The sequence below is a fragment of the Protomyctophum parallelum genome, assembly GCF_964188405.1.
Source record: "Protomyctophum parallelum genome assembly, chromosome: 14".
NCBI lineage: Eukaryota > Metazoa > Chordata > Actinopteri > Myctophiformes > Myctophidae > Protomyctophum > Protomyctophum parallelum.
In genome coordinates this window covers 30,742,348-30,877,438 of record NC_139709.1, presented here as the reverse complement: position 1 = coordinate 30,877,438, position 135,091 = coordinate 30,742,348, and the positions used below count along the sequence as shown (strand labels likewise).

The following is a 135,091-nucleotide window of genomic DNA, read 5'->3' as shown; positions in this document are numbered from 1 at the left end:
TTTTTTTCAAATCCTCAAAAATGATGAAAAACGGCGTGCTATAGTATGCCGTACGGTAGGGGCTATAGCCCATGTTCAAAAATGATGAAAAACGGCGTGCTATAGTATGCCGTACGGTAGGGGCTATAGCCCATGTTCAAAGATGATGAAAAACGAGGATAATTTTTTTTTCAAATTTTCAAAAAAACGATGGGCTATAACCCATGTTTTTAGAATTTTAGAATTTTTTTAAAATCCTCAAAAATGATGAAAAACGGCATGCTATAGTATGCCGTACGGTAGGGGCTATAGCCCATGTTCAAAAATGATGAAAAACGAGGATAACATTTTTTTCAAAAATTCAAAAAACGATGGGCTATAACCCATGTTTTTTAATTTTTGATTTTTTTTCAAATCCTCAAAAATGATGAAAAACGGCGTGCTATAGTATGCCGTACGGTAGGGGCTATAGCCCATGTTCAAAGATGATGAAAAACGAGGATAACATTTTTTTCAAAATTTCAAAAAAACGATGGGCTATAACCCATGTTTTTTGAATTTTTGATTTTTTTTCAAATCCTCAAAAATGATGAAAAACGGCGTGCTATAGTATGCCGTACGGTAGGGGCTATAGCCCATGTTCAAAAATGATGAAAAACGAGGATAACATTTTTTTTCAAAAATTTAAAAAACGATGGGCTATAACCCATGTTTTTTGAATTTTTGATTCTTTTTTCAAATCCTCAAAAATGATGAAAAACGGCGTGCTATAGTATGCCGTACGGTAGGGGCTATAGCCCATGTTCAAAAATGATGAAAAACGAGGATAACATTTTTTTCAAAAATTCAAAAAACGATGGGCTATAACCCATGTTTTTTTAATTTTTTAATTTTTTTCAAATCCTCAAAAATTATGAAAAACGGCGTGCTATAGTATGCCGTACGGTAGGGGCTATAGCCCATGTTAAAAGATTATGAAAAACGAGGACAACATTTTTTTCAAAAATTCAAAAAACGATGGGCTATAACCCATGTTTTTGAATTTTTTCTTTTTCTTTCAAATCCTCAAAAATGATGAAAAACGGCGTGCTATAGTATTCCGTACGGTAGGGGCTATAGCCCATGTTCAAAAATGATGAAAAACGAGGATAACATTTTTTTCAAAAATTCAAAAAACGATGGGTTATAACCCATGTTTTTTGAATTTTTGATTTCTTTTCAAATCCTCAAAAATGATGAAAACCGGCGTGCTATAGTATGCCGTACGGTAGGGGCTATAGCCCATGTTCAAAGATGATGAAAAACGAGGATAACATTTTTTTCAAAATTTCAAAAAACGATGGGCTATAACCCATGTTTTTTGAATTTTTGAATTTTTTTAAAATCCTCAAAAATGATGAAAAACGGCGTGCTATAGTATGCCGTACGGTAGGGGCTATAGCCCATGTTCAAAAATGATGAAAAACGAGGATAACATTTTTTTCAAAAATTCAAAAAACGATGGGCTATAACCCATGTTTTTGAATTTTTGATTTTTTTTCAAATCCTCAAAAATGATGAAAAACTGCGTGCTATAGTATGCCGTACGGTAGGGGCTATAGCCCATGTTCAAAAATGATGAAAAACGAGGATAACATTTTTTTCAAAAATTCAAAAAACGATGGGCTATAACCCATGTTTTTTGAATTTTAGATTTTTTTTCAAATCCTCAAAAATGATGAAAAACGGCGTGCTATAGCATGCCGTACGGTAGGGGCTATAGCCCATGTTCAAAGATGATGAAAAACGAGGATAACAGTTTTTTCAAAATTTCTAAAAAACGATGGGCTATAACCCATGTTTTTTGAATTTTTGATTTTTTTTCAAATCCTCAAAAATGATGAAAAACGGCGTGCTATAGCATGCCGTACGGTAGGGGCTATAGCCCATGTTCAAAGATGATGAAAAACGAGGATAACATTTTTTTCAAAATTTCAAAAAAACGATGGGCTATAACCCATGTTTTTTGAATTTTTGATTTTTTTTCAAATCCTCAAAAATGATGAAAAACGGCGTGCTATAGTATGCCGTACGGTAGGGGCTATAGCCCATGTTCAAAAATGATGAAAAACGAGGATAACATTTTTTTTCAAAAATTTAAAAAACGATGGGCTATAACCCATGTTTTTTGAATTTTTGATTCTTTTTTCAAATCCTCAAAAATGATGAAAAACGGCGTGCTATAGTATGCCGTACGGTAGGGGCTATAGCCCATGTTCAAAAATGATGAAAAACGAGGATAACATTTTTTTCAAAAATTCAAAAAACGATGGGCTATAACCCATGTTTTTTTTATTTTTTTATTTTTTTCAAATCCTCAAAAATTATGAAAAACGGCGTGCTATAGTATGCCGTACGGTAGGGGCTATAGCCCATGTTAAAAGATTATGAAAAACGAGGACAACATTTTTTTCAAAAATTCAAAAAACGATGGGCTATAACCCATGTTTTTGAATTTTTTATTTTTCTTTCAAATCCTCAAAAATGATGAAAAACGGCGTGCTATAGTATTCCGTACGGTAGGGGCTATAGCCCATGTTCAAAAATGATGAAAAACGAGGATAACATTTTTTTCAAAAATTCAAAAAACGATGGGCTATAACCCATGTTTTTTGAATTTTTGATTTCTTTTCAAATCCTCAAAAATGATGAAAACCGGCGTGCTATAGTATGCTGTACGGTAGGGGCTATAGCCCATGTTCAAAGATGATGAAAAACGAGGATAACATTTTTTTCAAAATTTCAAAAAACGATGGGCTATAACCCATGTTTTTGATTTTTTTCTTTTTCTTTCAAATCCTCAAAAATGATGAAAAACGGCGTGCTATAGTATGCCGTACGGTAGGGGCTATAGCCCATGTTCAAAAATGATGAAAAACGAGGATAACATTTTTTTCAAAAATTCAAAAAACGATGGGCTATAACCCATGTTTTTTGAATTTTTGATTTCTTTTCAAATCCTCAAAAATGATGAAAACCGGCGTGCTATAGTATGCCGTACGGTAGGGGCTATAGCCCATGTTCAAAGATGATGAAAAACGAGGATAACATTTTTTTCAAAATTTCAAAAAACGATGGGCTATAACCCATGTTTTTTGAATTTTTGAATTTTTTTAAAATCCTCAAAAATGATGAAAAACGGCGTGCTATAGTATGCCGTACGGTAGGGGCTATAGCCCATGTTCAAAAATGATGAAAAACGAGGATAACATTTTTTTCAAAAATTCAAAAAACGATGGGCTATAACCCATGTTTTTGAATTTTTGATTTTTTTTCAAATCCTCAAAAATGATGAAAAACTGCGTGCTATAGTATGCCGTACGGTAGGGGCTATAGCCCATGTTCAAAAATGATGAAAAACGAGGATAACATTTTTTTCAAAAATTCAAAAAACGATGGGCTATAACCCATGTTTTTTTTTTTTTTTTTTTTTTTTCAAATCCTCAAAAATTATGAAAAACGGCGTGCTATAGTATGCCGTACGGTAGGGGCTATAGCCCATGTTAAAAGATTATGAAAAACGAGGACAACATTTTTTTCAAAAATTCAAAAAACGATGGGCTATAACCCATGTTTTTGAATTTTTTATTTTTCTTTCAAATCCTCAAAAATGATGAAAAACGGCGTGCTATAGTATTCCGTACGGTAGGGGCTATAGCCCATGTTCAAAAATGATGAAAAACGAGGATAACATTTTTTTCAAAAATTCAAAAAACGATGGGCTATAACCCATGTTTTTTGAATTTTTGATTTCTTTTCAAATCCTCAAAAATGATGAAAACCGGCGTGCTATAGTATGCTGTACGGTAGGGGCTATAGCCCATGTTCAAAGATGATGAAAAACGAGGATAACATTTTTTTCAAAATTTCAAAAAACGATGGGCTATAACCCATGTTTTTGAATTTTTTCTTTTTCTTTCAAATCCTCAAAAATGATGAAAAACGGCGTGCTATAGTATGCCGTACGGTAGGGGCTATAGCCCATGTTCAAAAATGATGAAAAACGAGGATAACATTTTTTTCAAAAATTCAAAAAACGATGGGCTATAACCCATGTTTTTTGAATTTTTGATTTCTTTTCAAATCCTCAAAAATGATGAAAACCGGCGTGCTATAGTATGCCGTACGGTAGGGGCTATAGCCCATGTTCAAAGATGATGAAAAACGAGGATAACATTTTTTTCAAAATTTCAAAAAACGATGGGCTATAACCCATGTTTTTTGAATTTTTGAATTTTTTTAAAATCCTCAAAAATGATGAAAAACGGCGTGCTATAGTATGCCGTACGGTAGGGGCTATAGCCCATGTTCAAAAATGATGAAAAACGAGGATAACATTTTTTTCAAAAATTCAAAAAACGATGGGCTATAACCCATGTTTTTGAATTTTTGATTTTTTTTCAAATCCTCAAAAATGATGAAAAACTGCGTGCTATAGTATGCCGTACGGTAGGGGCTATAGCCCATGTTCAAAAATGATGAAAAACGAGGATAACATTTTTTTCAAAAATTCAAAAAACGATGGGCTATAACCCATGTTTTTTGAATTTTAGATTTTTTTTCAAATCCTCAAAAATGATGAAAAACGGCGTGCTATAGCATGCCGTACGGTAGGGGCTATAGCCCATGTTCAAAGATGATGAAAAACGAGGATAACATTTTTTTCAAAATTTCAAAAAAACGATGGGCTATAACCCATGTTTTTTGAATTTTTGATTTTTTTTCAAATCCTCAAAAATGATGAAAAACGGCGTGCTATAGTATGCCGTACGGTAGGGGCTATAGCCCATGTTCAAAAATGATGAAAAACGAGGATAACATTTTTTTTCAAAAATTTAAAAAACGATGGGCTATAACCCATGTTTTTTGAATTTTTGATTCTTTTTTCAAATCCTCAAAAATGATGAAAAACGGCGTGCTATAGTATGCCGTACGGTAGGGGCTATAGCCCATGTTCAAAAATGATGAAAAACGAGGATAACATTTTTTTCAAAAATTCAAAAAACGATGGGCTATAACCCATGTTTTTTTTTTTTTTTTTTTTTTTTCAAATCCTCAAAAATTATGAAAAACGGCGTGCTATAGTATGCCGTACGGTAGGGGCTATAGCCCATGTTCAAAAATGATGAAAAACGAGGATAACATTTTTTTCAAAATTTCAAAAAACGATGGGCTATAACCCATGTTTTTGAATTTTTTCTTTTTCTTTCAAATCCTCAAAAATGATGAAAAACGGCGTGCTATAGTATGCCGTACGGTAGGGGCTATAGCCCATGTTCAAAAATGATGAAAAACGAGGATAACATTTTTTTCAAAAATTCAAAAAACGATGGGCTATAACCCATGTTTTTTGAATTTTTGAATTTTTTTAAAATCCTCAAAAATGATGAAAAACGGCGTGCTATAGTATGCCGTACGGTAGGGGCTATAGCCCATGTTCAAAAATGATGAAAAACGAGGATAACATTTTTTTCAAAAATTCAAAAAACGATGGGCTATAACCCATGTTTTTTGAATTTTAGAATTTTTTTAAAATCCTCAAAAATGATGAAAAACGGCATGCTATAGTATGCCGTACGGTAGGGGCTATAGCCCATGTTCAAAAATGATGAAAAACGAGGATAACATTTTTTTCAAAAATTCAAAAAACGATGGGCTATAACCCATGTTTTTTAATTTTTGATTTTTTTTTCAAATCCTCAAAAATGATGAAAAACGGCGTGCTATAGTATGCCGTACGGTAGGGGTTATAGCCCATGTTAAAAAATGATGAAAAACGAGGAAAACATTTTTTTCAAAATTTCAAAAAACGATGGGCTATAACCCATGTTTTTGAATTTTTGATTTTTTTTCAAATCCTCAAAAATGATTAAAAACTGCGTGCTATAGTATGCCGTACGGTAGGGGCTATAGCCCATGTTCAAAAATGATGAAAAACGAGGATAACATTTTTTTCAAAAATTCAAAAAACGATGGGCTATATAACCCATGTTTTTTGAATTTTTGATTTTTTTTTCAAATCCTCAAAAATGATGAAAAACGGCGTGCTATAGTATGCCGTACGGTAGGGGCTATAGCCCATGTTCAAAAATGATGAAAAACGAGGATAACACTTTTTTTCAAAAATTCAAAAAACGATGGGCTATAACCCATGTTTTTTTAATTTTAGATTTTTTTTCAAATCCTCAAAAATGATGAAAAACGGCGTGCTATAGTATGCCGTACGGTAGGGGCTATAGCCCATGTTCAAAAATGATGAAAAACGAGGATAATTTTTTTTTCAAAAATTCAAAAAACGATGGGCTATAACCCATGTTTTTTGAATTTTTGATTTTTTTTCAAATCCTCAAAAATGATGAAAAACGGCGTGCTATAGTATGCCGTACGGTAGGGGCTATAGCCCATGTTCAAAGATGATGAAAAACGAGGATAACATTTTTTTCAAAATTTCAAAAAACGATGGGCTATAACCCATGTTTTTGAATTTTTGATTTTTTTTCAAATCCTCAAAAATGATGAAAAACTGCGTGCTATAGTATGCCGTACGGTAGGGGCTATAGCCCATGTTCAAAAATGATGAAAAACGAGGATAACATTTTTTTCAAAAATTCAAAAAACGATGGGCTATAACCCATGTTTTTTGAATTTTTGATTTTTTTTCAAATCCTCAAAAATGATGAAAAACGGCGTGCTATAGTATGCCGTACGGTAGGGGCTATAGCCCATGTTCAAAGATGATGAAAAACGAGGATAACATTTTTTTCAAAATTTCAAAAAAACGATGGGCTATAACCCATGTTTTTTGAATTTTTGAATTTTTTTAAAATCCTCAAAAATGATGAAAAACGGCATGCTATAGTATGCCGTACGGTAGGGGCTATAGCCCATGTTCAAAAATGATGAAAAACGAGGATAACATTTTTTTCAAAAATTCAAAAAACGATGGGCTATAACCCATGTTTTTTAATTTTAGTTTTTTTTTCAAATCCTCAAAAATGATGAAAAACGGCGTGCTATAGTATGCCGTACGGTAGGGGCTATAGCCCATGTTAAAAAATGATGAAAAACGAGGATAACATTTTTTTCAAAAATTAAAAAAACGATGGGCTATAACCCATGTTTTTTGAATTTTTGAAAATTTTTCAAATCTTCAAAAATGATGAAAAACGGCGTGCTATAGTATGCCGTACGGTAGGGGCTATAGCCCATGTTCAAAGATGATGAAAAACGAGGATAACATTTTTTTCAAAATTAAAAAAAAACGATGGGCTATAACCCATGTTTTTTGAATTTTTGATTTTTTTTCAAATCCTCAAAAATGATGAAAAACGGCGTGCTATAGTATGCCGTACGGTAGGGGCTATAGCCCATGTTCAAAAATGATGAAAAACGAGGATAACATTTTTTTCAAAATTTCAAAAAACGATGGGCTATAACCCATGTTTTTGAATTTTTGATTTTTTTTCAAATCCTCAAAAATGATGAAAAACTGCGTGCTATAGTATGCCGTACGGTAGGGGCTATAGCCCATGTTAAAAAATGATGAAAAACGAGGATAACATTTTTTTCAAAAATTCAAAAAACGATGGGCTATAACCCATGTTTTTTGAATTTTTGATTTTTTTTCAAATCCTCAAAAATGATGAAAAACGGCGTGCTATAGTATGCCGTACGGTAGGGGCTATAGCCCATGTTCAAAGATAATGAAAAAGGAGGATAACATTTTTTTCAAAATTTCAAAAAAACGATGGGCTATAACCCATGTTTTTTGAATTTTTGAATTTTTTTAAAATCCTCAAAAATGATGAAAAACGGCATGCTATAGTATGCCGTACGGTAGGGGCTATAGCCCATGTTCAAAAATGATGAAAAACGAGGATAACATTTTTTTCAAAAATTCAAAAAACGATGGGCTATAACCCATGTTTTTTAATTTTTGATTTTTTTTCAAATCCTCAAAAATGATGAAAAACGGCGTGCTATAGTATGCCGTACGGTAGGGGCTATAGCCCATGTTAAAAAATGATGAAAAACGAGGATAACATTTTTTTCAAAAATTAAAAAAACGATGGGCTATAACCCATGTTTTTTGAATTTTTTAAAAATTTTCAAATCTTCAAAAATGATGAAAAACGGCGTGCTATAGTATGCCGTACGGTAGGGGCTATAGCCCATGTTCAAAGATGATGAAAAACGAGGATAACATTTTTTTCAAAATTAAAAAAAAACGATGGGCTATAACCCATGTTTTTTGAATTTTTGATTTTTTTTCAAATCCTCAAAAATGATGAAAAACGGCGTGCTATAGTATGCCGTACGGTAGGGGCTATAGCCCATGTTCAAAAATGATGAAAAACGAGGATAATTTTTTTTTTCAAAAATTTAAAAACGATGGGCTATAACCCATGTTTTTTGAATTTTTGAATTTTTTTCAAATCCTCAAAAATGATGAAAAACTGCGTGCTATAGTATGCCGTACGGTAGGGGCTATAGCCCATGTTCAAAAATGATGAAAAATGAGGATAACATTTTTTTCAAAAATAAAAAAAACGATGGGCTATAACCCATGTTTTTTTAATTTTTAATTTTTTTTCAAATCCTCAAAAATTATGAAAAACGGCGTGCTATAGTATGCCGTACGGTAGGGGCTATAGCCCATGTTAAAAGATTATGAAAAACGAGGACAACATTTTTTTCAAAAATTCAAAAAACGATGGGCTATAACCCATGTTTTTGAATTTTTGATTTTTTTTTCAAATCCTCAAAAATGATGAAAAACGGCGTGCTATAGTATTCCGTACGGTAGGGGCTATAGCCCATGTTCAAAAATGATGAAAAACGAGGATAATTTTTTTTTCAAAATTTCAAAAAACGATGGGCTATAACCCATGTTTTTAGAATTTTAGAATTTTTTTCAAATCCCCAAAAATGATGAAAAACGGCGTGCTATAGTATGCCGTACGGTAGGGGCTATAGCCCATGTTCAAAAATGATGAAAAACGAGTATGACACTTTTTTTCAAAATTTTAAAAAACGATGGGCTATAACCCATGTTTTTTGAATTTTTGATTTTTTTTCAAATCCTCAAAAATGATGAAAAACGGCGTGCTATAGTATGCCGTACGGTAGGGGCTATAGCCCATGTTAAAAAATGATGAAAAACGAGGATAACATTTTTTTTCAAAAATTAAAAAAACGATGGGCTATAACCCATGTTTTTGAATTTTAGATTTTTTTTCAAATCCTCAAAAATGATGAAAAACGGCATGCTATAGTATGCCGTACGGTAGGGGCTATAGCCCATGTTAAAAAATGATGAAAAACGAGGATAACATTCTTTTCAAAAATTCAAAAAACGATGGGCTATAACCCATGTTTTTTTAATTTTTAATTTTTTTTCAAATCCTCAAAAATTATGAAAAACGGCGTGCTATAGTATGCCGTACGGTAGGGGCTATAGCCCATGTTAAAAGATTATGAAAAACGAGGACAACATTTTTTTCAAAAATTCAAAAAACGATGGGCTATAACCCATGTTTTTGAATTTTTGATTTTTTTTTCAAATCCTCAAAAATGATGAAAAACGGCGTGCTATAGTATTCCGTACGGTAGGGGCTATAGCCCATGTTCAAAAATGATGAAAAACGAGGATAATTTTTTTTTCAAAATTTCAAAAAACGATGGGCTATAACCCATGTTTTTAGAATTTTAGAATTTTTTTCAAATCCCCAAAAATGATGAAAAACGGCGTGCTATAGTATGCCGTACGGTAGGGGCTATAGCCCATGTTCAAAAATGATGAAAAACGAGTATGACACTTTTTTTCAAAATTTTAAAAAACGATGGGCTATAACCCATGTTTTTTGAATTTTTGATTTTTTTTCAAATCCTCAAAAATGATGAAAAACGGCGTGCTATAGTATGCCGTACGGTAGGGGCTATAGCCCATGTTAAAAAATGATGAAAAACGAGGATAACATTTTTTTTCAAAAATTAAAAAAACGATGGGCTATAACCCATGTTTTTGAATTTTAGATTTTTTTTCAAATCCTCAAAAATGATGAAAAACGGCATGCTATAGTATGCCGTACGGTAGGGGCTATAGCCCATGTTAAAAAATGATGAAAAACGAGGATAACATTCTTTTCAAAAATTCAAAAAACGATGGGCTATAACCCATGTTTTTTTTATTTTTAATTTTTTTTCAAATCCTCAAAAATGATGAAAAATGGCGTGCTATAGTATGCCGTACGGTAGGGGCTATAGCCCATGTTAAAAAATGATGAAAAACGAGGATAACATTTTTTTCAAAAATTCAAAAAACGATGGGCTATAACCCATGTTTTTTAAATTTTTGAAAATTTTTCGAATCCCCAAAAATGATGAAAAACGGCGTGCTATAGTATGCCGTACGGTAGGGGCTATAGCCCATGTTCAAAAATGATGAAAAACGAGCATAACACTTTTTTTCAAAAATTAAAAAAACGATGGGCTATAACCCATGTTTTTTGAATTTTTGAAAAAAATTCAAATCTTCAAAAATGATGAAAAACGGCGTGCTATAGTATGCCGTACGGTAGGGGCTATAGCCCATGTTCAAAAATGATGAAAAACGAGGATAACATTTTTTTTCAAAAATTTAAAAAACGATGGGCTATAACCCATGTTTTTTGAATTTTTGATTCTTTTTTCAAATCCTCAAAAATGATGAAAAACGGCGTGCTATAGTATGCCGTACGGTAGGGGCTATAGCCCATGTTCAAAAATGATGAAAAACGAGGATAACATTTTTTTCAAAAATTCAAAAAACGATGGGCTATAACCCATGTTTTTTTAATTTTTAAATTTTTTTCAAATCCTCAAAAATTATGAAAAACGGCGTGCTATAGTATGCCGTACGGTAGGGGCTATAGCCCATGTTAAAAGATTATGAAAAACGAGGACAACATTTTTTTCAAAAATTCAAAAAACGATGGGCTATAACCCATGTTTTAGAATTTTTTATTTTTCTTTCAAATCCTCAAAAATGATGAAAAACGGCGTGCTATAGTATTCCGTACGGTAGGGGCTATAGCCCATGTTCAAAAATGATGAAAAACGAGGATAACATTTTTTTCAAAAATTCAAAAAACGATGGGCTATAACCCATGTTTTTTGAATTTTTGATTTATTTTCAAATCCTCAAAAATGATGAAAACCGGCGTGCTATAGTATGCCGTACGGTAGGGGCTATAGCCCATGTTCAAAGATGATGAAAAACGAGGATAACATTTTTTTCAAATTTAAAAAAAAACGATGGGCTATAACCCATGTTTTTTGAATTTTTTAATTTTTTTAAAATCCTCAAAAATGATGAAAAACGGCATGCTATAGTATGCCGTACGGTAGGGGCTATAGCCCATGTTCAAAAATGATGAAAAACGGCGTGCTATAGTATGCCGTACGGTAGGGGCTATAGCCCATGTTCAAAGATGATGAAAAACGAGGATAATTTTTTTTTCAAATTTTCAAAAAAACGATGGGCTATAACCCATGTTTTTAGAATTTTTGAATTTTTTTAAAATCCTCAAAAATGATGAAAAACGGCATGCTATAGTATGCCGTACGGTAGGGGCTATAGCCCATGTTCAAAAATGATGAAAAACGAGGATAACATTTTTTTCAAAAATTCAAAAAACGATGGGCTATAACCCATGTTTTTTAATTTTTGATTTTTTTTCAAATCCTCAAAAATGATGAAAAACGGCGTGCTATAGTATGCCGTACGGTAGGGGCTATAGCCCATGTTCAAAGATGATGAAAAACGAGGATAACATTTTTTTCAAAATTTCAAAAAAACGATGGGCTATAACCCATGTTTTTTGAATTTTTGATTTTTTTTCAAATCCTCAAAAATGATGAAAAACGGCGTGCTATAGTATGCCGTACGGTAGGGGCTATAGCCCATGTTCAAAAATGATGAAAAACGAGGATAACATTTTTTTTCAAAAATTTAAAAAACGATGGGCTATAACCCATGTTTTTTGAATTTTTGATTATTTTTTCAAATCCTCAAAAATGATGAAAAACGGCGTGCTATAGTATGCCGTACGGTAGGGGCTATAGCCCATGTTCAAAAATGATGAAAAACGAGGATAACATTTTTTTCAAAAATTCAAAAAACGATGGGCTATAACCCATGTTTTTTTTATTTTTTTATTTTTTTCAAATCCTCAAAAATTATGAAAAACGGCGTGCTATAGTATGCCGTACGGTAGGGGCTATAGCCCATGTTAAAAGATTATGAAAAACGAGGACAACATTTTTTTCAAAAATTCAAAAAACGATGGGCTATAACCCATGTTTTTGAATTTTTTCTTTTTCTTTCAAATCCTCAAAAATGATGAAAAACGGCGTGCTATAGTATTCCGTACGGTAGGGGCTATAGCCCATGTTCAAAAATGATGAAAAACGAGGATAACATTTTTTTCAAAAATTCAAAAAACGATGGGTTATAACCCATGTTTTTTGAATTTTTGATTTCTTTTCAAATCCTCAAAAATGATGAAAACCGGCGTGCTATAGTATGCCGTACGGTAGGGGCTATAGCCCATGTTCAAAGATGATGAAAAACGAGGATAACATTTTTTTCAAAATTTCAAAAAACGATGGGCTATAACCCATGTTTTTTGAATTTTTGAATTTTTTTAAAATCCTCAAAAATGATGAAAAACGGCGTGCTATAGTATGCCGTACGGTAGGGGCTATAGCCCATGTTCAAAAATGATGAAAAACGAGGATAACATTTTTTTCAAAAATTCAAAAAACGATGGGCTATAACCCATGTTTTTGAATTTTAGATTTTTTTTCAAATCCTCAAAAATGATGAAAAACTGCGTGCTATAGTATGCCGTACGGTAGGGGCTATAGCCCATGTTCAAAAATGATGAAAAACGAGGATAACATTTTTTTCAAAAATTCAAAAAACGATGGGCTATAACCCATGTTTTTTGAATTTTAGATTTTTTTTCAAATCCTCAAAAATGATGAAAAACGGCGTGCTATAGCATGCCGTACGGTAGGGGCTATAGCCCATGTTCAAAGATGATGAAAAACGAGGATAACATTTTTTTCAAAATTTCAAAAAAACGATGGGCTATAACCCATGTTTTTTTAATTTTAGATTTTTTTTCAAATCCTCAAAAATGATGAAAAACGGCGTGCTATAGTATGCCGTACGGTAGGGGCTATAGCCCATGTTCAAAAATGATGAAAAACGAGGATAACATTTTTTTTCAAAAATTTTAAAAACGATGGGCTATAACCCATGTTTTTTGAATTTTTTATTTTTCTTTCAAATCCTCAAAAATGATGAAAAACGGCGTGCTATAGTATTCCGTACGGTAGGGGCTATAGCCCATGTTAAAAAATGATGAAAAACGGCGTGCTATAGTATGCCGTACGGTAGGGGCTATAGCCCATGTTCAAAGATGATGAAAAACGAGGATAATTTTTTTTTCAAATTTTCAAAAAAACGATGGGCTATAACCCATGTTTTTAGAATTTTTGAATTTTTTAAAATCCTCAAAAATGATGAAAAACGGCATGCTATAGTATGCCGTACGGTAGGGGCTATAGCCCATGTTCAAAAATGATGAAAAACGAGGATAACATTTTTTTCAAAAATTCAAAAAACGATGGGCTATAACCCATGTTTTTTAATTTTTGATTTTTTTTCAAATCCTCAAAAATGATGAAAAACGGCGTGCTATAGTATGCCGTACGGTAGGGGCTATAGCCCATGTTCAAAGATGATGAAAAACGAGGATAACATTTTTTTCAAAATTTCAAAAAAACGATGGGCTATAACCCATGTTTTTTGAATTTTTGATTTTTTTTCAAATCCTCAAAAATGATGAAAAACGGCGTGCTATAGTATGCCGTACGGTAGGGGCTATAGCCCATGTTCAAAAATGATGAAAAACGAGGATAACATTTTTTTTCAAAAATTTAAAAAACGATGGGCTATAACCCATGTTTTTTGAATTTTTGATTATTTTTTCAAATCCTCAAAAATGATGAAAAACGGCGTGCTATAGTATGCCGTACGGTAGGGGCTATAGCCCATGTTCAAAAATGATGAAAAACGAGGATAACATTTTTTTCAAAAATTCAAAAAACGATGGGCTATAACCCATGTTTTTTTAATTTTTTAATTTTTTTCAAATCCTCAAAAATTATGAAAAACGGCGTGCTATAGTATGCCGTACGGTAGGGGCTATAGCCCATGTTAAAAGATTATGAAAAACGAGGACAACATTTTTTTCAAAAATTCAAAAAACGATGGGCTATAACCCATGTTTTTGAATTTTTTCTTTTTCTTTCAAATCCTCAAAAATGATGAAAAACGGCGTGCTATAGTATTCCGTACGGTAGGGGCTATAGCCCATGTTCAAAAATGATGAAAAACGAGGATAACATTTTTTTCAAAAATTCAAAAAACGATGGGTTATAACCCATGTTTTTTGAATTTTTGATTTCTTTTCAAATCCTCAAAAATGATGAAAACCGGCGTGCTATAGTATTCCGTACGGTAGGGGCTATAGCCCATGTTCAAAAATGATGAAAAACGAGGATAACATTTTTTTCAAAAATTCAAAAAACGATGGGTTATAACCCATGTTTTTTGAATTTTTGATTTCTTTTCAAATCCTCAAAAATGATGAAAACCGGCGTGCTATAGTATGCCGTACGGTAGGGGCTATAGCCCATGTTCAAAGATGATGAAAAACGAGGATAACATTTTTTTCAAAATTTCAAAAAACGATGGGCTATAACCCATGTTTTTTGAATTTTTGAATTTTTTTAAAATCCTCAAAAATGATGAAAAACGGCGTGCTATAGTATGCCGTACGGTAGGGGCTATAGCCCATGTTCAAAAATGATGAAAAACGAGGATAACATTTTTTTCAAAAATTCAAAAAACGATGGGCTATAACCCATGTTTTTGAATTTTTGATTTTTTTTCAAATCCTCAAAAATGATGAAAAACTGCGTGCTATAGTATGCCGTACGGTAGGGGCTATAGCCCATGTTCAAAAATGATGAAAAACGAGGATAACATTTTTTTCAAAAATTCAAAAAACGATGGGCTATAACCCATGTTTTTTGAATTTTAGATTTTTTTTCAAATCCTCAAAAATGATGAAAAACGGCGTGCTATAGCATGCCGTACGGTAGGGGCTATAGCCCATGTTCAAAGATGATGAAAAACGAGGATAACATTTTTTTCAAAATTTCAAAAAAACGATGGGCTATAACCCATGTTTTTTTAATTTTAGATTTTTTTTCAAATCCTCAAAAATGATGAAAAACGGCGTGCTATAGTATGCCGTACGGTAGGGGCTATAGCCCATGTTCAAAAATGATGAAAAACGAGGATAACATTTTTTTTCAAAAATTTTAAAAACGATGGGCTATAACCCATGTTTTTTGAATTTTTGATTCTTTTTTCAAATCCTCAAAAATGATGAAAAACGGCGTGCTATAGTATGCCGTACGGTAGGGGCTATAGCCCATGTTCAAAAATGATGAAAAACGAGGATAACATTTTTTTCAAAAATTCAAAAAACGATGGGCTATAACCCATGTTTTTTTTATTTTTTTTATTTTTTTCAAATCCTCAAAAATTATGAAAAACGGCGTGCTATAGTATGCCGTACGGTAGGGGCTATAGCCCATGTTAAAAGATTATGAAAAACGAGGACAACATTTTTTTCAAAAATTCAAAAAACGATGGGCTATAACCCATGTTTTTGAATTTTTTATTTTTCTTTCAAATCCTCAAAAATGATGAAAAACGGCGTGCTATAGTATTCCGTACGGTAGGGGCTATAGCCCATGTTCAAAAATGATGAAAAACGAGGATAACATTTTTTTCAAAAATTCAAAAAACGATGGGCTATAACCCATGTTTTTTGAATTTTTGATTTCTTTTCAAATCCTCAAAAATGATGAAAACCGGCGTGCTATAGTATGCCGTACGGTAGGGGCTATAGCCCATGTTCAAAGATGATGAAAAACGAGGATAACATTTTTTTCAAAATTTCAAAAAACGATGGGCTATAACCCATGTTTTTGAATTTTTTCTTTTTCTTTCAAATCCTCAAAAATGATGAAAAACGGCGTGCTATAGTATGCCGTACGGTAGGGGCTATAGCCCATGTTCAAAAATGATGAAAAACGAGGATAACATTTTTTTCAAAAATTCAAAAAACGATGGGCTATAACCCATGTTTTTTGAATTTTTGATTTCTTTTCAAATCCTCAAAAATGATGAAAACCGGCGTGCTATAGTATGCCGTACGGTAGGGGCTATAGCCCATGTTCAAAGATGATGAAAAACGAGGATAACATTTTTTTCAAAAATTCAAAAAACGATGGGCTATAACCCATGTTTTTTGAATTTTAGATTTTTTTTCAAATCCTCAAAAATGATGAAAAACGGCGTGCTATAGCATGCCGTACGGTAGGGGCTATAGCCCATGTTCAAAGATGATGAAAAACGAGGATAACATTTTTTTCAAAATTTCAAAAAAACGATGGGCTATAACCCATGTTTTTTGAATTTTTGATTTTTTTTCAAATCCTCAAAAATGATGAAAAACGGCGTGCTATAGTATGCCGTACGGTAGGGGCTATAGCCCATGTTCAAAAATGATGAAAAACGAGGATAACATTTTTTTTCAAAAATTTAAAAAACGATGGGCTATAACCCATGTTTTTTGAATTTTTGATTCTTTTTTCAAATCCTCAAAAATGATGAAAAACGGCGTGCTATAGTATGCCGTACGGTAGGGGCTATAGCCCATGTTCAAAAATGATGAAAAACGAGGATAACATTTTTTTCAAAAATTCAAAAAACGATGGGCTATAACCCATGTTTTTTTTTTTTTTTTTTTTTTTTCAAATCCTCAAAAATTATGAAAAACGGCGTGCTATAGTATGCCGTACGGTAGGGGCTATAGCCCATGTTAAAAGATTATGAAAAACGAGGACAACATTTTTTTCAAAAATTCAAAAAACGATGGGCTATAACCCATGTTTTTTGAATTTTTGATTTCTTTTCAAATCCTCAAAAATGATGAAAACCGGCGTGCTATAGTATGCCGTACGGTAGGGGCTATAGCCCATGTTCAAAGATGATGAAAAACGAGGATAACATTTTTTTCAAAATTTCAAAAAACGATGGGCTATAACCCATGTTTTTGAATTTTTTCTTTTTCTTTCAAATCCTCAAAAATGATGAAAAACGGCGTGCTATAGTATGCCGTACGGTAGGGGCTATAGCCCATGTTCAAAAATGATGAAAAACGAGGATAACATTTTTTTCAAAAATTCAAAAAACGATGGGCTATAACCCATGTTTTTTGAATTTTTGATTTCTTTTCAAATCCTCAAAAATGATGAAAACCGGCGTGCTATAGTATGCCGTACGGTAGGGGCTATAGCCCATGTTCAAAGATGATGAAAAACGAGGATAACATTTTTTTCAAAATTTCAAAAAACGATGGGCTATAACCCATGTTTTTTGAATTTTTGAATTTTTTTAAAATCCTCAAAAATGATGAAAAACGGCGTGCTATAGTATGCCGTACGGTAGGGGCTATAGCCCATGTTCAAAAATGATGAAAAACGAGGATAACATTTTTTTCAAAAATTCAAAAAACGATGGGCTATAACCCATGTTTTTTGAATTTTAGAATTTTTTTAAAATCCTCAAAAATGATGAAAAACGGCATGCTATAGTATGCCGTACGGTAGGGGCTATAGCCCATGTTCAAAAATGATGAAAAACGAGGATAACATTTTTTTCAAAAATTCAAAAAACGATGGGCTATAACCCATGTTTTTTAATTTTTGATTTTTTTTTCAAATCCTCAAAAATGATGAAAAACGGCGTGCTATAGTATGCCGTACGGTAGGGGTTATAGCCCATGTTAAAAAATGATGAAAAACGAGGAAAACATTTTTTTCAAAATTTCAAAAAACGATGGGCTATAACCCATGTTTTTGAATTTTTGATTTTTTTTCAAATCCTCAAAAATGATTAAAAACTGCGTGCTATAGTATGCCGTACGGTAGGGGCTATAGCCCATGTTCAAAAATGATGAAAAACGAGGATAACATTTTTTTCAAAAATTCAAAAAACGATGGGCTATATAACCCATGTTTTTTGAATTTTTGATTTTTTTTTCAAATCCTCAAAAATGATGAAAAACGGCGTGCTATAGTATGCCGTACGGTAGGGGCTATAGCCCATGTTCAAAAATGATGAAAAACGAGGATAACACTTTTTTTCAAAAATTCAAAAAACGATGGGCTATAACCCATGTTTTTTTAATTTTAGATTTTTTTTCAAATCCTCAAAAATGATGAAAAACGGCGTGCTATAGTATGCCGTACGGTAGGGGCTATAGCCCATGTTCAAAAATGATGAAAAACGAGGATAATTTTTTTTTCAAAAATTCAAAAAACGATGGGCTATAACCCATGTTTTTTGAATTTTTGATTTTTTTTCAAATCCTCAAAAATGATGAAAAACGGCGTGCTATAGTATGCCGTACGGTAGGGGCTATAGCCCATGTTCAAAGATGATGAAAAACGAGGATAACATTTTTTTCAAAATTTCAAAAAACGATGGGCTATAACCCATGTTTTTGAATTTTTGATTTTTTTTCAAATCCTCAAAAATGATGAAAAACTGCGTGCTATAGTATGCCGTACGGTAGGGGCTATAGCCCATGTTCAAAAATGATGAAAAACGAGGATAACATTTTTTTCAAAAATTCAAAAAACGATGGGCTATAACCCATGTTTTTTGAATTTTTGATTTTTTTTCAAATCCTCAAAAATGATGAAAAACGGCGTGCTATAGTATGCCGTACGGTAGGGGCTATAGCCCATGTTCAAAGATGATGAAAAACGAGGATAACATTTTTTTCAAAATTTCAAAAAAACGATGGGCTATAACCCATGTTTTTTGAATTTTTGAATTTTTTTAAAATCCTCAAAAATGATGAAAAACGGCATGCTATAGTATGCCGTACGGTAGGGGCTATAGCCCATGTTCAAAAATGATGAAAAACGAGGATAACATTTTTTTCAAAAATTCAAAAAACGATGGGCTATAACCCATGTTTTTTAATTTTAGTTTTTTTTTCAAATCCTCAAAAATGATGAAAAACGGCGTGCTATAGTATGCCGTACGGTAGGGGCTATAGCCCATGTTAAAAAATGATGAAAAACGAGGATAACATTTTTTTCAAAAATTAAAAAAACGATGGGCTATAACCCATGTTTTTTGAATTTTTGAAAATTTTTCAAATCTTCAAAAATGATGAAAAACGGCGTGCTATAGTATGCCGTACGGTAGGGGCTATAGCCCATGTTCAAAGATGATGAAAAACGAGGATAACATTTTTTTCAAAATTAAAAAAAAACGATGGGCTATAACCCATGTTTTTTGAATTTTTGATTTTTTTTCAAATCCTCAAAAATGATGAAAAACGGCGTGCTATAGTATGCCGTACGGTAGGGGCTATAGCCCATGTTCAAAAATGATGAAAAACGAGGATAACATTTTTTTCAAAATTTCAAAAAACGATGGGCTATAACCCATGTTTTTGAATTTTTGATTTTTTTTCAAATCCTCAAAAATGATGAAAAACTGCGTGCTATAGTATGCCGTACGGTAGGGGCTATAGCCCATGTTAAAAAATGATGAAAAACGAGGATAACATTTTTTTCAAAAATTCAAAAAACGATGGGCTATAACCCATGTTTTTTGAATTTTTGATTTTTTTTCAAATCCTCAAAAATGATGAAAAACGGCGTGCTATAGTATGCCGTACGGTAGGGGCTATAGCCCATGTTCAAAGATAATGAAAAAGGAGGATAACATTTTTTTCAAAATTTCAAAAAAACGATGGGCTATAACCCATGTTTTTTGAATTTTTGAATTTTTTTAAAATCCTCAAAAATGATGAAAAACGGCATGCTATAGTATGCCGTACGGTAGGGGCTATAGCCCATGTTCAAAAATGATGAAAAACGAGGATAACATTTTTTTCAAAAATTCAAAAAACGATGGGCTATAACCCATGTTTTTTAATTTTTGATTTTTTTTCAAATCCTCAAAAATGATGAAAAACGGCGTGCTATAGTATGCCGTACGGTAGGGGCTATAGCCCATGTTAAAAAATGATGAAAAACGAGGATAACATTTTTTTCAAAAATTAAAAAAACGATGGGCTATAACCCATGTTTTTTGAATTTTTTAAAAATTTTCAAATCTTCAAAAATGATGAAAAACGGCGTGCTATAGTATGCCGTACGGTAGGGGCTATAGCCCATGTTCAAAGATGATGAAAAACGAGGATAACATTTTTTTCAAAATTAAAAAAAAACGATGGGCTATAACCCATGTTTTTTGAATTTTTGATTTTTTTTCAAATCCTCAAAAATGATGAAAAACGGCGTGCTATAGTATGCCGTACGGTAGGGGCTATAGCCCATGTTCAAAAATGATGAAAAACGAGGATAATTTTTTTTTTCAAAAATTTAAAAACGATGGGCTATAACCCATGTTTTTTGAATTTTTGAATTTTTTTCAAATCCTCAAAAATGATGAAAAACTGCGTGCTATAGTATGCCGTACGGTAGGGGCTATAGCCCATGTTCAAAAATGATGAAAAATGAGGATAACATTTTTTTCAAAAATAAAAAAAACGATGGGCTATAACCCATGTTTTTTTAATTTTTAATTTTTTTTCAAATCCTCAAAAATTATGAAAAACGGCGTGCTATAGTATGCCGTACGGTAGGGGCTATAGCCCATGTTAAAAGATTATGAAAAACGAGGACAACATTTTTTTCAAAAATTCAAAAAACGATGGGCTATAACCCATGTTTTTGAATTTTTGATTTTTTTTTCAAATCCTCAAAAATGATGAAAAACGGCGTGCTATAGTATTCCGTACGGTAGGGGCTATAGCCCATGTTCAAAAATGATGAAAAACGAGGATAATTTTTTTTTCAAAATTTCAAAAAACGATGGGCTATAACCCATGTTTTTAGAATTTTAGAATTTTTTTCAAATCCCCAAAAATGATGAAAAACGGCGTGCTATAGTATGCCGTACGGTAGGGGCTATAGCCCATGTTCAAAAATGATGAAAAACGAGTATGACACTTTTTTTCAAAATTTTAAAAAACGATGGGCTATAACCCATGTTTTTTGAATTTTTGATTTTTTTTCAAATCCTCAAAAATGATGAAAAACGGCGTGCTATAGTATGCCGTACGGTAGGGGCTATAGCCCATGTTAAAAAATGATGAAAAACGAGGATAACATTTTTTTTCAAAAATTAAAAAAACGATGGGCTATAACCCATGTTTTTGAATTTTAGATTTTTTTTCAAATCCTCAAAAATGATGAAAAACGGCATGCTATAGTATGCCGTACGGTAGGGGCTATAGCCCATGTTAAAAAATGATGAAAAACGAGGATAACATTCTTTTCAAAAATTCAAAAAACGATGGGCTATAACCCATGTTTTTTTAATTTTTAATTTTTTTTCAAATCCTCAAAAATTATGAAAAACGGCGTGCTATAGTATGCCGTACGGTAGGGGCTATAGCCCATGTTAAAAGATTATGAAAAACGAGGACAACATTTTTTTCAAAAATTCAAAAAACGATGGGCTATAACCCATGTTTTTGAATTTTTGATTTTTTTTTCAAATCCTCAAAAATGATGAAAAACGGCGTGCTATAGTATTCCGTACGGTAGGGGCTATAGCCCATGTTCAAAAATGATGAAAAACGAGGATAATTTTTTTTTCAAAATTTCAAAAAACGATGGGCTATAACCCATGTTTTTAGAATTTTAGAATTTTTTTCAAATCCCCAAAAATGATGAAAAACGGCGTGCTATAGTATGCCGTACGGTAGGGGCTATAGCCCATGTTCAAAAATGATGAAAAACGAGTATGACACTTTTTTTCAAAATTTTAAAAAACGATGGGCTATAACCCATGTTTTTTGAATTTTTGATTTTTTTTCAAATCCTCAAAAATGATGAAAAACGGCGTGCTATAGTATGCCGTACGGTAGGGGCTATAGCCCATGTTAAAAAATGATGAAAAACGAGGATAACATTTTTTTTCAAAAATTAAAAAAACGATGGGCTATAACCCATGTTTTTGAATTTTAGATTTTTTTTCAAATCCTCAAAAATGATGAAAAACGGCATGCTATAGTATGCCGTACGGTAGGGGCTATAGCCCATGTTAAAAAATGATGAAAAACGAGGATAACATTCTTTTCAAAAATTCAAAAAACGATGGGCTATAACCCATGTTTTTTTTATTTTTAATTTTTTTTCAAATCCTCAAAAATGATGAAAAATGGCGTGCTATAGTATGCCGTACGGTAGGGGCTATAGCCCATGTTAAAAAATGATGAAAAACGAGGATAACATTTTTTTCAAAAATTCAAAAAACGATGGGCTATAACCCATGTTTTTTAAATTTTTGAAAATTTTTCGAATCCCCAAAAATGATGAAAAACGGCGTGCTATAGTATGCCGTACGGTAGGGGCTATAGCCCATGTTCAAAAATGATGAAAAACGAGCATAACACTTTTTTTCAAAAATTAAAAAAACGATGGGCTATAACCCATGTTTTTTGAATTTTTGAAAAAAATTCAAATCTTCAAAAATGATGAAAAACGGCGTGCTATAGTATGCCGTACGGTAGGGGCTATAGCCCATGTTCAAAAATGATGAAAAACGAGGATAACATTTTTTTTCAAAAATTTAAAAAACGATGGGCTATAACCCATGTTTTTTGAATTTTTGATTCTTTTTTCAAATCCTCAAAAATGATGAAAAACGGCGTGCTATAGTATGCCGTACGGTAGGGGCTATAGCCCATGTTCAAAAATGATGAAAAACGAGGATAACATTTTTTTCAAAAATTCAAAAAACGATGGGCTATAACCCATGTTTTTTTAATTTTTAAATTTTTTTCAAATCCTCAAAAATTATGAAAAACGGCGTGCTATAGTATGCCGTACGGTAGGGGCTATAGCCCATGTTAAAAGATTATGAAAAACGAGGACAACATTTTTTTCAAAAATTCAAAAAACGATGGGCTATAACCCATGTTTTAGAATTTTTTATTTTTCTTTCAAATCCTCAAAAATGATGAAAAACGGCGTGCTATAGTATTCCGTACGGTAGGGGCTATAGCCCATGTTCAAAAATGATGAAAAACGAGGATAACATTTTTTTCAAAAATTCAAAAAACGATGGGCTATAACCCATGTTTTTTGAATTTTTGATTTATTTTCAAATCCTCAAAAATGATGAAAACCGGCGTGCTATAGTATGCCGTACGGTAGGGGCTATAGCCCATGTTCAAAGATGATGAAAAACGAGGATAACATTTTTTTCAAATTTAAAAAAAAACGATGGGCTATAACCCATGTTTTTTGAATTTTTTAATTTTTTTAAAATCCTCAAAAATGATGAAAAACGGCATGCTATAGTATGCCGTACGGTAGGGGCTATAGCCCATGTTCAAAAATGATGAAAAACGGCGTGCTATAGTATGCCGTACGGTAGGGGCTATAGCCCATGTTCAAAGATGATGAAAAACGAGGATAATTTTTTTTTCAAATTTTCAAAAAAACGATGGGCTATAACCCATGTTTTTAGAATTTTTGAATTTTTTTAAAATCCTCAAAAATGATGAAAAACGGCATGCTATAGTATGCCGTACGGTAGGGGCTATAGCCCATGTTCAAAAATGATGAAAAACGAGGATAACATTTTTTTCAAAAATTCAAAAAACGATGGGCTATAACCCATGTTTTTTAATTTTTGATTTTTTTTCAAATCCTCAAAAATGATGAAAAACGGCGTGCTATAGTATGCCGTACGGTAGGGGCTATAGCCCATGTTCAAAGATGATGAAAAACGAGGATAACATTTTTTTCAAAATTTCAAAAAAACGATGGGCTATAACCCATGTTTTTTGAATTTTTGATTTTTTTTCAAATCCTCAAAAATGATGAAAAACGGCGTGCTATAGTATGCCGTACGGTAGGGGCTATAGCCCATGTTCAAAAATGATGAAAAACGAGGATAACATTTTTTTTCAAAAATTTAAAAAACGATGGGCTATAACCCATGTTTTTTGAATTTTTGATTATTTTTTCAAATCCTCAAAAATGATGAAAAACGGCGTGCTATAGTATGCCGTACGGTAGGGGCTATAGCCCATGTTCAAAAATGATGAAAAACGAGGATAACATTTTTTTCAAAAATTCAAAAAACGATGGGCTATAACCCATGTTTTTTTTATTTTTTTATTTTTTTCAAATCCTCAAAAATTATGAAAAACGGCGTGCTATAGTATGCCGTACGGTAGGGGCTATAGCCCATGTTAAAAGATTATGAAAAACGAGGACAACATTTTTTTCAAAAATTCAAAAAACGATGGGCTATAACCCATGTTTTTGAATTTTTTCTTTTTCTTTCAAATCCTCAAAAATGATGAAAAACGGCGTGCTATAGTATTCCGTACGGTAGGGGCTATAGCCCATGTTCAAAAATGATGAAAAACGAGGATAACATTTTTTTCAAAAATTCAAAAAACGATGGGTTATAACCCATGTTTTTTGAATTTTTGATTTCTTTTCAAATCCTCAAAAATGATGAAAACCGGCGTGCTATAGTATGCCGTACGGTAGGGGCTATAGCCCATGTTCAAAGATGATGAAAAACGAGGATAACATTTTTTTCAAAATTTCAAAAAACGATGGGCTATAACCCATGTTTTTTGAATTTTTGAATTTTTTTAAAATCCTCAAAAATGATGAAAAACGGCGTGCTATAGTATGCCGTACGGTAGGGGCTATAGCCCATGTTCAAAAATGATGAAAAACGAGGATAACATTTTTTTCAAAAATTCAAAAAACGATGGGCTATAACCCATGTTTTTGAATTTTAGATTTTTTTTCAAATCCTCAAAAATGATGAAAAACTGCGTGCTATAGTATGCCGTACGGTAGGGGCTATAGCCCATGTTCAAAAATGATGAAAAACGAGGATAACATTTTTTTCAAAAATTCAAAAAACGATGGGCTATAACCCATGTTTTTTGAATTTTAGATTTTTTTTCAAATCCTCAAAAATGATGAAAAACGGCGTGCTATAGCATGCCGTACGGTAGGGGCTATAGCCCATGTTCAAAGATGATGAAAAACGAGGATAACATTTTTTTCAAAATTTCAAAAAAACGATGGGCTATAACCCATGTTTTTTTAATTTTAGATTTTTTTTCAAATCCTCAAAAATGATGAAAAACGGCGTGCTATAGTATGCCGTACGGTAGGGGCTATAGCCCATGTTCAAAAATGATGAAAAACGAGGATAACATTTTTTTTCAAAAATTTTAAAAACGATGGGCTATAACCCATGTTTTTTGAATTTTTTATTTTTCTTTCAAATCCTCAAAAATGATGAAAAACGGCGTGCTATAGTATTCCGTACGGTAGGGGCTATAGCCCATGTTAAAAAATGATGAAAAACGGCGTGCTATAGTATGCCGTACGGTAGGGGCTATAGCCCATGTTCAAAGATGATGAAAAACGAGGATAATTTTTTTTTCAAATTTTCAAAAAAACGATGGGCTATAACCCATGTTTTTAGAATTTTTGAATTTTTTTAAAATCCTCAAAAATGATGAAAAACGGCATGCTATAGTATGCCGTACGGTAGGGGCTATAGCCCATGTTCAAAAATGATGAAAAACGAGGATAACATTTTTTTCAAAAATTCAAAAAACGATGGGCTATAACCCATGTTTTTTAATTTTTGATTTTTTTTCAAATCCTCAAAAATGATGAAAAACGGCGTGCTATAGTATGCCGTACGGTAGGGGCTATAGCCCATGTTCAAAGATGATGAAAAACGAGGATAACATTTTTTTCAAAATTTCAAAAAAACGATGGGCTATAACCCATGTTTTTTGAATTTTTGATTTTTTTTCAAATCCTCAAAAATGATGAAAAACGGCGTGCTATAGTATGCCGTACGGTAGGGGCTATAGCCCATGTTCAAAAATGATGAAAAACGAGGATAACATTTTTTTTCAAAAATTTAAAAAACGATGGGCTATAACCCATGTTTTTTGAATTTTTGATTATTTTTTCAAATCCTCAAAAATGATGAAAAACGGCGTGCTATAGTATGCCGTACGGTAGGGGCTATAGCCCATGTTCAAAAATGATGAAAAACGAGGATAACATTTTTTTCAAAAATTCAAAAAACGATGGGCTATAACCCATGTTTTTTTAATTTTTTAATTTTTTTCAAATCCTCAAAAATTATGAAAAACGGCGTGCTATAGTATGCCGTACGGTAGGGGCTATAGCCCATGTTAAAAGATTATGAAAAACGAGGACAACATTTTTTTCAAAAATTCAAAAAACGATGGGCTATAACCCATGTTTTTGAATTTTTTCTTTTTCTTTCAAATCCTCAAAAATGATGAAAAACGGCGTGCTATAGTATTCCGTACGGTAGGGGCTATAGCCCATGTTCAAAAATGATGAAAAACGAGGATAACATTTTTTTCAAAAATTCAAAAAACGATGGGTTATAACCCATGTTTTTTGAATTTTTGATTTCTTTTCAAATCCTCAAAAATGATGAAAACCGGCGTGCTATAGTATGCCGTACGGTAGGGGCTATAGCCCATGTTCAAAGATGATGAAAAACGAGGATAACATTTTTTTCAAAATTTCAAAAAACGATGGGCTATAACCCATGTTTTTTGAATTTTTGAATTTTTTTAAAATCCTCAAAAATGATGAAAAACGGCGTGCTATAGTATGCCGTACGGTAGGGGCTATAGCCCATGTTCAAAAATGATGAAAAACGAGGATAACATTTTTTTCAAAAATTCAAAAAACGATGGGCTATAACCCATGTTTTTGAATTTTTGATTTTTTTTCAAATCCTCAAAAATGATGAAAAACTGCGTGCTATAGTATGCCGTACGGTAGGGGCTATAGCCCATGTTCAAAAATGATGAAAAACGAGGATAACATTTTTTTCAAAAATTCAAAAAACGATGGGCTATAACCCATGTTTTTTGAATTTTAGATTTTTTTTCAAATCCTCAAAAATGATGAAAAACGGCGTGCTATAGCATGCCGTACGGTAGGGGCTATAGCCCATGTTCAAAGATGATGAAAAACGAGGATAACATTTTTTTCAAAATTTCAAAAAAACGATGGGCTATAACCCATGTTTTTTTAATTTTAGATTTTTTTTCAAATCCTCAAAAATGATGAAAAACGGCGTGCTATAGTATGCCGTACGGTAGGGGCTATAGCCCATGTTCAAAAATGATGAAAAACGAGGATAACATTTTTTTTCAAAAATTTTAAAAACGATGGGCTATAACCCATGTTTTTTGAATTTTTGATTCTTTTTTCAAATCCTCAAAAATGATGAAAAACGGCGTGCTATAGTATGCCGTACGGTAGGGGCTATAGCCCATGTTCAAAAATGATGAAAAACGAGGATAACATTTTTTTCAAAAATTCAAAAAACGATGGGCTATAACCCATGTTTTTTTTATTTTTTTTATTTTTTTCAAATCCTCAAAAATTATGAAAAACGGCGTGCTATAGTATGCCGTACGGTAGGGGCTATAGCCCATGTTAAAAGATTATGAAAAACGAGGACAACATTTTTTTCAAAAATTCAAAAAACGATGGGCTATAACCCATGTTTTTGAATTTTTTATTTTTCTTTCAAATCCTCAAAAATGATGAAAAACGGCGTGCTATAGTATTCCGTACGGTAGGGGCTATAGCCCATGTTCAAAAATGATGAAAAACGAGGATAACATTTTTTTCAAAAATTCAAAAAACGATGGGCTATAACCCATGTTTTTTGAATTTTTGATTTCTTTTCAAATCCTCAAAAATGATGAAAACCGGCGTGCTATAGTATGCCGTACGGTAGGGGCTATAGCCCATGTTCAAAGATGATGAAAAACGAGGATAACATTTTTTTCAAAATTTCAAAAAACGATGGGCTATAACCCATGTTTTTGAATTTTTTCTTTTTCTTTCAAATCCTCAAAAATGATGAAAAACGGCGTGCTATAGTATGCCGTACGGTAGGGGCTATAGCCCATGTTCAAAAATGATGAAAAACGAGGATAACATTTTTTTCAAAAATTCAAAAAACGATGGGCTATAACCCATGTTTTTTGAATTTTTGATTTCTTTTCAAATCCTCAAAAATGATGAAAACCGGCGTGCTATAGTATGCCGTACGGTAGGGGCTATAGCCCATGTTCAAAGATGATGAAAAACGAGGATAACATTTTTTTCAAAAATTCAAAAAACGATGGGCTATAACCCATGTTTTTTGAATTTTAGATTTTTTTTCAAATCCTCAAAAATGATGAAAAACGGCGTGCTATAGCATGCCGTACGGTAGGGGCTATAGCCCATGTTCAAAGATGATGAAAAACGAGGATAACATTTTTTTCAAAATTTCAAAAAAACGATGGGCTATAACCCATGTTTTTTGAATTTTTGATTTTTTTTCAAATCCTCAAAAATGATGAAAAACGGCGTGCTATAGTATGCCGTACGGTAGGGGCTATAGCCCATGTTCAAAAATGATGAAAAACGAGGATAACTTTTTTTTTCAAAAATTTAAAAAACGATGGGCTATAACCCATGTTTTTTGAATTTTTGATTCTTTTTTCAAATCCTCAAAAATGATGAAAAACGGCGTGCTATAGTATGCCGTACGGTAGGGGCTATAGCCCATGTTCAAAAATGATGAAAAACGAGGATAACATTTTTTTCAAAAATTCAAAAAACGATGGGCTATAACCCATGTTTTTTTATTTTTTTTATTTTTTTCAAATCCTCAAAAATTATGAAAAACGGCGTGCTATAGTATGCCGTACGGTAGGGGCTATAGCCCATGTTAAAAGATTATGAAAAACGAGGACAACATTTTTTTCAAAAATTCAAAAAACGATGGGCTATAACCCATGTTTTTGAATTTTTTATTTTTCTTTCAAATCCTCAAAAATGATGAAAAACGGCGTGCTATAGTATTCCGTACGGTAGGGGCTATAGCCCATGTTCAAAAATGATGAAAAACGAGGATAACATTTTTTTCAAAAATTCAAAAAACGATGGGCTATAACCCATGTTTTTTTAATTTTTGATTTCTTTTCAAATCCTCAAAAATGATGAAAACCGGCGTGCTATAGTATGCCGTACGGTAGGGGCTATAGCCCATGTTCAAAAATGATGAAAAACGAGGATAACATTTTTTTCAAAAATTCAAAAAACGATGGGCTATAACCCATGTTTTTTTAATTTTTTAATTTTTTTCAAATCCTCAAAAATTATGAAAAACGGCGTGCTATAGTATGCCGTACGGTAGGGGCTATAGCCCATGTTAAAAGATTATGAAAAACGAGGACAACATTTTTTTCAAAAATTCAAAAAACGATGGGCTATAACCCATGTTTTTGAATTTTTTCTTTTTCTTTCAAATCCTCAAAAATGATGAAAAACGGCGTGCTATAGTATTCCGTACGGTAGGGGCTATAGCCCATGTTCAAAAATGATGAAAAACGAGGATAACATTTTTTTCAAAAATTCAAAAAACGATGGGTTATAACCCATGTTTTTTGAATTTTTGATTTCTTTTCAAATCCTCAAAAATGATGAAAACCGGCGTGCTATAGTATGCCGTACGGTAGGGGCTATAGCCCATGTTCAAAGATGATGAAAAACGAGGATAACATTTTTTTCAAAATTTCAAAAAACGATGGGCTATAACCCATGTTTTTTGAATTTTAGATTTTTTTTAAAATCCTCAAAAATGATGAAAAACGGCGTGCTATAGCATGCCGTACGGTAGGGGCTATAGCCCATGTTCAAAGATGATGAAAAACGAGGATAACATTTTTTTCAAAAATTCAAAAAAACGATGGGCTATAACCCATGTTTTTTGAATTTTTGATTTTTTTTCAAATCCTCAAAAATGATGAAAAACGGCGTGCTATAGTATGCCGTACGGTAGGGGCTATAGCCCATGTTCAAAAATGATGAAAAACGAGGATAACATTTTTTTTCAAAAATTTAAAAAACGATGGGCTATAACCCATGTTTTTTGAATTTTTGATTCTTTTTTCAAATCCTCAAAAATGATGAAAAACGGCGTGCTATAGTATGCCGTACGGTAGGGGCTATAGCCCATGTTCAAAAATGATGAAAAACGAGGATAACATTTTTTTCAAAAATTCAAAAAACGATGGGCTATAACCCATGTTTTTTTTATTTTTTTATTTTTTTCAAATCCTCAAAAATTATGAAAAACGGCGTGCTATAGTATGCCGTACGGTAGGGGCTATAGCCCATGTTAAAAGATTATGAAAAACGAGGACAACATTTTTTTCAAAAATTCAAAAAACGATGGGCTATAACCCATGTTTTTGAATTTTTTCTTTTTCTTTCAAATCCTCAAAAATGATGAAAAACGGCGTGCTATAGTATTCCGTACGGTAGGGGCTATAGCCCATGTTCAAAAATGATGAAAAACGAGGATAACATTTTTTTCAAAAATTCAAAAAACGATGGGCTATAACCCATGTTTTTTGAATTTTTGATTTCTTTTCAAATCCTCAAAAATGATGAAAACCGGCGTGCTATAGTATGCCGTACGGTAGGGGCTATAGCCCATGTTCAAAGATGATGAAAAACGAGGATAATTTTTTTTTCAAAATTTCAAAAAACGATGGGCTATAACCCATGTTTTTGAATTTTTTCTTTTTCTTTCAAATCCTCAAAAATGATGAAAAACGGCGTGCTATAGTATGCCGTACGGTAGGGGCTATAGCCCATGTTCAAAAATGATGAAAAACGAGGATAACATTTTTTTCAAAAATTCAAAAAACGATGGGCTATAACCCATGTTTTTTGAATTTTTGATTTCTTTTCAAATCCTCAAAAATGATGAAAACCGGCGTGCTATAGTATGCCGTACGGTAGGGGCTATAGCCCATGTTCAAAGATGATGAAAAACGAGGATAACATTTTTTTCAAAATTTCAAAAAACGATGGGCTATAACCCATGTTTTTTGAATTTTTTAATTTTTTTAAAATCCTCAAAAATGATGAAAAACGGCGTGCTATAGTATGCCGTACGGTAGGGGCTATAGCCCATGTTCAAAAATGATGAAAAACGAGGATAACATTTTTTTCAAAAATTAAAAAAACGATGGGCTATAACCCATGTTTTTGAATTTTTGATTTTTTTTCAAATCCTCAAAAATGATGAAAAACTGCGTGCTATAGTATGCCGTACGGTAGGGGCTATAGCCCATGTTCAAAAATGATGAAAAACGAGGATAACATTTTTTTCAAAAATTCAAAAAACGATGGGCTATAACCCATGTTTTTTGAATTTTAGATTTTTTTTCAAATCCTCAAAAATGATGAAAAACGGCGTGCTATAGCATGCCGTACGGTAGGGGCTATAGCCCATGTTCAAAGATGATGAAAAACGAGGATAACATTTTTTTCAAAATTTCAAAAAAACGATGGGCTATAACCCATGTTTTTTGAATTTTTGATTTTTTTTCAAATCCTCAAAAATGATGAAAAACGGCGTGCTATAGTATGCCGTACGGTAGGGGCTATAGCCCATGTTCAAAAATGATGAAAAACGAGGATAACATTTTTTTTCAAAAATTTAAAAAACGATGGGCTATAACCCATGTTTTTTGAATTTTTGATTCTTTTTTCAAATCCTCAAAAATGATGAAAAACGGCGTGCTATAGTATGCCGTACGGTAGGGGCTATAGCCCATGTTCAAAAATGATGAAAAACGAGGATAACATTTTTTTCAAAAATTCAAAAAACGATGGGCTATAACCCATGTTTTTTTATTTTTTTTATTTTTTTCAAATCCTCAAAAATTATGAAAAACGGCGTGCTATAGTATGCCGTACGGTAGGGGCTATAGCCCATGTTAAAAGATTATGAAAAACGAGGACAACATTTTTTTCAAAAATTCAAAAAACGATGGGCTATAACCCATGTTTTTGAATTTTTTATTTTTCTTTCAAATCCTCAAAAATGATGAAAAACGGCGTGCTATAGTATTCCGTACGGTAGGGGCTATAGCCCATGTTCAAAAATGATGAAAAACGAGGATAACATTTTTTTCAAAAATTCAAAAAACGATGGGCTATAACCCATGTTTTTTTAATTTTTGATTTCTTTTCAAATCCTCAAAAATGATGAAAACCGGCGTGCTATAGTATGCCGTACGGTAGGGGCTATAGCCCATGTTCAAAGATGATGAAAAACGAGGATAACATTTTTTTCAAAATTTCAAAAAACGATGGGCTATAACCCATGTTTTTGAATTTTTTCTTTTTCTTTCAAATCCTCAAAAATGATGAAAAACGGCGTGCTATAGTATGCCGTACGGTAGGGGCTATAGCCCATGTTCAAAAATGATGAAAAACGAGGATAACATTTTTATCAAAAATTCAAAAAACGATGGGCTATAACCCATGTTTTTTGAATTTTTGATTTCTTTTCCAATCCTCAAAAATGATGAAAACCGGCGTGCTATAGTATGCCGTACGGTAGGGGCTATAGCCCATGTTCAAAGATGATGAAAAACGAGGATAACATTTTTTTCAAAATTTCAAAAAACGATGGGCTATAACCCATGTTTTTTGAATTTTTGATTTTTTTTCAAATCCTCAAAAATGATGAAAAACTGCGTGCTATAGTATGCCGTACGGTAGGGGCTATAGCCCATGTTCAAAAATGATGAAAAACGAGGATAACATTTTTTTCAAAAATTCAAAAAACGATGGGCTATAACCCATGTTTTTTGAATTTTAGATTTTTTTTCAAATCCTCAAAAATGATGAAAAACGGCGTGCTATAGCATGCCGTACGGTAGGGGCTATAGCCCATGTTCAAAGATGATGAAAAACGAGGATAACATTTTTTTCAAAATTTCAAAAAAACGATGGGCTATAACCCATGTTTTTTGAATTTTTGATTTTTTTTCAAATCCTCAAAAATGATGAAAAACGGCGTGCTATAGTATGCCGTACGGTAGGGGCTATAGCCCATGTTCAAAAATGATGAAAAACGAGGATAACATTTTTTTTCAAAAATTTAAAAAACGATGGGCTATAACCCATGTTTTTTGAATTTTTGATTCTTTTTTCAAATCCTCAAAAATGATGAAAAACGGCGTGCTATAGTATGCCGTACGGTAGGGGCTATAGCCCATGTTCAAAAATGATGAAAAACGAGGATAACATTTTTTTCAAAAATTCAAAAAACGATGGGCTATAACCCATGTTTTTTTTATTTTTTTATTTTTTTCAAATCCTCAAAAATTATGAAAAACGGCGTGCTATAGTATGCCGTACGGTAGGGGCTATAGCCCATGTTAAAAGATTATGAAAAACGAGGACAACATTTTTTTCAAAAATTCAAAAAACGATGGGCTATAACCCATGTTTTTGAATTTTTTATATTTCTTTCAAATCCTCAAAAATGATGCAAAAACGGCGTGCTATAGTATTCCGTACGGTAGGGGCTATAGCCCATGTTCAAAAATGATGAAAAACGAGGATAACATTTTTTTCAATTTTTTTGATTTCTTTTCAAATCCTCAAAAATGATGAAAACCGGCGTGCTATAGTATGCCGTACGGTAGGGGCTATAGCCCATGTTCAAAGATGATGAAAAACGAGGATAACATTTTTTTCAAAATTTCAAAAAACGATGGGCTATAACCCATGTTTTTGAATTTTTTCTTTTTCTTTCAAATCCTCAAAAATGATGAAAAACGGCATGCTATAGTATGCCGTACGGTAGGGGCTATAGCCCATGTTCAAAAATGATGAAAAACGAGGATAACATTTTTTTCAAAAATTCAAAAAACGATGGGCTATAACCCATGTTTTTTGAATTTTTGATTTCTTTTCAAATCCTCAAAAATGATGAAAACCGGCGTGCTATAGTATGCCGTACGGTAGGGGCTATAGCCCATGTTCAAAGATGATGAAAAACGAGGATAACATTTTTTTCAAAATTTCAAAAAACGATGGGCTATAACCCATGTTTTTGAATTTTAGATTTTTTTTCAAATCCTCAAAAATGATGAAAAACTGCGTGCTATAGTATGCCGTACGGTAGGGGCTATAGCCCATGTTCAAAAATGATGAAAAACGAGGATAACATTTTTTTCAAAAATTCAAAAAACGATGGGCTATAACCCATGTTTTTTGAATTTTAGATTTTTTTTCAAATCCTCAAAAATGATGAAAAACGGCGTGCTATAGCATGCCGTACGGTAGGGGCTATAGCCCATGTTCAAAGATGATGAAAAACGAGGATAACATTTTTTTCAAAATTTCAAAAAAACGATGGGCTATAACCCATGTTTTTTGAATTTTTGATTTTTTTTCAAATCCTCAAAAATGATGAAAAACGGCGTGCTATAGTATGCCGTACGGTAGGGGCTATAGCCCATGTTCAAAAATGATGAAAAACGAGGATAACATTTTTTTTCAAAAATTTAAAAAACGATGGGCTATAACCCATGTTTTTTGAATTTTTGATTCTTTTTTCAAATCCTCAAAAATGATGAAAAACGGCGTGCTATAGTATGCCGTACGGTAGGGGCTATAGCCCATGTTAAAAGATTATGAAAAACGAGGACAACATTTTTTTCAAAAATTCAAAAAACGATGGGCTATAACCCATGTTTTTGAATTTTTTATTTTTCTTTCAAATCCTCAAAAATGATGAAAAACGGCGTGCTATAGTATTCCGTACGGTAGGGGCTATAGCCCATGTTCAAAAATGATGAAAAACGAGGATAATTTTTTTTTCAAAAATTCAAAAAACGATGGGCTATAACCCATGTTTTTTGAATTTTTGATTTCTTTTCAAATCCTCAAAAATGATGAAAACCGGCGTGCTATAGTATGCCGTACGGTAGGGGCTATAGCCCATGTTCAAAGATGATGAAAAACGAGGATAACATTTTTTTCAAAATTTCAAAAAACGATGGGCTATAACCCATGTTTTTTGAATTTTTGAATTTTTTTAAAATCCTCAAAAATGATGAAAAACGGCGTGCTATAGTATGCCGTACGGTAGGGGCTATAGCCCATGTTCAAAAATGATGAAAAACGAGGATAACATTTTTTTCAAAAATTCAAAAAACGATGGGCTATAACCCATGTTTTTGAATTTTTGATTTTTTTTCAAATCCTCAAAAATGATGAAAAACTGCGTGCTATAGTATGCCGTACGGTAGGGGCTATAGCCCATGTTCAAAAATGATGAAAAACGAGGATAACATTTTTTTCAAAAATTCAAAAAACGATGGGCTATAACCCATGTTTTTTGAATTTTAGATTTATTTTCAAATCCTCAAAAATGATGAAAAACGGCGTGCTATAGCATGCCGTACGGTAGGGGCTATAGCCCATGTTCAAAGATGATGAAAAACGAGGATAACATTTTTTTCAAATTTTCAAAAAAACGATGGGCTATAACCCATGTTTTTTGAATTTTTGATTTTTTTTAAAATCCTCAAAAATGATGAAAAACGGCATGCTATAGTATGCCGTACGGTAGGGGCTATAGCCCATGTTCAAAAATGATGAAAAACGAGGATAACATTTTTTTCAAAAATTCAAAAAACGATGGGCTATAACCCATGTTTTTTAATTTTAGATTTTTTTTCAAATCCTCAAAAATGATGAAAAACGGCGTGCTATAGTATGCCGTACGGTAGGGGCTATAGCCCATGTTAAAAAATGATGAAAAACGAGGATAACATTTTTTTCAAAAATAAAAAAAACGATGGGCTATAACCCATGTTTTTTGAATTTTTGAAAAAATTTCAAATCTTCAAAAATGATGAAAAACGGCGTGCTATAGTATGCCGTACGGTAGGGGCTATAGCCCATGTTCAAAGATGATGAAAAACGAGGATAACATTTTTTTCAAAATTTCAAAAAAACGATGGGCTATAACCCATGTTTTTTGAATTTTTGATTTTTTTTCAAATCCTCAAAAATGATGAAAAACGGCGTGCTATAGTATGCCGTACGGTAGGGGCTATAGCCCATGTTCAAAAATGATGAAAAACGAGGATAACATTTTTTTTCAAAAATAAAAAAAACGATGGGCTATAACCCATGTTTTTTGAATTTTTGATTTTTTTTCAAATCCTCAAAAATGATGAAAAACGGCGTGCTATAGTATGCCGTACGGTAGGGGCTATAGCCCATGTTCAAAAATGATGAAAAACGAGGATAACATTTTTTTTCAAAAATTTAAAAAACGATGGGCTATAACCCATGTTTTTTGAATTTTTGATTTTTTTTCAAATCCTCAAAAATGATGAAAAACGGCGTGCTATAGTATGCCGTACGGTAGGGGCTATAGCCCATGTTCAAAAATGATGAAAAACGAGGATAACATTTTTTTTCAAAAATTTAAAAAACGATGGGCTATAACCCATGTTTTTTGAATTTTTGATTTTTTTTCAAATCCTCAAAAATGATGAAAAACGGCGTGCTATAGTATGCCGTACGGTAGGGGCTATAGCCCATGTTCAAAAATGATGAAAAACGAGGATAACATTTTTTTCAAAAATTCAAAAAACGATGGGCTATAACCCATGTTTTTTTAATTTTTAATTTTTTTTCAAATCCTCAAAAATTATGAAAAACGGCGTGCTATAGTATGCCGTACGGTAGCACTCGTCCCAATGCATTCTCTATGGCAATAGCACAAACTTTGGCATGCTACTAGTCCTACATACTTACACCTATAGCAACCCCATTCTAGCCTACTTAGGTTCATCTTACGGTGGACATGTTTGCCTGAAAAGGAATATTTGAAATGTTTCATAGTTTTAGAAATATAGTGCTTTCAAATTTACAATGGGGCTCAATGGCAAAAATGATGAAAAACGGCGTGCTATAGTATGCCGTACGATATGGTCCAAAATGATGAAAAGTAGGCTAGAATGGGGTTTGCTATAGGTGTAAGTATCAGTATGTAGGACTAGTAGCAAGCCAAAGTTTGTGCTATTGCCATAGAGAATGCATTGTGTTGCGGAGGATGAGAGGAATGCTCTCATCCTCCGCAACACCCATTCTCATACACCGCTATACACCGCGAGGATATGGGCTATAGCCCATATCGTACGGCATACTATACTGTAGCACGCCGTTTTTCATCATTTTTGAGGATTTGGAAAAAATGAAAAAATGAAAAAAACGATGGGTTATAGCCCATTGTTTTTTTTTTTTTTTTTTTTTTTTTAATATCCTCGTTTTTCATCATTTTGGACCATGGGCTATAGCCCATATCGTACGGCATACTATAGCACGCCGTTTTTCATCATTTTTGAGGATTTGGAAAAAATGAAAAAATTAAAAAACGATGGGTTATAGCCCATCGTTTTTTGATTTTTTTTAATCCTCGTTTTTCATCATTTTTGAGGATTTGAAAAAAAAACCCGATGGGTTATAGCCCATCGTTTTTTGAAAAAGAAATGTATCCTCGTTTTTCATCATTTTGGACCATATCGTACGGCATACTATAGCACGCCGTTTTTGGAGTTTCTAGGTGAAAGTGATTTTTGACGTGCCAATGTTTGCCATTGAGCCCCATTGTAAATTTGAAAGCTACTATGAAACATTTCAAATATTCCTTTTCAGGCAAACATGTCCACCGTAAGATGAACCTAAGTAGGCTAGAATGGGGTTGCTAGGTGTAAGAATGTAGGCTTCTATGTTGTTAGGGTTAGGGTAGAGAACGTCATCATTTTGGACCATGGGACCAAAAAAACGGCCTATCGTTTTTTTCATTTTTTTCAAATCCTCAAAAATGATGAAAAACGGCGTGCTATAGTATGCCGTACGATATGGGCTATAGCCCATGGTCAAAAATGATGAAAAACGAGGATAAAAAAAAAAATCAAAAATTAAAAAAACGATGGGCTATAACCCATCGTTTTTTAATTTTTTTCAAATCCTCAAAAATGATGAAAAACAGCGTGCTATAGTATGCCGTACGATATGGGCTGCCCATGGTCCAAAATGATGAAAAACGAGGATAAAAAAAAAAATAATAATAAATATCGATGGGCTATAACCCATCGTTTTTTTTAATTTTTTAATTCATTTTTTCAAATAGCCCATGGTCCAAAATGATGAAAAACTAGGATACATTTTTTTTCAAAAATTCAAAAAACGATGGGCTATAACCCATCGTTTTCATCATTTTTTTCAAATCCTCAAAAATGATGAAAAACGGCATGCTATAGTATGCCGTACGATATGGGCTATAGCCCATGGTCCAAAATGATGAAAAACGAGGATAAAGAAAATAATCAAAAATTCAAAAAACGATGGGCCCATTCTAGCCTACCTAGGTTCATCTTACGACGGTGGACATGTTTGCCTGAAAAGGAATCTTTGAAAGGTGTCATAGTTTTAGAAATATAGTGCTTTCAAATTTGAGACTTTTAACATAGGGCTCAATGGCAGATTTTGATACGTCAAAAAAAATCACTTTCACCTAGAAACTACATTCACACTTTTTATTATTCAGCTTACTGTGGAGACACATGCTGGAACGTTTTACTTTTAAGTGTTTTGTAGTTTGAGTTATTTAACTTAAACGCCCAATGCATTCTCTATGGCAATAGCACAAACTTATTGTTTAAAATAGGTTTTGTGAATAAAAACTAAATACCTTGTCAACAACTTCAGGACAAAACATTCAAAATATGTTTTTTATTCATCATTTAACAAAATGGTTTAGGAAGCAATATGTCCACCTACATGGTAAATATACAAAAATGTAACAACTCTAGGAAACATTGTAGACTTTACATGTTTATTCTTTGGCCATAGAAGCCTGCTCAAAGCCAGGAACAAACAAGATCTAGTTTCTAACACTGGCAAGATAGAAAGGAGAAAAGCTTCAATGTACTGTATGACAACTTTAAAATAAAAGAGGTATCCGTGTCGAAAAGGCCCATCCCCTTCTACGCAATGACATTTTCTTCTCAGCAATCAAACAAAGAAATATCTCCAAAAAGAGATAGTGATTGAATTATCAGGTTTTGCATTGAAGTACATGGGGATCCAGTGATTTTGATTGATTACTGACTCAACATAATAATGGACCAAGACTGACTTTGCTCTAATAAAAGCAGCTAGTTTGCAGAGAAATCATGGTCTAAAGAAAATGCTACAGTATTCTGACACAATCATTGAAAAATAATTTCAATCAATTATTATCATTACACATGTTGGCGTTGAAAATGATACAGTGACGTTTCCGAGTAATTATCCTGAGTCTGTTCAAGGTGAGCTTGGCAGTAAAAGCAAACTTTAAATCTAAGTGCACACTTTTAGGATGAAAAATAATAAATAGCACCTCTAATACAGAAAACGGAAAGCCTGAGTCAGATATCCATGTAAAGTATTAATACAGTCAATGTTGCTGCTGCTGCTCTTTTTCAAGCTAAACAGAGCAATAATGACAGAAACATATGTATAAAGTATTTGTAAGGGCTGATTTGCATAGGCAGCTCAAAAGAAAAAGAACACTACAGGTCCATGGTGACTACATTTTCTGATTAAGCTGCACTTCACTTATTGGAGTAAATAAAAAAAAACATATTAACAGTCGCTTTCTTAACAATATCCAATCAAAACACTTTAAATGAGATTATATTTGTTCAAAACAAAAAGTTACTTGTAAAACAAAACATGAGAAAATACAAGAAAATACTTTAGACGTTTATATATTTTTTTACCATTTCAAATTAAGCACACGTTTTGTTAAGTAAAGGTTTTACTCGGAAGCACATGCCTACGAAGACAGAACTAAATCCCTCTGACTTTGGACACTTAAGCACAGTTTATACTTGGTTGTGCATCGCTTCTCGCACTGAAAATAGCTCATCTACAAACTTGTGTGCCATTTTCAATGCGCAAAATTAAATTAAACACTGACACGCAACCAAGTATAAATTAGGTGTTACATGCAGAAGTAACACTGTTCATTAGAGACACCGATTTTCAGGATATGACACCAACGCTTGGTTGTGGGAGACCAACATCAGGAAATGAAATTTGCTAAAGATAAATAAAAACTATGGCTGCTGCTTTGAGTGAACCAATGAACTCAGACAAAGCGCCAACGGATGACAACTTATGTGCAATCTAGTAAAAAATGAAATATGCATTTCTTGACTAGAGAGACATATCAGAAAACACAAATGTTAATAATAGACATAGTAAATGTATATATATATATATAAAATAAACAGGTCTGCAGCAGCACAACATTATCTCTCGTTTTGCATTCTACTTGCAAAAAAAGCACATGATCAATGAAAGGCCAGGTCCTCCCAAGGCAACAAGAGGCATTCACAGCCAAGGACTAGAGAAGATGGGCACACTGATGGGAGAACATTTCCAACCCATTTGCCATCATGGTAACAAAGTTGTTGATCAGATATCTCGTTTGGCCAAAATTCACAGTCCACAACGTACGTGTGTATATATAGTGAGCCTCCTTGATGAAGAATGTCCCCTCTGTCTCTAGATTCAAACACCATTCAGACTACCAGACCTGTTTTTACATTCTGCCAAAAAAACGAATGTCTGTCATTTTGTTTTATATTAAACTGCTTGGGAATGTGTAAGGAGAAAACAAAATGTCAGTCATTCATCGAAATTAAAGTTTAGCAGGGCATGAAATGTTATGCACTGGTAGCGGTTCACTAAAAGCCCACAGGTAAAAAAAAAGAAAAAAAAAGAAAAATCTGTCAAAGTCAAAACAAAGAAAACATTCAAAAGATACTTTTCCTCAGCCTCTAATGCACTGTAATAACATTGAACTGCTCTAACCCAGGAGGCTTTGCAATAACCATCACTGGCGGCTTTCAATAAGGGGTAGAAGAAAAAGGTCCCTAACTTAGTCCTACACCTGTTATATAAGAGCTGGTTACAAGTGACGATGACGACGATAAAGAAAGCTAGGAGGCAGTGACTCCTTCCCATTCCACCAGGTACTGGACCTTTCCATCCAGGGTGACCCTGCGGGCCAGGACCCGGTACTTTTCGCCACAGGCCAGGCGGCCCGCTGCCCCGAAATAGCTGCTGATGGAGGTCTTGAGGTGGGAGAGCTGCATGTCAGGGTTAAGGGCATGCACCAAGTCTGTGGAGTGGAGCCCAGTGAGGGGGCCCGGGGTATCCGGGGCCGAGAGGTGATGATTGTTGGGATCAGTGTGGCCGGGAGGAGGTGGTGGGATCTCAGGGTTGGAGGAGCGCTGCAAGGCCCGCCGAGGCCTTCCACGTTTTTTCTTTATGGGGGGCGCCGAGATGGGCATCATGCGAGCGGTGGCACGTCTCTTGCTGAAGCCACAGGGGCTGAACAAGGTGTGGGAAAAGGTAGCAAGGAGTGGGTTAAATGTACGTCAGCCAAACACAAAATACATGTTGTTGAAAATAAAGTTTTGCTCAAATTTAGATACACTAAATTATTTCTGGAAAATGACTTAAAGCATAAAAAGGTCTAAATGTTAGCAAACAAGTCTGTCCTAACCCATTTAGACGTGCGGTCTATGAAGCTTGTAGATCTGCCATTTTTCATCATAATTATATTATAACGTTTTTTAACTCGTATGTTTGAAAATATTTTGTACCAGGGACCCCCAGAAGCAGTTAGGTGTCGGCGGCTGAATACATATCATTTTGGGGGTTCTTGACATGAAAAGGTTTGAGAACCACTGGCATATATTTAGAAGACGTGTAGAATCTGGTCTCAGGTCTTGGGCTAAATAAGCATACTTTACCTGGACTGTATTGAAATGCTTGTTGAGGTAGTTTCTGTGGTGCTCAGGGCTCCTACTGACTCTGCATCCGAGGTGCAAGACGACCGGTCACTCCTGCTGCTGTGGAGTGGGAAGAACATTACATTCATTTGTATAGTCTCTCCAGCCAAGTTACAAGCACTGTATAGTTTCACTACTAGCCACGGTCACAAGGGTTATGAATGATTACTTAGGAGTTATGCAATTTTATGCTCCATGCACTGCGGACTCACTTGCTAGAGGTGGAGAGATCCAGAGCGTGGGTTTCTACTGGCTGCCTTACTTCCTGTGGAAGAATATCGAAAGAAACTACATTACCCAGTTGCTTTCCCTCCCACACTCCATACAGCCACACTATAATGTAAATACAGTCAGTAAACATACTTAAGAGTTGTAAACACCACCATCACCACACACACACACACACACACCTGGGAGAGGAGGTCACTGGAACGTCGGAGTTTTGCCAAAGTCTCCAGAGAATGTGTTCCTTGCTTTCTCTTTCTTTTCTTTTCTGTGCCGTTGATCAACAAGCTGGAAGTTCTGAAAGGAAAAACACCAAACAAAGAAGTGACCTTCCTTTCAGTGAACTGTACTACTGTACAGTGCAGTGCATTCAAATGGATCACTGACCTTTCTACCTGAAGAGCCACAGGTTCAACTAAGTGCATGTCGGTCCAAAAGACTAAAGCGCAGTATCAAAACTAATGTTGCGAGGCAGGCTGTGTGAGAACTCTGTGAACTGTGTCTGCAATGACACTGCATTATCATCAAATCACAAAAAACTAAAAATAAATGCTTATAGTTGAAAGGTCGCCACACACAGCGAACACTGGCAATCCTGGCATACTTATATTTATGATAAAATGTGCAGTGCCCCTCTAAAGAAATAATAAACAAGGCCATGAACCGTCATATGAGATTAGGGGCTGTATTTTGCGTGTCTTAAGTACCAGGTCTTATTCCCTAACTTGAGTAAACTAAAGACCTGGAGGTGTGATCAATGCCATTTGGCTATTCTGAGTGGCCAAAGAGCATTGACCACGCCTCCAGGTCTTTAGTTTACTCAAGTTAGGGAATAAGACCTGGTACTTAAGACACGCAAAATACAGCCCCAAATCTCCAACTCTATATGACATGGAGGAATTTGGTGACCAAAAGGTCAAGGTTGAGAGACTCAACTCAGAACATCTGCATCTGCTAGGTAGGAGAGTAAGCCTTGCTGAGCCATGAGGCCCATAGGGCCTTATCTCCTGTTTCTGTAGCGTGCTGTGAGGCAGCTTGTTGTACCTGTCCTGGACATGACACTAGCCTGTCGGTACTTACCCTAGTCTAACCCTTAATGTGCCAACTGCCAAGCAGGGAGGCACTTGGTCTAATTTTTCAGTTTTTGGTGACCCGGCCGGGGATGTAACCCCAACCCCTCAGTCTCAGAGCGGACACTCTAACCATTAAGAAGAAAAAAAGAGAAGTGCAAGTATCATCCTCCTCTGATATTAGTGCCACCGCGTACACACACACACACACACACACACACACACACACACACACACACACACACACACACACACACACACACACACACACACACACACACACACACACACACACACACACACACACACACACAGTGTGTAGATGACACATTTAGAAGGCATTTTTAGAATCTGCCTCAGGTCAAAAATGGGATGTAGCTTGCGAGATTTCAATGCTGGTGCAAAAGACTCGCGTGACTCCTAGTACAATTGGATATAGAAAGCTCCTGAGACCTGTCCTACCTGGTGTTAGGCAGGGGTTTGGAGGACGTGTGTCCCCTCAGGGTGATCTTGTGCGAGCCCCTCCCTGGCTCTCGGCTGGTGTGCTCCTCAGAACGCGGCGGAGCAGGGGGGTATCGGACCCTCAGGCCAAACAGATGCTTCTTCTTCTTTACCTCCTTCCCCGACATGAACCTGAATCAGAGAAGAAGAATTAGTAGGTGGCACTATGGAACTAACGGAAGGCAGAAAAGCTTTTTTGAGCAAGTGGAAAACGTATCCAGAACTTACAAAAAGCAATAGCGACATGGATAAATAAATGAAAGAGAGAGCAAAGGAAAAGGTTGCAGTATAAGCAGCGGATACTGAGTTTATATCAGCTGTAAGTACAAATAGAACTGGTAACCGGTAATGCAGAAATAGACATGTACCAAGTCATATGCCTGATTGGCAGAATGTGGCCACTTTTAGACGGCGGCGGTCTCCAGAAAAAACGGCAAAGTCCCGTTGCGTTCTCATTTTTTATTCTGCTTTTACACACTTATTGAATACGCTGTAGTGTGCATGCCAGGTCGCTAGGTGGCAGTGACGCACTGCCACCAGATAGACCAGGCACGCATGTACTAGAACTACTTCTGTTCTACTTTCCTATGACAAGGCTTTTGTTTACATCATGCAGCATGGTTTACATTCACCAATGCAGAGGCTCGCTAGTCGCTGCATTTGTAATGTGTTTGTAGGATGAGTGGGGCGAGGGAGCACTTGCTCATTCTAGGAACTCCAAATATCGCCTACTAATGTAATAAACATAAGCGCTGTGAGCCCACGTGAGCCATGTCTCAAGTTTTGCCAGTTTGTATTGAGACGAGTGGAACTGGAAACGCCGTTTTCAAAGATTTCCATTCAGGAAGGTGTTTTCACTTTGATGCGTTTTCAAGCCCCGAAGACGCCGTTCTCGTCTAAAGGGACTCCCGGAAACGATAATTTTCCGTTTTCTATGGAGAGCGTTCTCGTGAAAAGGGGGCCTGTGTCTGCAATAGAACATGGGCAGGGCTCAGCCCTTGTCCGGCAGTCTGATGGTTGCTAGGTGAAAACTGTTCAGACGTCAGGACAGTTTGGGGAGAGGACGGTGAAGAAAGAGGAGATGGGAAATGACAGCCAGAAGAGAAGAAAACGTAGAGAATTTTTTAATCAGCAAGTTGAGTTGTGGAGATATAAAAAAAGCACAAGGGGTGAGAATAGCAGGGGGGGGTGCATATGTACATTAAAGTAATTGTCAACATAATACCAATGTTTAGAAATAAAATAAGAATAACTCACAAGTTGCTATTGTTGGTTAGCGCTTTAAGAACATGGTCATATCGCACTGGCATTGGAGTGTCAGCAAGCTGTAGAGAGGAGACAGCATACAGAAGTGATGGCTAAATATGACAAATATTTGAGAAGTTTAACTGTATTGCTTCGAAGCTGAAACAAAATGACATATCACACTGTAAATACTGGGGGGCATACAAATGTGTGTGTGCGTGTTACAGGAAAAGCGAGAAACCTAGTTACTAGTAGCCTGACCTCTCCCAGCTGCAGCAGGTCCCAGTTATCATTGATGTAGTTCATGAGTTCTGTCTCAGAGTCAAAGTACTTCTTCTTGTGGATGACACTCAGGTTGTACAAACTCAGGTGTACCACATCCTCCCTGTACAATATTCAATTAGTGCCAAGTCTTGTAAGCAAACAAAGTGTCATAAACTTGAAGTGTTTATATTTAATAGCCACAGCACTCACCAACTAAGAGGCAATCGGCTGAGGTACTCTGGTCCACATTTGCAAACGGAACAAATAAACAGATAGAACCTGAGGACATAAGTATAAAATATGTTAACTCTTCACAATGTTTCTTTCATAGTTAATCCAGCACATTTTCCAAAGCCAAGACATATAAAGGCATATTAACAACTTTAACCATGGATGTTCCGATTTTGGGTATGAAAATGTTAAAAAGGGTATTTTTGGGAGGGGTTGTGCAGAAAGTAAACTGGTGTATCTTCTATATGTAAAAATGAAGGCATGGCATCTGTACCTGTCTCCATATAACAAGGGCATTTGTTGGCACTGGAGACATTCCTCATGAAACCACTGCTGACACCTGCAGCACTGCAGCATCTTCTGAAACCACCTACATGAAGACAGCAAGCTTAGGGGTTTTGGTGTCTGGAAACTCGAATGTTTGCCCCATGATGAGTGTCTGTCTACATGCATATACATAAATGTCTTCATGCAAAGATGTGATCACATTATTGAGCGTGTACAGGACAGGTGTATTTACTCACTCTCCTACCACCCCACAGTAGCAGTAGCACTCCTGCAAATTAGTCTTGTGACCCTGATCCCAGACCAGCTCCTCCAGGGAGTACGGCAGAGTCAACTGCCACTCCTGCTGCTGCCGACGGGCTTCAGATCTCCGTGTACGGCCCCTCTAGAAACCACACACACACACACACACACACACACACACACACACACACACAAACTATATTTTAACAAGCGGTAAGGTAACCCCATTAATCGGTTTAGCCAGAGGCACTCAGTTACAAATTTTGTGTGAGATTGCCACCAAACTCAAACATATTTGCAGCATATAGAGCCGACAACCAAATCTTTCTTTGAGTTTGATTAAGATGGAATCATCCCTCAGCAGATTACATTATGAAGAGCAATCTGTTAGGGATGCACACGAATATTAAGAAATTCAAATAATCGTGGCAGTCTCCAAATTTGATTTTCATATTTTCCTTGCCATTTGATATTAAATTTAAGTGTAGGAGAGGCCCAAATTATTTCTGAGGATTAGAGCAAACTGCAAGATCACACAGAGAGCACTGCAATGTGTCACAGACACACTTTCACATGAGAGACTACACAGTGATAGCATTATGAAGAAATACCACAGTCAAATGTTGTTGTAGCTGACGCCATGCGGAACATCACAGTTGGGCCACATCATGTTGACCAGCGTGCATGTGAAACCACAGTGCTACTGCTAATCACAAACATTTGTACATGATGGAATAGAGCACCGAAGTCTGACGTCAATATCGGTAGAGGGCGCAAATCCACAGGTTCGTGTACTTTTTATTTGCATTATAATCCCCATAGGGGGGATTTTAGATCGCCTCATATAAGAACTGTGTTTGGAAAATAAACATGTCATCCAGGCCGCTTCACTCATATGGATATGAAGAATCAACTGACTGAGAGAAATGTTATTCTCCATAGAGAAATTACTTCCGTGAACCAGGGGAATCGAAGGGATGAGGGAGTTACGTTCGGTGCTCTATACATTGTCTGGTCCCATAAAACTTTATCACTGAAATTGAAAAGCTCGAGAAGGCAATACAAGCTTAATCAACTGGCACAACACTCAGTCTAAACACAGACAAATGGACATTGGACAGCACTCGCCACTTATTTACCATATGTCACCATGGCATGGTCTATGATTTGTGAGCATATTTGGGTTTATTGCCAGCCAAACTGATCGTTATGAAGGATTATTCTGTACTGCCTATTTTGTTCCATCTATTCCATTAAGAGTATTCCGATTATTGGAATGGATGGATAAATAAAATAACATATTTTCAGGTTGGTAGTTTATCCATACATACCTTAGGCACAGCAGCAAGCTCACACTTCCTGCAGAGCCACTTGTCATCTGAGTGAATGACAGTGGCATCAATGAGGGGGGAGTGGCACAGCTGATGATAGCCTAAAGAAAAACAAGTACCGTTTACCACTGAAACTGTGCACTGGAGTCAGGACCCACCCAAAATGTTCTGACAGATTGGGCTGCAAAAAAATATAATCTAATAATCCTCAGTGATGGGCTATAACCCTTTTAGGTCTGATGTCGAAATTAAAAAAAAAAAGTTTTCTAAATCATGACAATTTTCTGAAAGAGAGGCACATTTTAACGATTTTTCAAAAATAGCAGACCTACAAGTTGAGCTACTATGAGCTTGTAGATCTGCTATTTTTCAATAGCTAAATTATAACATAATGTATGTAACCACCAAAAGGGGTTCCCGCTCAAAATGGGATAATTATTACCTTGGCCACACTTATCACAAATGACAATCTCATTGGGTTCCTCTGAAGTCTCATCCTGGCATATGGAGCAGACTATGTCATCGTCTTCTTCCTCATCGTCATCCTCATCACCTGAAACAAACGTGAAGGATTTTTACTAAAATACATTATCTCTGCTGTCAGGCAGAAACCAGCCAACTCCAAAATTGTCGTTTTTCAGGAAATAATGAAGAACACCGTATCTTTTTTTTAAACAAAGCAATACTGCCTCATCAAAGTTAGTATTGTGATTTTATATATCGTCAGATACTTGAGAGGGGGAGAGGGGGTGGAGTTCACTGCTTTAGCTGACAGGTTGAGGGTCCAATGGAGTTAGCTGGTTTTGTCAAAAGGGCTTTTTATTACTTTTCATTGGTTCAATTTCTTTTTAGCCATCGCAACAGACAGACGTAATTTTTTTCCCTTTGTTATATTTGAGCCTGTCAGTCAGGAGATCAATCGGGGCAGAAGAAAATACAATTAATGTAGAAAAAAAATTAGAAGTAAGTTTAGAGTAATTAAACTAATTTTCAGTGTCGTCGAGTAATACAATATCATATAGAAAAACATCACAATACATCAGAAGATCAGGAAAAGAAAGAAAAAAACTTAGTATCTACATTCTACAAATCTACACGATCAGCAACATTGAACTTGAAGTCACATTGGGGGGGGGGGGGGGGGGGGGGGAATGGAGTTAGCTGGTTTCTGCCGGACAGCGACGATATGTTACAATTCTTAAATTGTACTGATAGATGATAGAAGGGTTCCCCTTGTGATCCTTCCCAAGTATTCTTTTCTTTTCCCTCCGAGGGTATTTTCTTGGGAGTTTTCCCTTGCTCAAATGAAGGTAATATGGAGACAGGGTGTCATTTGTTTCCTTTGTTGCATTTGAGCCTGTCAGTCAGGAGATCAATAGGGGCAGAAAAATATATATATAAAAAAGCTAAATGTGTGCACGCCGAGTAGACACCACACACAGTCGGCTGATGGTGCCGTTATAAGCCTGCCTGAGAGGAAATGCCATGCCAGAAGGTGGCAGTGGACACACACAATTAAACCTGCACGTTCTTATGTCCCTTTCTCGCTCTGTCTCTCACATACAAACACAAACCAGTGTTCTGTGCTCCAGTGCTCTGCCCAGAAATAATACCATGGATGATATGCACAATGATGTAACTGGTGCTGTACCAAAGCCAGCCATTCTGTGGACCGTTAACTGTCAAGGCAAAGGAAGAGAGATAACTCTGGGCTGAGAAAGGCAGATAGAGGACAGCAGAGAACAGCTCAATACAACCCGAAATAAAGCAAACCGAAAAGAACAATTAATGTAGATTGTTTTTTATCTACACCATAATTAAACTTGAAGTCAATTTAATGTAGAAAAGTAATGCATAAGTTATTAATGCAGTTACAGTATATAAAGTTAGTATGCAAAGACTCTGAGTGACTTATGCATAAGTGGGTAGTACCTTCCCTTATTTACCAGTATTAATTTGATCTTTTGGGAGAACCGTGGCAATAAGATCACCACATGTTGCCATTAAAAACTACCAAGATATAGATTTATTTGTATAGCAATCATATAATTAGTGTGGTTGTCCAGATGCAACCTTTGTCCCGACTTGCCAGACTATATTTATTTTATATAAACTTTTGAGGGTCCCTGTGACGTGATGTGGGTCAATACATCATCAACATCCTGTACTTGCAAGACTCAAAGCTTGGCTGATCGGTGAAACCGATGGGTTGGGTTTACAAATAAGGGAAGCCGATGCCAGTAGACACAGACGCGTCCCCGTTTTTCCTTCCCGATTTCACACAAGTGAGGGGTGGGAGGGCGAGAGCCCTACAGTATATATGCAGATTTAAACACACTGCCTTATTTACTACAGCAAACAACCTTTACAATTGTTTTAGTTGCCTTAAGGGCCTTGCAAACGGGGAGCGATAAAACGCACCTATAGTTAATTTTCAATGCGTTTTTGCTCTGAGAAGTTGCTGTGACAATGCAAGCGTATTTACGTGAGCGCGGTCCCGTGAATTTGTTGCGCGCGTGCTGGAGGTTGATGGTACTTGCCTGTCTCGATATCCTTCCAGAGAACCCATGACTTAGACTGGTCTTCAAAAACCACAAAGCATCGCTGTTTGTCCCTATCAATCTGGAAAGGAGAACAAAAACAACAGTTAAAAAGAATCTTTATTGGATAAACATTGTGGGCTAATAACACAATTTTCTTCACCCTTTCAAATAACTTGATTGGATCAAAATAAATCACATCAGTCAGTTAAAATGTTCAGAAACAAATCATCATAAAGTTGACCACAGTCTTCCATGCCTGTGTGCCATGGGAGCATCTGTCCCCACCTCAGAGTCAGAAGGTTCCCATACTGTACATGTTTTTTCCCTTTTTTACTTTCTTTATATGATGATTTCCTGTTTTTCATAGAAGTGTATATCTGTACGTCTTTAAATGATCTGATGAATTGAAAATGGAAGACCCTGATGTACAACAAGTCTAGTGCTTTTCGGTCTCGTCCTCAAAGTGACTTGTGCTTTCGCTTGAAATGTACCATGCTACATACTGTGAAATCATTTCAATCAATCAATCAATCAATCAATCAATCAAAACCTACCTTGGTGATAGTACCCAGGTAGAACAGACCATCCGACCACCGGGCCAAGACATCTTGTCCGTCTTCGAACCTGTCAGACAACATGGCCTCGTCCCCATACTCTTCCCTGGCAGAGAAGCTAGTAGGGGACAGGGGCGCCGTGTGCGGCTGCCGCTGTGGGTGGGCTCTTTGATGGACAGATAAGGGGTCCACAGTTTCTCTGGATGTAGGAAAATGATCAAGTTAGATTTTCACATTAACTCAAAACTAATTAAACCACATGCAGAGGGGCTATGACTGATGCTTCTTTCTCCCATCATGTTTATTGTCTCTAAGTATTTACAGTAATATCGGCTCATGCTAGGAATCAGGATTAATTTGGTATTTTTGATTGAATAACTGAAAAATCAATGTGCAACATTTCCCTGTGCAATTGTATTATAATTGACCAAATATATGTTACACAATCATTATGTGGATACAATTAGGCCATTCATAATATCTTACAGTGGAAAATCCAGATGAATTAAAAGGTGGCGTCCAAATATAATTTACCCCATCCAGGCAATCCTAATCCTGGTGTAATCCTTTAGGATTACACCAATTTACCATCACCCCCATAGCATTTTCAGCAGATTTATCATGTAGCTGACACTTTTGTAATAAAATTAAAACCACAATAAATAAAGCCCTCATTGACATGCACATTTAGAGAATGAAACACATTGTTTTTGGGGAGAGTGTGCAGAGAAATGTGCTAACAGGAGCTCCAGTGACATCTGTCTATCGTAGTGGTGTCGCAAGTGTTTTGCACTTTAGATTGCACAGAACACGCTTTCAAAATACAAACATGATGCTATTGACTATTGTTTGACAAAATCACGGAAATTATTTCCTTTTCCTGCACTGTCCATCAGTCACAGACAGTGCTACTGCTTCCTTTGTTCTGGTTGAACATGGTCAAGATTATGGCCACAGTGCCATGCACACACAAAAAAGTAATGATGGACTATATAACTCTGAAATGTTATGGGCTGAAAAATATAGTATATATAATGTGTGAAATAATCCGGACGTGTTACGGCTAGAGTGAGTTATTTGCATGCAAAGTACAACTGTCAAAACAGGATTAGACCAAAGACCCTCGGCTCGAACCCACGCCTCCCAAAAGGAGAGAAAAACATGGTGATGGAGAGATGACAACAACAATAACGTTACCTCATTCGGCCACTTCAGCTGCCACAAAACGACTGGTGCAATAAAACAGCAGAACAGAACCTCGAACCGCTACGTCTCCCCGCACCGTCCAAAGTCACTTTGAACGTGCAATGCAAAAATATGCGACCCTCACGCGCGCTTCAAAAAATAACAAACGGATCATTTTCTCCTTGCGTGTTCGCCATTTTGGTTTCCCGCTGATGATCCGAGAGGTGCATTGTGGGGGTTGTAGTACAACGACGTTGTTGTCGCTAGTCAACGTCAAGACGAGCAGATCTACAAGCTTACATAGAATCACACACTGCAACGCGTTGTGAGCTTGTGGATCGGCTATTTTTTCAGCTCGCGTCACTCACCGCAGCCTAACTTTCATTTAACCTCATGTATAACTCTACGAGTCTACGGGAACAAACCTACGAAACATTTTGATTGAAACGTATCAACTTGATTGATGCAATTACGGCCACTTGTCGGCGCTCGAATGTCACATACGGTTATAGGACAGAACTTCATTCTAGTCACATCCAGGTCCAAGTAATAATAATAATCACTAAAAGCTCAATAGTAGGATAACGTTTTATTTTTATGTTTTAGGATTAAACTAATCATCAAATTTAATCAAACCCTTATGTCAAAACGGCTGCGATGAAGACAAGTGAGTTTTTTAGGCAGAGCAGATCGAGCCATTATTTATTTATGTTCTCATAATTGTAGTCAGCTGAACACATTGCGCCTGCGCCCTAGAGCCTGTGTTTAGCAGTGAGGTATGTGTTGCTTGTGATCCTCCGCTAGACCGCTACAAGTCACCAGCAACAACACGAGAGAAAGTGACATGCCAGCGTTGTCTGCGGGTCAGTACACAACCCGCCTGGGGAACGGGGACAACATTCGTCTTGCAATTACGCCCTGTCGACCATTTGTTTTTGTAATCAAAGGGTAGAACTTGCACGTCGACCTCGATCGACGTGTGTTTTTGGATGAAATCTCACAGCCAGGGGGTCCACACATACTGAGATGATCTATTTTTGTGATGGCGAAGGGTCTGCTACCACGGGCCTGGATGAAGAAGTCCTTCTATTTCCAGGTACGTTGCAGTTTTTATTTATTTGTGCATTTAGTGCCATTTTTAAATGGACAGAAGAACACACACTGCGATTCTGAAAGGGTGCTGACTGCTGACCTCTTGTCTTCAGATTGACAGCTGCTGACAGTGCGTCAAGATCACTGGCACTCAAGATCCAGTTCGTTACTAACGTGACCATTTTTGTGGTCTGTGTGTTCAGAGATCCAAGATTAATTTGAAAACCACGGATCAGAAATGGCACCACATAGTTTGAACCTCTACTAATCTCTAGGTTAAACAACTGTGTGTGTGTGTGTGTGTGTGTGTGTGTGTGTGTGTGTGTGTGTGTGTGTGTGTGTGTGTGTGTGTGTGTGTGTGTGTGTGTGTGTGTGTGTGTGTGTGTGTGTGTGTGTGTGTGTGGCTCTCACGTGTACCAGCTACCAGTACAAAAAAACAGATGGCAAATTAATAAATTAGGGCATGTAATTAATCATGCAGACACTTTGACAGACTCAAGTAGACATAGAAATCCATCACAGGAACTTAATGGCTAGTGGCTGGCTCCCTTATTAGTTGGGTCATATGGACTCCTACATTTCTTCACGTTAGCGGCATCAGATCCATCATTTTCAGCTATTGTCAACATTGCTGGGTAATAGGGCAGGGCTCAAGTCACTCTTTGGCTCAGGTGGCATGCAGCCAGATATTCTCCAAATGCAGTAAGGAGAAGTTACTTAGAAGTGAGATCCCTGTGAATAGTTAGAACTTGAAGTTAATTTGTAGTGAGAAGAAGGGAACATGGAGTGCATACAATTTGTAGTGAGAAGAAGGGAACATGGAGTGCATACAAAGTATTAGACTGTAGATCCGAATACAATACAAAAAACAAATCCCAAATTCAAAGACAAAATGTTCTGCTTGATCAAAATATGTGGAATGTTGAAAGAGAGAGTGAGAGAAATACAGAGAATTCTATTTGGCTTTTACACACACACACACACACACTCTTTCACACAACTTTTTCAGTAAATGCTACAACCAACTACTGTATTATCCTCATCTCAAGGACCCGACGCCCGAGAGGCATCCTAACCAGATGCCCGAACCACCTAATCTGGCTCCTTTTCAGGCGAAGAAGCTCTCTCGTGTGACTGAACTTCTCACCCTATCTCTAAGGGAGATGCCAGCCACCCGTCGAAGCAAACTCATTTCGCTTGTATTCGCGACCTTCTTTCGGTCATGCCCCACACTTCATGACCATAGGTGAGAGTAGGAATGAAGATTGCTCGGTAGACAGAGAGCTTTGCCTTCTGGCTCAACTCTCTTTTCGTCACAACAGTGCAGTACAGCGACTGCAATACCGCCCCTGCCGCTCCGATTCTCTGGCTGATCTCCTTCTCAGTCCTCCCCTGGCTCACTCGTGAACAAGACCCTGAGATACTTGAACTCCTTCACCTGGGTTAATGCCTCATTCCCTACCCGGACTGCACAATCCACCATGAAACAATCCTTCATGAAACATAAAGATACAATATACTGTTACTGTATTGAACAGGAAACATTCACAACTGTTGAAGAGTGGTTGTCTCTGTGGTTGGTATGTTGGTTGGTTGTCAAAGTCTAGATTTAAGTGTCCTACTAATTTAAAACCATATGAAAAACAAAGAAACAAAATTGATTATATTCAAATGTTATTTATTGTAGTGCTACAAGATAACACAGAGCAAGGTTTACACTCTGAATTTCAGATCTGACTTAATTACAGCATTGAATAATGAAAGTCATTTTGGCCAGGGCACAGGCATTCTAAGACACTATTGGTAGTAGACAGAGTCACAGAACACCTGTTTACAGTATCTCCATATCTAAGACTGTAAGACGTTGAATAACTGTTTATATATATATATAGATAGATAGATAGATAGATAGATAGATAGATAGTCTTGGCAAGACAAGCCAGCAAGTTAGTTACACCCTCCTCAACAATATGAAATATTAACAACTGTTTCCCATGGCATGTCTCCTGCTTAGGTTATCTGAGGTTATCTCCAGGTGGGCGATCATAAGCCAAGTCTTTCCACATAATTTGTCCACATTGGTATTGAGTAATTGTTTATATTTGATATATTATTTAATCATGGAAAGGTGGTTTATCGTGTTGCTATTTTCAGAATGGTCAGTAGATTGACCTTTATCACCACAAACCAAAGCACATCTGGATGAAGTGAGTAGTATACCCAGCAGCCTTTCTGGGTCTTTACGTGTCTATACGTGTCTTTCACGTATAGCATACTCATGTTGGCTGTTTAGTGTTAGGAATAGGTAATGCTCTCCCTTCTCACCGTGTCCTGCTACAGATATATTTAGATACAACATAGGCCTACTGAAATGGATTATCGGGCTGGCTAATGAATGGCTACGACCATCCTGCCTATCACAGCAACAGACACTGCATGAAAGTAATACAGTGCCATGGGGCAGAGGCGTATTTACTGTAAAGGCAAGGCAGGCAGTTGCCTCCCCAAGTCCCAACCTCGCCTCTCGTTCAAAACCTGCACGTAATTCCGACGGAGCATTAGTCCGACATGCGGAAACCGCTCAAACATGCGCGGCTCCCGCGCTTGCGGTTATGGTTAGGCGTTAGGGTTTGAGGTAGAGAGAAGAGAGAGAAAATCACAGAAACTGAGAACAATGGTGGGCACACTGGGCATGTTGCTCGTCCATTGGCCCCTCGCCCATTCCGTGGCATGACCCTCGCCATAGGAATGCAAATGTACTCCTTTGTGTTCAAGGGGTGCCAGGGTGGGGACTGGGGGTCACCTGTACTTTTTCAGTTTTGATGTGTTGCGGCATGATTCAATTCTACGTCCGTCTCTAGACAATGATCCGCCCTTGGTAAAGGTAATGCCCTGACTGCCTCTGATTGGTCAGAGCTCGATGTTGTCAACTTTCTTTTTTTTTAAAGATTTGTTTTTGGCTTTTGTGCCTTTTATTGATAGTATCAAGTGAAGATAGACAGGAAAAAGGGAGAGAGAGAAGGGAAGAGACATGCAGCAAAGGTCGTCATGAATGGGACTCGAACATTCAGGCCAAAGCCTGGACCCCGGCAGCGTTACTTTCTAAAAACATGTTTTGAGTGTAAAATTAAACCAAATGGACCCTTACGGGACAGAGAATGACTGAATGTCTTAGTATTCCAAAGGTGAACGCAGCTTGGCATGCTTGGCAGCTTGGCATGCGTCACAGATGACACTTCAGAATGCAGCCTTGTAACTTAACTTAACTTTTATTTATGCAGAAGAGGCAAACTAATATTGTTTATGCGGTTTGCTTTGATTAAATAATTGATTGAACACATACGCCATCATTTGATTTGGGTGTTCTATACCGTCATCAGTAATACAGCAAAAATACTTATAACACAAAGAAATAACATTAGCGGCTGTGCAACAACAATATGCCATATTCAAACTATACTAATTATAGTAAACTAATACTATTATACTAAAAAGGATAAAGATGAAGGGAAGAGGCCTTTTTACAGTACAATAATGTTTCAAGTTTATTTTGATCAAACATCTGCTAACGTGCTGCCCTAGATATGGATATACATACTATTGACTTTGTCATCAAGACTCATCATAATCGCATACAAATAAATTACTGCTGGTACATTAAGCAGTGCTGAAGAGAACTTTGTGCAAAATATATCTGTTCTCTGAGACCCAGTAGGTGTTAATCAGAGGCAGGCGAGGCAGCTGGGGCGTTACCAAGGGCAGGTCTCTGCCCACGAGACGAATGTAGAATTGAATCATGCGTTGTTGGTTTTTGTCGTCGTCGTCGTCGTCTCCCCCCCCCCCCCCCCCCATCTGCGGGTGGACTAGTAATTCCTGCATACGCCACTGCCATGGGGGAAGGGTCATTGTACCTGCTTTACCTGAATGGTAAGCTCTAGGCAGTCTAGTGTACCTATTTTGGGCACGTCATTATATTCTCAAAGTACATAGGTCTTCAGTCCATTATTTTACTTTTTTGACGACATTGGTATCAGCAGGTATGCAGCCGATGTGTACCAATTTTTAACCACTTTCAACCTGGCGTGTGGCGTCCCTCAAAGAAATCAGATCTACAACCTCACAACGCATCATGATGTGATATTGTTGTGTTGTGTGCTTGCATTGTAGAATGGACTATTTTGGACAAAGTTTTAATACGACCTAAGGGTTTAAATACAATACCGTCTGATAGATATATTTGGTCTAGTTTGTGGGTGAATGCTCTTTTGACCTTTTGACCTTTTGATCTAATTGCCCTGTGACTGACATTTGATGTCCGGCTGTCCCACTGACTTTAAAATAGTATGGTTCTGAGTCTCGATAGTAATACTTTTCCCCTAGCCAGCGTTGGTAGATAAGAATTGTTTTGTTTTCGTTGGCCATAACACCCAGCCTCTGTGTTTTTGCCCTTGAAAGTTAGTATTCGCTCTGACAGACTGGTAAACTGCCCTGTCTCCCCCGGTTCCACTAAACTGATATTGCAGGTTCGGACTATCTCTGCCCCGTGAGATAGTTCCTGTGTGCAATATTCGTGACGTCTTGCATTATCTGTCCATTTGTTAACAAATATGTTTTTTAACCTTGTTGTTCAACACATTGTTCGGTGTATTGATTACGGTATGCTATATCAACCCTGTTCAATTTGAACATGGGGAGAGATCGTTGTGAAACGCTGTCCGGATGACATGTCTTCTTCTCTCCCGAGACAATGGTGAATATATCTAATTTGAACCTCCCTCTAAGTTCTGCTTGTCTGAGTTCTCTTTCTTGTGTCCGTCAATTCATTCTAAGGTATATTGGTTAACTCTGTTATACTCTGACTTTTACTCATCATAGCCTAAAAGGTTTTTACATCCATTTCTGTAAAGTTACAAGCCCTCTGCTTCTATTCTGGTAAAGAGTATTTATGGTACTTAGATTACTTTCTAAAGTATTTATTCAGTTCCGGTGCTCCAGAGCTCTCTCTAGCTCTAGCTCTCAAGCTATCGATCCTAAGCTATTGTTTATTATTGTTTATACAGTCCTAATACAGTCCTATAGTCTTTTGGTGGAAAAATATCCATCACCGTCCATTATGTAAACCAAATACCAAATATGTAAACATTGGGACCCCCAAATCTGTCACCCTCCACTAAAGTGGTTAAACAAAACGGCACATAAACGTTACAAACCATGATGGAGTCACTCACATCCGGTATGCTGGGCTTTTATCTGGCTGTGTGGTCTCTGACTGTATGCCTATTTACAGCCTCCTCAAACGCACACACACACACAGACCAACAACAAACACACACTAAAAGGGGTCAGATGTGAAGGCAGTGTATGACAGCTTTGTGTCCATCTCTCTGGTACCCTGAAGGGAACACTGGAAGGTGTCGTGACACGTCTCTGGGTTGTGGGGCCATTTTTATGGGTCGCGAGTATCCCCTGTTTGAAGTTTCCTGCAGATTATTTTTTAAATTATTATTTCAAAAGATTTTCAGACGTTTTCAAAAGAAAACTGGAAACATTCTGAGAAAAGCCAACATTTTTCATACAGAATTGTTTTTGTTTTTGTAAGACACCAAATGACTTTTGAGTCAAACGCTGCAAAGTTATGGAACCCTGCTCTGTGTTGCTTGCCAAAAATAACAGATTTTCAGGCTAACAATGCAGCTGGAACGCATACTCCTCGTATGCTCAGTCCTTTTGCAGCTGGCCTGGGTTCGAATTCGACCTCTGGCTCGTTGCTGCATGTCCTTCCCCATGCCATCTCTCTCTCCTTGTTTCCTGTTTCTCTCTCATTGTAACTACTGTAGGTGAATAGAAGCTTTAAAATATGGTGTATTTTTTAGACATTGAGGGAAATTAAGATTGTCAGAAGGGGAAAAAAGCTGCTTATCAACTAACTAATTGATCGATAAGGTTATCAATTAATGAATTAATTGATAAATCCCATTCTTCTGATATTCTTTATTCACACACACATGCATACACACACGCACGCACACACACACACACACACACACACACACACACACACACACACACACACACACACACACACACACACACACACACACACACACACACACAGTTGTTCCCTTTTAAGCCAAAAATAACAGGAGGCACCTGATTACGGAGCACAATGCCACAGTGTAAAACATCAAAGTCAAAGGCATTTTTGTCCCATCGCTTTCATATTCCAGTGGGATTTAAAGTAGTAACAAGCAAGCAACAGTATCTGTTGGGCCGAAGTACTGCAGAGAAGTTGTTGTTGAGTAGCGTAGTGTAAGTAGAGGGATTTGTCATTGTCACCTTACACATTAAGACATACACGTGACATTTGAATCCGGTGACAAAGATTACTGTAATTTAATTTATTTTTACCAGATCTAACCCCTGGGTCTTGAATCACATGTCAGACTGAATAGAATTTCCTTGGTTTACCTCAAAACTGAGCGCTCCTAAATAAAAGGGCCATTGTTGTTGACTGGTGGCTGTGCAGTAACTCACTACATTGCTATGGGACTCCCACCCTGCTGTACTGCATGTGCTCAGGGTTGATGAAGTTAAATCCTTATGCCATTAATAAATACAATGAATGTGATATACAGTGTATATGTAATGTATGTGCAAATATGTGTTGTGCTTGGTTTTGCAGGCTCGTATCTCCTTTGTACGGGTAAAGTACCTATTCTTGACGTGGCTGACCGTTTTAGTTGGAAGCTGGGTGCTCTATGTCCAGTACTCGTCCTACACAGAGCTCTGCAGGGGACATGAGTGCAAGAACACCATAGTGAGTGATTGCTCATCATTCACAATTTTATTCAGGATTCATGGATCCTGGATGAATGTGACACGACACTAGGACAGTATCGCTTTTCTGTGACTAAATGTCTATTAGGACAGTCTACTCATTTTGACACACCAATGCAACTAGTCGCAACTTGAAACCAGTTGCAAGAGATCGCAGGCAGTCTCTGGAGTCTGAACTGACCAGTTGCAGACCGGTGCCATTTGGGACTAATGGTTGCAAGGAGTTGCAGTTGCAAGGAGTTGCACTGGTGTGCTGTGGACTGGCCTTTATTTAAGTTCAACACAATACACAGTCTCACAAAACATGCCATATTTACTGCATAGAGATGAGGCTTTTGCAAGGTGCTGAAAGAATATTATTTGAAATAACAGAATCCACCAACTAACCAAGACCCCTCCCCCCCCCCCCCTCCTTGTGTATCTCTTAAAGTGTGACAAGTACAGAAGAGGAATCATCGATGGGTCAGCCTGTAGCAGCCTGTGTGATAAAGAGGTTATGTACATGGGCCGGTGCCTTTCCACTACGCCTAACAACCAGGTGGGACTATGCTTTGAAATTAGCTTACCGGTAATTATTTTCATGAGTTGATTTGATGGAGTTAACCGGTTGAAATGTAAAAGCACTTTCACACAGCAAATATCCAACCGGGTCGAAATGTTTGTATATGCTCTGAGACATTAAAGGCTTTTAAAGCGTCCTTGCTCGTGGAGAGTGTGCTTGGAGTTTGCCGATCAGGCTTCCTGGATTATTGTTTGAATTTTTGCTGGCAGTTTTTCAGCCCTCTTTCCTTTACTCTATAACAATGTTAAAATTCTTATGCTGAGGTTATTTCAACTTCCCAGGTGTACACGGGAAGCTGGGGAGACTCTGACGGTATCATCCGATGTCAACTCGGGGAGGTTCTGCACTATGAGCTGGGAGAAGAGTTGGAGCCACGGAGAGAAGTGCCCATTTTTGATAAACCCACCAGAGGCACATCTGTGGAAAAGTTCCGTGAAATGGTCTTCAATCACCTCAAGGTTTGGAATAGACATTCAAGAGCCCCCTTTTAGAAATGTTCAGACACAACCCAATGTATGTTGTGTGACACCTATGAGAGAATGTGTGTAGAGTCAGTATGCAGTATCACCGGTACTGTACACCAGAGGTTCCCAACCACTGGTACTAGTACCACTGGTGGTACTTGAGCCCTCCTCTGGTGGTACTCAGAGGAGACAAAAGTGGAATGAAATATTTATATTACTACAGGTAGTTCTTCTGACCAAGCAATTGGTTGAAATACGCTATCCAGCCGTGCTGAAATGAGCATGACAGCCGTTAATAGAAGATTTGAGAACGGATTAATCACATTAGAAATATCATCAGTTGTGCTGATTAGTGATTAGACAGAGTTTTGTCAGAGCAGCAGCATTATTGGCTTAGGAATAGAACAAAAAGGACGGGTATTACGCTCCTGTATCAGTTATTATGGTGGTACTTGGAGAGACAAATATTTTGGTGGTACTTCAGTATAAAAAGGTTGGGAACCAATGCTGTACACTAATGGAATCACTGCATTGCAGAGGCATTGTTTTCTGCCTTTGTTACATACCTGGTATTTCTATTCTACCAAAGTGATGACAATGCACGTGTGAGCTAGAATAAGTGCTGGTTACGTCTTTTATTTTATTTTCTCTGAAATCTGATCAGCTAATCAAAGTTGCAATGAACTTACATAATAGTATACACAGTAGCAATACTATCATTACATCATTATGCACACCCGATACATTTGAGTCAGTGGAACTTTGAGTTGAACACAGCGTGTGGAAATATGAATCCATAACGGATCAGGCCTCGACACAATGTAATACAATCCGCTTAACAGGTGATATCTGTGAAAGGTAGAAAGGAGTGGCTGACCTGTTACAGTACAAATACAGTAGTAGCAGATTGAGTGGCACAATTCCTGCTAGCGTTTTGAAACCTTATCTGTTGGAAAGTAAGTGGCTTGAAACTGAAGGAAGGTAGTGAGTTTTTCCCTCACCCCCTGTTTCTCTCTCTCCGTCCATGCATCGATCCATCCTCAGTCCAAATTGGGAGAGCAGGCGAACCTGGCCGGCCTAGTCAGCCAGATCCTGTACGTGGCTGACGGTAACAAGGACGGACGGGTGTCTCTGCCAGAAGCCCGCTCTGCCTGGGCACTCCTCCAGATGGATGAGGTATAATTAAAGTGCAATTATTGAAATGATTCAACTGTAGATAATTACCCTCTACAACTTTCTACTTGCACAAAAATGTTACACGGTTATGCAAATGACGGTATTTGCATTTACAGAGGATCTTACGCCAAGACTTGTTACTCCAGACAGAATGTCTGAGTGCAAGAAGGAAATTGGAAATGCAGAATTCATTGTGACTCCTTGGGTCTCACAGATGTATGCCTTTTTTTCTTTGTCATTATTTCAGGTGTTACTGGGCCTGTTGCTCCAGGACCGGGGACACGCTCCACGACTTTTAGGGTACTGTGGGGACTTATACATGACAGAACGTGTTCCATACGGGCCCTTGTATGGCCTGGCCTTGCCCTGGCCCCTGGTGTCCTGGGTCCCCAGTGGCGTGCAGCGCAGCATCGACCAGTGGTTCACCCCCTCCTGGCCCCGCAAAGCCAAGATCTCTATGGGTCTGCTGGAACTGGTGGAGGACATTTTCCACGGCACCTACGGCAGCTTCCTCATATGCGACGTCGCAGCCGCACACTTCGGCTACACCGAACACCACGAGCTTCGGCTCACGGACACGCGAGTGGTCATCGCGGAGGACGAGTTCCGCCGCGCGATGCGGGCACTGAAGTGCGAGACGGACGCGGACTGCGTGTACGGGGTTGACTGTAAGACGTCGTGCGACGTGGCGGAGAAGCGATGCCGGGAGGAGCCGGCGCTGCCGAACCTGGCCAAGGCATGTGGTACACTGAAGGACTACCTCCTGCGAGGGGTGCCGTCAGGGCTGAGCGAGGAGCTAGAGAGGCAGTTGTATGCCTGCATGGCCCTGAAGGGCAACGCTGGTCAGATGAACATGGAACATGCGCTCATCCTGAACAACCTCAAAGCTCTGCTGTGGAAACAGATCTCTCACACCAAGGACTCATAAAAGGCAAGCGAGATCGAAGAATATTTATGTTCATGCTCGCTAGTCATCTACGAGAGGTGTAATTTATGAAGATACTGTTTGTACCGCTGAAAAATACAAGCCAACACTTTGATAAAGCAATTTGTCAATTATTGGGTTTTAGCAGAGAAGGTTTTCAGACCGGCAGACTGACCTCCTCTGCCTGAAATAGGGTCACGACACCACAAATCTTTGGGATTAGTACATGTGTGCACTGTGCAGTGAGATATTCACACTCGAAGATGAACTCCAAAATTGCATGTTGGACTTTGGGGGGGGGGAATAATGTAGAAGAGGAATAACAATAGGTAATAATAGGAGTCACACCATTTATACATCCATATCATAACACATTTTCTACCACACTGGATCAGAGAAACGATATGAACAAAGTGATTAAACTAAACTGCTGTTCTGACCTAGTCATGCTGTTGCAGTAAGTCTGAGATTCATGATGTTATTATATGAGCTTTAATTCCCTCACAAAAGTTTATTCCATGAAGGAACATGGAAGTTGATAGACTTAAAAGTGGTTGTTGCTGTATGAACTAGTGCTGGGTGATAAGACGAAAAAGTTATGTAAACATGATTTGTGGACCAATGGTCCATGTCAATCAATATTAAAATGGTGCAATTCAGCTTAATGTTATGTATACATTAACAGAAATCAACATAAACAATCTAGATTAAAATCTCTAATATAAATAGTCACTGATTAGACTCAATAGAAATAGAAGCCAAAAGTCCCATTATTGGAAGGAGACTGAGGCTAAATAAAGGGGAGGTAGCGTAAAGTGATTGGGGAACATTCTTCACTTTCACCTCATTGCAAAATACACCAGAAATGGCAATATTGTATTTCTGTATTGAATTTGTAACAAAATTGTGTAGAACTCAGTACCGGTATATCACCCAGCACTGGACCACTTTTAGATAATTACATCATAAAAACTGAAGCAGTTATTTGGTGTAAAAAAAAAAAAAGAACTGAAGCAGTTTGAAGCTTCATATTGGATCATATCTGTAGTCTGTATAATTGACTGTGCTGGATATTTCACCTCGACTTCAATGCTGCATCAAGAGTGAAACGAGAAAGACGGTAAAAGTATTTAAATGTTGCTGAAGGACAATGGGGGGGGGGGGGGGAGAGAGGTCACATTTGTATTTAACTTTTTCCAATTTATCTATGGTGCCATGAAAAAAAACATGCTGAAAAAACTTGGATGAATGTTTACCTATGAAGGTACATTTGAGGCAGATTGGACAGAACTTTTTACGGGAAGCTTCTGTCCCATAAAGGAAATCTTGGATGACAATTTTTTATTGATCAATCCAGACACTTATGCATACAGATGTCTTTAACCACTCTAGATGTTACTTGGTAGTCACACTAAGGGATGAATGTTTGAAAATATATTTCACCTATAAAGCATGTCACGGAAGATGGTCCTGACCAATGTGGCTGTTGAAGTTTGCAATATTGTGAACGTGTTTACTACTTTGAAAATTGAAACCAGCATGATTTTTGCACAATAAAATCCAACTCAATGTCTTTTCAATACATTCATATTTGCAAATGAACACCAGGCTGTAGTACTGAAGGAGTGTGACAATTGTTGGAAGTCTTGGGCATCTAAGTATAAGCAGAAATTCATCATTCAAATTAGTCTTTCAATAATTGTTCGGTGAAACCAGCAGTTGGTGAAAAACAAATATTCATTACAATTTTAGATTTGCTTATATGCTCAATGTGTGCCAAATAACATTCCTAAATGTCTATTCTTTAGACTACTTTTATGTATTCACACTCCTGACCCATCTGTCTGAAAGTAAAAAATATATATTTGCACTTTAATATCAAAATCTACAGTATATCAAATGAGTCAGACAAACATTCAAATCATGAATTAAGAAGAGCAGACAAAATTTGCATTTGAGATATATTTATTTGTCTGAAGTGCATGTGGTTTTGGAGCAGCATCACAATCAGTCCCCTTCCTCTCGTTCTTGTGCTCGTAAGAAGCTGGCCTTTTTCTGGGCAACGCGGTCTTTCCTCTGTGCCAAGGATAACTTGGCACGGTTCCACCTGCCACGGGAAGAGGAAAAACAATGAGTCCATTAACATTCAGTAGAGCAGAGGAAGGACACAGCAATTCATTCAGATGCCCTCCCAGTCCCCATTATTCACTTCGAACGATATTATACCTAATTTTGAATGAATATTTAATATAACAATACACTTTCCCAGTTTTAACAGGTTAATGTTGATTCTGTTGCCTGGTGTTCTGGAGAGCCAAGAATGTAAAACCATATTGCCAAAGAAATCACACCATGCAATAGTCTTATGTACAAACACCTTCCAAGACATTTACTGATTTTGTTTAACAGTCTATGGAGTTCAGAAACCCACCTCTTCTTTTTGATTTCCTTTTGAGGTTTCTTTTCATGCACAGGACTTTCTCGGATTGCAGAATGGGCTTTTTTGTACATCGCTTCTACCTGAAAATGATCAAATGAACACCAGTTATTAAATACGGTGCAAAACTGCAAATATATCATGCCGTGCTGGATCCCAACACGATCATGCTTCTCTCAGTCCCGTCTTGAAAACACTAGTAAACATCAGCCAATGCAAATGAAGGACCAACTACATTTTGCTCAGTGTGCTTGGTATAATCATTAAGAAGCAGATAAACATGCACGGTTGTGAGTGACAAACTAACACTGGGTTATGTGGGCGACATTTGAAAAACCATGACAGGGGTCTTATTTTCACGGGTGAAAAGTGTCTTACAGAGTCTGGTGTGACGCCGGCTTTGATGAAACGTGAAAACTGCTTCTTGTAGGCATCCTCGTCCTCCTCCATCAGGTACGACATGTAGTCCGAGATGTTCATGCCCATGATGTGTTTGCGGTGCAGCTCTGCATTAAATTCTTTGCTCTCTGCATCGTAACCAGGGAAACGCTTGAGGCTGGAAATAAAAGACAGGTCGATATTTGTTTATACTGCATGTTTCAATTATTTTTTAGACTAAAACCACTCTCCTGCCATGCTTTAGTTCATGCAGCTTCTCTCAGTCCCGTCTTGAAAACACAAGTAAACATCAGCCAATGCAAATGAAGGACCAACTACATTTTGCTCAGTGTGCTTGTTATAATCATCAAGAAGCAGAGAACCAGCACCAGGGTATTGTCATACTCATTAACAGGGTGATTAGCACGTTTCACCATGTTCAGTTCAAAGGCATTTTCCACCATTGTATGTCTGATTAGAATTAAATTAGACCAGTTAGTTTCAGAAGTGCGAAAATTTGAGAACTCTGGTCTGTCTGAATACTTGCACACATGCATCAATACGTGCGTCACAAAACACAGTTAAGACCGATTTGGATTACCCAACTCAGGACATTTTGAAGTGCAAGTAATTATAGTACATTTTGTTAGCATACCAGTGGCTTACTTGAAAACCAAAGAAATTAAGGCATGCACTTCTGGGAAATGGTGGTAAGTAATGCATCAGTCACAGTCAATGGCCTAAACGTACCAGACCTATTGATGGTCTGGCACGTCAGAGGTCTACACAAGTTTCATCAAAAACAGCGTTTAAGTGTTTAACATTTCTTTTCACTGACCTGTGAGGGATAGCAAGCCCGCCATCAACAGCTCCCTTCAGCGCTCCAAACACCTTGTTGCCTGTACTGGTTCTGGCTAGACCCGCATCCAGGAAGCAGGTAAAGGCACCCGGCTGTCCATCAATGCTCTCCACATTGAATTCATCACCCGTCACCTCCACCTGGCCCTCGTACACCTGATCTAGGCCAAACTTATTCAGCAGCTGGTAAGAGGGGAAATGGAGAAAACAAAAATGTAAGGATCCCAGGAAATTAAACTAGTTACAGAAGCACGGGTGACTTTACTTACTGAAGGGAGAATACAAAACAAAAGTTAATGCTGTGTAACCATTGTATTACAATTACATAATTGGCAGAAGACCTCAGGCTCTTTTCGGCAGCTCAAATCACTGGTTTGAATATTCTGAACATTTAACAAACATTAACAACTATACGAAAGCAACATCTGCTGTGCATAGGGGGCATGGGGCAGGCAGCTGATCAAAGGGCACCAAACTGATGACGTAAGCGAATGTCACTTGTGTGGGTAATGCGTGTCATCGCTTACCCTCCGAGCCAGCAGCAAGCCAGTACAGTATGCTGCAGCATAGTTTGTTAGGCCTACAGGAATCCCGTATTTGGGCAGTTCGTGGGAGTACGCCGCAGCCACTATGTGGTCTCCCTCAATCTTGGCATAGGCAATCTGAAATACACAGGTAGAAAGGTTGGGTATGATGGTATGGTGAATACTTCAAAACAAAACTTAACACGTTACTTTGCAAACAAATCAGCTCAGGTCGCCAGGCCCGTTATGAGCTAGGAAAGGATAGGACACTTTCCCAAGAAGTCACAACTGTCGGCAAAACTGCCTATTAGCTGAGCAAACAATGACGTGTATTACATAGGCCACTGGATTGATGTTTCAATGTCACTGACCTGGCAGCAGATATCCCTGTTGGAGAACCTAACTATGATGCGGTACTTGGGTGTGTTGTACTTGTTCTTCTCCTGAATGACCAGGCGCTTCCGGGCAAAGTAGTCAGTCTTTCCCTCTGTCAAATGGTATCAAGTTAGAACATTAAGTCAGTCTTAATAATTAACATACCGGTAAATCGATAAAGGGTAACAATGTAGGCAGTTTCTAGAACATGTCAATAATCAATTTACCTCGCCTCCTCCTGAACTTGACCTGGTACCTCTTGAAATATTGCTTGCTCTTCACCACTTTAACAAACCCCTGCAGACACACAAGCATGACATTAGAAATATCCGTCTACTACGGTCTTTAAAAGTAGGGCAAGTTAGATTTAAGGTTAAAACATAATGTTTTACAATGTTTGTTAAAGGACTATATTCTGATAGTAATCATTGCATTTGCTATCGAGCTTGACGACACCATGTCCATTGAGTGCAATGGATAAGTGGCGCCATGTTATATTTGGGTCCTCCAAGCTAAAGAGTTTGTTCAGTTAACAGAGGTCTCTCCAGCTCTCTTTAGTAAGCAAAATAGGTGGGTTGCCAATTTCAGGCAACCATCATGAGAATGCATTTACACTTTCCAGCTCTTTTTTGGGTGGATTCATACTACATCGGGTGCTTTCCTAAAAGCTGGATACAGTACTAAAAAAATCGAAAACACAAGCCCGCGTTGTGAGATTGTAGATTGGTTATTTTCGAATATTTATTTGAAAATAGCTAGGAATTAACTGGTCAAAAACAGAATTAAATGAGATCCAAACTAAATGACACTTACTCGATGTACACTTTAGATACATAGTGGTCAGCATCCAGCAGTCTGTGTTTTTATTAAAAGATCATAGAATTGATAGACAGACAGACGGCCATTTGCGCCACGCTGGAGGTTTTCGCGGAACCGGCGAAACGCAATGCAGCCAGGATCCAACACCATCTGGCCGCCAAACCACTAGTAATATGTATGTGCATTTGAAGTACCTGTTTACACACCCAGTTGACTTGTTTTAAAAGTATATTGATCATATTTGCTTACCATTTTCTAAGGTTTATCGGGTCCTCCTGGGCCTGGCAGACACGGAAAAGGAAAGGGCTGACGTGACAAGGAATTCTTAAGCGATTGCGTCAGCTGTTTAAAGTAAAGACCACATCCGGTCTCTTTAGCGCTCTCTACCGCACGGGCTGAACTGGAGCTACAAAAATCTATAGGGGGCAGCAGTGTATTAGTGAAAGCAGGTATTAGTAAAATAGCTCAAGGCTCTATTGCTAATTACTTAGGTTTAGTAGAACCCGACGCAGTGGTGTCCGATTAGAATTTTAACCAAGATGCTTTGACTTCTGCCTTGAGCAGACCTCTATTATATATTATCCGAATATGACTGACGTCTGACCCAATAAGATCTATCCATATATGGGTTCTACCAGAGCCTGGGTTCTACGTACCACATCGATCTGATATCAGCACTATAGGTCAACCCGGACCAAATATAGTGATTGTCATACTAGACATGTCATAATGTCATATAACCCGCCAACGTGCTAGTCGGATATGTCATATATAGCCCGGCGTTATAGTCGAATATGCCCATGTATGGAGACTAGGCTAGGCTATCCAATGAACAACTCTCCCAGATCCGATAATATGAATGGAAGTGAGAGTCTTCGTTACAGTCGCCCCATAGTATTTTACTAGTGGTTCCCAAACGTTTTCATGTCAACGACCCCCAAATTGACACTAATTATCCCACGGACCCCACATTTGAAAAGGTATGCCACATAATGCCAGGGACCCCCATTAAGAGAAGGTTTTTACGGCTCTATATAGCAGTGATTCCCAACCTGTTTAATTTCAAGGACCCCCAATTTGACATGCAGCCTAGAGATAGAAATGCCACTATGCACATGCATTAGCCTAGTCACTAGGCTAATGCATGTGCATAGTGGCATTTCTATCTCTGGGACCCCAATTTATTTATGTTAATGTAGGGTGTAGGCTACAATAGGAACCAAAGAGATCCTAACGGGTCCATTTGTATACTCTCAGAGTTACAGACCCATAAGGGAAGAACCCTTTTGGTTCCAAACTATCATTTAGCTGGGTACCCCCTGGAACTCCCTCAAGGACCCCTGGGGATCCCCGGACCCCACTTCGGGAACCACTGGTGTAATGTATTCTTTGTGTGTGTGTGTGTGTGTGTGTGTGTGTGTGTGTGTGTGTGTGTGTGTGTGTGTGTGTATGTGTATGTGTTTTATTTGCTCAAGAGACTGAGGTATTGATTGATTGATTGATTGATTGATTGATTGAAATTTTTATTTCACAGTATGTAGAATGGGTATATTTCAAACAAAAGCACAGGTCAATACAAATACTACTCTGGACAGTGGACACCATGATTAAGCACTTACACATGTTTACAACAGGGTCCAGCATTTGAAATTCATCAGAACATTTAGAGACGTACAAATATACACTTCTATAAAAACAGGAAATCATATAAAGAAAGGGAAAGGGGGAAAAAAGTGCAGTATGGTGAAAAGGGGGTTCCATGTTTTAGTGGCATAGGAGCGATAGCTAAATGAATTAAATCCCTTGTTTGAGCCGAATCTTGGTTGCACGTGGTTTGTTGAATTCCCTCTGGTGTTGTGAGACAGTGAGTGTGGATTCCGTTGACATTAAGGAAGTATTTATAGGTACATGCCATTGCCATGGGTATCTTGTAGTGAATTTGCTGTACTGTCGTCAACCCATAACCTTCATTTAGTGAGAATCTGTCTTGAGAGTAACAGCCAGGATACTTATCATTCATTATCTGGGTTGTGTAATTTCACAATTCAAAAGAATGCTGAGTTGGGGTGAAATAGGCAGCCAGGGCTACTGAAGAAATATCTTAACATTGGGTGGGGAAGTCAGTAACTTGGTGAATCTTTTCAGAGCATGAATCAGATTTTTGTTAATGCCTACTGTATAATTTCTTTAGCACACCATCAGAATATGAGTCATGATTACGTTAGATTGAAGGTTTCTTTAGAAGCATATACAGTATACGCAGGTTTGGATCTCACTTCATGCACAACTTAACTTGCATAAGTCAGCCTAATTAAAAAGGTTATTGTTCAGGAGACGTCAGACCCTGAAAGTTACAGAATAAATAATCTAAGTTATTTGAAGAGTTATGTTCAGGGGTCATCGCCATGTTGACTTGTGGTGGACATTTTTGTCAACATTACATTTTTGCCACGGACACACAAAATCAGTGGACAATAATATTACCAGAAACAGATAGCCCTGAATGAACATACATTCGAACACTCTCAGAGTTCTAGACTAGAATAAGACTAATAGTGGACTCCTATTTATTTTATTTAGTATGGATAGCCTATAGGAAATGTGAAGAAAGGTGATTTAATCTTTAATAATCTTGCCAAAGTTTTCTGTGACAATAAACTTCCTTTTCATTCATATTGATAGTAGTATATTATAATTGTGGGTGGGCAATCTTCTCACTATTAAATCATAGTTTTGGGGCGGTATAGGCAGGATAGTCATGAGTATAGTAATGAGAAACTTAAATGAGGGATTCAGCTCATGAACTGTTCTTGAACCTAAAGAAAATCTGTTGTCATTCTAGCTTTCGACCACACCTAACCAGCAAATTGGTCATTATTGTTATCACAGCAAGGCATTTGACAATGATTAGTAAGCCTCCTTAATGCCTCATATTCACTTTTTCCCAAACTATAGGTAGATGCTGTCTAGGCTAGCCGCCACTAAGCCGCCCTATATGACACGTCCTCTGCTGTGATTAATACAATAGATTCACAGAGTTCACCAGCGACAGCAGGGCTCATGAAGGAGGACTGGACTGGAATGTAAAGGAGTATCAGAATGCATTGATTACTAATTTTGGCCTGGAAACCAGACCATACTGCCACAGGAAAAACATCCCTGGGGAGATTGGTCTGGCACTCCTCAGTTCGCTCACCCCAGAGTTGTGGGTAACCAATCAGGGCCCACTATTCAAAGAGAGACTTTCTTGCTGTGATGTTGTAATCTTTTTGTACCACCAATAAATCCATTCCACAGAATCCACACTGAAGTTCCAGACTTATACTTACGCAGTGATATTAGTCTGGCCATGCCAGGCTAAACTAATATAATACCTGGCCGATCCACTACCGAGTAGTGGATACAGCCGATGGAGTAGTGACTACTCCATGCCCAACACATTACAATAGCAGCATGTACCATGTAAGAACTTAACATGAAGCATTCCGAAATGTAGAGATATCACCAGAGCCCTTGGAAATAATGTTTGTGTAATTCTCTGTCTTGTTTTATATTAAGTCAATGAAAGAGTCAACAGTGTAGTGTTGCTGTTCATATACCGGTAATGGGAAATATATCAACAAAATCATCTCTTCTTGATTTAGCCACAGTAGAACAGAATCCCAATATTGTATCTATAATCTATCTCTGCCAGTGTGAGTGGTTTTGGTAATGATTACAGGGAGCCATGGAAGAAAGAGAACTACAAAAAAAATCCATACAAGGCCTTTATGTGCTTCTCATGACTTGAATCTTTTCCAGTAAAAGTGAGCTAATCAATGCTCATTACTCAGTTACTGGACCCATCCATTTTCTCTCCCTACACAGTCCTCTCAGAAAATAAAGCTGATATTTGTAAACATACTGTACATAATAAAATGTGCATACTTCAGTTTAAGTTCAGGGGATTTTTAGACAAAAAGTCAAAACAAGAAAAGAAATGTGGTGAAAGATTGCTTTACAAAAAGTTAACTGTCAAAACTAAGGTTGATCAGATTATATCAGTAAATGCTATAAAAAGGAACCAGTGTCTTCTGCTTTTCTGGCCATGTGAGCCAGATAAGATTCTCCTCTGTCATTCTCATTGCAGAATCTGCAAATGGTCTAAGCTTTTAGGAAAGTTCAAGTCACTCAAGTGTAGAACTTGTTGCTATGCTTCTGATTTCACAATAAAGTAAAGCAACCGTCCAGTTGTCCCTGTGCAGTAGTGGTCTGCAGGTCACACTTATTCTATTCTTTTTTCTCATGTGCTACTTTGAATATATGTTGCATTTTGTTTGCAAGGATATTTGTACTAGTCAGACCATTACCCCAAACCCTAACCTCAGTCTTAACTGGCCATGCATGAGTCTTAACCGGCCACGCATGAGTGTTAACCGGCCACGCATGAGTCTTAACCGGCCACGCATGTGTCTTAACTGGCCACGCATGTGTCTTAACTGGCCACGCATGTCGTAGCCACGGGTGAGTCTGAAGGGGCCACGCAGGTCTGACTAACGGGATTTCTGACTTCATGGGCATGCAGTCCCCTAATTTCCTAACATTTGCCACTGCAGTATGTTACATGTTAGTCAGAAGACAACAACCGAATTGGAGAAACAGAGCAAACATATCACACATTCAGCATAGTGAAATGATACAGTAAATTACTCTTCAATTTAGTTCAGAGAACAAGGCCATGGTGCTGCTAACAGAGTTCCAAATGGATAAATGAACACTGAGGATTTGAGAAAGTGCATGTCAGTAAGACCATGAACAAGAACAAAGAGATCCAGAATGACGGGGTGAGAGGTACATTTTAAAGAGTTTTCAACTTACTACTAAAGATCTCTGCTGCTCTGACTGCAGTAGAGATCATCAGCAATACCAAATCAGTTTTTAACTTAAACCAAAATGTGTTGCTCGCCTGGCTTTGACACCAGACAAAAATACATCAGACTGCTGGCTGCTTACACGTAATTTATTTGTGAAAGCCAAGAGTGTATCTCACTCCTCCAGCTGTGCAGTTAAGACATATACTGTACACCCCATGAACGCATGTAGGCAGACGGAAGTCAGAGTAAATACGAATTGAGATTCAGACCACAGATTTCAGCACATCAGAAAAGGGAACATTCAGCACATTCACAAACTTGTAAAAGCAACAATATATTTTGAACTAGCTTGCTCTCAGTGAACAAGTGAACATGTATGTTGCTAGATCTGACAGTGACACCAAACTAAAAGTTCTTATTAGCCGACAATCATGAACACCTAACAGGAATTATTTAATTAGTACGCCTATGCGTAGATCATTTGTCATCTGCATGCTCTCTGCACTCACTGACCACAACATCTAGCCTACAGTATATCAACCAATGACAGGGAGACTTAGGACCTGAATACAGTTGTTGAACTCTAACCTTTCAAATGACCAACGCGACCCCCAACAAATACCAAAAGACACAATGACCAGGAAGCGGTGAGTAGGTCCCTGTATGTCCGCAGGCCGCTGCCTGCGATGGGGTCCCTAGTATTTGGGTTGAATTTACAACCAGAAATGGGCCGGTTGGCTAACAAGGGCACTTGTTGATCACAGTGATGGATGTTGGATTCTGTCGGAATGATTTGTGGACTGTTTATGGCACATGCTCAGAGATCTTTTGAGTGTGTAACTAATGGTAGTTTTGGTTTGAACACTTTTGAGGTAGTTTCTTAGAAATCACACAAAGCTGACATTTTGGCTATTCTCAAAATAGCAGAACTGACTGATGTAAGAGGTATGGTCAGCACACGTAATCCTTTACATTTCACAGAAAACCAAAATCCCCCAACCAAATAGGAAATCATTATAATTAGGTAGGTAGGTAGGCATAGATAGATAGATAGATAGATAGATAGATAGATAGATAGATAGATAGATAGATAGATAGATAGATAGATAGATAGATAGATAGATAGATAGATAGATAGATACGATTGTTTTTGCCATAAACTCTGATTAGAGACGGCATGTTTTCAGATGACAACAAGGTTGGTGGGGACAAGATGTTATGAACCCCCTGCATGACAAACTGTCTTGTGGTCAATTTGGGGTGGGGGCTGTCCAGTAAATCATGCATTGTGTTCACACTTTGGTTCCTATCTGGTGGCTGCAGTTGGTCCCCAATGTTGCCATGTTGGCTTATTTCCCTTGTTTTGGTCCAGAGTCCATTGTGGGAAACAATTCTGAATTGTGATTTTGTGGCTTGGTTATTTATTATAACATTACACATACTTTAGCCAGGGCTTAATAAGTAGAGACTAATATGCATCTATTTTAATTTAGTGGGAATATATTGTCTTGTTTTTAGAGGTGATATTTGGCTTATTTTTCTCGCAATATTTGGCTAGTTTTGGGCTTGTTTTCGGAGGTGGGTTTGCTTATTCCTCTCATGAGAGTTGGCAACACTGAATAGTCATGGACTCATGGAGGTATGGAGAGCGAGAGAGAAAGAGAGTGAGAGATGGATAGATAGATAGAGAGAGAAAGAGAGAGTGTGTGTGTGTGTGTGTGTGTGTGTGTGTGTGTGTGTGTGTGTGTGTGTGTGTGTGTGTGTGTGTGTGTGTGTGTGTGTGTGTGTGTGTGTGTGTGTGTGTGTGTGTGTGTGTGTGTGTGTGCGTGCGTGCGTGCGTGCGTGCGTGCGTGCGTGCGTGCGTGCGTGTTGGGAGGGCATGAGGAAGGGAGTGTCAACACTCGTGCATGAGTGTCTGTGTTTTTCTTGTTTTGTTCTTCTGTTCTTGTGAAGACCGTTTAGCTGAATAAATGAGATTGCAAGAGATATATTTTTCTTTATCAATCCTTTGGTAGCATTGTGTTGCCGAAACATTTCTGCAGACAGGTGAATCTAAAGGCCAGTCGAATGAACTCTGCAACTATACTTGCAATGATCCCAAATGGCAGTTGCAAGGAGTTACGAATTGTAAGAATTGTAAGTTCAACAAAGTAAATCTGGGGGGAGATTTTGGAATTGGCGGATTGGTTCAGAATAGCTGTTGTACTGTACTGTATCCATCCTGTATCAGTACTGTATCAGTACTGTATCAGTTTCTTAATGTTCTTGAATGGATTGATATGAATATTTAAGTAATTGATGAAGGGAAGTGAAACTGATGTAATGCAACCAGTCATCCTAGATGAATGTTCAGAGGTTATGTATCAATTATTGACCTTCTTGACCTCAACCATTGAATCACCAAATTGAAAAATATAGATATTGTTGTAGAGCTCTATATGAAATGTCATGGCTTTGTGTTGTAATTTGATGATCACATATACTGTACTATAGGCAATGGAATCATTGAGCACAGCACAGAGTGACAAATATAGATAGGCCTATAGGAATATTGTTGTCACCTGAGGCAATACCATATTAAAGCTCCAGGAGATGCAACAAACTGATGGACTGCATTCTGCAAGGGCAGAGATGGCCCTGGCTGACTATAGGCCCTATATACAGAATGAGACTTCATGGTCATGGCAGGCAGGCCTTCAGCTGCTGTGACAGGCTATACTATACTAATAAACGGTAACAAGACAACGCACCCCGTTTCTGTTTTCCTCCCAGATTATTCCCCAGGGAGGGGTGGGAGAGGCTGGACAGCAGACGGCTGGACTTTGAATTTCTCTAACTATAAACTTTCATGACAGCAGACAGTACAAATATAATTCATGAAAAGCTACTACAGTGAAGTCTGTTCACAGAAGTTGTTAAGGATATGTGGGGATTATCTGACGAGGTAACATTTGAGTGGGCAAAACCTTACATAATACTAAATTGTTTATAGGGTCAATATAAGTAAAATAATAGCCTTTCCACAGGAGTATCTTTTTATATTTTTCCAAAAAGAATACAAACAGCCAATAGCATATTACAAAGTTATCCCCCTCACTGGGGAAAAGTCCGGGAGGAAAAACAGGCAAGCACCGGGGTGAGTTGTCCAGTATTCCTAATAAACTAGACCCGGGGATATATGAGCACTCAGTCAAAGTTTGGGTTATGCACTGTACAATTTAAGTATAGTATATCAGTATAGCTCTGGTATCAGCAGGGATGGAAACTGATGCAGAGGAAACCCACCAAAATGTATAAGGAGCACCACTATGTAATGAATGTTTTGAATAAAAACAATATAACATCAAAATATGATGCAAGTAGCCTTGTTTTGTTGTAAAGGTGTGTTTGGGAAGATTCTTTTTTCAACCCATGCACGCACGCACACACACACACACACACACACACACACGCGCGCGCGCACGCACGCATTCTGCAGCTCAAGTGCTCCATGCAGCGCTGAGAACCGGGCAGAAGTTATAGTAGAACAGAGAGCGTTTGATTGATTGTTTGATTGATTGAATAGGCCTACTTTAGTTTGCAGGGAAAAAAGCACGTTCAATACAAGGTCTGATATAGTCAAGAAAGCCCGACTCCTTCATACTCAATATCGAAACATTTACACACAGTATAGGCTTATAGGCTATACAAAACAGGCTACATCCCTTTTGATGACAGGTTTCAGCGAGGTTAATTTAGATTTTAGAGAGGATAATAATAAATGGTGCAATAGCATCCCTTATAGGCCTACAATTCTTGTGAGGCAACCATTGCTGCCCCATTGGAAAATGACCATCTCCCATCTGTGATAACATCTCGCTTTACATGAATGGAGGCAGAGGTGTAAATTCACAGTTTGAAGCTTCCTTTATTATTACAACGAATTTTACAACCACGGAGTTCAGTGATAGCAACATGCCCAGCTTTCTCTACCGGGCACGACACACAAACTACCTGGAGCATGAAAATACACGCACAAAAGCCCCCAACCAACCCCTGAGCTTCATGCTGCTATAACGTGAGATCCCCCAGTACACATGGGGCAGAGGCAGGATAGAAAAACACGATTTATTATTGTTGCCGGCTATCTTAAAGTTAAAATGTATTCAGGACAGGAACATTTTAGAAATAACGCATGGATGGATCAGTCGCCAAAGTCTGCGATTACACCATGGCCTAAAAAGAGACACATCACGATATCAGTCAGAACAGACGTTTCAGAACTTTGCCAAATAACCCCTGGCCCAATGAAGCCTGACAGCACATTGCGCGTTCGGTTCCTGTCTGTCAGTCCACTTAGCCTACTCCATCAATAAAGGCAAAAGCCCCAAAAACGGAATAAAATACCTATGCAATGGAGGAAAGTATAGGCTATTTAGCCTATAGGCATATAGGACGAGATATAATAGGCTATTATATTGGGCCTAATGTTTTCGTTGAGTTATAAAAAAATAAATAAACACGTTTTAAAATGTATTTAGAGTAGCGGTATAGCCATAAGACATTTTGACAAATAAGCCTATGAGACCTGCAACCAATCACTGTCTGGTTACTCTGGTATAGCTATATAGTCAGTGTATAGCGTGCAATGCAATGCAGTCAATATGATCATTTTTGCAGTTCTTCAAACTAATTTCCTGGACGTCAGATTTTGTGCACTTGCGTATGTGCAGTGCGCGCGCGCGTGTGTGTGTGTATTGGGGGTGGGGGGGGGGGGGGGCAGAGAGGAAGGGGAGGGGGTGTCAACATCTATATCTTCTTGCAGGGAGTGACTGCTTGCCTGCTTCTCTCTCTAATAGACTATATACTGAATGACAGACAGGACAGCAGCAGATTAAAAGTTCAGCAGCTGTAGATTGTGAATTTGTGACGGCTTCTATAGGCCTACTGAAAAAGTGACTGAATTGCTGTGAGTATCGTGTTTCATTTTGCCTTGGTTATTATCTCAACTTACGGGTTTACGCGCAGGTGCATCAAACAAACCTTTTTCTCATGGGCTATAGAAATCGATAACGCTTTGCTTTCACCCAACCTTGAACATTCAAATAGCCGCAAAGATTTGAGGCTTTCTGATTTCGGAGGGACAGTTTTTTTTTCTCCTCTTTTTTTCCCAGGTTTTAAACCCCCCCATCGAACGCTCTCGGCATAATGCTGGAGGGTATGAGCTTTGAGTATATGTAAAACAATAGTGCTAAAGTTATTGGGGGGTAAGACAAGGCAGTATAACTCTTGTAAGGGATACCTCGGGTCCCCATTAGCAGGCTGTTGTGCAGACAGGCCGCTCACCGTGCCGTTCGCGTGTCATTCACTGGATACTGTCACCAGACCAGAGATCACTTTACCTTGCTGAAACAAATAGGTCATTATCCAGGAGAGCTTGCGTTGGGCAAATCCACAAACACACACAACCAGCCCCTTAAATAATTTTGATGCGCACGTCTTCCCTTCCCTTATAGAAGCATTTTATGTATCACTGGCGTTTAATGAACAATGTCTGTCATTGTCTGATTGAATAAGTCAGTTCATGTTATAAATGAAATCTCAGCTATAGGCTATAATTGTAACAGCTGCTATGCGCAAAATCCAATCTAGGTTAAATAATTACTTTATAGACTTCCTTTGACGAGTTGGCCTATCACTTCCAGAATGTCGTTTTTGAAATACTATATCTGTTTCCACTCTTACAGGTAGGGCCTTATAACCCCGGTCGGAGACCTTTGGGGAAAGGGCTCTCTTTTTGGCCACCTGCCCGACGACACCTGTCAAACGATACAGTTGTGTTGCGCATGCGTAATCGTCTGCCAGAAATCCCTAAAACTGGGATCGTCTGTCAACCAATGGTGTTCAAATCTGACCAGAGATAAAGTCAGTCTTGCAGGCCAGTGTGTGGAGCGAGAGGATTTCATAACAAACAGACAGAGAGACAGTGACTTGACTGACTCTGACACGAGACGTCGCGCGACCCCACGAAGGAGTAAACTATGCCGAGGTCTTTTCTGGTGAAGAGTAAACGGGCCCACAGCTACCACGAGCCACGGTACCTGGATGACGAGCACATCAGACTGGACGCACTTCTGGCTCATGTATGCGCAGGTAGGTGTTAAGCTCAGTGGCATTCTTATAACTTTTAGTGCCTGCTATACATGCCGTGCGAAATTGGTAAAAAACAATAATGTCAAAGTCTAAGATTTAACATGGTGCGTAAATTCCTTAGCAGTATATGATTCTTGTTATTATTCTACAACTCTAAATCTTTATCACACAAACTCATCAGTGTTAATTGGACTCTTATAAATGCATGGAACCTCAGAAAATAAACGTGTCATTCTACTACAGTATAGGCCTATCTATATCACATTGTAAAGTGGTGGAATTATATATATCCTGTGCGTTCTAAGCAGAGAGCGGTGATCAGGAGGATGTTGACTCGTCTCCGCGGAGAGCTGAGCTGTCCTCCAGCTCTCCTCTCAGCCTGGAGGGCAGCGTGTGTGACCGCTCCGCGGACTATGACTTCTGGCGTCCTCCGTCTCCCTCCTCGTCGCCAGGTATTATTCCACATTTTGTATATTGTTTTGCTGTAATTTCGTACATGCCTATACTACAAATGGTCAAGACTTAAGGAACCGTATATATACAGGCTATATAGTGTTCTCACATTTTCATGTGAAGTTTACCCAAATTACATCTGACTGAAAAGCTTTTGTGGGACTTCAAACTTGTAAGAGATTTAATTGTGTTGTTACACATTTTCGATCGCCTATTTTCATAGGCAATAGGGTGGAGGATAAACTATAATTTCGCTGGAATTTCACATAGGATTTTCACTGATTTCGCTCTAAAGAACCCCCACATTGAGAACCAGTGGCCTATAACATTAAATCATATTTTTCTTTCTTATTCCCCCTCTTCAGATTCAGAGAAATGTTTCACTCCGGCATCAACAGACGACGGTCACCATCGCACCGTTCCATTCCGGCCGTACGCATGGACATACCCGGGCTCTGAGCTCAGGCATCTGGTTCAGCGATCATCATATCGGGCCCCCGTGGATCACGAATCACCACCACTGAGCGGCTATGGAGAGGAAAGCGGCTCCGACTCCCACCTTTACGCGCAGCGGGGCCTCGGTGGCAGATTCTACCAGGACTATTCCTCAGCGGCCATGCACGAAATGTACAGCACGGGTACGAGGGACGGCGACGAGCTGTATTTGGATCGCAAACTCAACAAGCCCAGCAGCAGCTCTGAAGCCAAGTCGGAGGGGAAACACCAGATCAGCGGTTCTAAACTTCAGCCAAATGGATCCTACAAGTGTATCAAATGTTGCAAGGTATATAAGCCATATCCTTTATAGGATTTTATATTGACAAAAACAAATAAATGCTGCATGGTGGTTAATTAATGGCATGGTGACACTTGAGTTGCATTTGCATGACTTGACATTCCAACATCGTTTTGTCAAAAGGTATTCTCAACGCCACACGGATTGGAGGTTCACGTGAGACGCTCGCATAGCGGGACGCGGCCCTTCGAATGCGACATTTGTGGCAAAACCTTTGGACACGCAGTGAGCCTGGAGCAGCACAGGGCCGTTCATTCTCAGGTAGGCTATACAGGCCTCCCTCCGCGCATAAATATCATTATAATAAATAGGCATATGATTAATTATTAACGAGCCTGACCTAACGGAGGAGCGTATATAGCCATAACTCATTTAGACTAAATTGATTAGGCCTATATGCAAACATATAAAATAATAATCTGTTTTCCGTTACCCCCACGCAGGAGAGAAGCTTCAACTGCAAAATCTGCGGCAAAAGCTTCAAGCGCTCCTCCACGCTGTCTACACACCTGCTCATCCACTCGGACACGCGGCCGTATCCCTGTCAGTACTGCGGCAAGAGGTTCCACCAGAAGTCAGACATGAAGAAACACACATTCATTCACACAGGTGAGAGAGATAAGGCATGACATTTACAAAACATATACAAAAACAATCCTGTTCATTTAACTCCCGGCAGCAGCGTGTAAACTGCTTTATAGGCCTATAACTATATAGACCCGTCACCCAACTAGGCCCATGTATAAGGGTATATTTCATGGTTCTGTACCCTGCGAGTTCAATTAACACCGACGACTAATTGTTAATTATTTTGACATTTTATTAACCGTTAGTATCCATGCGATTTTTTTTGCACACTAGGTGAGAAGCCACACAAATGCCAGGTTTGCGGGAAGGCCTTCAGCCAGAGCTCCAACCTGATCACACACAGCCGCAAACACACCGGCTTCAAGCCGTTCGGCTGCGACCTCTGTGGCAAGGGCTTCCAGCGCAAAGTTGACCTGAGGAGACACAAGGAGACGCAACATGGACTCAAAGTGCAGTGTTGAATGACGCTTGTCAGTTGTTTGTACTCGAGACGCACTTTCTTTTGGATGCACTGAATGCAGAAATTGTATTATTTTATTTTTTGTTTGTTGGCCTATACTCCGTTTTCTACTGCTGTCATTGTAGGCCTACTTTTGGCTGAGGTATACACTATAGGCTATATTTGGTTGATTTAATGGAGATAGGCCTACGAATTTATTTAGGCTATAGTCTATTGAAAGTATTCTAAAAATGTTCTTATAAATGTTATTTATAATTAATTTTCTATAGGCTACAAGTGGGTATATTGATGCCATTTTCAAAATGAGTGGCCTAAGCAAAGCAGTGATTTAACAAATAATAGCAGCATATGAATGTCCATAAGTTTTTAAAATAATCACTCATGTATTTTATGATTATGACCCTTTATATCGAAAATTTTAAATACACATTAAAAAATGAAAAACGGGAAAGGGCGAACACCCCGAACCAATTTTTGTCAAATGCTGCTTGCAACATGTCATGGCTCATTCTTTCTATGATAGGCTAAAATAACTTATATATATGAAATTGCCTATAACTTGATAAGATGTAGCCTAAATGTGCGTTAAGATTATGGATAGATTTATAGTAGTTTAAAAATCTTTCCAAAATCTTGTCAAAAATCTTAGTGCATGCATGGGTAAGCTTTAAATGAAGAACTAGGCAACTTTCTCGTGAAATGCTCAGAACGTTATATGTTAGACTTAGGCCTACCATATACAGCAACATGCTGAATAGTGAATATAGTATAGCATTTAAACAAAACACCCTTCTTCTGAATTGGCCTTTATATATATATATATATATATATATATATATATATATATATATATATATTATATAGCTATACAAACATTGCAACACTCACTCCAGTTAAACATCAATATGTGTGCATTGTAAAAATTAGAAGCATAAGCAATCAATCACGTTTCAAGGCTACATGACAGCCTGGTCGATTTAAAGTTAGGCTATCTCCCGGATTTAAAAAATAAATACATAAAAAGAAATCCGGAATTCTCCTAGCGAGAGCCACCTGGTCAAAACCAAATATTTTCACCCGCCAACAAATTAAGTTATGATACCATAAACCTTGAGTGAAGGAAGTCCAGAGAAAATAGCGTCACTTTTATTACTCTACCAGTTCTTTTATAGCATTCATCCTCGTGGCCACATGACGTTGCCCGAGTGGGTGTGATTTATTTGGTTGAGCTTTAAACCATCTAGGATCTGATTTAGACGCATCCACCTACATTGTATTGTGTAGGCCTATGTTTGTTTTACAATAGACAACGCGATTACTTGAGCACATGAGGGTTGCTATGCACCTGTCAATTTAAATAGCTTCTTCAAATACTATATAGTGATTGAGATAAATGGGAATTAGATTGTTATGTATAGGCTATCTAAACACAGATAGAATGGAATCTGGATCAACTGTCCAGAAACAGTATAGGCCTATATGCAAAAAATGTTGATCAAATGCATTCCAAGAAACTTTCAATCCGCAAAAATACCTAACATCTATTCAGAAATAGAATGATACTCACAGACAACAGCAGCCATCAAAAGCCCAGTCCACCAATGTTTTGCAATGCAACGAGTTGCAACTTAAGTCACAACCACTTGCAATCACTTGCAACAGAATCCCAAAAACTGCTGCAACATGGCAATTCAGATCACTGCAATGTCTCTCCGCAACATATTACAACTGTTTTGTTGCATCACGGATCATTGGTGTGGAGACTGTGGGCTATAGGTGGACAGATTACATTCATGGTTATTGTCACTTGCAAAATATGCACGCAAAACATGAGAACCGTTGACATTTATTTACATATATTTTATTCAGACATACTGTACATCCTGAGTGCATGTTGGAGAGCTGATGGGGGTTTGTACTGCTGCAGGGTCAGTCGGGGAGCAACTGTTAATCAAACTAAACTTCAAAAACTGTGGAAATGGCCGATCTCGAAATGCAACACGTTGTGAGCTTGTAAGATCTGATAATTTTAGTATTTTTGTAGTACAAACAACGCTAAATTGCTAAATCGAGTTGTTCACACAGAAAACATTTTGAAAGAGGAACATACCATAGGAAATAACCATAGTTGCAGCTCTATACTAAGTCAGCAGACCAGCAGAGAGTGTGCATCTGTAATCTGTCAGAGAGCTGAGGTTTTGATCTGCTGGACCAGGGTCAGTAGATCTTGCTGCTGCAGTTTGAGCTCCAGCATATAGGCGTTGAGGTACTCTGCTGATGCCGGCCTCTCCAGGGCCTCACGCACCACCAGCGACACCTCAGACAACCTAAAACACACGGCAGACACAACTGTAATGTAGTGTACGCTAATTAACCCATTCTGACCCGAGATCAGATTCTAAAAATGTCTTCTATGTCAGTCGCTCTTCGATTTAAAAAAATAGCAGACCTACAAGCTCGTAGCGCGCCACTCGGTGGCGCGCTATGAGCTTGTAGATCTTCTATTTTTCGATAGCTAAAGCACGACATGATGCTAAGACCAAAATGGGTTCCAAAAAGAACCCAAATTGCTCTTAAAACAATGCAGCAAGAAAACATTTCTTGCAGCATGTTTCTATCTATAGTATGTATTTGTGTGTATGCTTCTAGCACACAACATATACTTTTCTTTTTGCATACAATTATACAGTTATGGGTATAGTGACTATTTCGAGCTGTGAATTCCAGCTCATAGTACTGCACGCTTCGACTAGCATGGTTATTGGTTATAGTTATATCTTGCCTCCTCCCTCCCCCAGCTCTACCTCTCCAGTCTACCTGTGTATAGGTGTACTGTTGGCTAATCTCCGGTTCACCCCAGGGTCTAGAGTTGCAGGGGTGGAGGTGGGGGGGGGCATCCATTATTCAGTTGGCCGCAACAATAGAGGACAGACCAACTCCACACTCACAGCTGCCAGGCAGCAGATAGATAAGACAGCACGCCAAATTATTCATGACAGAGGGACGAAGGACGCACAGGTTAGGGAAGTTGATTCGGGAGACTAATGAAATCATACAGTACAAATAAATGGGACATGCATGCGGCATGTGACTTGATGAGGAAAAAGGATGATGGGGCGGTGCAAACTGATCGAAGCCAGTTGAAATAGGTGAAATGTTCATGAGACCATTTTGTTTGTTATACGCGCAGATGTGCATTCGAATGGCTTGGCTTCCCTTCCCTGTGAATCTCTGACAATGACATTGATCATATTGATGAGGTCAGTCTAACTCAAATATGGAGATGGGGACATACTGCCCTCCAAGTACAGCTCTAGACTGGACATAGCAGGGCCAGGGAGGGACGTTGGATTTGGGATTATTAAAAAAAACAACAAGAACAATGTTGTCATCGATTTGAAAATAATCAGGGGATTACTTGGCAGAAGTCACAGATGTTTGACGCTGATCAGTGTAGTGGTATGTAAGATTAGCCACGGACAGACATTATGAACAATAATTCAAACCCATAGAGGTATAACATGCAGTATTCCTGTGCCTTTAATGTTCATGTGAAACAAAAATGTTCTGGATGAGCAGGTGGAAATATTTGTTATTCTACTCAACCCATCTTACTGTTCAGAGATCTGTTGTGGCACGAAAACTTTGGATGTCAGTTTCTCGAATCTCGATACAAACTTCTTCCAGTTTGTTAATCTGGCCACAACAGCGAAAATTGGGAAAACCTTGCTTTATACAAAATCTAACCTCTTTTTTTAAAATGCCACAATGCAAATAAAGTCAGAACAGAAATAAGCAGCATGTTCAAACACTCCTCGAAGTAGTACAAGTAGTAGTAGTCCAATACTCCAGATTGTTATAAATCAGAGTTGTAGTTTAAATGGTTGTTGTCATCATCTCACTTATGGCATCAGGTGGAATGTTTCCCAGGACATTTTATAGTCTGTGTATTTAGATTGTCTCTGTGTGTGTATTTAGCTTTGAACGTGTACTGGACATGGGCCTGTGTATGTGCTACTCCATCACGGATATAGAGGGAGCAATCAGATGGAGATAAGGCCAGGAGTTGTCTGTGTGTACTCAAGACAGGAGCAGCACGGAACTGTCCGTAAATTGCACACACACACACACACACACACACACACACACACACACACACACACACACACACACACACACACACACACACACACACACACACACACACACACACACACACACACACACACACACACACACACACACACACACACACACACACACACACACACACACACACACACACACACACACACACACACACACACACACACACCTCTAAACTAAAAGTAAAGGGTTTGTTATAGAGGAAAACAATGTCCCGCAATAAATTACACAGAGACAAAGTTGCCCACAGTGACATAGAACAGGTCTAGGCTATGCATATGATTGGTCAGAGAGAACAATGTGTGGTTGCTTTGATTTGCGCGTTTTCTTAACCACTTGTATGAAGTCACGGGAAATGATTGCTTTTCCAAATATTGCAATAGAAGATCGAAAACAGAGCATTGATAGTTGATACACATGCCAGGACCATCCATACTGATTGCATTTATCGATCAACATGTGTACAACTGCAAAGTGAAGATCCACTCAGAAAAATCACTTTGCTCCAGTTGTGGTGTTAAGTTTAAAGATTGGATGTTCTTCCATGCACCCCCCCCCCCTCCCTCTCTCCTGTTCTCTTGCCTTGCTAGGGAACAGGCTGTGCAGCTGTTATCGTATGGAACCATAACGCACACATACACACCTAAAACCGAAAAACACACATGCTAGTGAGATGTTCCATTCTCTAGTATGCGTGTTACTGTGGCAGACATTTAACAGAAAGTTCCATGCTGTTCCAGTCTAAGCACAAATTAGTACTGCACAATTCATCGAAAAAAGATCTAGATACAGACACCTACATTTTAGCGAGAATCGCTAGTTGGCCGTCCAATTAATTTTAGTTACCCATATATTTTTGCCCCTAGAGAGACTTTAAGAGGTCTAAATCAATCACTTTGATGTTCAAAGTCACAGTAGTTTGCCACATTTTGAATGTAGTAATGTTCAGCAACAGCAATATTTTCATGGAAAAAATGAGAATCGTGCGAGAATTGTGATCTCATTTCTCGGGGAGGAAACTTGAGAAAAAAATTGAGCAAGAATAGTTGCAGCACTAGCACAAATAAATAAACACACAAAATGGAGAAGCACCAGCACAATACACACAAAACACTTACAAATGGAGAAGGACCAGCGCTATCAGTGTCCATTCTGGGGTTTTGTGGATTATGTTGGTGTTGGTAAACCTACAGAAAACAAGAAATGATTTGAGTAAATCTTATGCCACAGGCTTTTCTGCCTTTTCTATACAGTATGTGAACAGAGGAATTAATGTTGACAGAAAGTTTTTGAGTTCACGGACACATTTCTTATCGTTTTTACCTTATATAAAGAGCAAAGACAGATATAACATAATTGACATTAGAGATGTCCCGATACTGTATCGGTAAAGTATTGGTCCTGATTTGTCATATCGGTATCGGTGAATATGCCAGTCTAACCACATTTGTGTGAGGAGTCTGCGATAAACACGTGCACAACATGATATATATAGCTAGATAGCTATTCACAACACTCTGTACTCTTTAATAAAAGTCCGTTGTGCAGTGTTCCTACATGGAGTGCTCTGAGGCTAGAGTAGTGTTTACAAGACGCCATTGTACAACTGAGGAAGGGGAAAGAAGGCTGAACGAAGTCTTCGAGAGTCCGAAAACAGTGGCAGAAAATGGACATTTAGTAAAATATCTCCACTTTGCCACGAGATTAACACAGACCTTATTCTCCCCACTCCTCCAGTGATTATGGCAATGAAATATATGTCGGGCAGAAACCTTGTATCTCTATATTATACATTTATGTTTTTATCAGCTTGCAAAGCTGATAAAAACTAGTCTAGTCACGTGGTCTAGTCTCTAGTGGTGAGATTCTATCATCACATCAAAAACAGGCAATCAAAGACAATTGTAATACATGCGTTACTGTTGTTACAAAAAGAGTAAAGCCGAACAAGGTAACCTTTCACAAGGTAACTGGTCCCCATTAGCAGGTTGGTACCTTGCATAGCTGCATTTGCTGTTGGTGTGTGAATGTAGAGTGACAGACAGGAGTGGAGACTAAATCATTAAAATTCAAACATTACATTTTCTTAGCTTGAGACACCATAATAACTTTTTTATTATGATTATTCTTTCTTTATTTCATTTTCCTAGCACAATTAAGGGTGCAACAAACAGTGGCAAAGCACTACATGTTTGTGCCACTACTACAGCATATCAATATGAATCTGGTAGGCACTAAATTCACACAAGCGTTTGACACTGACAGTGTATAAACTAGGAAAAGAGAACAATCATTAAATCTGACGAGGTCCTACCAACCGCCGGAAAGCTCTCTGTCAATGGAGTGGTGATGAATGGCTCTCCAACGGGACTGTGTACATTATACAACTCCTAGGGCCCATTAGCAGTGGGACCAGCGAGCAGCCTAAAGAGAATTCCTGGAAGTAGGCTTCTTACTGGACGTGTTACTGTGCTGCTATTAAATCACTGCCATGGGAAGTCAACTGCATTCTGCCAGTTACCACTTCCTGCTGATGGCAACTGTGCCAGCCAATCACAATCTGCAAAATGTCTATGGCAGGAAGTATGTTCGAGTTCGGTACAAGCTTTCGATTTGTGTCATTTTATTATATCGGCAAATAAATACACATGACCAAGTACTAGTTATCTACTAGCTACCGTGTGCGACGTCACCTCAAAACAAAACCTTTACGGTTGAAAAGACCCTGATAGGGACTAAAGGAATGTCTGTGAGTGGGAAAGGGAATCAGGTACAGTATAAGTCTGAAGTGTGGTGTACTCACCTGAAGGTCTTGACCAGTTTGTTAAGATCCCTTCCGATGTCATGTATGGTGAGACGCATCGGGCCCACAACGTTTATGAGACTGAGACGTGTCACAGATAGAAAGGTCAGTTATACATACAGTAGATCCAGTCCAAGTAAAAAAGAAAAGTCAATTTAGTTTTCATTAACAGGTTACGTCCATCCGACATGTCCACGCGTCCTAGGGAATCCAACCGACAGATTCAAAGGACGTGTGTACACGTCCTATAGCGTCCAGAGCTCCTATTTTGAAGGAATCCCGGGGCTGATTGTGTAAAATTATAGGAGGTCCAACTAGAATCGATAAATTGAAACCAAATGAATGATGTCCCACCCATCCGATTCATACCTTTAGCCACAAGGACAGCAGATGAGTGATAAATGGTTCAAGTACTATAGACGAATAACAATATCGTGGAGGGGTCAGAATAAAATGTGGACTTAAACTGTTGTGCTATAAAACTGTGGCAGTTTTATAGCTATTTGCTATAGCCATCAGGTTTATTAATGTCAATGTTACATCAAGAAACTGTGCATGTGAATGAAAGTATCAGCTTCTTTTGTACACGAAGAAATGTTACATTGTTGTAATCATGTAAACATTTCTTTGACACATGAAGAAAAGAACATGCATGAATGTGCACACACACACCTTGTGGTGAGCTTCTCCATAGCGATGCGTTTCTGAATATGGTGCTGGGCAGTGGAGTCAATGAGGGGCAAAACTATTTCATTCCAGCTCTGCTGCAGAGAAGACAAAACAAAAAAAGTAAAGGCCATTAGGTAGATGAAGGCTACTCTACAACATACACCTTCACTTAATTTATATTATTGATTTCAGCTGTTACAATTCCAAACATGCAAACATGACCCACATAAATCACTTCAGTCTATATTAGTAGCTGAATGACTAGTTAGTAATTGTTCATAAAAGTTCATAGTATAACTAAATGCATCAGGATTCCAATTCAAAAATACCAAAACATTATTCAGGATTTCAATTCAAAATAAAATATAGCAAAATAGCTGATCTACAAGCTCGTTTTGAGATTGGCTATTTTTTCCTGACAGTGATATGCAATGTGGCCCTCTGGAGTGAGTGTGGAAATATTGTGGCCCTCTCCATCGTCCCTGCTCTACAAGATGTTTGCAGCGCCCCCGTGTGGCCAGTGGCTCATGCTACAAACCAATGTTCACATCTTTCCTCCCTCCTTCATTCGCCTCTTGACATCCTCCACCCTCCTTCCTCATAATCTCCCCATGCTATGAGAAAGATGGGGGCATTTCTATGCCTTTATTGGATAGTGATAGTGACAGATGAAATAGCAGGATAGATGGGTAAGGAAGGACAAGCAGCACGGGGCCTCGGGTCAGATTCTAACCGGGTCGGCTGCACGCTCTACCAAGTGATAACTGGGACTGACGTTGAAATAATTTCCATTTTCGATAAAGTATGTTTACGCTTTCGGTAATTCTCCAGCACCTCTCTCACCTGAGTGTTTTCTGCAGGCTGTTTGTTCTCCTCGGGCTGCGTCCTGCAGGTGCCCTGGTAAAACTCTGTGACCCTCAGCTGCATCTCCTGGGTCTGCTTCCGCAGCCCATCATAGTCTGGAACTGGAGCCCACGGCCTCTCCTGCTGCCCTGGAAGCCTGGCATCGACCCCTCCGTCTCCCTCTACCACCGCCTCCAAGTCATCTTCATCCAACTCCTCCTCCTCCTCCTTCTCCTCCTTCTCTTCATTTCCTTCCCTGCCGTCCACGGGGGGCGAGCCCGGGCGGGGGCCGGCACCGTAAAGGAATGTCAGTGTCTCCGTGGTCGTCCAGTCCAGCAGAGTCGTTTTCAGGCATTCTAGTAGGTTCTGCCGGTCGGTGTCGGGCCCGGCAGCCCGGGCTGAGTGGTGTTGGAGGAGGTCGCGTAGCCCTGCGGCCCCTCTCTGGCTCATACCCACCTGGGTGATGTTGAGGCCTGGTCGGGCTGCGCTGGTGTCGCCCTGTGTCGCGGGGAGTGGTTGAGGTGAGGTGGAGGGTTCCAAATTAATTCTGTTTTCGGTATAGGCAGACGGGACAACTGCAGTCTTGTGTTCTTCTTGCAGTTTACCCTGCTTCAGAGCTGGATCTCTGTCTGGAGGAGCGTCGTCGGTGGTTGCCTCTGTTTTAGAGCTCAAATTAAGCTTAGCTACTCCCTCTTCTACAGAATCAAGGTCAAGCGGACCTCGCTCCTCGCAGACCAGCTTCTGCACAGTGGGCTGATCCACCCCTACAGAATTAAGTTGTTTGTGTCTGGCCATGTCTGCGCCTGGTTCTGTTTTAGAGGCAATACACTCTTTACTATTCTGTCTAGTTACATTTTTATTTAGCGTCTCTCTTCCTCGATGCTGGGTCTCCTCTTTATCCATCTCTCCCTCCACATTCTCCTGCCTCGCCCTTTTCCCGAGCTTTCTTTGCTCTCCCTCGTCCGTGCGTTTGGGCAGTTCGCCCCAGTGCACTCTGGGTCCCTTTCGCTGGGACACCACGCTGGAGACAAAGTCCTGTTCCTGTTCCTCGTCGCTGGTGTCGCTGTGGACAGAGCCGGCTGCAGGGGCCGGACGCTCTAGAGGTGAAGGGGTCTCGATGTCCTCCTCGCGTAGGCACATCGCTGAAAGCCTCACCTCCTCACCTGAGCTACCTCTGAACACAGGAAAGGAGGTAAAAAAAAAGGTTGGTTTTTAGTGCCTATTATTTATACTTTACGCACAACCGTATCACTCAATCAAGAAATTTCATGTCGTCACAATACAAATTTCAGTTGAAATCAGTTATCTTCTCAGAGCGACTCCATAGCTCAACTGGAAGTCTATTAGGTATTATAGTATAATATGTATAATATTATGTTCAATGTTGGACTTGGAACACCTTTATAAGAAACACACTGCCTCTTTTATATTTGATCCTTTGGTTGAATCTAATCGTGGATTAAATAAAAGAATAATACATACCCATCTCCTTTCTCCATCAAAGTGATTTCTGGAGGGCTGTTGGTGGGATTTACAATAAAGACAAGATGATGATTACAAGTTACAACATAAGACGATGGCCTTAAAATAGTAGGGTCAACATTCCCTTTTTAATTAATTTGATCAACTGATTAATTTGGCAGGCATTCACAGAGGTCTGTCATCATAATTCTTGAAATAATACTATTTCTCAAACACTATATATATATAAGCATTATGTCATGTCCTTGTGTCCATGTTTTGATAGTGTTGCATCAAATCTCGTCTGTTGGTCCTTATATGACACGATGAAGCCAATCTACTTTGACATTTCTATTATATTGTAGCCCATTCTATTATATTCTACTGTCACATCAGTGTTTCATGTTGGTGTACGTTTACCCGTCATGTATTCTATTGTATTCTACTGTCACATCAGTGTTTCATGTTGGTGTACGTTTACCCGTCATGTATTCTATTATATTCTACTGTCACATCAGTGTTTCATGTTGGTGTACGTTTACCCGTCATGTATTCTATTGTATTCTACTGTCACATCAGTGTTTCATGTTTTATGTTGTACGTTTACCCGTCATGTATTCTATTGTATTCTACTGTCACATCAGTGTTTCATGTTGGTGTACGTTTACCCGTCATGTATTCTATTGTATTCTACTGTCACATCAGTGTTTCATGTTGGTGTACGTTTACCCGTCATGTATTCTATTGTATTCTACTGTCACATCAGTGTTTCATGTTGGTGTACGTTTACCCGTCATGTATTCTATTGTATTCTACTGTCACATCAGTGTTTCATGTTGGTGTACGTTTACCCGTCATGTATTCTATTGTATTCTACTGTCACATCAGTGTTTCATGTTGGTGTACGTTTACCCGTCATGTATTCTATTGTATTCTACTGTCACATCAGTGTTTCATGTTGGTGTACGTTTACCCGTCATGTATTCTATTGTATTCTACTGTCACATCAGTGTTTCATGTTGGTGTACGTTTACCCGTCATGTATTCTATTGTATTCTACTGTCACATCAGTGTTTCATGTTGTATGTTGTACGTTTACCCGTCATGTATTCTATTGTATTCTACTGTCACATCAGTGTTTCATGTTGTATGTTGTACGTTTACCCGTCATGTATTCTATTATATTCTACTGTCACATCAGTGTTTCATGTTGGTGTACGTTTACCCGTCATGTATTCTATTGTATTCTACTGTCACATCAGTGTTTCATGTTGGTGTACGTTTACCCGTCATGCTGCCTGAGCCACAGGGGTGTCGTTGGTATTTGCAGCTCAAACGCTTTGGACGCTTTGTAGCAGAAGTTACTGCAGAAGCTCTGAACAGCAGGGAGGCAATATTAACTATTACTTGAATTGCTTCTACAAAAAGTAACACGCTAAATATATGTGATCCATACATAAAAATAAATAACCAAGGGTTTTGCAGTGTACACAGAACTTACCTTGCGGTCACTGATATCATATACTTTATTGGTCTTGGTGCTAATTTTGAACTGCTGGGTAGGGATCTATGAATTAAAGAGCAGAAATGAATTACAGTAAAACATACTGTCCTATACAAAGTGCAGTGACGATAGATAAGTATGTAGGGCTCTCACCTTCTCTAGTTTATTCTGACATATAGGATAGCCACACAGTTTAACGATGGATCTCTCCTCTATGGCATCTTTGTAATTGTCTGCAGTTATGAACTTCGCCTGCAAGAGGAGGAGAAAGGGAATGGGTGAAAAACACAACAGTAAACTATACTGTACTATGCAATACGGGTGGCTAAGATGATCTAATGGTTTGAGTGACCACATCTCCCTTACTATGTTTTAAATAATATATGTGAGTAAATAAGTAAATAAAATAAAAATAGCCGATATAAATGCTCACAACGTACGTATGAGATGTGTACAGTGTTGTTAACTTGTAGATTGGCTACTTTCACTATTATGACAACACAATACAAAGTACAGTATAAGGGCTTAAGTAGTTAATCAATTTGTCAAAATACACATAACAAATAAATTATATTTCTTTTAAACCCTGCTTATTGATTATTTGATGAATCGAAAAAGTAATCGATAAAATAACTAAGAAAATAATCTATATTTGCAGTCTTATTTGACTGTACGTTAATAACTAAGTAAATAATCTATATTTGCAGTCCTATTTGACTGTAGTACTTACACAGTCGAGAAGAAAGTCTTCAGTCACACTGTCCTCGTATAGGAGACGTTCCACAATCTGAACAGCTCTCTTCTCCAAATCCAGCTTGCCCATCAGTGCTTCCCTTACAGCCTCTCTTCTGTCATTGGACAAACAAATGGAGTCGTATGAGGGGGTGGGGCAATTGGTGGAGAATAATATCTAAGAGGAAAATTAGCAAGAGAGGCCAACTTTGCTTTACTTCCCGTATTGGCGCTGCACTGCAGCGACATGGGCATAAGGGCTACGCCTAAGACAGATTTCTTCCTCGGGAGACAAATAATAAAGAACCTTGAACCTTGATCTGTGTGAGGTGGGCGGTAACATTATTAGGAGACGGGAAGAATGTTGGAGTCTATTCATTTCCAATGGGAGAATGAACGTGAACACAGCTTCTGAACCATTCCTTAACTCCATGGTCACTGAACTAAATACTGGACGCAATCATCACAAGGCACACAATATTTATAAGATATTCATAGTAAAATGGCTTCTTTTAGCGAGACATTTCTTTATCCCAGCAACAAACTCTCACGAGATTTGAGATGAGTCCTCGGAAGCCTCTCTCTGTCCATCTGCAATTTGACGGACAACACATAGGGGGCTCTGGCCCCATATTTAAGATGACAATATGTGAATATTATAACAATGGACACATACAAGTGAAATAAAATGTGTGTTCCAATGCTTAAAGGAGAATTCCATGCTAGAATGCTTTCTTATCTTTCTTTGTAGTTGTTACGTCCCCACCAAAGAGGTCCAGGTGTTTTTTTTGTACAAAAACTCCTTATTGGCTATTTCCCCTACCATATGCCCTCAATGAATTGCATTGCATTGAATGGGAATTGAATGGGGCTATGGGGTGTGGTGTTAATTCGCTTATTTCCATCGAAAGAAGTGTGCCGCTTGGGATATTATTTACATTATGAAGAGAGGATATATACAACAAAATTATAATTTTGAGCGATGGAAATAAGTGAATTAGAAAAACACCCCATAGCCCCATTCAATTCAATGCAATTCATTTAGGGCTTATGGTAGGGGAAATAGCCAATAAGGAGCTTTTGCACAAAATAACACCTGGACCTCTTGCCTTTTAGTATGGAATTCTCCTTTAATAATATAATTTTCCAGAACTGTCTTTAGACTCTTGGTTGATGGGGGCTGATTTGGGAAGTTCGCCCCTCTTCATAAATAGACCATCTTTGATAATATACATTACATATACTAACCCCCCCCCTCACACACACACCTTCTTGCTTCTTCTTCAGTGTTCATTGCTTGTTTCTTTGCTTTGTCACCTGGCAAAATGATAGGAATAGATAGAATAGATTAAATACACACTGATCAGTGATCACTACAGACAGACAGACAGACAGACAGACAGACAGACAGACAGACAGACAGACAGACAGACAGACAGACAGACAGACAGTTGTGTGTGTGTGTGTGTGTGTGTGTGTGTGTGTGTGTGTGTGTGTGTGAGTGTGTGTGCTGTGCCCCATGTGTAGTTGTTGAAGTAAGTTTACATTTGTTTACTTTGTGGACTATCCATGATTAAGGCTAAGCATTACACACTTATTTACAACAGGCCAGGGTCCACCATTTTCAATTCATCAGAACATTTTATAGACGTACAAATACACTTCTGTAAAAGTGAAATCATCATAGATGATAGTGCTGCTTTGAATGCCATGATTCGCATACATGATTATTGTGGAAATATTTGTAGTTTTCAAATGGATATATGACAAGAGCTGAACCCAAGTCACAGCAATTAATTGTTGAGTGAGAGTACACACTACACACTTAAGTGCTGGAGTTTGGAAGCACTCGTCGTACGTCACTGAACGGCCCTGCGTTCCACCTGTTTCGAATTTGCACATAATGCAGGAGGCAGCAGCGCGACCCGTTAATAAAAACGAGTGCTTCCAAACTGCAACACTTAGAAAAAGAATTACTTGCAGAGGATGTCTTGACAGAAAGTAGCTCATAACATGTCTACAGTGGATTTTTATGAAAAACAAGCTCGGCAGATTGAAAGAGGATAATTCAAGCTTGTACTACAGCTGCAATGTTGGTGAGTTTAACGTCGTTTAAGACAAGCAGATCACAAACCAAAAAAGATGAGTGGGGAGTCAATGGAGGGTATTGCAACTCTAGATTCATCCCATTATACAAAAATCTAGAGTTGAAAATTGCGGCTAACTACACAGTACACACTGAGCACTACAAGCAAATAATAATGAAATAAGTGTTCTATTGCTGGGTTAAATAATAGAATATATGTAGCTCTGGTCCATAGCTCTAATGTGTTGCATTCTAAATGCAACGCATTAGAGCTTTGGACCAGAGCTAGAATACATGTAATAATGTATGTATTCAATTCTAGGGTTAGGGCATATAGGGCCAGCCAAAAAAACACAAGATGTACACAAGAGGTTCCCAACCAGCAACCACTGGTACTACCACTGGTGGTACTTGAGCCCCCCTCTGGTGGTACACAGAGAAGTCGCCCAGAAAAGACAAAAGTGGAATGATATATTTATAGTACTACTGATTGTTCTTCTGACCAAGCAATTGGTTGAAATAGGCTATCCAGCCGTGCTGAAATGGGCATGACAATGATGACAGCACACCTAGCCGTTAATAGAAGATTTGAGAACGGATTAATCACATTAGTGCTGATTAGTGATTAGACAAGAGTTCTGTCAGAGCAGCATTATTGGCTTAGGAATGGAACAAAAAGTATTTTAACATCAGTTGTTATGGTGGTACTTGGAGAGCCAAATATGTTCTGAGGTGGTACTTCAGTATAAAAACATTAAAAAGGTTGGGAACCACTGATGTACACTAGTACAATACACACTAGTACATATGAGAATGATAACGTGGCAGCCGGTCCGGCCTACAACAACAGGTGTTCTATCAACACGAACAGTGAACGAGCATTAACTATAATTACTCGTTTGACTTTTCGAGATATTTCCAATTTAAATTAAAGCGAACCTTTTGCAGAGGTTTTTGAGGAGCGGTTGCTCCGTCTTCTCTCTTCACTGTCCTCCATGCTGCTTCTCTGTTGTTTTGCCAAGTTCACCTCTGAACTATGACGTGTTTGAGTCTACGGCAAGTCTTTGGGACCAGATTAGTTCAGTCAAACGCAAAAGCACTTCCTCGCTTCACACCACAGCCATGCATGTTCACGCCACAGCCTCTCTGACATGTAAGTAAACGTAATGATCTATTCAAAACGTTCTTCATCAACAAGCAATACATTAACACATTCATTAGCGTTGGACTTCTATAAAGTAAATATCGTGGTATAGTGGGTATGCTGCTAAGCTAACACATCAATACATACACCATTCTCTTGAATTCAGTCCAGTCTCATTACATTTGACAGTTGTCATCAGTATGATTTTTAATAGCCCTGGTCCAGTACTTACAGCGAGACTCGCTGTAAGCACTGGACCAGGGGTAGATTTTTAACAAATGTAAGTGTTTAACTTGAACCGTAACCGTAATGATCTTATAACTGGATTTCCACCAGCACATACAGCACAAAGCAGGACCACAATGGAAACAAGTGTTTGTGTTATCCTTTTAACAATCAGAATCTGATCAATCAATCAACAAAGAACATCACTTTTGTGTTAAGAAATATTTTACACAGCGTGAACATCAATAGGCTGTCTGTGTGTTGTCTATTACATTACTAATCATACATTCTCTTCCATAGAATCCTCATGGTTTCAGTTTAAAAGGAGACCACCAATCCCGTAAAGACCATTTCTGTAAAGCAGTGATGGCATTCGAGCAGCTCAGTGATGTCGTCCAAAGATGTGTAAGTCACAATAGCAACTAGACTCTGTCTGTCTGTCTGTCTGTCTGTTCATCCAGCCATCTATTATCATCTATCCATCCAAATCACCGTAAACATAGTCCCCTGGCTGTAAACAAGTTCTTGAGCTTAGTCCAGTTACCCTGGGTAAACATAGTACCTTTCCTTTCCCTCCCCTGCCAAGTGTTTTTAAGACAGAGAATCACATCCAGTTTTTGCCCTCTCTTTCATACAGCAAACAGTCCAAAGTGATGACTACACCACTGAGGATTATGATGTCTTTATGATTGCCGGACGGACTTGCATAGAGGAGGGAGACTGTGCTCAAGTCCTTAGTATTGTTGTGGATGACCAAAATCAGGTAAGGAAGAGGGTTTGTGTGTACTATACATGAACTATACATGTTCCCAGATTGGCTGCCCAATAATATGAATCCAAATTGTTGGTGGAAAAACCCACATGTAATTCTTGTTTCCATGCCATGCCATGGCATGTACTGTATATGGAAATGTACTACACTTGTTATGACTGCTTATTTAGTTGGTTTTCTGTGTGTTATTTTCCAATATAGCCTATCTTTGTTCACCCCATGAAACTGTGTAATATGTAGTCCCTTCATCCTTTTCAGGCCATAGTGAGATGTATGGGTTGGAACCTGCTGCCTCCTCTGATCCAAGTTCTTCTAAAGAAGGAGGACAAGAATCTTCCTCACTGCCTGGCCATTTTCAAACACTTGATCAAGGTCTGCTTCTCAGTCCCACATTGATGCCATATCTTGCATTTTTTCACTTGAAAATAGAACAAATTAGGCTTTGTTGTTATTATTATTGCATAGGGCAGCTATACCTTGCCAATTCTCTCCCCTTATTTTACATCTCGTATGTATTTCTTGCGTTTAAAAGGGCACCCGTCAAAGAAACCTACAGTATAGATGAAAGATAGTTTTATGGTGACAAATGGTCCTGAAGTTAAAAGTTGTTGTGTATTTGGTCAGGTCTGTATTCCCAAGGAGCTGCTGGTTGGCTTATTGGAGCAGCTGGATGAGGCCCACCCGGAAACCATAACAGACACCATTGTCCTCCTATGGAAACCACTACAAGACGGCAAGGAAGATAGTTCACTTTACACATACTTACACCCAACTATTCTACACACATACATCACTATGGGCTACAGTTCTCTGAAACCTTTTGTTCCCAAGGCTACTTACTCTTACGTTTACACACATACGTCAACATAAATACTGTATAGTGTTTTGGAGAAGCCACAAAATCTGAGCTCACTGTCCCAGAAATGATATGTCTTTAACACCTCCATCTTTCCGCTCATTCTTTACATCCACCACCCGATTCATGCATTGTTGTACAATGGTGCACGCCAAAAATAGCCGAGCTGCAAGCTCACAACATATAATTGCGAACGCAGTGAGCCACTTACTATGAGACCCTGCTGCTCATGTCTGTGTGTCTGTCCCGCTGTGACACCACCCGCCCGCCACCAGAGGGCGCAGCTGTAGCACACACACACACACACACAGGGCGCAGCTGTAGCACACACACACACACAGGGCGCAGCTGTAGCACACACACACACACACACACACACACACACACACACACACACACACACACACACACACACAACCACACACACACGAGCTGCGTTCGCTTCCCGCGTTTGCGCGTCTTACTTGTACTTACAGTAGTACTGGTGATGATAGTTTCTTGGTTTACATATGATCCTAGATGATTTATTTCTATGTATTACCTTGTGTTGTCCTTGCTTACTGTAAATCACTCTGCTAAATGCCTAAATTCAGTTGTAAATTGGCATGCAAAAAACTGAGTTTATTGTTTCTACTTGCTTCCACCCCTCACTCTCAATCCTACAACACTCCCTGGATATCTCTGTCTCTCTGTGTCTCTCGCTCACAGTGCTGGGGCGTCTGGGCAGCCGTAAGGCCTCGTCTCTGGGCATGGTTCTGTCCACCCTGCTTGAGCAGGTGGCCAAGCTTCCGGTCCCCAAGACCAAAGAGCAAGAAAAAGACAATAACTTCTCCCTGTGCCGCTGCTGCACCGTTCTCCGGGGTTTCATCATCCCCCTTGTACACGAGGCCAGGCAGAACGTCCTTACATTACGCAAGGAGACGCCAGACATGGCTGTGGATGGAAAAGACGGGTGTCTGCTGGTTAAAGAGGACGAGCTGAAGACGGAACTGTTGAAGTTGTAAGTGAGATTTTCTTTGTTCCACAGCTCAGATTCGTTCGGTTTATAATAGGTAATCAAATCTATGCTTTTTCTGTCTTTCTGTAGCTGTATGAAGAGTCTGTGTGAGCCTCTCTTGGGCGTTGTGCTGACGGATGCAGACACCCTGGCTGTGTCTCCCATTAGGGACTTCGCTGAAGAGATATTGGTAGGAGCCCAATACAAAAAAGTTGTTTTAAGTTGATGTGTAATATAGCACAAGCACATGACAGCAGTTGCAGGTATGTTTGCTGCACTGGAATTGTGACCGCGCCGTCCTTTCTTCTGGTGTGTGGAAATGCATGTGTGTGTGTCTGTGTGTGCGGATGCCTGTTTTCTATAGTTCAGTCTAACACAAATTGGGGAGCCCCTCCATAACCTGGTGTTCCACCCTGGGCTGAAGAGGAAAGCGGTGCCAGGGTTTCTGGAAGAGGAGGTGCGCTACCCCAAAGAGTCGTTAGCCAGCCTGGCTTATCTTCTGTTTGTCAATCACCTTGCTGCCTTGCCTGCTGTGTTCAGGTAAATTCACCTTATTCTCGTTTTGCTGAATTATGCTTACCATATTAACCCTGGTGTCCGTATGTATGGGGAAGAAAATCAATAGTAGCAGATGGTTTAAGTGGTTAAAGTAACATTTTGACTTTATGACCTCCAAATATTCCTGCCCATTTTGGCCTAGAAGTACAGCACACATTAGATTGGCTCGGAATTCCCGAGACAAAGTGAGGGAGAGAAGTCACATGGAGAGAGGTGGCTCTCAGAAGTGCTCAAACGAACATAAAGTCACTGACACATGTCCCCACAACAGCCTGGAAGCGAAGCACAGCACACATTAGCGCAGCCGCAGAACTGTTTTACCAGCAGTTAAAATTTGAACCTTGCCTTCATTACTTATGCACACTTTGACTAGCTAATAATGGAATTTATAATGTATTTGTATAATCTTATTTATTTTCAGCCCTGTGTTTCTCCTACGGTGTAATATGGAACATATCAACCTGCTTTTGTCCAGGTAACTACTGTAGTGTATACAGTATGTGTACATGACTCAGTATAACAAACCCATTTTTTTTAGCAGAAGGTGGCATGCCCATTTCCTTTTCTGGTACAGTTTCCTAAAGCTTTGTTTGATTGGCTCGGCAGCAGTTTTATTGTCGAGCCAATTAAACAAAGCAGCTCAGTTGCCTTGGTTAAGGGTGTCCGCTCTGACTGAGATTGGGTGGTCGTGGTTCGATCCCTGACCAGATTAAAAGGGGAACCCAATGCCTTCCTGCTTGGCACTCGGCATAAAGGGTTGGATTGGGGGTCGCTGCGACATACTAGCGTCATGTCCAGGGGGTGTAGTCGTAGATTAAGCTGCCTTACGTTGCTACAGAAACAAGGCCCCATGGCTCTGCAAGGCAATCAAACAAAGCTATGGGAAGGAAATGGGCATGATGCCATCTCTGGGAAACCCTGGACTACAGTTAAAGCACAGAGCCTATAGATTGTATTTACAGCATTGTACGCCCATGTTTTACGCGTGTTTTCTGTTGTTAGAACTGAGGAAACGTGGATTCAGAAAGGATTGGTAAGTCTTCTCCTAAGCATCACCATACTTACTTAATGTCTTACTTAGTCCCATTAATGAATGGGTGGACATAAGTCCATAAGCCTCTACGTGAAATAAAACTACAATGGGTAGTTCAATCACTGCCTACAGAATGCTCGTTTTTTTTTTTTTTTTACTTCCTGTATATTGAAAGTGTATGTTTCTCGGTCACCAGGAGTTGTATCAGAAAAGTCTGATGAGGACCGAGGATGCCAGTCTCTCTGTAAACCTTCTGAACATCAAAGCCTTCATCAGTGTCCCACAGGTACAGTACACAAGAATGTACACACACAATTTGATTGGTCTCCATTTCAATATGCATATAGTATTGTTTATTGCTCACAAACTTGCATTCGGGAGCAGCATACTGGTGTACAGATTTGTTATTCTTATATACCATTACCGTTTTTGATCCAGCACCAAGCCTAGTAGGTCTGGGATGTGCGTGTCTTTTAGTTATTTATCCACTTCTCTCTTAACTTCATGCTCTTTTACTGTAACAGCTACAATCTGGCACTTATGAATAAAGCATATTATATCTGTATGGTAGAATATGTTTATAGGACATAACATAACGGGCAGCATAGTGGCTCACCTTGCAAGAATGCATTGTTGCCACACAAATAAGGCTATAGTCCTTCCTGGTTTGAATCTCAGCCGAGGGTCTTTGCTGCATGTCATTTATTTTCCTTCTCTCTCACCTTACGCCAGGGCTCCACCGGGCGCGCTGCGTCTCCGTCGCATGCGTCAAAAAACGAACCGGGGCAATTTTAATGCAGTCACGCAACGCAACGCAATGTGGGCAGTGGAGCCACCCTTCATTGATTAAAAAGGGAACATTCCCTGACTGTGATGTGACGCTGACGCGCCCGGTGGAGCCCCGGTGTTACCTGTCACTCTCATTGTTACTATTGCAATTAAAGCAGACAGATGCTTGAACACCCATTAAGACCTGAGGTCGATTCTACAAGTGCCTTAAAATCCCTATGTTACACAACATGTGCGACGATCTTTAATAAAAGTGTAAGCAGCTACAATTGCTTCCGTGCTTCTTGCTTCCATTCTGTGGATGGTTATGTATGGGAGACAGAATTAAACACTATTTCCATATTGGTAAACGTTTTGTGTTTTTTGGTAAATTAACGCCCTACTTGCTCATATTACAGTGTCACACAAAAGTAGCATATCTGCAAAAATATCTTGTCAATCTGCTACTTATTTTTTTGAATTCTGAAAAGTAACAGTTTTGGACATCCACCCGACATTTCCACCCGACAGAGACGATATATAGCTTAAATCTAAAATCCAGATTTTAATGAGTTAATACAATATGTCTAGCACAACTTGGAGGTGGTCTCTTTACTCTTCCATTTACAAGTTTCAACACTGGTGTTGGGGACTGGGAGGACCTACTCAAATGTCAACATCTTTCCGTCAGCAGAGGGAGACAGTGAACACAAAATCAGCTTTAAAATCCTGTCCATCTTTCTGTATTCACTTATACAATTATTATACTACTGTTTTACTGTGGATAACGAAATACAAAGGTTTTTGGTAAACATAACCAGTTCAACCATTGCACATAACTGAAATGGTGGCTTGGCATGTGTTTTGTTTTATTTTCAGAACTTGGTTAAAGTCATGACACTATGTCCAGCACACCATTTGGTAAGTGTTTCAAATGTTTCCTTCATAACTGTCACTTTCATTCTTTGCCAAGACTAAAACCATCTACAAACAGAATTGTCTGCTGTTACGCTAAATACAATTTCCTATGGATACAAGCACTGAACATGTGTTAACATTAGCACATTAGTGTGCTAAGAACCGAACACATGATTGGTTGCAACATTTTGACGTTTTCTTCTGTTGATAGAGAACTAAAGGTCTACAGGTGTTACAGCTGAGCATCGATAAGTTTGACACTGAGGCCAAGTACAAATTCTTACAGTAAGTAATAGTATCCTATTTAAATTCTCACATGAAAATCTCACTCTCCACACTCTGCCGCACTATATTGGTTCTCTTGTTTCAGGTCTATGCTCTTGGTTGTCTTGTTTCAGGTCTATGCTTAGGATCAGCAACCACTCAGGAGTGGAGGGATACATCATCAAAAACATCAAAAACCAGATAGACTATTCCCTGAAGGTAAGACCAATGTGCAAAGGCAGAATTCTGTGTGCAGTACAACACCTGCTACTGTACAAATCTGCTAAATATGGCTGTGTCATGTGAGAAGAAAAAGCCTCAGACAGGCAGTGGGATCTTGCGTTTGTCTCCATTCTTACTTTATCTGTTGTGCCGCTGTCTCTCTCCTCAGCCAGGAAACGGTAATGAGTGGTTCCAGGGGACACATCTACTCCCCCTGCTGCACCAGGTGCTGCGTCTCCCTGACGGCCCAGAGACAGACCTCTTACAGTACATGGACAGGTCAGTCAGTACACACACACACACACACACACACACACACAGTTTGTCTGGACTGGGTAGCATGGCTAGTAAAGCTTATAATAAGTACTGTTAACTACTGAATACAGTACGTCTGTTTTTCTTGTTTTTTCACAGAGTAATGGAATCTCTGAACCTCCTGCGCTATTTGGTCATCAGAGACAAAGAGTCAGAGAACCAGGTAGCTTTAGTCACAGACAATCTACAGCTGGTTGTGCATTGGGACATTAATTTTGATTTGTCCATGATCTCAGGACACAAATGTATGCGAGCGTGGTACAGTATATCCACTGTTTATCAACCACTGGATGAGAAACACTGGTTTAGATACTATAGTACAGTGGTTCTCAACCAGTGGTCCGGGGACCACCAGTGGTCCTTGAGGGGGTTCCAGGTGGTCCCCGGCTAAATGGAGAGTTGGTAACCAAATGGACCCTTATCTTTAACTTTTGAGAGCGTACAATTAAACAAAATGGACCCTTATGGGTCCATTTGGTTTAATTTTATGCTCTCAAGAGCTAAATTATTGCATAACATCTGCATTACTTAATTTACAAGAAGTCTACACAATTAGAGAATGTAGAAGAATTGTTATTTTGATCAACATTTGCCTATGGTACCAACATCAATACAGAATTGTGGACACACTCTTATCCAACGATAACAAAATATTCTAAGTTATGGGTCTGAGTCGGAGAGGCTAAATCTCATCAAATGGTGGTCCGTGGCTCAAATGGCAAATAAATAATGGACCTTGATATGAAAAGGGTTGAAATTGAAAACCACCGCTATAGTATAGAAATTATATAGATGCCATATCAATTACTATGGTCACATTCGTCATGTGATGTCTTCTCTTCTCGTGCTTCCAGACGGGCATTTGGACAGAGCTGTGTAAGATCGAGGAGAGCTTCCTGAAGCCCCTGCGTGTTGGTGTGAACATGTCCAGGGCTCACTATGAGATGGAGCTCAGAAGCACCCTGGACAACAAGAGGACCAAGGATATAGGTACCAGGTTTTATTTAGTGTAAAGGAATTAAATGAAATGAACACACAGGATCTTACACTAACCCCCTATGTATCCTTACTGCTCACAACTAGTCTTCTAACTGCACACGTGGATTCCTTCCACAGGCAGTTCAGCAGCACTTTCCGTAACTGTTGGTGAGGAGAAATTGGCAAACATGACTAAAGACTCACAGATACAGGTAATTAGTGATGTACTAAACGTTTTCTTTTATTTTATTTTATACAAATGCAAATACATGATTGTCTTTTTAGCAAATTAAACAAAACACGTTTACTACTTTTTACTCATTACAGGCTCTGCACTCAGCCCTGGACACGTTCGACATGATGGAGAGTGTTTTGGCACGGATAGAAGAACTGTCCTTAGGAACTTAGGAAGCAACAGAGTTTGTGTTTTCAGTTATGTTACTTAAACATATCGGTATCATTTACCATATGTATGTATGGGTTCCTTACATTTGCAATTTGAGGAGATACCTGTTGTATTCGTTTTCTTTTCTCTTTTTCTACAACTCATAAAGGACTTTGTCACATTCTGTTGATTTGCAAGTGTGTTGGAACTCGTCTGAGTCAAACATCCAAACCATTAGTATTCCATGAAATTAAAGTACCTTTTAATCACCTTGAACCCTAGCCTCCCTATCCTAGGGGCGAATATTCATTTCTACAACCTCACAAAGCCCAGATCTACAAGCTGCTATTTCTGCAAAAATGTAGACCTAAACTCCACTGCTATTTTAACTGTGCCACTGCTCTTAAGTACTACTGTTATACTTCCACTCATTCTAGTTATTGGGATTTTCTAAAAACAACTAGAAATGCACTCTGTCAGGGTCACGGTGGCACAGTCGGTAGTGCTGTCGCCTCACAGCTAGAAGGTCCTGGGTTCGATTCCCGCTGTGGGCACTGGGGAGCGTGTTCCCTCCTCCGCGCCATCAGTGACCATACCCGAGGCGGTGTTGGCGAAAGGGCCTTTCTGTGGAGATTGCATGTTCTCCCCTAGGGTAGGTACAGTCTATGGTAGGTACCCTCACAAAAACATGGCGTAATCCTGGTCTCTAAACTACCTCCCCCTGGCCAGCCGGGGCGCCTGATGGAGGGGAAAGGAACTGGTCGGAATAACGTTCTTTCCACGTGCTACTTCCGGCCGGGGGAAACTCTCCCCTGTCCAAGAAGCAGCTTGGACTCCTCATGCATAGGAGGAAGCATGAGGTCAGTCCCGCTGCCCCCCCAGGTTGTCAGAGGAAGTGTAGCACCCGGGATTACATTAGATAATTGACACTGGGTGAAAAAATGGGTTACAAAATTGTGGGATAAAATCTTAAATTAAAAAAAGAAATGCACTCTGCCGAGGTGCCAACTTGAGCCTTGCACGCGCAAGAAGAGCGTGCAAGTACTGCTACTAACTAATGTCTATTACAACTGCTGTTCTAAATCCTTTAGACCTGCTATTGACGTTATATACCCCGACATACAGTACATACATACATACCCAGCCGATCATCAAACGTACCTTAGTTACGTCATCAAGAATGGTGGTCCCTTATTGGTCGGTGGACAACAACCGACATACATATCCAGCCGATCGCAGTACTCTGCTTGCGCAAGTAATAATAAAAGGTTTTCAGTCCTTACTGAAACATGGATGGATACTATATGATGGTGGAAGCACATTCTGGGATGAACACATTCTGGTCATACTGGTTGGTTTACTGTACTAAACTGTATATAATGTAATGACAGTTCTCTGTAATAATACCAGAGTAGCTATTTACAGTGAGATTAAAAACTGCCTTAACCTAAAGTCCCAAAGAATACTTGATCGTTTAGATTTATTTAAATATGTATATACTGTAGGTAAACACAGTTTATATATATACACACAACATGAGACATACCTGAATATGAGACAACTCCTACCGGATCAATTCCATAAGAGGTGCGCTCTACTCAAGGGGAGTCTTGAGCAATAGTCTCATAACTGGGTTGTTGGTTCAGATTATTGAAGATACACAATGGAAGGAATTACCACAAACTCTTGAGTAGTTCCTTGTTATGAATCTATCAATAAATGCGCCACGTCTCTGTGTGTACGGCTGTAATACACGTAACTCGAGAACCGTTCACCCCATCGACCCTCTCCATATTTGGGCATACTGGCCAGTTTTGATATCACAACCTTCCATATTTGGGCATGCCTGCCACAGACTATAGGAATAAAGGGACACAGAGAGAGACATACAGAAATCTCCATATGGGCATAAAAGGGACACAGACAGATGGGTGGAACGGGTACTCTGACACGGGTATACAGATACAGAAATCTCCATATATTGACACGGGTACAACGGGTATTGCATAGCCAGGTGGGGCATGGATCTCCATATATGGGCATAAAAGGGACACATACTGTACGTAATAACTTGGTGGGGCATTCATTTCCAACTTGCATCGTACATCGTGTGATGTAATCACAGCACTTATTTTCTCAACTCCATCACCTCTCCCCGTCTCATGCAAGTAATTGGCAATATATAACGTCACAAAACCAACAATGTTTGTTTATATAAAGTTTTTCTTCATTTCCTGAAAAATGAACATTTTGGAGTTGGTTGGTGGTTTCTTCCCGACAGCAGATATATACACTTTCCAACTATGGATAATCAGAGCATTAGGAATTAAAAGGAAAATGGAAAAACAAATTTAATCTATAACAAATTTGAAAAATACCTAAATGGAAACGAATAACAAGACTGACACGAAACTCCGTATTTGGACATGGCTGATGACATAGTGACATCTATAGTGATGCGTTGAGGGAGCTAATCTTAAAATCAGACCCCAGGTAGCTAGTAGCCTTAAAGTCTACAACCTGTGTTTTGCTTTTTTGCTTGACACCAGTGCAACTTGCAAACACAGAATCAGTGCAGGGAGATGAGACTGAAGGAGATTCAGAGGACAGCCCACCAGGCGTGGAGTCCTGCAACACACCATCCCATCTACCTGGCATTAGGCACGTCGGCTCACCAGCTTGATGCCTCCTTCAACACCACTGCTGCACTCGAGATATTTGAGATGGACTTTTCCGATCCCTCACTGGACATGAAGCTCAAAGGATCGCTGCCAATCTCAAACAGGTTGCACAGTATCATATGGGCTGATTTTGAAATGGGAGCAGACGGTTCTGGGGGACGACTGATTGGTGGCAGTGAGAACGGAATGCTAACGGTATATAACCCAGAAGCCATAATATCTTCGTGGGATGATAATAGGATCGTGGGACGATCGATCGACAAACACACGGGTCCTATCAGAGCGCTTGACCTCAACCCCTTCAAGAGCAATCTCCTGGCATCCGGAGCCAGTGATTCCGAAATATACATCTGGGATCTCAACCAGTTTAACAGCCCAACTATGCCAGGAACAAAAACGCAGCCTGCTGAAGACATCAGCGTGGTGTCCTGGAACAGGCAGGTCCAGCACATCTTGGCCTCCGCTGATCGCAGTGGCAAGACGGTGGTCTGGGACCTGAGAAAGAATGAGCCCATCATCAAGATCGGCAACCACGGCAATAGGATGCAGTGTTCGGGAATGCTGTGGCACCCCGATGTGGCCACGCAGTTGGTGTTGGCCTCTGAAGATGACCGTCTGCCTGTGATGCAGATGTGGGATCTGCGCTTTGCCACATCCCCCCTCAAAGTCTTTGAGAATCACACAAGGGGAATTCTGTCCATATCCTGGAGCCAAGCAGACTCAGAACTCCTTCTCAGTAGTGCTAAAGACAACCGCATCCTCTGCTGGAATCCGAATACTGGGAATGTCATTTATGAACTGCCAACGTCCAACGAGTGGTGCTTCGATGTCCAGTGGTGCCCCAGGAACCCAGCTCTGCTGTCGGCGGCTTCGCTTGACGGGAGGATCAGTGTATACTCTGTGATGGGAGGCAGTGTGGCGGCTCAGCAGCCAACTACTGCTGATAAGTTATCGTCCTCATTAGACTCAATGGACGCCTTTGTTCCACAATGTGCAGGGCAGAGCACCGTTGTTCGCCCTCTACAAAAGCCACCCAAGTGGGTCCGCAGGCCAGTCGGGGCTTCGTTTGCTTTCGGTGGGAAGTTGATCATGTTTGAGAACCCCAAGCTGGCTCCAGAACAGCGGCCCCACCCTATCCCCAGACAGGTATTTGTTAGCCAGGTGACCACGGAGACAGAATTCCTCCAGCGCTCCGTGGAGCTGCAGACCACACTGAAGTCGGGCTCCTTCATCAGCTACTGCCAGGCTAAGATTCAAAATGCATCGACAGATGCCGATAAGGAAATATGGAAGTTCCTTCTGGTGAAATTTGAACATGAAACCCGCGTTAAATTCCTAAGGCTTTTGGGTTTCAACAAAGATGAATTGGATAGAAAGATTTCAAAATGCCTGGGGAAGAACGTGCAGCACAACGGACATGGAGTGGATGCTAAAGATTTGGCTGAAAAGATGCAGCAGCTTTCCACAGAGGTGTCTGTTGAGGCCAGTGCTACAGGTGACATCAGGACACCTGGTCCTTCCTCACAGTTGGACTGGTTCAGTAGCATCCCAAAGGAGAGTCCCAACTTCCGGATCCCTGTCTCTTCCGACACTGATGGCCTGATCGGCCAGGCTCTGCTGGTGGCCAACTTTGAGGGAGCTGTGGAACTATGTCTGAATGAAGGTCGCTACGCCGAGGCCATCTTGCTGTCGATCAGCGGGGGAGAGGAGCTTCTGAAGAAGACCCAGCAGAGATACCTGAACGAGCAGCAGAACAGCATCTCCATGCTTATATCGTCAGTGGTGACGCAGAACTGGAAACACATCGTGCAGAGCTGCGAGTTGGACAATTGGAAAGAGGCCCTTGCTGCTCTCCTGACCTATGCTCACGAAGAGGAATTTGCATACCTGTGTGATACTCTGGGAGCGCGTTTAGAGGACGAAGGGACAGAACAGCGGCACCTGCAGGCATGTCTTTGTTACATCTGCTCTGGGAACGTTGAGAAGCTGGTAGAGTGCTGCACCCTTCAGAAGGACTGCTCCACCCCCCTCGGTCTAGAGGATCTAGTGGAGAAGGTGATGGTCCTGCGCAAATCAATTGAGCACCTTCACAACATTGAAGTGACAGTACAGAGCTCCATCTTGGTAGAAAAGCTAACTTATTATGCTGGTATACTGGCTGCAGAGGGAAGCCTGGCAACTGCCATGGCCTACTTGCCGGAGAACTCAGACCAGCCAGGGATCATGATGCTGAAAGACAGGCTGTTCCACGCTCGGGGAGGGGCGCCTGTTGGACAACAGCCCTCCGTCCCCTACAACAATGTCGACATGTCTTCAGCACAGCCCACTCCTGTTGCTCATCCATCCACACAAAAGGCCCAAAACCAGCCCACTGCTCCTTCCCAGATACCTCCGGTTGGGCAACATCATATGCCATTGGTATTTAATCCACAATCTGCTCCTGCTGACACTGTGCAGGGCCTGCCTCCTTCCTCCAATGTACTTCCCTCTAGTGCACCACAACATAGCTTACAGCAGCTTTCCTACCCCCAACATCACACGACGGATCCAGGAGTCCCTCAACAGCCATTCCACCCCCAGTTAATGGGCGGATCCCCAGCTTTCCCTCTGCCGGATGCTTCTATACCAGCCACAAATGTATTGGGACCCCCACTGCAGTCTCCATCCTGTGCTCCCAGGGCCCTGCCCCCCATGCCTAGCCCTGGGGTTCCACCAATAGACTTCATACCCTCTACATCTTTTCCGTCAAGCCCCATGCCTCCAAGCTCCCAGCCTAGACCCACTGTACCCATGTACCCTCCGGCAGTGCACAACCAGAGCCCCCCACCACCATTCATGGCAACTGGCCCATCCCAGTCCCTTGGTCCAGGACATCCTGAGGATTTAGCTGGCAACCCCTACCCTGCTCCTCCTGCCATTCCACCTCCCACAGGGAACATTCCTTGGTTGAATTTCCACTGTGATGATCAACGAGGTGGGCCCTACACCACACCTGCAGCCATTACCGCCCCTGTGAGGCCCCTCCCCGGAGAGACACCCCAACCACAGGTTCCTCCGGGGGCCCCCCAGGAGCCCAATGTACAGCTCCTCCAGCAGCTGCCAGCAGAGATGGTAGAGCAGAAGGAGATCCCTGCTGAACATGTGGTGCTCAGAACTACCTTCGACAGCCTCGTGCAGCGGTGCCAACTAGCAGCAGCGAATCCACAAACAAAAAGGAAGCTGGACGATGCGCCCAAGCGCCTGGGCTACCTCTACGACAAGCTGAGAGAGCAGTCGCTTTCGCAGCACGTCCTTAGTGGGCTCCATGAAATCAGACGCTGTGTGGCCAACCAGAACTACCAGCGGGGTTTGGAGGTCCACACCCAGGTGGTCAGCAGCAGCAACTTCAGTGAGATCTCCGCCTTCATGCCCATCCTTAAAATAGTCATGACTACCGCCAACAAACTGGGTGTCTAAAGTGTGATTTATACTTAATCATATGGTGGTGGTGTTGCGCTCGCGCTTGCACACGCACACACACACACACACACACACACACACACACACACACACACACACACACACACACACACACACACACACACACACACACACACACACACACACACACACACACACACACACACACACACACACACACACACACACACACACACACACACAGCCATTTTATTTTGCCAGGACATCCATTGAGATCAGAAATCTCCTTTACAAGAGAGACTTGGCCGCAGCAGCCATATAGAAATAGAACACAGATCATAAAACATTAAAAAGCACCATATGCACTATATATATTATATTAAAGAAAATCTACAATAAACATTAAAGAAAGCTATTCAAACATAGTGCCCTCTCAGAAAACATGTAAATCCCTTCTTCATCACCACTTTGATTGATTGATTCCCTTAATTGCATCAGTGAATATGATCTCATTTAGTTCTTTTTTTTTAGGGCTGCTAGCCCCTCCTATATTCAGCCATTAGTGTAGATTTCTGTCCTACACAAACATTAAATTCCCATTGACAATTAATGGAGAATCTTACGTCATAGTGTCTATTTTAGTTGGACATTTGGAATCCTGAACCTCCAAGGTCTGTATGGGGCAATTTGGTTCTTTTGGTGATGACTGTTGCAGGCCTTGTAGCTCAGTCCTACTCCAGACGCTGTTTCGGTTCTGGACGTTGCTCTCGTGTCGGACGTTGATCCCATTCACAATCACTCTTCAGGACATCATATCTCTGGGTTGCAACATATACCCATGTACAATCTGCCTTCCTGTACGACTTGCTGTAGTCTGTTCAAAAGCCTTACAGGTATAAATTACAGATTTCCACAGGAAATCTGTAATATATACCTGTAAGGCTTGAACCCCTACCATGAAATGTTCTATGACCAGGGTGTGGCTGTAAACAAGCATCTCGAGCTTAGTCCACTTCCCTGGGTAAACAAATAACTTTGCTTTGCTTTACCTCAGTCTGTACCGTATACGACTCATACACATACCCCAAGGTATCTGGCCTTACAACCCAGATACCTCAGTCTGTACCGTATACGACTCATACCCCAAGGTATCTGGCCTTACCACCCGGATACCTCTACTAGCTTCCTTAGACCATCTTCTGAACCACACGAGTTAGACATCCCGGTTAAAGATCTAATCAGACACCACTGTGGCGCATCCTAATCCTAGCCTTTGAATAACAGTTCTTTCCTTTAGTAGTACTTTTCATGCTAGGCTTCAACTTATTTGCTAGGAGTTATTTACGCAACTGCACAAGAGTCTGTCTTGAAGGACATACGTAGGTAAGAGGTTGGGTTAACCTAACAGTTAGGCACTTAGAATGAATGAAACTTTATTGACAGCCGTAGCCAGTAGAAGACAAACAACAATTAAAAAACATACAAAGCAGTTACAAATAAATACATTGGTTCATAAAACTCTAAAAACTCTCTTGTAAAAAAATAAGAAAATCTATAAGAGGCACTCGTACCAATGTTTCCACATCAGGGAGCGGTATCTAACAGTGCTAAACCTAGGATTAGTCAACACCTTAATCACATTATTAAGTGAGCCATCAAGTCTGCTTTTAAAGCTGAACATGAGGTTTCTTAAGAGAGCCTGGAAGGTGGTTAGACCAGAGTCGCAGAAGAGCTGACTAGCACTGCCACCCCTAGGCTTCTTCAGGAGAATCCTGAGAGCATCGTTATAAGCCACCTTTAGCTTGCGCAGACTCTCTTTTTTATAATTCACCCATAAGGGGGCTGTATACAGCGGGGTGCAGTAAGCTCTAAATAGGTTCACCTTGACCTCAACTGAACAGTAGTGAAATTTCCTGGCTAACATATTAGCTTGGACATAGAGCATTCTACGCTGTCTATACATGTCAGCATCATCTTCCATCTTATCTGTAATGATGTGCCCCAAATATTTACAGCTGCTACAAACAGAGAGGGTTTGATCCGACAAGTAGAACACAGGGAAATGCTGTTTCTGATCCCCCTTGGTCCTGCAAATGACTACCACACTCTTTTTGGCATTGTATTTGATGTCATACATGACCCCATACTCAGAGCAAATGTTCAGTAGCTGCTGGAACCCAGCACTACACGGGGAAACAATGGCCAAATCATCGGCATACATAAAATGGTTGATCAAAGTGTTACCTATCATGCAGCCAGTCCTACACCCTCCCAGCAGCCTTGACAGGTCATCCATATACAGATTGAAGAGGGCGGGGGACAGCAGCCCCCCCTGCCTCACCCCATTGCCTACACTGAAGGGGGAGGATAGGCTGTTCCCCCACTTAACCTGCATGCTCTGCTTGGCATACCAGTATGCCAGGATGCGTATAATGCATCCAGGCACACCCCTCTGCTTCAGTTTGACAAAGAGCTTGTAGTGGTTAATTCGGTCAAAGGCTTTGGAAGCGTCAATAAAACCTATCAGCATGGTTGATCCGTGTCTTCTGTAGGATTCTACTGCTTCTTTTAATTTAAGGCATAAATACACAAGTCAGTGCCATGTTTAGCCTTAAAGCCAAACTGATTGTCCGTTGTGTGGATAAAATCACTTAACCTTTCTAGTAGTATCCTTTCCAGAACTTTAGACAGTATACTGGCTAGGGCGATAGGTCTATAGTTATCCATACTACCTACCTTGCCAGCCTTGTCCTTAATGACAGGCACTAAAACCACTGTGAGCAAGGAATCTGGCAGTACACCATGCGTTAGCAGTCCTGTAAAGCAGATGGACAGCAACGCTGCTACTCTAGGGCTGGCCAACTTAAGGTGCTCAGCAGAAATATTGTCCATGCCACTAGCTAGTTGCCTTATGGCTTGGTGGATCTCATGAGGGCTGAATTGTACCCCTTCCTCTTGTAGCTTGCCTGTACAGTAGGGTTCACTACTGACACAATTGAACAAAGCAGCATAGTGCTGCCTCCAAAGTTCACATATGTTCACTGCACCGGACACACCTTCAATATTGCAAGGCAGTACTGCTTTAGGCCCATTTATAGATTTAATGTCTTTCCAGAAGCCAGTGGCATTTTTACTAAGCAGTTTCCCAGCCATAGAATCCGCTCTCAAAGCTTGCTCATGCTTCCCCACAAAACGCACTGCATGTTTATACCTAGCATTAGTGCTTTTCTTGTTTTCTAGGTCAGGCCCTTGTCTAGGTCTCCCAGCAGTTACCCATGCCCTATGGGCCGCCTTGGCTGCTTCATGGTGGCCAGCAACGTGCATGTTCCAGCCCGGCTTGATTTTAATACCCCTTCTAGGGTGAGAAAGTAGGGGTCTACTGGCCACCGAAAGAGCACTAACAATATTGTTATACATAGCACACAGGTCATTACAGTGAGAGGTCTCATTACAGTTGACATCGTTACATAGTATAGCATCTGTCGGTAGTTGAACTTGGCTTAAGAGAGTGTCTGTTCTCCCACAGTAAAAAAGCTCCGCGGTGAGCTTTGCCCAGTCTATCTTAGCCACATATTCACCATTACTGTCATTAATTAACTCAGGGAGCCTACCAGTGTCAAGCGTCATTTCCAGGGGGAAATGATCAGTAGTGGTGGCTTCATACAGTATTTTCATAGACCCAAGCGTTGCATGAGCATCAGCGGAACAAATTACATGATCAAGCCAGCTGGTTGAGCTGTGGGCTTCACTATAGTATGTATAGCTGTCAGCAGGTAGAAGCACTTGACTGGACAGGACAAGATTATTATCATTACAGAACCTAACCATATGCTTAGCAAAGTAAGAATCATTATCAGATATATCTGCATTCATGTCTCCCATTGCATAGATGCTAGTGCACTGCTGATCAGAAATAAAAGAGCTAATAAAAGCAAGTCTATTAACATATTCATCATCATTATGTCTTGCCTCATAAGGTGTATAAATGTTCAAAATAATAAACTCTCTGTTATTCAACTTTATTCTAACACCAATGCACCAGTCTGCTTCGAGTCGCACAACACTGATCACTGACGCCAGGGCTCCACTGGGCGCGTTGCGTCACGCGTGCGTCACGCGTGCGTGCGTCAAAAAACGAACCGGTTCAATTTTATGGTGACGGAGACGCGACGCAACGCGGGCAGTGGAGCCACCCTCCATTGATTAAAAGGGCACATTCCCGACACTGACGGAGACGCGATCCAGACGCGCCGCAGACGCGCCCAGTGGAGCCCTGGCGTAAGTCAAGCTTTTTGTGCCACAAGATGGCCACGCCCCCAGGAATCCTCCCTCTCAAGATGCGCTGAGAGAGATCAGTAGTTGACTCTCCAGCTCCATGAAAGTTATCGTGAACAGAGTTCAGTCCCCCCAGATCCTGTTTGGAGAGGAATGTCTCCTGCAGACATAAGATGTCACAGTTTTGCAGCAGGTTATCCACCTCTACACGTCGGGCTCTGTCCCCCATACTGTTGCCTAGGCGCAGCCCACGACAGTTATATGATGCAACCCGCATTAAAAAGTTAGAAGTTTAATTTCTCCCCACTGGAGCATTGTTAGACGTGGCTCTGGGCACACGGGGCTCATAGTAACGCCGGACATACACACCCGCTGGCCATATATCGGGACTGAACATGTCAGTCACTTCTTTGCAGTCTGCAGTTATATGAAACGATCCGAATCTACTGCCGGTCGCTTCAATCTTCCGACATGTCACAGAAGTGTTGCCCAATTTCACAGTCAGATAGTTATTTAGCGTGACAGCGTCAACATCAGGGTCGAATCTGGTGGCAAACACACTCACCCTCTTAGTCGTAATAACTGAAATGCTGCTCTCTGTGCCCGTGCCAATAATCCCCGTATTCTTCTGCTCACGTTTTCCCCGAGTTGCCCCGGCCGTTGTTTACCACGAAGCTCCACGTCGGGGACCTAGGCGTGCAGGGCTCAGTGCTCCCTGTAGCCGCCTCATTCAGAGGAGGTATTGTCACCACCTCCCGCTGATCGGGATCAGACGGCCTCTGCTCCTCTCTCTCCATCGGGATTGCTGCAGCGCGGCACCGGCTCTCCTCGAACGCTGTCACCCGGCGATTCACAGCCACAGTAGCCGCAGTCAGGTTCTCGTTAACTGTTGCCTGTGCTTCAAAGTTCCTCCTCAGGCCGGCAACTTCACTGCTTAGTTGCTCAACTCTTCGGAGTAGAGCCGTCGCATCCATACTGCCAAAGCCAACTGGCGGGAGCTTGTCCAAAAATTGGGAGACAAACATGGGCATGTTTTCTACAAATTCATTGAACAGGCTCAGACATACTTTAACGTTTTTAGCGTCCTTGTCTCGACCGGTGTGGTTTATTTTGCGTAGTTTTGTCGTTGGGCAAATTTCAAACAAGAAGCCCTTGGATTTTGTGATCCATTCAGAAGAGAAGTTGTTAGTAGCCAACAGCACAACTTCATCATGGTCAAGAGTCCTCATCTTGTCAGAGATAAAGTGTAGAAACTCATCAACCACTATTATCTTTCCACAACCGCTTTTAAAAACCTCAGGTTTTTCCCGAGGGCAAGCAGTGCCCGCAGTGCCATCTCCGGGTGGACCACCTTCCGCCATCAAACCACTATCGCACTCTGACAGCTGTCAAACCGGCGTCTGACGTCACCGGTCGTCACTTAGGTTACCATGACAACCGTAACCTAACCCTACATCACCATGATGACACTAAACTAACTTTACTTAAGCACGATGACCACAACCTAACCCGCACTTTAACAACCTAGTTAGGTTGAAGATTATGGATTCCTGTGTCGTGATGTTAACGTCACTGATCATACCTGGGCTTTGTGGAAATCCTCTCAAATCCTAAAATTGTCTAGCTATTTTATCACCCAATTATTACATTATTACAATTTCAAAAACGAAAAGTGATTTATTCAAACGCTGCTCAAATGGGGAAAAGGGACAAAGGAGATTGGGACAAGCAGTCCAGAAAGCGTATGTATGAGGAAGATGATGAGGAGGCAATAATGGGCAGTGAGTCTGAGGAGACCATACCTGCAGCTGCAGGGAAACAGGTAGACGAGTCCGGCATCAAACTAGACGAGTATGGGGCCAAAGACTACCGCGCTCAGATGCTCCTGAAGCACGATCACTCCTCACGTCCACTCTGGGTGGCTCCAGATGGACACATTTTCCTCGAGGCCTTCTCACCCGTTTATAAATATGCACAAGATTTCTTAGTGGCGATCGCAGAGCCTGTGTGCAGGCCCACCCATGTCCATGAATACAAGCTGACGGCCTATTCGCTCTACGCGGCCGTCAGCGTAGGACTGCAGACCTCCGACATTGTGGAATACCTGCAAAAACTCAGCAAAACGTCTGTGCCTGACGGCATTGTGCAGTTCATCAAGCTTTGCACAATGAGCTATGGCAAAGTGAAATTGGTGCTCAAGCACAACAGGTATTTTGTCGAGAGTGCCTTCCCCGATGTGATTCAGCGCCTCCTGCAGGACAATGTGATCCGTGAATGCCGCCTCCGTACTGCCGAGGGAGCGGACACCGAGCTCATCACCGAGGTTATCCACAGTAAATCTGCCATCTCTAAGTCCATACAGGACAAGGGAGGGGCATCCACTTCCCAGCAGACAGCTGAAGGTACAGCTGAAGGCACACCTCAGGTTCCCGAGGATATTTTCAGCTACTACGAGCAGATGGATAAGGACGACGAGGAGGAAGAGGAGACTCAGACAGTGTCCTTTGAAATTCGACAGGAGATGATTGAAGATCTGCAGAAGCGTTGCATCCAGCTCGAGTACCCTCTTCTGGCTGAGTACGACTTTCGTAATGATACGGTCAACCCAGACATCAACATGGACCTGAAGCCCACCGCCGTGTTGCGGCCCTACCAAGAGAAGAGCCTGCGCAAGATGTTTGGCAATGGCCGCGCTCGCTCTGGAGTCATCGTGCTGCCCTGCGGAGCGGGCAAGTCTCTGGTGGGTGTGACGGCTGCATGCACGGTGCGTAAACGCTGCCTGGTGCTCGGCAACTCCTCTGTGTCAGTAGAACAATGGAAGTCCCAGTTCAAGTTGTGGTCCACCATTAGCGACTCGCAGATCTGCAGGTTTACGTCGGATGCCAAAGACAAGCCCATCGGTTGCTCTGTGGCCATCAGCACCTACTCTATGCTGGGCCACACGACCAAGCGATCCTGGGAGGCGGAGAGGGTTATGGAGTGGATGCGTAGCCAGGAGTGGGGACTAATTATCCTAGATGAGGTTCACACCATCCCCGCCAAGATGTTCCGTCGTGTTCTGACCATTGTGCAGGCCCACTGCAAGCTGGGTCTCACTGCCACACTGGTCAGGGAAGATGACAAGATCGTGGACCTCAACTTCCTGATTGGGCCAAAGTTGTTTGAAGCCAACTGGATGGAGTTGCAGAACAACGGCTATATTGCCAAGGTCCAATGTGCCGAGGTGTGGTGCCCAATGTCTCCCGAGTTTTACAGAGAATACTTGGCTATTAAGACCAAGAAACGTATCCTGCTTTACACCATGAACCCCAACAAGTTCCGTGCCTGTCAGTATCTTATTCGCTACCACGAGCGACGCAATGACAAGATCATCGTCTTTGCTGATAATGTCTTTGCCCTGAAGGAATATGCCATCAGACTAAAGAAGCCTTATATCTATGGCCCCACCTCCCAGGGGGAACGCATGCAGATCTTGCAGAACTTCAAACACAACCCCAAGATTAACACCATCTTCATCTCCAAGGTTGGAGACACTTCGTTTGACTTGCCAGAGGCTAATGTTCTGATCCAGATTTCCTCTCACGGTGGATCCCGCAGACAAGAGGCCCAGAGGCTTGGCAGAGTGCTCAGAGCCAAGAAAGCAATGGTGGCAGAGGAGTACAATGCCAACTTCTACTCCCTGGTGTCCCAGGACACCCAAGAAATGGCTTACTCCACCAAGAGGCAGAGGTTCCTGGTAGACCAGGGCTATAGCTTCAAGGTGATCACTAAGATGGCAGGCATGGAGGAGGAAGACCTCATGTTTTCATCCAGAGAAGAGCAGTATGAACTGCTCCAGAAGGTATTGGCTGCCTCAGACCTGGATGCGGAGGAGGAAGTGGTGACAGGGGAGGTGGGCGTACGACCACAGTTCTCGAGGCGACTAGGCACCATGAGCTCCTTATCAGGTGCAGATGACACCATCTACATGGAGTACCACCACAGTCGGAGTAGCAAAGGCTCCCTGGCAAGCAAGAACATCCATCCACTCTTTAAGCGCTTTCGCAAGTAGATGCGCGCACACACACACACACACACACACCCACACACTCAGCTGGAGATGACGCTAGGAATGTGTCTCCAAGATAATTATTACATTTTTGAGGGGTGCTAGCCCCTCCAATATTCAGCTATTTAATAGTGTAGATTTCCATCCTACACAAACAATAAATTCCCATTGACATTGACTGGAGAATTTTATGTCAGTATCTGAGCAAATCGGCATAGTGTCTACTTTCGTCATACTCAAACATTAAAAAATTCCAATTCATGTCAGTGTCTGAGCAAATAGGCATAATGTCTTTTTTACGTCATGGTACGATGATAAGAGCGCCCGGCCTGCATTTCACACAGGTGATTTTTTGTGTCTACTTAATGCTGGTTGTCACCATTTAATTAATGATGAAATATAATACAATTGCTTTTAGCACATTCCATTGAGTGTTTTTGTGCAGTTTAGAGGAGCTTACCTTACATATTGTTACATTCTGTATGTGGTCTGTATGTGGTGGTTATCGAGGCTAGACTTGCACTAACCTCGACGACTGGACGTACAGGTGTATGCAAACTGCATTTAGATTTATAATTTAGCATTTTTGAGGGGCGCTAGCTCCTCCCATGTCCAGCTTTGAGTGTTTGTGTAAACACAAACATTACGTAAAAACAAACATTGAAGACAAAACTGGGGACAAAAATTGTGATGGGCCAGAATGATATGTATAAGAGCCCCCCTCACCTTACGGCTGTGATTTACATTAATATTTTATGTAGACGTAGCACATAGCACTCTATTATGTATACTCATAGCACAGATGATCTACTGTTAGATATTACGTTCTTAGCTTGTATTGATTATTGAAGACAGTTTGTATTACCTTGTATTGATCCTGCTTACTGTCAATCGCTCTGGATTAAGAGTGTCTGCTAAATGCCTACATTTTGTAAAAGTTCGATTACAATTCCGTAGACTGAGGGTTTTAAATCACAGTAGGCACAATTTCAGTATCTAAATGCTACCATTTCAGTGGTACTGTTGTTTGCGATGTTATAATTAAATATCTCCACTCATTTTGGTTCATTGGAATTTTATTAAAAAAATGGTTTTCCGTTTTTAACAAACAGCATAAATAAACATTAAACACTAATACTAAACGAGTGAGAACAATAAACAGTTTGAAGTTACGCTGCTGTGCCATTTCATTGGAATACGGTAGCCTCGGACACACAAGTGGTTTTAACTGTGGTTGTACCTGATCTTATGCAGACCATTTAGCTTTTCGCACAAATCCTCCTCGGGTATTATACAGTGAAATGGCCGGCATATGAATATGGTAAATAGAGATCTTAACAAGGGGTTTTAAGGGAGTGAGTCCCATCCCAAATGAACATTGTGTAAAGAGCTTTCAGAACTTCATTCATGACACAGTCAGCTGCCCTCAAGAGGTCGGTGGATGAGGTCTTTCCACCATGGTTTTGCCACAAACAACTTACAAACAAAAATAAAATGATCTGTTAAAACATGGTGATGATTGTCTTGGTCTGGTTCTCTTAAGACTTTTGTCCAGGTTGTAGTCTGTGAGAATGACCACAGAAGAAGTACCAACAAGAAATACCAGCGTTGCCTGCAACTGTGGCTGATGATTATTGCTGCATTATACTCACTGTGGTTTTATAAGTCACTGTGGTTTTATAAGTTCTTTGCTGCTAGGTCCACACATACCATGGTTAGTGTTGAGTCCAGCTTATGTGAAATCTCCCTCTCTCCAATGTATACATATAATGTATATATAGATTAAACATGCATCAAATGCCATTCGTTTCTAAACAATGGGACCTGTACTGTCACACCCTGTATTCTGAGATGAGTTTAAGTGGGTGTAATTTGGTCACATTAAACAGGGAGCTAGGTGAGGATAAAACGGCTGTTTTAAAATTTCTTTTAAATTGAACAATTCAATACTTTCATTTTACATGGATTATGCAACCTTCCATTTGGAGCCACCCTCCAATAAGCGGCATTGTAGGTCTATAGTATAAACAATGGTGGGACCTGTTCCGCTGGGAGCCTTGGGGCGTTTTTGCGCGCCTGCTTGAAAACACCTGCAGCCTGGTTGCCATTTGAAGGGAGGAACAGCATCTCCATTGTTAGCAGGAACAGGGGGAAAAAACGACCCCATTTTCCGTTTATACATTTGAGGGTGAATTGGTCACTTACTCATTGTGTCTGCTCGTTTAATTCAAAACAGTTACCTGAGGATTTTAACTTTGCGTTGTTGAAGGTAGGTCTTTGAACAGTGGGGGTGCTGCAAGCTGACGGGTTAGGATAGGTCTTTGAACAGTGGGGGTGCTGCAAGCTGACGGGTCAGGATAGGTCTTTGAACAGTGGGGGTGCTGCAAGCTGACGGGTCAGGATAGGTCTTTGAACAGTGGGTGCTTCAGGGCCTGTGGAGCTGTGATCCTGGTAGCAGGGTTGAGGTCCAAGAGTCGGTCCAGCAGAGCGTACGCGTCACCAGGCACTGCGTCCCAGCCTCTCGCGTCATCACGTTCTAGCTCGGCAGGGTGAACGGAGGTTTCTGACTCCAGGTGCTGGTGAACAACAGGCTTGCCTTTGGCTTCATCCTTGGCTTGCTGATGATGTTGTTGTTGTTGTTGTGTTAGACTTGCTTTTGCAACCTTGTCATTTTGGGAGCGTGGCGTGACTTCATCCTCTGGCGGCGGTCTCCGTCCTCTCAGCGCTTCGCACAGTGTCCTCAGGTCTTGGCGAGGAAGTTCCCGGCTACACACCACCGCCTTACCTGTGTGGGAGATTACACCCAAAAGGGTTTTCAGCCATTCATAGGCAAGATGTAATAACAAATAGTAATGTTGCAATGTGCTTCGACTTAGAGATGCACGATTAATCGGTCATCATATCGGTATGGTACATCCTACAGGAAACATCGGTGTTGGTATTGTCAATTTGACCATACAATTAACTGGTAATCTGATATCGGCAAAATTGTAATATTGTGCATCCCTACTTCAACTACTACATTTGCAATACAGCCCATCTGTGTCGTTTTCTCACTGTATGTTATTGCTACAGTGACAACATTATGGTGATCGGGTGATTCTGGAAAACATTTGAATAATAAGCACCAAATTTCTTGGCTGCCTGGATGGTTTCCCGGGAGCCTCGTATGGTCATTATCTGAGTGAGAGCGATCATGTCGTCGCTGGCTTTGAAGAAAGGGTAGCGGCCGCTAAGGAGGGACAGCAGGATGACCCCAGCTGACCACATGTCTATAGCTGCAAATGAGGAGACAGAGAAGGAGGAAAACAGTGATTCTCTCCCTCTTTCTTTTTTTTTTACTTAAACCCATTTAGACCCGAGGATGATTCTACATAATGTCTTCTAAATCATTGACTGAAAAACCTATGTTTCTATTTCAGTGGTTCTCAACCTTTTTCATGCCGAGGACCCCTAGAATTATCTGCATTTGGCCGCCGACCCCCTTCTGAAAATATGTTGTTACAGCTTCCAACCCCCCCCCCCCCCCTGCGTGTCACTATCACTACCTGTATCCTGTCACCCCCCTGTACAATCCAAATAAAGGCCCCAAAATATATATCTTTTAAATGTTTTACTCTGAATGTGTACACATTTAACCCATTTTGGGCGGGATCCCCTTTTGGTGTTAGCATTATGTTATGCTTTAGCTATTGAAAAATAGGAGATCTACAAGCTCATAGCTCAGAGCTTGTAGGTCTGCTATTTTTGAAAAATCGAAGAACCACTGACATAGAAACAGCTTTTTCAGATATTTTTAGAATTCTAATTAGATTTTTTTTTAAGAATCTGATCTCAGGTCAGAATTAAGGATGTGTGTCGATATGTGTCGTTTGGATATTCTTTGTGGTTTGAGTTACCAACCTGTCCCCTGGTTGGGCCACTTGGTGAGGACCTCTGGTGCTCTGAAGCCTGGGGTTCCAGCCCTGGGAGCAACCTGCTGCTTCCTGGTGGAGAACAGGGTGGGAGTCAAAGAAGAACAACATCAATAACACACCGTGGGAGAGAAGCCAGATGATCAAGAATGAAACCAAAGTATAGGACGACTCAGTCCGCTTTCTAATGGAGGACAGAACTGAAAAAGCACTAAAAACCACACACCATGTTTATTATATAATTTAGCTATTGTGCCGAATATAAGACGACTCGGATTATAAGACGACCCCCATTTTTCCAAGACTCTTTTGTGGGAAAATAATATTGAATGTCAAATAGTCTAGTCCTCGATTATAATATTTTTTTAGGATATTTCCATCGGAAAAAAACATAGTCTTATATTCAGGCCAATAGGGTAATAATTATCATGAGTCTCATTTACTCAAAAGGGAATACAAAAGATCAACTTAACTACCCGGTAGCCTGCTGCAGAATTGGTGTAAAAACGTGTAACATAAAGAAGAATGTTATGCCTCTTTATTAACCAACCACTGCCTGCAAGTAAGTGACGATGCCAATGGAAGATGGATCATATCCATTTAGTTTTTTTTTTTAACCTCGACATGCAGCTGTTGCAGACACGGTCCGTTGAGTAACAGTTGCAGGTTTGGCCCAGGCTGATGCCAGCAGTCTTCTGGTGTTTCTGAGTGCTAGTCTGGCTCTTGGCAGGCAGGGGGCACCGGCTGGCTGCCGCATACCTCCGTTGGGCTGGGTCCTCTATTCTGCCTGGCTTCACCAACTAAGCGAGAACAAGAAACACCAATCAAGAAGCTTTTTGGAATCAAGTGTCTCTAAAAACGATCGAATCATGTGGATCTCAGGATTTCATCTCAGGGTGAAAATAAATCACAGACTGAGGCTAACCTTTGCTTTTATATGAAATATCCGAGACTATTCCGATTTTATGGAAGACGCTTCTAAACATACTGTATGAGTTTGACCGCTTCAAATGCTCTAGTCTTAAAATATTAACCGAAAATAGCCGCTGTACAAGCGCATTGAGAGCTTGTATATCGGCTATTTGTGCTGCCCAACATGCTTCCATAGAAGACAGACAGCCTGGCTTCTATAGAATCCAAAAGACTGAAATCAGTCATGGCGACTGACAACTTTAATCCATGACGACTCCTAATTTGGGCAAGGTTTCAGCCCGAAACCTGTATCTAAATAGAATGGCACTAGTCCTCTGCAAGGTCATTCATTAGTTTGTGCCTTATATTGAGTGCAGCCTGTGTTGATCTTGCTCTTCAGCACATGCATGTGTGCATAGTGAATTGTACTGTATGAACAGAGAACTGTGTACGCTTCTGATGCCTGCAAACCGCAAAACATTTGTATTGTAATTTCTATGCAATAAAAAGGATAATGAAATATGATACATTTTTAAAAACGACATATTCCAAGATATTACCATTTGGTAATTATCTACATAAACATGGGAACAGAACAGGGATTGCGATATTTACAGAAAGGTTTTGTTAATAGTGAAAATCCTTTCAATGATTATGAGGTTTCTTACCTCTACCTTCATGGCAGCTGGTTTAGTGGAGGGAGTTGGAGTGCAGCTGTTGAGGTTTCTCTCTCCAAACACAGGTCGTGTGGCAGATTTCATAATACATAATGGTTTCAAATTCTACACAAAACAAAAAAACATGGATGTATTCAGAATATAGTGCATGAAAACATACACCCCGATATTATAAAGTTCTAAAACATTCCACAAATTCTGGTTATACTGGTTTGTGGAAAACACAAGTTTTACAATATGTAATGACAGTTGGCTGTAATACCAATGTAGCTGTTTTAGATTAACGGGAGCAACCCCAGTGCAGACACCTTTGTGTGTTTCGTGCGAGAGGTGGCAGTGACAGACGTTCGCTTAATCAGTGGTTTCCCCAAGGCTGAAGAAGAGACCACGGATGTGCTGGTGGAGGAGGAGGGGAGGGGCGTGGAGTGAAGTGGGGCTTTGGAACATTTGGCGGGCTGTGCAGGGGGTGCTCGTGAGGTGGAGGCTGTGGTGATTGGGGGTCTCGACGCCGGTGCCTTCTTGCCCTGTGCCACGTCTTGTTTCCCAGTGGTACCACCACCACCACCCTTCGGGGCGCTCCTCAGTTTCACCACCTTCAGCAGTTCCACCTGGGTGTCGTCGGTGCCCTGCGCCAACCCAAAGTCCACCAGAGAATACCTGCACGTACAAGTGCACTTCTTTATAATAATAATAAAGTAAAGTGTGCAGTATATAGCGCTTTTCAAAAACAGTTACAATGTGCTTTACAGTTACAAAAAACACCTACAACTATATAGGTGTGGTCAAAAAGGGCCAATTTTATTTCTCTCAAATATTTGTTTTACTCTACTACGAGGGATAATCAGAGCATTAGGAAGTAAATGTTAAAAAGAAAATGATTAAAAAAAAATTGGAAATGGAAAGTGAATTGTAAAGGATGAGGCATATTCCTCCCATCAACCAAAGAAAGTGTGGCAGAGAAACCTTATAGACACAACAGAGGGAGTCTGACTAGTGAAGACACACAGTGTAATGATGATCCAACCTGAGCATCTCTCCATGGTTTAACTTTAACCAGTTATACTCACGTCTGGTCCTGGCGGTTGTAGAGGAAGTTGTTGGGTTTGATGTCACGGTGGATGATGCCAAACTGGTGGATGTGTTTCAAGGCCTTCAGCAGGTGGTACATGTACTGACGCACTTCCTCAAAGCTCAGCAGACCGATGACATCCTGAGAGACACATTCGATTGCCATTTTAGTTTCCCCCGTTGCATAAACATTTTGTCTACTCTATAATCTACTTTGGATGTAGACCAATTTTTAAATGGTTCTACGCATGTACCGATATTTGCTTTAAAAAACTAAAACCAATTGGTAACACTCACCACTATGGGTTGGTGCTCCATGTAGGGCATGACAATCACACAATGGTCTTCGTTCCTGAAGCAGTAAGTCACACCCATGACATTTTCTTTGCCTCTGTAAAACAAACGTGACACCATGAGATCAGAGTACAAACTCTATTTAATTTGCGCGAGAATAGATCTAGCACTGTTAATCCTAGGCTTTAGACTGCAAGTACATCTGTCTTTGATCAACATGAAATGAATATGAATGCATGAGCACATTCACGCTTAGTAAATAATTGACAAACATGCATGAACGTGAACATAACCGTGTTTGCTGATAACACCGTTATGCGCCTGTCTATTAATATAATACAATAATAATACAATGATGGTAATAATGATTGAAGGACTCTGGCATGTCAATCAACAAATTAAAGGGGCAATGTAGAGATGATCTAGAATTCTAGATTCAAATAATCAAAGGTTGCCTGAAGGTTTATGACCAAAAGCTCGCAAAAGAAATGTATGTGCTTTTTCATTCAAAGAATCAATGATTAAAATACTTTATATCTCACAAATAAAGAGGCATGCTTTACCCCAATTAAATTGATCACAGTCTCATGACAAAATTTCAAGAAAAAACAGAGATAAACACACACACACACACATATATATGTTTTTATGCCTTTATAATATAATAAGGACAGTAGGCTGACAGGAAATATGGAGATTGGGGAGTGACACGCAGCAAAGGCAGTCGGAAGAATTAAATATGTGTGCTCATTTTGTTACTCACCCAGCTACGGTGAGACACTGGAGCTCAGCAGCGACACGTACAGGGTGGCTGGTAGGGATGAGATGCTTCAGAGCAAACCTCTCTCTCCTCCCATCCAGCATCTGAGCCTCACCCAGGTACACCGAACTGAAAGTACCTGGTATGACAGTAAGTCAAATGATTGGTCAATACTAGGGATGCACCAAAAGGGAAATTCTTGGCCGAAACCGAATATAGGCAACAGTTGGCTGAAAACCGAATATGATTAATATTATATATTTTTTCCTACCATTGCTGTCATGGCCGTACCTAAAAGCTACTTAATTTATGGCAAAATAAATGGTTATGGCAAAACTTTACTTAAATAATAATCACTATTATGGGTCCATAACACATTTATTCGGCTCTTTTGAATGCATTAATTGCATATACTATTCGGTGATAGATTTTCTGCCTATTAGGGACGAAACCGAATAGGCCGAAAATGCATTTTTAGCCATTTTCTGCCAGATATTTTCTGCGGCCGAATATTTGGTGCATCACTAGTCAATACTTAGAAAGGTTAATGCATTAATCAACAAGTCAAACTTGATATACATTCTTTCCTCACATTAAATCTACAAAAGTATTTAACTGCTGTATTTTCACCCAAAGTGAGCAGAACAATGACTGGCCTTATAGTGTCGGCCCTGATTGGGAGGTTGGGGTTCGATCCCCCGGGCCGGGTCATAAAAGGAGACCATAAACAAAATGGGACACAATGCCTCCCTGCTGGCACTCAGCATCAAGGGTTGGATTGTAAGTAAGTACCGTTAACTAACTTTTATTTATATAGCACTTATTTATATAGCACTCAAAAAGAAAACTCACATAGTGATTAAATAAAAACAAGAACAGCAGACATATAACAAAGCAGAAAAACATAGTGGATATTATTATATATTAATTTTACAATCTCATCAGTTACAGATGTATAGAGGGTATGCGCACACATTTGCATAACTAACTTTATGTGCATGTCAACTCGAGGTGCATAGCCTGATCAAAAATGACAATGAAATTTGAGAGACCATAGGCAACAATGAGCACCTCAGTTTTGGCCTTTTATAAGCTGAAGGAAATTGTTTTCCAATCAGTCCTAATAGCAGACAGACACTCCTGCAAATATATAATTGAAAATAAGGTTAAGCCCCTGCAACATACTGGTGTCATGAGTCATGACTCATGTGATCCAGGGGGCGTACTTGTATGGCAAGCCGTTTTAACATTTAATCGCTAGACTGGATATGTATTCCAGATATCTGTAATTCAGTTCTTCCTAGTCAAAACTAACGTTTCAGATATCCACAATGACATTCCTCCTATCCAAAATTACCATTCGAGATATCCATATTGTCATTCCTCCTAGGAAAAATGACGTCACTTTTTCCATTCATGTGTATTGGGCTTTTAGTTTTGGATATCCGTAACTGCATTCTGGATATCTAAAATCAACATTCTGGATATCTATAATTAAATTCTTACTAGGACAAACTACCATTTCAGATATCTACAATGCAATTCTTACTAGGATAAACTACCATTTCAGATATCTACAATGCAATTATTACTAGGAGAAACTACCATTACAGATATCTAAAATTCCAAAAACATTACAGACAATACATCCATAATTATATTGTGTATATCCAAAAATGACATTGTGACTAGTACAAATGTAATTATGGATATCTGCAATTCATATTATGACTAGTACAAATGTAGTTTTGGATATCTGTAATTAGTATTATGACTAGGAACAATGCAATTACTCCTAGGAAGAACTTAATTTATCCTAGGAAGAACTTAATTTCTCCTAGGAAGAACTGAATTACTCCTAGGAAGAACTTAATGACTCCTAGGAAGAACTTAATGACTCCTAGGAAGAACTTAATTTCTCCTAGGAAGAACTTAATTTCTCCTAGGAAGAATTAAGTTATGACTATCTGAAACTAAAAGCCCAATACACATGAATGGAAAAAGTGACGTAATTCCTCCTAGGAAGAACTGAATTTCTCCTAGGAAGAACTGAATTACTCCTAGGAAGAACTTAATTTCTCCTAGGAAGAACTTAATTTCTCCTAGGAAGAACTTAATTTCTCCTAGGAAGAACTTAATTTCTCCTAGGAAGAACTTAATTTCTCCTAGGAAGAACTTAGTTTCTCCTAGGAAGAACTTAATTTCTCCTAGGAAGAACTGAATTACTCCTAGGAAGAACTTAGTTTCTCCTAGGAAGAATTAAGTTATGACTATCTGAAACTAAAAGCCCAATACACATGAATGGAAAAAGTGCCGTAATTCCTCCTAGGAAGAACTTAATTTCTCCTAGGAAGAACTTAATTTATCCTAGGAAGAATTGAATTTCTCCTAGGAAGAACTTAATTTCTCCTAGGAAGAACTGAATTACTCCTAGGAAGAACTGAATTACTCCTAGGAAGAACTTACTTTCTCCTAGGAAGAACTTACTTTCTCCTAGGAAGAACTTACTTTCTCCTAGGAAGAACTTACTTTCTCCTAGGAAGAATGACAGTTGTTGATAGGAGTAATGTTAATTTTGACTAGGAAGAACTGAATTCAAGATATCCTGAATTACAATTTCTACTAGCAAGAATGCAGTTCTGACTAGGAGAAACATGGTTTTGGATATCTAAAACATATATTACAGATAGGAGGGTGGTTTGATTAAATGTTAAAACGGCTTGCCCATAGTACTTGTACATCAAGCTGTCTCACACTACAGAATCAGCAGATATGGGCCCTCATTTATCAATCAAGTGTAAAATCTGCCACAAATTCGAGTGCAGGTTTCGTAGTACACCCACGTCTCCACGGCATTTATAAAGTGATCGCAAACAGCTGATCCTTCCTTAATTTTGTTCTCACAATTTGATCTGGCACGCCCTAAGAAATCAAGCCTCGCCCTCGTTTTTGCGACCTGAACCACTGCTATACGATCTGGAAACCATGGTTACCGTGCCTTTCTGCCCGCCTCACCCCCCTCTCTCATACACACACACACACACACACACAAGCTGCACGCACACGCTACTTGCAAGCCCAACTAACTGGTGTGTTGTTAAATAAATAAACAACGAACACCTGCATGAATTAAATAAAGTTGTAGGCCTACCCTGTCTGTTCCCTCTCACCTCGCTTGCCTTGCTGTCATGTCCACGCACGCACGCACCTACATGACACATTAAATAAAGCTGTCTGTTTCTCCTCTCGCTTCGTTTCCCTTGCTGCCCGCCTCACCCCCGCACACATATCGCAATTTTTCACTGTGTGTTGTTAGTTGTATATTAAATCATTAAAGTATTTTTAATTTAATATACAACAAGATATATTAGTGAGCGAAAACCTGAACCTGTGAACCATAATTAAATAACAAATAGGCACACACACGCTGCTGTTTTGCAGGTGCTCCTCCTGTCCAGTGTGTCTGTCTGTCTGTCTGTCTGTCTCTCTCTATCACAGTGGTCCGTCCGTGACCAACTGACCATGCACGTTCCGACGTTCGACAGTCTATTTAGATTGCCTCGCAGACGTTAGTCACTGCAGTGGCCGCCGGCCGGGCTGTCAACTGTCATATGAATGTGCAGCAAAAACCGTATAAGCCTCATGTGGCTGGTGGTTGCTTGGCTGGGTAATATACCTATATATCTCCGATGCAGTTCCCACTTGCGCTGGGAGCCTGGCACGGTACATTTGGCATTGAGCGACGCGTCGGGTTTATTATATTGCACATACCGTAAGAAAGACATCGGCCATGCTGTAGATTAGGCTACAGTAGGCTATACCACGTTGGGACTGCTGCACTATACTCTCGTCCCGTCATGGAAATATTTCAGCACAGACAGCCCAAATCCTCGCATGTATGCGCTCATGCAAAACACTGTTTAAATGGCTTAAGCATCTCTTGCAACATTGTTTTTAATTGCGCGATTTTATCTCCTACTAATTTCATGTGACATGTATTCCTTAACATTTTTATTTATTTATTTTTTACATGTAGCCCATATACATTATACATAGGCTACCTTTTATATAAACATTTTAGGAGTGAATACATATATGTTGCCTGTGACAGCCTCTCAGCAGTTCAGACAAGGCTGCTCCGCTTGTGTAAAACAGAAAAACAGCGTACGCCAGCTGAAGAGTAGACGTGACTATTTGTCCTACTCAAGTTCAATTTCAAGCTTTGCCGGAAATGTTAAATGCCGAAAATGTCGGTAATTTCGGCGTGCGCCCATATTTTGGCGTACGCACGGTTGATAAATGAGGGCCATAGACTCCTGCTCTATGGGCCACATGACTCGGCAAGGATTACTTACTTACTGAAGCAGAACACGTACCTTCTCCAATTTTGTCGATGATGCGGAAAACCTTAGCAAGCTGAGGTACAGCGTCATAGAGGTACTCAATGTCCATCTCCACATCCTCTACAGGAATAGTGGGAAAAGACAACACGACAACACCACTTGTTTACGTCAGGGTCCTCCATGTTCAATTCATCAGAACATTTAAAGACGTACAAATAAACACTTCTACGCAAAAAAAGGAAATCATATATACAGTTAAAAGTTTTTTTTAAGAAAGAAATCACACCCGGTGAACCGAGTGGTGCAACAGTGCAACTCCCCTCTCTCTCTCTCCCCCCTCCCCCCCTCCTCTCTCTCTCTCTCATTAGCAGGCAACAGTGCAGCACTGTCTCTCTCTCTCCGTTTCTGGCATACAGCGCCCCTACTGGTACTCATTATATGATGCTCATAGTCACACACAGGTGAACACATAGGTGAACACGGACAAAGCTGTTCCTTGGAGTGGTTGCACCACTCAAAAAAAAGAAGGGAAAACATATACACTGCAGTATGGGGGAAAAAGGGGCAGGTTTCGAATTGCAGCCCCCCCCCCCCCGTAAGTGCTTTGAGAGCGGTTTTGAAGGAGTCTAGGGATTCATTCACAGTCCATAACGGCTGTTGGTAGGGCGTTCCACATTAAAATTAATTGATCCCAGCCTAGGCCATGGCTCAGTGGTCCAGGCAGTCTGGCAGTGTGCTGCGGGGTTCGACTCCAGATCCCGACGGCCTTTACTGCATGTCTTCCCCCCCCCCATCTCTCTCCCCATTTCCTGTCAGCCTACTGTCTGTCCCTCCATGAAAAGAATCTTAGAGGTGTAGTGAAGGCCCATTGCAAGTTGCTGCACTCTGTCGTCAACCCTAAGCCATTCCAATCAAAATTAGTGGGGGTGAGGAGGTGGGTTCTGAGAGTTAAGCCAAGTAAAAGCCTGACTAGTTTGTTTTGGGATGTCTGGAGCCTTGTTTTTAGGGCCTTTGAGGTGCTGTGGAGGTGCATGCATAGTCAAGGAAGGAAACCTGTTAGGGTCTTCAAAGTATTTTTGTTGACCAGTGAGGAGATTCTGTACAATAATCTTGTTCTTTGGTTGACCTTTTTGATTTTTCAGGCGACCTAGCCTGGGTGATCAAGTCTCGTCTTACGTCCCAGTAGGCAGTAGCTACCCTCAATCAGTACCCTCCTACGTCTCACCAGGACCAGGACCTGTGCGTTGCACCAGAGTCCCAGCACCAGACACATCCCATCATCTCAGATTTTTATTTTGACATCTGAAACATTTTCTAAATATGAATTATTATTATTATTATTATGTAAAATGTGACAGAAGTAGCATGTGCTTTAACATGCTACTTCTGTCACATTTTACTGCAGTCATGTGAGTATTAAATAAATCTACGAGTCTAAATCTTAAGCTAAACCGTAAACACCATGCATGGATTTTTCTCTCTAGTCAATGTCATCCACATCCTTTATACACATGCATGTAAAATGTGTGTCAAGTCAACCGTCAAGAATCCAACTCACTTGATATTTTGTTTCTTCTTTGAACAGATTTCCCCAGGCGCCCCTCTGTGGCGATGCTGTCATTGCTAAGAGGTGGCAACTCCATGCTGAGAGACATGTGTATCTAAAGATAAATTAAATCGAAATGCTCAGTTAATGCTAATTGGCCATCATCAACTCATTCAAACCAGTAGGGTAACACTGATGGCCGTTCCATGATTACTGTACAGTTAACTTTAGCCCTAGAACGGCTCTTGTTGTTACATACAGTATGTACAGTAACTTTTACTGGGTGATGAATCTCAACTTTCTGACCCTTTACCCAAAACATACTGACCTGCTGCATGAGTAAGGAATAAAAGCAGTGAAACTAGCTTCACTAGTTTTTACCTCCCTACCTCCCTTATGATTAATTCCCGTTCTGCTCTTTGGCTTTATAGAAGTGTATATGTATACGTCTCTAAATGTTTTGATGAATTGAACAAGGTGGACCCTCTTGTAAACAAGTGTAATGCTATATTGGGTCGTCCACTCACAGTTAACAGTCTTTGTATTGAGTTGTGCTTGAATTGTACTGTAATTCTTCAAACTGTTAATACATATTTCAATCAATCTAAGCTAACAAAGTAGCAACAGGCTAGTTGAGCTAGCCTACTAAGCCTAGTGAGATAACATTGCGCAATTTGCGCTAACAAATAAACTCACCCGTCTTTGATTGTAAAGTTTAACAGTTTCTCAGATGAACACGTTGCAAAAGTGCACGACATAAAGTTTTAAAAGCATATAAGCACAAATATCTCCAGGAGAGTTATCTAGTTTGACCGTTGCATGTAGAGAGAAGACCTGTGTCTGTCTTCAGTAAAACAGTAAACAACAAACTCCGCGCTAAAAGTGACGTCAGAGACAGAGGCAGCGTCTAGTGAGCTAATCTAGTGGGCTAATTTAAGACTTCCGGTGGACGATCTCTTCAAAATAAGAGTACCCTCTAGAGTATTGAAAAAAAGTTTAATTTGCACATTAAAACTACAAATTAAGCATTTAAATGATGCTATATGATGCTATAAGACACACATTATGTTTCTGTGTAAGAATAAGTAATTAAATCCTTATAATAATAATAATAAAGTTATCTAAATGGATAAATGCTATTCACTGGAGTGCATGGACTTTATAAAGTGGACACTGGACAAAAGACGGCTCCGCAAGGCAACTATCTGGACATACCCACGCGTTCGGGGAGATGTCCTATACCACACCCCACTCTCCGCTAAGCGGGAGAGGTGTACAATTCACAGCAGCAGACCTTCTACTGGGGTCAAGGCTGACAAAAAGTACCGTTTCCGGACCCAGAATGGACACTGGACAAAAGACGGCTCCGCGAGGCAACTATCTGGACATACCCACGCGTTCGGGGAGATGTCCTGTACCACACCCCACTCTCCGCTAAGCGGGAGAGGTGTAAAATTCACAGCAGCAGACCTTCTACTGTGGTCAACGCTGAAAAAAGTACAGTTTCCGGACCCAGAATGGACACTGGACAAAGAGGCCTCCGCGAGGCAACTATCTGGACATACCCACACGTTCGGGGAGATGTCCTCTACCACACCACACTCTCCGCTAAGCGGGAGAGGTGTAAAATTCACAGCAGCAGACCTTCTACTGGGGTCAATGCTGACAAAAAGTACCGTTTCCGGACCCAGAATGGACACTGGACAAAGAGGCCTCCGCGAGGCAACTATCTGGACATACCCACACGTTCGGGGAGATGTCCTCTACCACACCACACTCTCCGCTAAGCGGGAGAGGTGTAAAATTCACAGCAGCAGACCTTCTACTGGGGTCAAGGCTGACAAAAAGTACCGTTTCCGGACCCAGAATGGACACTGGACAAAAGACGGCTCCGCGAGGCAACTATCTGGACATACCCACGCGTTCGGGGAGATGTCCTGTACCACACCCCACTCTCCGCTAAG

The 135,091-nt window shown here is 39.8% G+C and overlaps 9 protein-coding genes across 13 annotated transcripts; 5 read left to right on the top strand and 4 right to left on the bottom strand.

Moving 5' to 3' along the window:
* Nucleotides 1–38,973: 38,973 nt before the first annotated feature.
* Nucleotides 38,974–51,975, bottom strand: mtf2 (metal response element binding transcription factor 2). 3 transcript variants are annotated; one of them, XM_083781450.1, is made up of 15 exons: nucleotides 51,794–51,975; nucleotides 50,597–50,795; nucleotides 50,040–50,121; nucleotides 47,942–48,052; nucleotides 47,500–47,600; nucleotides 46,165–46,310; nucleotides 45,915–46,010; nucleotides 45,620–45,688; nucleotides 45,407–45,530; nucleotides 45,158–45,225; nucleotides 43,862–44,032; nucleotides 42,515–42,626; nucleotides 42,317–42,369; nucleotides 42,066–42,164; nucleotides 38,974–41,640 (listed from the first exon to the last, which is right to left on the bottom strand). In XM_083781450.1, exons 1-15 carry the CDS (start codon nucleotides 51,796–51,798, stop codon nucleotides 41,247–41,249), a joined length of 1,830 nt encoding a protein of 609 aa, XP_083637576.1. In that variant the 5' UTR covers nucleotides 51,799–51,975; the 3' UTR covers nucleotides 38,974–41,246. The 3 variants fall into 3 exon arrangements, with proteins under 3 accessions (XP_083637576.1, XP_083637577.1, XP_083637578.1); XM_083781451.1 differs by having other exon boundaries at nucleotides 42,066–42,161; XM_083781452.1 differs by having other exon boundaries at nucleotides 42,317–42,357.
* A 591-nt stretch (nucleotides 51,976–52,566) lies between these two features.
* On the top strand, nucleotides 52,567–63,513 carry dipk1aa (divergent protein kinase domain 1Aa). The gene is made up of 6 exons (XM_083781224.1): nucleotides 52,567–52,877; nucleotides 59,556–59,690; nucleotides 60,141–60,248; nucleotides 60,554–60,730; nucleotides 61,781–61,912; nucleotides 62,160–63,513. The coding sequence occupies exons 1-6, from the start codon at nucleotides 52,824–52,826 to the stop codon at nucleotides 62,838–62,840; spliced, it is 1,287 nt and encodes a 428-aa protein (XP_083637350.1). The 5' UTR covers nucleotides 52,567–52,823; the 3' UTR covers nucleotides 62,841–63,513.
* Nucleotides 63,514–64,784: 1,271 nt separating this feature from the next.
* rpl5a (ribosomal protein L5a) lies at nucleotides 64,785–68,567 on the bottom strand (the record flags this gene model as incomplete). 2 transcript variants are annotated; one of them, XM_083782446.1, is made up of 8 exons in its annotated part: nucleotides 64,785–64,944; nucleotides 65,269–65,357; nucleotides 65,653–65,830; nucleotides 66,491–66,693; nucleotides 67,038–67,172; nucleotides 67,406–67,521; nucleotides 67,637–67,706; nucleotides 68,478–68,567. In XM_083782446.1, the coding sequence occupies 8 exons, from the start codon at nucleotides 68,478–68,480 to the stop codon at nucleotides 64,845–64,847; spliced, it is 894 nt and encodes a 297-aa protein (XP_083638572.1). In that variant the 3' UTR covers nucleotides 64,785–64,844. The 2 variants fall into 2 exon arrangements, with proteins under 2 accessions (XP_083638572.1, XP_083638571.1); XM_083782445.1 differs by lacking the exon at nucleotides 68,478–68,567 and having other exon boundaries at nucleotides 67,637–67,724.
* Nucleotides 68,568–78,830: 10,263 nt separating this feature from the next.
* gfi1aa (growth factor independent 1A transcription repressor a) lies at nucleotides 78,831–81,991 on the top strand. The gene is made up of 6 exons (XM_083781662.1): nucleotides 78,831–79,213; nucleotides 79,522–79,665; nucleotides 80,032–80,450; nucleotides 80,586–80,723; nucleotides 80,906–81,071; nucleotides 81,324–81,991. Exons 1-6 carry the CDS (start codon nucleotides 79,102–79,104, stop codon nucleotides 81,509–81,511), a joined length of 1,167 nt encoding a protein of 388 aa, XP_083637788.1. The 5' UTR covers nucleotides 78,831–79,101; the 3' UTR covers nucleotides 81,512–81,991.
* A 1,394-nt stretch (nucleotides 81,992–83,385) lies between these two features.
* rpap2 (RNA polymerase II associated protein 2) lies at nucleotides 83,386–96,776 on the bottom strand. Of its 2 annotated transcripts, none has more exons than XM_083781723.1 (12): nucleotides 96,694–96,776; nucleotides 94,937–94,985; nucleotides 93,667–93,784; nucleotides 93,090–93,188; nucleotides 92,934–92,999; nucleotides 92,719–92,807; nucleotides 91,454–91,489; nucleotides 89,972–91,145; nucleotides 89,132–89,223; nucleotides 88,460–88,540; nucleotides 86,775–86,843; nucleotides 83,386–83,837 (listed from the first exon to the last, which is right to left on the bottom strand). In XM_083781723.1, the coding sequence occupies exons 1-12, from the start codon at nucleotides 96,749–96,751 to the stop codon at nucleotides 83,693–83,695; spliced, it is 2,076 nt and encodes a 691-aa protein (XP_083637849.1). In that variant the 5' UTR covers nucleotides 96,752–96,776; the 3' UTR covers nucleotides 83,386–83,692. The 2 variants fall into 2 exon arrangements, with proteins under 2 accessions (XP_083637849.1, XP_083637850.1); XM_083781724.1 differs by having other exon boundaries at nucleotides 89,132–89,220.
* A 51-nt stretch (nucleotides 96,777–96,827) lies between these two features.
* Nucleotides 96,828–105,465, top strand: glmna (glomulin, FKBP associated protein a). Its single transcript, XM_083781069.1, has 19 exons — nucleotides 96,828–96,907; nucleotides 97,424–97,528; nucleotides 97,761–97,886; nucleotides 98,154–98,267; nucleotides 98,520–98,628; nucleotides 99,460–99,751; nucleotides 99,839–99,938; nucleotides 100,113–100,288; nucleotides 100,728–100,781; nucleotides 101,309–101,339; nucleotides 101,536–101,625; nucleotides 102,987–103,028; nucleotides 103,237–103,310; nucleotides 103,424–103,508; nucleotides 103,681–103,790; nucleotides 103,926–103,989; nucleotides 104,681–104,816; nucleotides 104,943–105,016; nucleotides 105,132–105,465. Exons 2-19 carry the CDS (start codon nucleotides 97,490–97,492, stop codon nucleotides 105,210–105,212), a joined length of 1,797 nt encoding a protein of 598 aa, XP_083637195.1. The 5' UTR covers nucleotides 96,828–96,907; nucleotides 97,424–97,489; the 3' UTR covers nucleotides 105,213–105,465.
* A 2,306-nt stretch (nucleotides 105,466–107,771) lies between these two features.
* Nucleotides 107,772–111,326, top strand: LOC310870513 (protein transport protein Sec31A-like; the record flags this gene model as incomplete). Its single annotated transcript, XM_083781749.1, has 1 exon — nucleotides 107,772–111,326. One exon carries the CDS (start codon nucleotides 107,772–107,774, stop codon nucleotides 111,324–111,326), a length of 3,555 nt encoding a protein of 1,184 aa, XP_083637875.1.
* Nucleotides 111,327–117,261: 5,935 nt separating this feature from the next.
* Nucleotides 117,262–119,616, top strand: LOC310870238 (general transcription and DNA repair factor IIH helicase/translocase subunit XPB-like; the record flags this gene model as incomplete). Its single annotated transcript, XM_083781338.1, has 1 exon — nucleotides 117,262–119,616. The coding sequence occupies one exon, from the start codon at nucleotides 117,262–117,264 to the stop codon at nucleotides 119,614–119,616; it is 2,355 nt and encodes a 784-aa protein (XP_083637464.1).
* A 2,393-nt stretch (nucleotides 119,617–122,009) lies between these two features.
* Nucleotides 122,010–133,963, bottom strand: cdc7 (cell division cycle 7 homolog; the record flags this gene model as incomplete). Its single annotated transcript, XM_083781318.1, has 12 exons — nucleotides 133,824–133,963; nucleotides 133,140–133,242; nucleotides 131,615–131,701; nucleotides 127,242–127,377; nucleotides 126,482–126,575; nucleotides 126,184–126,326; nucleotides 125,425–125,773; nucleotides 125,108–125,221; nucleotides 124,146–124,327; nucleotides 123,517–123,599; nucleotides 122,742–122,891; nucleotides 122,010–122,398 (listed from the first exon to the last, which is right to left on the bottom strand). Exons 2-12 carry the CDS (start codon nucleotides 133,234–133,236, stop codon nucleotides 122,010–122,012), a joined length of 1,824 nt encoding a protein of 607 aa, XP_083637444.1. The 5' UTR covers nucleotides 133,237–133,242; nucleotides 133,824–133,963.
* Between the last annotated feature and the right edge of the window lie 1,128 nt (nucleotides 133,964–135,091).

What these genes read in the sequence shown, in the direction of transcription:
- mtf2 (XM_083781450.1), bottom strand. An exon ending in TTGTGATAAGTGTGGCCAAG is followed by an intron (nt 47,601 to 47,941) that starts GTAATAATTATC and finishes GTTTTTCTTTAG; the next exon opens with GCTATCATCAGCTGTGCCAC. An exon ending in ACCTGCTGCAGCTGGGAGAG is followed by an intron (nt 45,226 to 45,406) that starts GTCAGGCTACTA and finishes TCCTCTCTACAG; the next exon opens with CTTGCTGACACTCCAATGCC.
- dipk1aa (XM_083781224.1), top strand. Translation starts at nt 52,824, where the DNA reads ATGGCGAAGGGTCTGCTACCACGGGCCTGGATGAAGAAGTCCTTCTAT. An exon ending in ATGAGTGCAAGAACACCATA is followed by an intron (nt 59,691 to 60,140) that starts GTGAGTGATTGC and finishes TATCTCTTAAAG; the next exon opens with TGTGACAAGTACAGAAGAGG. An exon ending in CCACTACGCCTAACAACCAG is followed by an intron (nt 60,249 to 60,553) that starts GTGGGACTATGC and finishes TCAACTTCCCAG; the next exon opens with GTGTACACGGGAAGCTGGGG.
- gfi1aa (XM_083781662.1), top strand. Translation starts at nt 79,102, where the DNA reads ATGCCGAGGTCTTTTCTGGTGAAGAGTAAACGGGCCCACAGCTACCAC. An exon ending in TCTGGCTCATGTATGCGCAG is followed by an intron (nt 79,214 to 79,521) that starts GTAGGTGTTAAG and finishes CGTTCTAAGCAG; the next exon opens with AGAGCGGTGATCAGGAGGAT. An exon ending in AGTGTATCAAATGTTGCAAG is followed by an intron (nt 80,451 to 80,585) that starts GTATATAAGCCA and finishes TTTTGTCAAAAG; the next exon opens with GTATTCTCAACGCCACACGG.
- rpap2 (XM_083781723.1), bottom strand. Translation starts at nt 96,751, where the DNA reads ATGGAGGACAGTGAAGAGAGAAGACGGAGCAACCGCTCCTCAAAAACC. An exon ending in AAGACTTTCTTCTCGACTGT is followed by an intron (nt 93,189 to 93,666) that starts GTAAGTACTACA and finishes CTCCTCTTGCAG; the next exon opens with GCGAAGTTCATAACTGCAGA. An exon ending in ATGGAGAAGCTCACCACAAG is followed by an intron (nt 88,541 to 89,131) that starts GTGTGTGTGTGC and finishes GACACGTCTCAG; the next exon opens with TCTCATAAACGTTGTGGGCC.
- glmna (XM_083781069.1), top strand. Translation starts at nt 97,490, where the DNA reads ATGGCATTCGAGCAGCTCAGTGATGTCGTCCAAAGATGT. An exon ending in TTGTGGATGACCAAAATCAG is followed by an intron (nt 97,887 to 98,153) that starts GTAAGGAAGAGG and finishes CATCCTTTTCAG; the next exon opens with GCCATAGTGAGATGTATGGG. An exon ending in CGTGGATTCAGAAAGGATTG is followed by an intron (nt 101,340 to 101,535) that starts GTAAGTCTTCTC and finishes CTCGGTCACCAG; the next exon opens with GAGTTGTATCAGAAAAGTCT.